Source organism: Pelodiscus sinensis, chromosome 14 (assembly GCF_049634645.1).
Source record: "Pelodiscus sinensis isolate JC-2024 chromosome 14, ASM4963464v1, whole genome shotgun sequence".
NCBI classification, from domain to species: Eukaryota; Metazoa; Chordata; order Testudines; family Trionychidae; genus Pelodiscus; species Pelodiscus sinensis.
The window spans coordinates 17,979,422-18,087,613 of record NC_134724.1 but is presented as its reverse complement, the minus strand read 5'-3'; the positions used below and the strand labels follow the sequence as shown (position 1 = coordinate 18,087,613).

General features: G+C 43.6%; 1 protein-coding gene and 1 long non-coding RNA gene across 5 annotated transcripts; one reads left to right on the top strand and one right to left on the bottom strand.

The window, feature by feature from the left end:
- Positions 1–8,065: 8,065 nt before the first annotated feature.
- Positions 8,066–91,506, bottom strand: IL16 (interleukin 16). 4 transcript variants are annotated; one of them, XM_006139266.4, is made up of 23 exons: positions 91,341–91,505; positions 81,705–81,756; positions 75,683–76,073; positions 62,975–63,111; positions 58,874–59,006; positions 57,228–57,377; positions 55,776–55,884; positions 51,150–51,292; positions 42,722–42,832; positions 38,791–38,905; positions 36,682–36,755; positions 36,379–36,592; positions 35,339–35,456; positions 32,951–33,083; positions 30,572–30,659; positions 28,745–29,223; positions 24,367–24,502; positions 21,311–22,616; positions 19,436–19,619; positions 18,102–18,203; positions 16,386–16,638; positions 14,347–14,472; positions 8,066–10,803 (listed from the first exon to the last, which is right to left on the bottom strand). In XM_006139266.4, exons 3-23 carry the CDS (start codon positions 76,028–76,030, stop codon positions 10,598–10,600), a joined length of 4,665 nt encoding a protein of 1,554 aa, XP_006139328.2. In that variant the 5' UTR covers positions 76,031–76,073; positions 81,705–81,756; positions 91,341–91,505; the 3' UTR covers positions 8,066–10,597. The 4 variants fall into 4 exon arrangements, with proteins under 4 accessions (XP_006139328.2, XP_075753233.1, XP_075753232.1 ...); XM_075897118.1 differs by lacking the exon at positions 81,705–81,756 and having other exon boundaries at positions 91,341–91,506; XM_075897117.1 differs by lacking the exons at positions 81,705–81,756; positions 91,341–91,505 and adding an exon at positions 80,782–80,913.
- LOC142818305 (uncharacterized) lies at positions 87,957–98,370 on the top strand. Its single transcript, XR_012895735.1, has 5 exons — positions 87,957–88,576; positions 91,375–91,426; positions 92,366–92,462; positions 94,592–94,787; positions 97,688–98,370. It is a non-coding gene; the product is annotated as an uncharacterized LOC142818305 (long non-coding RNA).
- The last annotated feature ends 9,822 nt before the right edge of the window (positions 98,371–108,192 follow it).

The following is a 108,192-nucleotide window of genomic DNA, read 5'->3' as shown; positions in this document are numbered from 1 at the left end:
TTTCCTATCTGTTAAAATAAGTGACATTATTCCAGCACCTAGCAGTATTCTAGAGGAAATATCAGCTGTCTCCCTGGTTGAGGAGGAAGCAGCACACTTTCATGCCTATTTATGATGATACTTCAATGTAAACCAACAGCATCTCTGCTGAAGTCAGTGTAGTTTCATCAGTGTAAGGCAGATCAACAGGAGCCCTATTATATCCCATATTCTCCCCAGTGATCCATAAGAAGCAAGGTTCCTTTCTTGAAGGGGAGAGCTATTTCCCTTGCTGCTGACATCAGTAAAATCATAGATATTACTCCAAAACATGGGGTATACCACAATGAGTTGGGTAGGTGAGAACCTATGGCCCCATTCCTTCTGGACTATAAGGGCCTGAACCAGCATGTGACTTCAGTGCTAATATTAAGCGTATACTTAAGTGTTTTGCTGAATCAGAGCAAATATCTTCTACCTATTCACAGATTCCTAGGCCTTGTCCTCTCCCGTCATCCCCCCTCTACCAAAAATACTCTGAATTACAAGAATTGTCATAAGTCTAACTGCACATAATGGCAATAAATAAGGAGATGTATGGAAGCATTTTACCACTCATTTTTCTATCTGCATCATGATTTGAATAATTTTCCAACATGTTGAAAATATTGAGAGCATGGGGATAGTCCTTTCTGTAAAGTGTTGTGGACTTGCTTGTTCATAAACATATTTATGACTCTCTTCATGGCATATCCTAGGAATCAGCTATTGATGTAATATACAGTGATGCATGCAGCCCACACAAATATGGATATGGCCAGTTACTTAAGTAATGTCAGAAGTTATTAGAAACAGCATACTATTCATTTATCCTTTTATAAATGAAAAATTATGATTGATTATAATTGAGCTGGAAACATGTAAATCGGGTTGTAATTTTAATTCTGTGTCTTTATTATGTATTTAAATATGTTAATATATTTAAATTTCTGTTCTTGTGGTTGCTACATGTTTGGTTTGTGGCATGTTTATGTACAAATATCTCCACTGTCGTTTTTAAATACATATAATGAAATTTTCAGGAAGGGGATTAAATTTAATCTATTTTGTATCTGGTTTTTAAGGCTTGCCGGTGTGTGTTGCAAAATAAATACAATATTTTCTGTTTCACATTTTTGTTCTGCTTAATTATCTTTTAATTGTGTCATGGTGTCCTCTCAACTTCTGTTGCCAGTGAGACTTAAAGGAAGTTTGCATTTTTCAAGAGTACTCCAGTTGTCCTGGGTCTTAAGGCCAAGTCTGTGAGGTTGGGAATACCCTTAGTTGTTCAGTCAACTATGGATGGCTACAGTAAAAGCTTTGTTGTCCAGCAGGTACGGAGAATGGGGGGTGCCGGTTAAACAAACATTCCGATTAACAGAATTATACTTCTCAATGGAATACCAATTTTCAAAGAATAAGAATGTGATCAAATGAATGTTCAAAATAGTATGCAGGTACTCACCAATCCAGTCATAGTGCTGCATGGCTGAGTGGTTGGTTTCTTGAAACACTTAGGTTTATACAGGTAAAGTTTTCTATACAATAGGTTATGCTGTGACACTACATATCACTATGGGCAGCACATGACACACACTGAGGTCACTAAAAGTACACAGCCACTAAAACTATACTGAACTTAATTTAATCTTTGATTCAGAAAGTACATCAAGATCTTGCAGCACCTTGGTGCTGTCATTATTAACGTCAATTATCATTGTAGATGTAGAAGGTGTAGGAGATTGGACTGAACATGTAATGATCCTATGACATACCCTGGAAGCTGCTAATTTGAATAAATCCCTGATATCAGCTTCCTTATTTGTCTTCTGACTCTTATGCAAAAAAGTAGAGTGCAGAATGTGCTGGGCAGTATATTAGTCCCAGTTACTAGATTGAAGATTTGTATTGGGAGATATCAGAAATGCTGGTTAATAGAGCTTTCTGGCTGATAATGTGTCAGATAACACAGCTTTTCCTGTACTTTGGTAGATATTTTAGTGAGGGAGTCCAGCATCTTGCACAATTGAGCCCTTCATCTGCTGTCTGATCCTAGTTTTTTAGTTTTGTTTTAGACTGCTGTGTACTTCAGCTATGCTGCTATGAAGAATAAGAACTTCTGTAAAAGAGAGTTTGGGTTCCTGTCCTGCAGAGTTATGTTTTTGCTTAACTTTACACATGGAGCTACGTCTAGACTGGCCCCTAATTCCGGAAAAGTCATGCAAAGCAGGTAAGTCAGAATAGGGAAATCCATGGGGGATTTAAATAAACATGTCTGCCGCTTTTTTTCCGGCTTGGGGAAAAGCCGGAAAAAAGTGTCTAGACTGGCGCGATCCTCCAGAATAAAGCCCTTTTCCGGAGGATCTCTTATTCCTACTTTCAAGTAGGAATAAGAGATCCTCCGGAATGTCCAAGACAGAACATCAGAAATGGCTGCCCGTCGCAGGGAGCCATAGCCTGTAATACCTCTGAGGCTGGTATAGGGGGCTCTGTCTGTGAGGTGGAGTGTTTTCCATATAAGGGCATGTAAATTAATAATCTTCCCCTGCTCGCTCCACCCATTGCAGTAACAGATCAGCCAGTGGGCTGACTGGTGCTCAGGCCTGCTACTCCACCCACTGCAGCAAAAACCAACCTATGGGGTGATAAGTTCACAGGCAATAAAACAGGCAGGCAGCCCCTCTCTCACTGGGGATTCGCATTGAGTGAACGCCTGGCCTGATCACCCAGACGCCTTGCACCCCCCGCTCTTGAGTCTTACTGAGCGTACTCCGAGTTGGTCGACCCGAGTGGAGACAGTTTATGAGCGTGTGACCGGTACTTGTGTTCCTGCTGTCTCCAGAACTGGTATAACACCCCTTCCCCCCCACCATCATCCCTATCCTAATTGATTTTTTAGTTGTCCTTATTGCTTACCAAGTGACAGTGGCTAAAAAGTTACTAAGTTAGTTTATAAATAGTTGTGGTTTAGGTTTTTTACTGTTTCCTTGTATAAAGTTGTGTAAATAGTCAGCCCTATGGATAATACCAGTGTTAATTCAACTGTTCCTAACCCCTGGGCAGTTATTGGGAATTATTGTGATTTAGAAAAGCCTCAGGGAATTGTTTTGTGTTGTCTGGCAATCTGTTTAATTTTTATTCTGATGATTGTCTGGCGCCATCAAAATAAAATCAGTTTGTTCTTTTTGAAACCCCCAGTTGTGGTCTCATCCTTTCCGGCATCCCTTCGAACCTCGTGTATTACGGGGACTGACATGGCGTCACGAACAGGATGCCGGAACCCGGGAGACCATGACAACTCTGATAGTTGCCCCTGGGCTAAAACTGAGACCCCAGGTTCTGAGGAGGATCAGTTTAATCATTTGCAATACCACCTCCTCTGTACTCGACAGCGCGAAGGGGCCCCTAACACTTTTGACTGGGTCTGTGTCATAGGACACGGCCATGATTGTAGGACCTACACCATTCCTTTGGGGTTGAGCGATGTGGGCTGCTTGCTAACTTGCCATCCCACCTTCAGGGCCACCCCGGCCGATAATAGCCTTCAACCACGTCTCACTCAAGTGGGTGAGACAGCCCCTAATTCAAACCCTCTTAGCCTCTGGAAAGAGGTGAACAGGGTAATTAAACTCTGTGGGGTAGCCCCCTCCATCTTGGCCCCCGAGCCAAGAGCCCCACATGGATCACCTGCACACCACCTGTTAATAGGATTGGTCCAAAGGTTAAATGGGATAAAAAAGGTTAAAAAACTACGCCCCGATTCTTATAAATCAGAGGATGTTCTGGCTGCCATCTGCAATACCCTAGCAGCAGCCCTTGATAAAGTTACTGTCTACCATGGGGCCGTTACAAATTGTGCACGTGGGGTGGCGCACTCACAGTCAGAGGGAGAACCGGAGTTTTCCCCTCAGGCGCCAAAGACGCCTCCTTTAGAGACACAACTTCCTCCCCCATACCAAGGCTCTCATGACCCACCAAACATTTACCCTGGCTTGACTACCCTGAGTTCAACCATACCCACAGCTCCCGACCTGATTGTACCGGAGGCCCTCCCTGTGACTGTAACCCGATTAAAAATGGATGGTCAGGGGAATACCTCTCAGGTAACTGAGACCCGCCCCCGAACCAAGGCGGAAATGAAGGAGTTCATCACAGATACTGCCCGACGTCCAGATGAGCCTCCTATAATCTGGGTAGGGAGATTAGCCTTGGAACAGGGGAGTGACTGGGTTGACCGGGAGGAAGCCTTAACGTTAACCCGTACCGGGAGTTGGTCGCGGGGCCTTATGGGGGGAGTATTGGCAGCGAATAATCATTGGCCTGTAACGGCCGCAGCTGCCGCGCACCTCCAAATACAAGGGGGATTTCGCGCAGTACAGATGCCACCTGATTGTGTGAATAACTCCACTACCCTTATGTACGCAATCGCTGGGAGTTCTATTCTGCTCTGGGATCCCACTGCACACCCCCTCAACTTAACTAACGTTCAGACGGTAGCACAAAACCCATTTCGTTTTGTTGATGATCCCACTCAGATTCCCATAGAAGATGCGGCTGTTACCCTAGCCGTGGACAACAGCCCTAATCTAGACACAGGGGCTCTTCTGTGGCTAAGGGGATACACAGGACAACCTATTGGCCGACTATACGACGCTGTAGAGAGGGTGAAGTGGGCAACACTAAAGGCCGCCCTACTTGCAACCCCCTCTACTCTGGTGAAAGGGTCCAAAATGGCGCCCAAACCCAAATACCCTGAGCGTTCGTTCATCGAGCGTAAGATTTTTGGATTTTTATTGGGTAAGGGACTCACCAAGGAAGCTATTAGGAAAATGAATAGTGATCAACAGAAAGACTTGGCTGTGAAATTGGGGTGGGAAGATCGCCCTATTCCCCCGCAGCCAAAAAACGGGGAGAGGCCGAGTGCCTAGCGGTCACTCGGCCCGATTTAAATGACCCTCGACCCTATCAAAACCTGACTACCGAAAACGAGACAATTATCCCCTTTTTGTTAGACACGGGGGCACAGGTATCCATCATCCCCCCCGATATGCCCCACACCCCCACTGGAAAGATAGTCTTTGTACAGGGATTAAATAGCGTTGAAGCAACCTACGTTAGTCCATCACAATTGGCTTTCTCTTCGATCTTAATTAGCCCGCCTTGAGGGCGTTGTTTGTCCCCTTTTTGTTTTTCAGGTACCAACCCATTCGAGCCCCCCACCGGCTGTTTGACTTCCGGAGCCGACGAGAACCATCAAGATGAAAAAAATTTAAGTCTGCCACTGAATCTTTCGTTTGGGAATATGTTACCAAATGTCCCGCAATCTCGAAGCCCTCACTAATTTGACTGCTGAAGGGTTTCGACAAGTCGATTTGGCTCTTACTGTACTAGCTCATTATGCCGAAAAGAATCGTCTAATGATACAGGTTATATTGCAGAAGGACTTTTGTATGGCACTCGAGGACCTTGACCCCAGGTTTAAGGACCAATACTGTTTGCGTTTCAAGCCCGGGTGGAACAACGTTTCAGCCATCACCCAACAGCTGACCTCACTTGCAGTTCGGATTCACGAACAGCGGGAAGAATGGGACTGGTGGCAAACAAAACTTTCCTCTTGAGGACTGAGTACTTGGGCATCCACCATTAAGCAGTGGTTGATTGTATGTGCTCTTGTGTTACTAGCCTTTTTAGTGAGCATTGCTGTTGCAAAAGCTCTTATCCACAGAGTTGTTTCCACTTTCCCTGTTACTGTTGCTTACTTTTCCCTTTCTCCCCTTTCTGAAGACAGCAGCTCACCAGAACCTCAATTTACCCAATTGGCTTCTTGCTGATTACCCTTACGTGCGCTCTCACCTTAGGCAACCCCCTTACCGCTTGCTCCGGACAGCCACGGGGGCATGTCCAAGACAGAACATCAGAAATGGCTGCCCGTCGCAGGGAGCCATAGCCTGTAATACCTCTGAGGCTGGTATAGGGGGCTCTGTCTGTGAGGTGGAGTGTTTTCCATATAAGGGCATGTAAATTAATAATCTTCCCCTGCTCGCTCCACCCATTGCAGTAACAGATCAGCCAGTGGGCTGACTGGTGCTCAGGCCTGCTACTCCACCCACTGCAGCAAAAACCAACCTATGGGGTGATAAGTTCACAGGCAATAAAACAGGCAGGCAGCCCCTCTCTCACTGGGGATTCGCATTGAGTGAACGCCTGGCCTGATCACCCAGACGCCTTGCACCCCCCGCTCTTGAGTCTTACTGAGCGTACTCCGAGTTGGTCGACCCGAGTGGAGACAGTTTATGAGCGTGTGACCGGTACTTGTGTTCCTGCTGTCTCCAGAACTGGTATAACACCCCTTCCCCCCCACCATCATCCCTATCCTAATTGATTTTTTAGTTGTCCTTATTGCTTACCAAGTGACAGTGGCTAAAAAGTTACTAAGTTAGTTTATAAATAGTTGTGGTTTAGGTTTTTTACTGTTTCCTTGTATAAAGTTGTGTAAATAGTCAGCCCTATGGATAATACCAGTGTTAATTCAACTGTTCCTAACCCCTGGGCAGTTATTGGGAATTATTGTGATTTAGAAAAGCCTCAGGGAATTGTTTTGTGTTGTCTGGCAATCTGTTTAATTTTTATTCTGATGATTGTCTGGCGCCATCAAAATAAAATCAGTTTGTTCTTTTTGAAACCCCCAGTTGTGGTCTCATCCTTTCCGGCATCCCTTCGAACCTCGTGTATTACGGGGACTGACACGGAAAAGGGCTTTATTCCGGAGGATCGCGTCAGTCTAGACGCTTTTTTCCGGCTTTTCCCCAAGCCGGAATAAAAGCGGCGGACATGTTTATTTAAATCCCACGGGGGATATTTAAATCCCCCGCGGATTTCCCTATTCTGACTTACCTGCTTTGCATGACTTTTCCGGAATTAGAGGCCAGTCTAGACGTAGCCATGGTGAATGGTCAGTAGGACAACTTTTAGCGTGTAAAATTAAGCATGTGTGTAAGTCTTCACAGGATGCGGGACTTGGGCTGTTAAACCTTAGCTAAACCTTAAGCTTGATCCAACAACCTTCACTCATACCAGTTGTCCTTTTTATGTCAGTGGCGTAAATATTACTCTGGGGGTCAGGATCAGACACTTATCTGAATAATTTAAAAGATCAGTCCTGTGAAAGACTGAACACACTCAATTCCATGGCCATCCTTAGGCTTTATGGGGCCCTATGCAGTACTAGGAATAAGACAAGCATATAGGACAAGAAGCAATGGGCTTAAAGTACAGCAAGGGAGTGTTTAGGTTGAACATCAGGAAAAACTTCCTGTCAGGGAATTTATTCCAATGTTTAACCACCCAATAGGGATGGGTTTGGCCCCCACAGGCCTTCCCATGCAACTATCCTGGAATTGCATTAACCCAATTTGTATTGCATTAACTGTGGGTTTGGGGTGGGAGGGGACACCTTTCACTAATGGTCATGTGTCCATCTTGACCAGGGGTGAGCAATAGGGCCTCCATGGGCCAGATCCCCTGCCCCCAGGCCAATCAGGGTTTACGAGTGGGGGAGCGCATGACGTCTCCTTCCACCCTGCGAGCAGTGCACGGCACTTCAAAGCATTGCGTACTGCTCACAGGGAGGGAAGCAGCTTCCCTTGCCCTGCTCCCACCTCGCGTAAGCGTTCGGCACTTTGAAGTGCCCCCAAGAACTTCCCTTCCCCTCCCCTCCCCTCTCCCCACCCACAGGCCAATCTCTTTAAATGAGTGTTTCTCAAAGTGGGCCGCAAGCACCCACACTGCTTCCCATGGCTCTCCTTGGCTGGAAACGGCAAACTGGAGCCAATGGGAGTTGTGAGGCTCCATGCCTTTGGACCCTTAGATAAAAAAGTGGCGCGGGCCTGCTAGCAGCTTTCCCAAAGTGGGCCTGTGGCTCCCTTTAAAGAATGCTGTTTTAAACAAAGAGGGGGGAGATCAGAATGTTAAACCAAAGATTCTGATGCTCTTAGGGCCTTGTGATTATCCATTCACTTGCTGTATATGAACTTGCATGAACCACAGAAAATGTGTTCCCCTGTTGTCTTTTAATTTTAGCTCAATAATAAATTAAACAAATGAGTTACAATTGCATTTACTTTTTGTTAATTTTAATTTTGTCATAAGTGATAGCAATACATGGAGGGGATCAAGGACGTAATATTTTCCCAGGTACTGTACTGCTATGTACTGGAGACTGGTCAGATCTTGGATGTACTTACCAGCCTGGAAAAGATGCTATACTATAGTACATTATCAATGTTTACACAGAACTCTCCATTTGAAGCAATGGCATGTGTTAGGTAATCATCAATGCCAGAAATGCCCCAAAGGTATTCAGTATTTTTAGTCACTAAGGCTATGTCTAGACTGCAGGCTTCTTTTGGAAGAAGATTCTCCGGAAGACATTTTCCGAAAAAACTTCTTCCGAAAGGGGGCGTCCACACTGCAAAAGCTCATTGAAAAAGTGATCTGCTTTCTCAAAAGATAGCTTCCACACTGAATGGACGTTATCTCGCATTTAAGCTGTGATTACTATAGATGGAGTGGCCACCAGAGAACCTGTGTTTTTTCCTCTTTCCTCTTCTTTCAAACTAATTCCCTCTTCACCATCCCCACACGCCATTTTCCGAAAGAGCTCTTTTGGAAAAAGGCTTCTTCCTCATAGAAAGAGGTTTACCCATGTCGGAAAACTCTTTCTGTTCTTTCGATTTTTTTTCAAAAGAACATGATTGCAGTGTGGATGTCAGTGAAGTTTTTATCAGAAAAACAGATGCTTTTCCGAAAAAACTCTGTGGTGTAGACATAGCCTAACTGGCTCCACAAGACCAAACTCCCTTAATCGATCTTTGCTATTTTCTTTTTAAACACTAGTGTAGTGGCGTTAAAAATTACACAAACTATCTATTCAGATAACCAGGTTGAGTTCTAAATGTCCTTGTTACTCTGGCCCAAATGTTACAAAGTATTTAGGTATTGCTTTGCTCAGTGATGCAAGGCTGAAGTCTCATTTTCAAAGGTGACTTTGACACTTAGGGATACGCTGACTTCCAATGCAATGTAGGCTGCTAAATGACTTATGGTGACTTAGGCTCCTAAATCATGTAGACATTGCAGCGCTGAGCAGCACAGTCCCAGAATGTCCTTCAAAATTGTCAACTCTGTACTTAAGATCTTTTTAATTCACTACTGAATTCATTTAATGCTGCCTGGTGTCACAAGCCTTTTCAGATTCTTGTTGCACAGTAAATACTGTGCTGTGGTACAATGTCATTCAGATGCATGTGCTAACTTTTTAATTCACTACTGAATTCGTTTAATGCTGCCTGGTGTCACAAGCCTTTTCAGATTCTTGTTGCACAGTAAATACTGTGCTGTGGTACAATGTCATTCAGATGCATGTGCTAACTTTGCACTAAGACAAATGAGATTTGCATCTATTGATTCTCTAATCCATCTGATTTAAGGATGCAGCGGGGGAACACAACTTCTTGATTCAGGGCTGCTTGGCCACCGAGTAAGAGACTGCTGTCTGGTGCGATCCTGGTGTGTGTTAGGGGCGTTACACCAGTAGGCGATCAGATGGAGCTCTGTGATGGCCTGTACTGTCCTCTCCTTTTCCTCTCATACCAGTATTCCCTGGAAGTTGAGCACTTGGGCAGCTGCCCAGCAGAGATTCAGGTGCCGCCCAGCTGACTAGCAGAGTGCCCACAGCATTCACAGCTAGCATCACGTGTTTCTATTGGTGGTGCACATCTGCACATGCTTTGGTGCATATACAAATTTTTTTCCATGCATGGATGGAAAAAATAGAGGGAACGTTGTTCATAACCCTAGCACACCCCCCAAATCCTCTTTTTCCCCTTTCAGTGGAGATGGAAGACATCTGATGTAGGAGGCAGCTGAGGTGCCTCTGGCCAGCTTAATGCCAGAAAAGAATACTTTACAGGGGGTATTCTCCTCTGCACTGCCCTGGCTCCTTTGTGTTGGACAGGCTAACGGGTTTGACAGAGTCTCTCCTGTTTGGTCACTCACCCTGCTTGCCCTCCCTTCCTCTCTTCCCCTTCGGCTGGGAGCTGTGGGGAGTGAAAATTAGGACCTAACCATTTCTCTTGTGCACTCACTGAGAGTTATTCTGTGTTACCAAGTCCTTAGCTAGGGGTTTGCAGTCAGTCTCTGGAGCAGGACTGAGAATCTGCCTCAGGGTTTTGGCCTGTTTTGAATTTTCCTTAAATTTGGTTTTAAATTCACTTTACAAGCTAGTCTGTGATACTATCGCGTTGATTTACATAGGCTAGAGAGCACTGCAATTGTCATACGTTTTATTTCACCCATTAGATTAAGACCTTTTTAGCATTCTACAACTGGCAACGGCCGATTATGAATATTGTGAAAGAAATTGTGAGCACTTTATATCCTTTTATTCTGGACAGCTTGCTTTGAGGTTGCAAAGACAACTTGCAATATGATCGTCAGTACTTTCACAATATCTGGGGCATGTTGGCATATGGCTTTGAGTAATGAATGTTTTGAGTTTGTTTTAATATTGGCAGCCATTTCATTCTTCTCCTGGCAAAGTTTCAGATGATTTGGCGGGAACAGAACTTGGATTTTTCCTCTTGAGGATGGCAGTGATGGGCCCGTCGGGTAATGCCTTGATGATATTCCAAGCTTCAAAACGGGTGAGTCCTTGCAGTACAGTTGTGTGCAGCTGCAATAGCTCATCACCAGGCTGAACAGGACTGCTTTGTTCTGATGCTGCTCCTGTGGGGAGAAAATGTATTGACTTCAGTTCTTTTGTGTGAAGAATCTTTGTTGCTGTGACTCAGCGACCAGGGAGAGCGTGACCAGGAACAGCTAACAGGAGAGTTTGGAGAGGGAGATTTCCAGGTAAAAGAGGAGTAAAAATGGGACCCTTGTGGTAAGTGGCTGTCTGGAGTGTGTGTTTGTGTGTGGGGGAGTTATTTGCAGTGTGCTGAGCTTGTGTTTGTCTGTTTACTTTGTTTGTTTGTTTGTTTGCTTTGTTTGTTTGAAGGAGCTTCTAAAAGGTTTGAAATCTAGAAGCCTCTGTTAATTGGCTAAGCCTCAGTCAGGGGGAGGGGCTACCAGAGCTATATAAGCCTGTGACTCAGCGACCAGGGAGAGCGCGACCAGGAACAGCTAACAGGAGAGTTTGGAGAGGGAGTTTAGAGGGCACTAGTGACTTCTGACCTTCTTTAAAACATAACTCTTAGAATAATCCATATTCCAGAGGTTTAAAAAGAATCCCAGTTTATACTTAAACTTATTCATTAGAAAAATGGAGACAGAAGCCCAGCAGCAGAGTGGGGGCTATCCTGTTTATTGTGTCGAATGTAACATGTATGATTACCTGACCCTGTGGGAGTGTGGCATATGTGTGCACCCGTTGCAAGGAGCTCCTGACCCTCAGAGACCGAGTTCGGGCTTTGGAGGCCAGGGTGGCTGAACTGGAGGAGCTAAGGGAGGTAGAGAGCTATGTTGATGAGACTTTCCGGGACACTGTAGTACTGTCCCACCTCCAGTCTGAGAGCCCCAGTGTTCTTAAGGAGGATGAAAGTCTCAAGGGAACAGAGCATTCAATGGGACCCTCCTCCCAGAGGATGTTGCGGTATCCTCTCGCACTGAGGATACCTCTGAGGGGGAGGGAATGCCAGTTAGGAAGAGGCAGGTGTTAGTAGTGGGTGATTCGATCGTTAGAAACATAGATAGTTGGGTTTGTGATGACCGGGAGAACCGTATGGTCACTTGCCTGCCTGGTGCGAAGGATGCGGATCTCTCGAGGCATCTAGACAGACTTATGTGTAGTGCTGGGGAGGAGCCGGTGGTCGTGGTACATGTAGGTACCAATGACATAGGGAAGGGTAGGAGAGAGGTCCTGGAGGCCAAATTTAGGCTGCTAGGAAAGAGACTGAAATCCAGGACCTCTATGGTGGCATTCTCGGAAATGCTTCCAGTTCCATGTGCAGGGCCAGGTAGGCAGGGAGAGCTTCAGAGTCTCAATGCGTGGATGAGACGATGGTGTAGGGAAGAGGGGTTTAGATTTATTAGGAACTGGAGACACTTTTGGGAGAGGGGGAACCTATACAGGAAGGATGGGCTCCACCTAAACCAGGGTGGAACCAGACTGCTGGCACTAAACATTTAAAAGGCCGTAGAGCAGTTTTTAAACTAAGAGATGGGGGAAAGCCGATTGGTGCGAAGATGCACGTAAATCGGAAGGAGACTTCTCTTAGAGGAGAATCCATTGATAGAGATTCTCTAAGCTGTAGTCAGAAAGAGAGGAGGGGAGAGGGCAAACCATGGGCCAGAGCAGACAAACAACCGCATACAAAGGAATCCAATGCATCAGGGAAGGGCAGACAAATAAGCAGTGGCAAATTTTTAAAGTGCTTGTACGCAAATGCTAGGAGTCTGACTAATAAGATGGATGAACTAGAGTACCTCGTATTAAATGAGGAGATTGACATAATAAGCATCACTGAAACCTGGTGGAATGAGGAAAATCTGTGGGACATAATCATACCGGGATATAAAATATATAGAAAGGATAGAGCAGGCTGGGTGGGTGGCGGAGTGGCACTGTATGTGAAAGATAATGTAGAATCAAATGAAATAAAAATAGTAAGCGAATCAACATGTTCAATAGAATCGCTATGGATAGTAATTCCATGCTCCAATAATAAGAAATTAGCAGTAGGGATATATTACCAACCACCTGACCAGGACAGTGATATTGACATTGAAATGCTAAGGGAGATTAGAGAGGCTACCAAAATAAAGAACTCTGTAACAATGGGGGATTTTAATTACCCCCATATTGACTGGATACATGTCACCTCAGGAAGAGAAGCAGAGAGAAAATTTCTCAATAGCTTAAATGACTGCTTCTTGGAGTAGCTGGTGCAGGAACCCACAAGGGGAGAGGCAATTCTCGATTTAGTCCTGAGTGGAGCGCAGGATCAGGTCCAGGATATAACCGTTACAGGACCGCTTGGGAATAGTGACCATAATATAATAACATTCAACATTCCTGTGGTGGGAAGAACACCTCAGCAGTCCAGCACCCTGGCATTTAATTTCAAAAAGGGGAATTACACAAAAATGAGGAGGTTTGTTAGGGTACGTCTAGACTACATGCCTCTGGCGACAGAGGCATGTAGATTAGGCTACCGGACATAGTAAAATGAAGCGACGATTTAAATAATCGCCGCTTCATTTAAATTTACATGGCTGCCGCGCTGAGCCGACAAACAGCTGGTCAGCTGTTTGTCGGCTCAGCGCGATAGTCTGGACGCTCCCCTGCCAACATCAAAGGTATTTGTCAACCACCCAGATAAACCTCATCCCAGGAGGCATACCTGGGTGGTCGACAAATATCTTTGATGTCGGCAGGGGAGCGTCCAGACTATCGCGCTGAGCCGACAAACAGCTGATCAGCTGTTTGTCGGCTCAGCGCAGCACCCATGTAAATTTAAATGAAGCGGCGATTATTTAAATCGTCGCTTCATTTTACTATGTCCGGTAGTCTAATCTACATGCCTCTGTCCCCAGAGGCATGTAGTCTAGACGTACCCTTAAACAGAAATTAAAAGGCACAGTGACTAGAGCCAAATCCCTGAAAGTCAACCTGTGGAACTCCTTGCCAGAGGAGGCTGTGAAGGCTAGGACTATAATGGAGTTTAAAGAGAAGCTAGATAATTTCATGGAGGTTAGGTCCATAAAAGGCTATTAGCCAGGGGATAAAATGGTGTCCTTGGCCTCTGTCTGTCAGAGGCTGGAGAGGGATGGCAGGAGACAAATCGCTTGATCGTTGTCTTTGGTCCACCCTCTCTGGGGCACCTGGTGCTGGCCACTGTCAGTAGACAGGATACTGGGCTAGATGGACCTTTGGTCTGACCCAGTACGGCCGTTCTTATGTTCTTATGGATAGTTGTATGTTCCATGGGATAGGTGCATGAAAGTCAAGAATTTGCCACAGTGCAAATGCAGAGACCTCCAACACATTGTGAACCTTAGCCCCCTCTCATTCCAGGAGCTATAGCAAAAGTGCTCTCTTCATCTTCTGAATCCCTCAAAAGGATTCTCAATCTTTCTGCTAACTTGTAAATGCTGCTGTTTCCATGCAAAAGTAGCAGCACATTTCTGTATAAATGGTATGCAGTGTGGTCTAATTACAGAGCAAGTGCACAATGAAATATAATGCTACAGTTTAAAATAGCAATGACCGTGGGCTGGATCCTTATCTGCAGGGTGTGTATGTGTAAATACAGAGTTCAAATAGCCTACCTTTAAAAATCCTGTTGATGGTGATGGGTTTATCTCCATGGATGGAGCCTTTCCCGCCTTCCAGACTGAATCCTAAGCCAGCCGGTGTCTTTTCCAGAGTTACCGTGAGGACTGTGTCTTCAGTTGCTGGAAAGGAATCGAATGGTATCAGGAGGGGAACAGAGCAAGGCTACTCAGCTTTGGAAGCCCCGGGGGCCACAGTGATACTTACTGCACATGCCGAGGGCCGCAACTTAATTGTGGTAGCAAATACATGCAAATATATATGCACAGGGCTTGACAATCTATGTGGCGAGTAGATTACATCCCGGAAGAGCCGGGTTCAGGCGATCTGCACATGCGCAGAATGCCGGACAGCGCGGCTGGCGAGTGGGGCTCGCCATGGCTCAGCGAGCCCTCTATATGCAAATAGATTCTTTCATACTAACGGGCATGAATAGAAAGATTAAGGCAAGACTACACAACACACAGGCCCCATTTAAGTCAGTTCCGCTGATACTAATAAAATGCAATATTTACCCAATTTCCACCCATATGACAGCACTTTTAATGAGCAATGACAGTCCAGGAATTTAACTACTAAAATGTATATCAACAGAAGATCATTATATTGACTACTTTTTTGTTTTGGCTCCCTCCCACGGGTCACATGTTGAGTAGCCCTGGTATGGGGTATTCTGAAAAGTGAAAACATCTGTACAAAGAATGAGTTTTTCTTTGTTTAGTTTTGTGTTGGCAGGTGGAGGCAAAATAAGGCAGAAAATGACCATTTTTTTGCTCACTATAAAGTTGTTGATTCTACTACAGAAAGTTACTGGGAGTAGAGGGGAAATATAATTTTAGTGTATTGAACTCTGAGCTGAATGAAAAGGTTGGATTTAATATAAACGGCATTTGCTTGACTAACATAAAATGCTAGACACATATATATTCCTGGCTACGATATATATTCCAAAATTAAGAGATCAGTACAAGTGACCTGATGGTAATATTAAAACTAATATTAACTAAACAGCCAGTAATGTTCATTTGGGATATGAAAATATGATTACAAAGCTCTGACTTCTGAAAATACTTCTAAGAATGAAGATGATTCTTCAAATCTGTGTCTCCTCCCTGGGCCTTGAATGTAGCCAGCTGGTTTCTGGAGGCCAAAGTATGATTTCGGTAATCTGGAGAAAATATCCTTTCAAATAAATATTTTTCATAACACAGAAACTTGATGGGGGGGTTTGAAATAAAAGTTCATTACAACTCATGAGTAGTCATTATATATGTAGGTAGTCCGGCTAAATATGCTTGACATTATCTTCAGAGTTTTCTTGACGTTATCTTGATGTTTTCAGAGTTCCATTTTGAGGCTGAGCAGAGGGACACTATACTCATAGTCACCACAGGGGGGCAGCCAGTGCACAGGACACTATATTGCAGAGTGACCACTGAGGACATATGTACCACCAAGGGAACAGCCAGCTGGGAACGGGGCTCACCATCTTACCTGCCACTGGCCCAGGTAAGCGGCCCTCCTTCCCCAAAACTCAGCCCCCCTGCCGTGGGCCCCTGTGCTGGACCAGGGAAAAGGGGAAAACCCTGCCAGCCCCACTTCTGTGGCCCCACCAGGAGCTTTGCTGGGGCTGGGTAGCACAGCCCTTGTCCTTGTTGCAAGAGCCACATGAGGCTGGGCCCAGGGAGTGCTGCAAGAGGCGTCTGTGGCCCACCCCTGGAGTGGACCCAAGTAATGTTGGGGTAAGTCTTCTAGTTATACATACACTCAGAATCTTGATCCTGCAGATACATTTTGCAGGACTGGGGTTCCAGACAGCAGAGAGCACTATCAATGAGATAACAGGTCATTTAAAGCCTACTTCCTGGATTTTAAAATAATTGTACAACTTCTCATCACAACTCCAAGATGTATCTAGTTAAGTCGCATGCAACCCTTTGTAAAGGGCAAGGATTCTACAGTGGTGAGAACAGGGAGATATATAAATACCTACATTGATAGCGGATGTGGTTTAATGCAGCTGTAAAATACTTACAGGCTTCTGTGGAGGTTTCACTTTCTGTAGAATAAGTAGTGGAGTCAAGTGAAACATTAAAACTTTTTTCTTCCTCTGTAGCTTTTTTAGTCACTACGACAGCTTGTCTTGGCTGTCGGGCTTGGCGCATGATCACCAAGGCATCGTTGTGAGTGGCACCTTTAAGAGACTTTCCATTAATGGATAAAACTTCATCTCCTTTCTGGATGGTTCCTTCCTGAGATGCTAGTCCATTAGGAAATACTCTGTGAACCTAGTAGAGCCCCAACCACCACAAAAAGAGAAGACGTTACTAAATTTTACAGTTAGTGAGAATTTTTAATTTCTTAGCAAGCAAGCAAGCTTATATTTAAGCATCATGAATTGTAATTATTGTATCAGAAGCTTATTAAAATAAGGAAAAACTGGATAGCTTGTAGCTGGTACCAACTTTTGCTATCAGTATCAGATTCCAGAGAGTGTAACCAGGTCAGTCTTCTTGTCCTGAATTTGCACCACTGACTTAAAAAAAAAAATAGAGAGATGGACGGTGGGAGAGAATCAGAAGTTTGAAAAGAGGAATTTGGTTATTTAGTAAACTACCATCTTCCTCTGAATCCAGACTCAATCCATGCTGGAGTAGGTATTGTGTTCCTGAATGTGCTATCTTTTAGATGAGATACAAAAAAACGGAGGCCCTGATCACTATTGACAATAATCATTCCATTGCACTTCAAATCAGCATGTGAATCACAGGGTTCTGACAACATTCCATTCCAATTTTCTAATTATCTCCTTCCACCGTTTCCCATTTAGATATCAATATTCTTTTCCATTCCCTGCCCTATGCTGTTTTGTAAGATTGCTGGGTACTGCTAGGATGCATCTACACTGCTCTCGAAAATCAAAATAAGATACAGTTTGCGCTATGCAAATTGAGTAGCTTATTTCGAAATAACTTTTTTCATCATTTGGCACTCTTTACACAGCGCCAAATTTCAAAATACAGCACTATTTTGAGCCATCTCTTACTCCTTATACAGTGAGGTTTACAGATATGGTGAAATAGCATGTCTGCTATATTTCAAAATAGCGGACACGTTCAACAAACTTGGGTAGCTATTTTGGGATACTTCTGGTATCCCAAAATAATTTTGCTGAGTAGACATACCCTTAAAGTGCTACATTTTTAAAAAAAAAAAGGAATTTCTGAAAAATTGAAGTGGCAAAATGAATTCCATTTTTCTTGTTGTCACTTAAACTTTTTCAACATTCAAAAAGTTACACAGTAGGAAAAGGAAAACATGGGGGGATTGGGGAAACCTAGATATTGGTTGGCTAGTGCCAAAAAAAGAAAACCCAAAAATCTGGGGGGAGGGGAATGAAAACAAAAATGAAATGAATTTTGTTTCAATTTTCATTTTTTTTCCTGTAGAAAATATTCATTTTTGATGAAACCCCATTTTCTGTAAAGAACATTTATCAGCTGAAACTACATTGGCCAGCTCTAATTTTCTAATATTTTCTTATGTATAGAAAATTATCATTCTCACCATATTATTATGTTCTCTAGCCTTGAACTTGTCAAGTGGTTTTAACCTATCCTCATAGGCCTTCATTTTTATACCTTTTCCATTTTTTTGAAGTGCTCTTCTCAACTCATTCCATTTTTTTGCCACCTCTTTTTTAGACTGAGTGCTTTTTTTGGTAGCATTTTATGAGAATAATGTTACTTACAGTAACAACTTTGTTTTCTAGATCGATTCCTCCTGCCAAGCTGAATCCAAGACCAGCATCTTCTTCTTTATGTAAAATTGTAACTTGAATATCATCAAATTGCTAAACACACAAAAAAAATAATTCACATATATCCCATTATAATTCAAGATTACTAAAATAACTGTATATTTTTTCCTGTAACTACTGTGTATTCTGTCATGGCACGTAGACGGCTAAGACAAACTCTGTATTTGTTTTTATTCAATGGGCTGAGTTCACCTTGTTAACATCTACTATCTGAGAGAGTTTGTGTGTCTGTTCAAGAATTACTAAACGGTAAGGGCTAGGAACGCAAAATTTGGTATGCAGCTTCCTCTTATCATAACTTAAATCCAGGTGAGTGTTTGGGTGTGCCAGGAAAACAGGATGTTTCTAGAATGGGATTTCTTCTCATAAAACCATACAAAAAAGAGAAAGAATCACCAGTCTGGCTGGAGGCATGCCTGCCCATCCGGGACTGCCTCAGCCCTGACTCTCCCACCCCACAGGGGCCCGTTAAGGAGGGTGGGGTGGCCAGAGCTCCTCCACCCTGGATTTATATGGGAACATTGCTGGCTGTTCCTCTTAATCAAGAAGTGAGGGGAAAGTGCACAGTTTGCTGCATTTCTCACTCTGATGGGAATTTTGGGGCCAGATGAACCAGTCTCCCAGCTGTGCCCTCTGAAGCAGCAGTGGCCATGGAGAGGGGCTTCTCACCTAGGCCCAAGATGAACTCCTCATCCCAACCCCACCTCAGAGCAATGATTCAAATGAAGCACATATATTTTCATTTTATTTTCCAAAAGCCAAATATTACTTGAATTAAGGACCCAAGTAATGTTAGGTAAATCTTCTAGTGTCTTATAAATGAGTTACTGTCTAAAAGTTCCACTGCTTCAGTGAATGTGCTGTAAATTACAGTATATGAGAGACCACTGATCACTACTGAAATAGAGAGAGACAATATTATTGATTCAACAGTGAAAATTATGTGGAGAGTCTTCTAACTGTGAGAGGGAAAAACTTCTGTTATCTACAACTCATCTTAACTACTCAATGAAAGATTCCAAAATTCCTTCTAAACCTGGTTATTTTTAGTGTCTATTTTGTTAAAGTTTTAATGATAACAATAGCTTGGAATGAGCTGTATCAGTCTGTGTTACCCTTTTAGATTACAGTTATGAGGAGGGGAGATTCTCTCTCTCTCTCTCTCTCTCTTTTTTTAACATACAACAGTGTTCTTAAGGATTCCAGTATAAATCACAGGTTCTCAGACTATTTGGAGAATAGTGTGTATGGAAATGTGGACGTACCTTCAAGGTAGCCTCATCTAGTGATTTTACTTCTTCTATAAGCTTCTTCAATTCTTCAGGGGAAAGCAGAGAGATGACTGACTGCCCAGATACACCAGATGCTTGAGATGAGCAGGGTTCCAGTTTCTCTTCCTCTTTCCCGCTGTCTGTTAAACTCGCTGTATAGTCTCTCAGTTCAGAGAGGCTTTCCCAGTTTAAAAAGGGAAAAGGGAAACATTAATTAGTAATAGCAGCTTCCACACCATTGCACAGTGCAGACCATTCTGGAATCTTCAGCTTTTGGACCATACTAGAGTGTAAATGTCAATGGGCCATGAGGTTCAGTTCTCTATTGATTTGTTCCCAGTAGTGCCTACAATGTACGGTGCAACATACCAGGAGGTGGCAGGGCTGCTGCCTCTATGATAACACTCTTGTGTGAGCAGGCATATCAAAGAATAAGAACCATCTTGAAACTTTGCTCCAACTCAAATTGATGCCTGAGCATTGGAAAAGGTTTAGAAACTTTTTTTTTCTTTTTTAAATGTGATTCTGGACTTCCCAAATAAACCTAGGATTGGGAACAGATAGCAAAAGTGCCATGCTTTTGTAAATAGACTAGACTCTTGTGAGAGAGATTGTTTTCACTGTTTCAAATCTGAACTATGAAATACTCATCCCCAGGCCTGCTAATGGGACTTGGAGGGGGCCAAGGGGGCCTTTTAAATTGCTGCCTGAGCATTGAATGATGCGCTCTGGGTGGCTCTCAGAGCTGGCAGGGGACCGGGGGGTCTAGTGTAGCATGCTCCAAGTGACACTGAAGACTGACTTCCCCACCCGTTCTGCTTGAGGTCCCCCCCCCCATTTCCAGGAGTGTGGAACTGTCCCCCCTTGCCTTGGGTCCTAGCAAATCTGTCGGCCCTCCTGCCCATCCCAATTTTGCAGTTACAAGAGATTCAGATAAAGTATCTGAAAGTGCAGGTGCTTATCCAAACCATAAGCCTAAAGCCCATGAAATTAATTAATTACAAACAACCTTTGCAAAAGCTGTTAAGCACATAGCCTCCCCCTCTTCTCTTAATAACACTGTCATATCAAACTAGTAGCACAGAGGGCATGTCTGCAAACCAGAGATGAGACTAATTTTTTTCCATAAAATATTTTGAAGTACATAGTTGGAATACCCTTAGAGAATGCTCTGGGGCAAGGTTGTAGGTTCATGTCCTGCTTTTAAAATAACTTCCCCAAAATTTTAACTTCTAGTTATTTAACTTTTTTTCCAGATTCTTCAAGTGGTTTGACATTTATAAAATACTGTGGAAAAAATGATTATTAAAAAAAAATCTAACGTTGATAACCTGAGCAGGGCAAACCCTTATAAGAAGAAAGACCCTCTGGGGAGGTGCAGGGAATTGTCTTGAGGAAGTTGGCATGCCATGTTGGCTGTGTTATCTGGTATAGCAGAAATTAGACCTTCTCCTTCACCGACCCTAAAAGACCATCAGTGTAGCACTGCACTAACATAACAGCAGAATTTGGCCTAAAATGTTGGGAAATGGGTGACCCTGAAAAAGGAGATGGACTTACTCTCCAAACTACCCCAATATTGGGATTCTTCTGGCTCCAAGCCATGAAGAACCCATGGATACTGTGGCTTGAAGGAGCTGGCAGTATAAAAGCCTACAAATCTGTTTGATCAATGGCAGTGTGCATTTGACTGATCCTTTCCATTCCTCTGAGGAGTTGCTAACTCCGTCGACACTTCAAGCAACTATACTCCTATCTAAATTGCCTGAGGTACGGATGAATTGCTTTGTGCAGTGGGTGGGGAGAGGGAGGAGCTAGTCTATTTACCAGCACGGCTTTTCAAAAATGAACTTTAATAAGGTATCTTACTTAAGAGAAAATCCAGTGTCTGAATGATGACTCTCACTCGCAGGTGAGTGAGGAGCTCCATTCTCTTCCGTGGAGGACTGAGGTGATGCTTCCACAGTGCTCCATGGATTGTTCCCAGAAATGATCGGTGACTGAGGAAGGCAAAGCAAAGATTTCATTAAAGCAGAGGACACTTGACTGCTGATGGAATAGATTTTGCTGTATTTTTCATCATGTGTCTTCATTTCACAAGACTGGCTAGCAGTAAGGGGGAAGCTTCGTGTTCTTTGGCTCTGAGCTTTTGCTACTGGGCAGTGAAGTTCTGTGGCTTGCGAAGGTAATAAGTCCAAGGAAATTTCAGTACTTGTGCTGTTGCTTCTCTTTGGACTAGGAGCAAGTGCCTCTGTGGGAGAGCAGGATCTGTCCAGGCTCTGTGTCTTTGAAACCACAGCTGGAGTTGATTGTAGTTGTCTGTTATCAGAACCTTGATTATAAGCGGCTTGGTTTGAATTAACTGCAGGTGATTCTGGCTCTTTTGGGCTGGGAGAGCTTTCCTTCCGGAATGATGACTGTGGGCTGGGAGAGCTTTCCTTCCGGAATGATGACTGTGGGCTGGGAGAATTTTCTTTCCGGAATGATGGCTTTGGGCTGGGAGAGCTTTCCTTCCAGAATGAGGACTGTGGGCTGGGAGAATTTTCTTTCCGGAATGATGGCTTTGGGCTGGGAGAGCTTTCCTTCCAGAATGAGGACTGTGGGCTGGGAGAATTTTCTTTCTGGAATGATGGCTTTGGGCTAGTTTTTCTGTTTCCTTTTTCAGGAGACTGAGGAGCACTGAAAGTTTCAAATGAGTTTATTCTCTGCTTTATTGATGATCCTCTGGGTGAGGCCCGTGATAAACTGGAGCCCCATTCTTTGCCAGAAGGACTCGGGGGGTCAGTGGAACTTTGATCTGCCCGTGTGCTGATAAGTGAATTTCCTTTCTTCAATCCTTTGAGGCTTTGGCGGAACCAGGCTGGTTTAGGTGCTACTGGAGGGCCCTTTTTCCCCATGTCACTTTCATCTGATTTGTGTGCTTTTGAAGCATCTGTTTCTGCTTCTGATGTCTGCAGCACCACTTCCGGACAGCTGGGACCTCCATTTTCTTCGTTTGCGTTGATGTTGGGGTCCAACTCTAAGTGACTGCTTTCTCCACTCATCGTAGGATTAAACAAGCTTTTGATGCAATCAGAAATTCTCACCCAGGGGTCTTCTGCTGGAGTATCAAGACTGTAATCTACCCGTGCTTGTCTTCTAAGAACAGGCCTTTGTACTGATGAGAGAGGATTCCCTGTGTTGTGGAAACAATTATTGTACATAAGCTTTCTTTTCATTCTCTCCACATATTCCTTTGTATGCATCACTGATGCTTCACTGCCTGGGGGCTTCTCTACACTCAAGCCTGCAACAATCCTCGCAGGCTGGATCAAGGCATGTTGCGTGCCACATCAGGCCAGCGGGACTTTGCCTGGTAGGGCAGAGGGAAGTGGCTCTGCACACTGCCGTTCTTCCTCCCCCTGGCTGGGGGACCAGCAATGCAGGGAAACTAACACAGAGAAGATCTGCCACTATGTTTGCTTGCAGGCTCTGCCCCTCAGTCCCACTGGACAAAAGTGACAGGGGGAGATGCCTGCAGACACAGGGCAGTGCAGAGTCACCTGTGTCCACCTGGGAGCTGCACCAGCTAGTTGCCCCAATTCGCTGTCCCCTCCCACTCAGACCCCGCATCCCAGCCCATTCCTGCACCTTACCTCCTGCCTAGACCCATATGCTACATCCAGCCCACTCCTGCACCCTTGCTCCCGCCCATACCCCTCACTCATTTTTGGCTCTACCCCAGAGATGGGGGCCCCCACAAAATCTACTAGCCCAGGGCCCCCAAAAGAGTTGATCCAGTCCTCAAGGTAAACCCAAGCCCTAAGCCTTGCCCCCCTCCTTAACCCAAGGTGAAGAAGTTGAGTGTCTGTCTCTCTTTTTTTCTTCTGCTTCTCAGTTGGGAGTCTTGTCTATGAAGGTTTTTTCCTCTCTTTCTTGGGGCCTTTTGATGTGTGTGGATTTTGTGTGTGTGTGTGTGTGTGTGTGTCTGACATGTGTGACCCCTGACTGATTTTTTTTTTTTTGTGGGTCAGTGGTCCCCGGCCCCAAAAACACTCCCCACCCCTGCTCTATAGGTAACCCTCCCCCCAATATACTGGGCCACTGAAATCGTGCAAGCTACAGCACTGTCATGTGAAAATATGACTAAATTTATGTTGACTCAATTAAAGCAGATTGAAGTAGCGGGTATCACAGCAAATACAAAAAGTAATTGTTCCCTTTCTGCCTTTGAAAGCATGTTCTTTAAATATTATCACTCATAGAGACCTCTGTTTAATTGATGGGTCTACAAACATGTCTCTCCAAATGTCTGTGCACTTCTCTAGTGCATACAATTTTTTCTGTGATGTAGGGTGTTTTGTGTCTCATGGACTTGTTAAATCTCTTCCTGACTTTATGTGCAGACAGGACTGTGGTGACACAAGATTTGGGTTGTTTTTAATAATTTCCTTCAGTATAATGAAACAAATAGCTACACAGGAAATGTTGCCATTTTAAATACTACTAGCTGGCATTTCATTTAATTTCACTCACAGAATCAACATTTTATCCACTTTGTGTCAACTGTCTACATTACACGCTGTTCAGTTTTGAAACTATAAATAAAAAATGTCCTGTGGTACATACTAAAAATAAAATTCACTTACACTTAGTTTTAATATAAGCAAATAAATAAAGTATCTTCTGAAAACAAGTAGTGATTCTATGTATGCCTGTTACCACTTATTCTGTTTAATAACAGACAGTCCATTCAGCTTTTTTGTGTAGTTCACACTGTGACTCAGAGGAAGTTAATGTAGAAGTGTGTTCAGCCAGTAATTTATCATTTTGCTGCAGTCTGTTTTTTTTTAAGATGGAATTGGAATGAATGCAAAACTTATTAACCCTGCTAAATATTTTAGTCATCACAGTTGCTTTTGAAACAAACGGAATGAAGCACATACCTGGATTTGCTTTCCTTTCTTGGTCTCTGTTTGCTGCCACTACAACTGAGTGTTCAGTACCTCTTGATGTTATAGAAGTTGCAGAGAGACTGTGGGTTATAACTGTTTTATTTCCCTGTAGCAGCAGGTCTCCTTCCTGTGGAATAAACAGGAAATAGAACCATGTCAAAACGAAATTGCACAAACCACATTATATATGAGCATGTAGAAAAATGCTCTTCATTTTCTTGTTTTTAATCAGAGACTAAAAATATTAATCAGCAATAAAACGTGATTTGTTCTCTGCTTCAGGAAGGGGGGCAAGATATTTTATGTATGTATGTAAATACATCAGAAAAAAATGTTAACATCTCAAATTTTGATGGACTGTGTGTGCTGGGTACCACAACAAAGCAAGATATTGGCTGCTACAATTTGACACTTCTAAAACCAACCACACAATAAACTTTTGCAAATCAGTTAAGTAAAACCAGAAAATGAACTATCTAGCTAGTGCTTTTATTTTACACAGTGCTTTTCTTTGTGGCTCCTTTACCCCAAAACACAAAATTATGATGGCTGGAACTTCAAGACCAAAATTTCCCCCCTTTATTTTTAGTTGGAAATGCAGAATGAGAAGTTTTGTTTGAGGCCACAGTAGATACTATTGGAGGCAGTCATTAGCAGATGCTCTACAATTACTAGATTACTCTGTAACTAATGGCACAAAGTTACCATCTGTTCTGCTGGGAGCTCCTCCAGAGTAAAAACTGAACTGCAAACTGCTGAGTTCCAGTGTTACGGGAACCATAAATGGGAGAAATTTTGAAACAAAAGTGAAGGTATCCTATAAAAATCCGACTACAGTAAAACTCCAATAGTCCGGCATCCAATTGTACAGTACTCCCGATAGTTCGGCATCAAAATGGCAAGAGCCTAGTGAGTGAGCCTCGGCAAAAAATGAGTCACAAGGCAGCAGCTGAAACGAGCGAAACCAGACGGGACCGAGTGAGTCTACCAGTGGCATTGTGCCACGCTGGACTGTGCTTGTGCTACAATAAAAAAGGGTTAAAAACTCTTTATATACAGTATATACTGTGTGTATATATATAACCAGCTTATAGTACCTCCTGATAGTCCAGCATATCCGATAATAGGTCCCAAAGGTTCTGGATTATTGGCAGTCTGCTGTATTTGGCAACTTGAGCATTCTGACAGTAGTGGGGTTTGCACTTACTCCTCACTATTCCAGTAAAGTGGGGGAGGAGAGCCTCAGGCCTGAGGGCCAGATGCAGCCCCCAGATTGCTTTGATCTGGCCCCTGAGGCTTAGGGCTTCCCCCTAGCACTGGGGAGCCTGCGCTCGCACTCTAGCCCACCCCCATCCCCTGCCACCCACCACGGGGTTGGAGCACACGCAATTTACTAGCGTAGGCCCCCGTAGGCTCTGGTGTGCAAGGGGAATGTGGGAAGTGTCTTTCTCCTTCTCCGTTGGGGACCATGTCAATGAGGGGTTTTTTGTCTTCTCACTTGTATGTGGCCCCCAACTGATTTTTTCCGTGGCGCTATGGCCCCCGATCCAAAAAGGGTTCCCCACTCCTGCAGTAAAGAGTTTACCTCTGTCAAGTTCCTGATCATCGCTGGCCGTGGTCATCTCAATCTGGGCTGATTTTCTAATCACCTTCTGGATGGCAGCAGTTTGTGTTCAGTCATCAAGAATGACTTCTGTCTTTTTAATATGGTGTTACTCAGACCCGCATGTCATCAAGAGCTTAGCCATCACTTGAGACCACACGATAATCGTGCAAATAGTTAGAGTAATAATGAATTATTTTCATAGGGGCAGAAAGTAAATTTTATCCTGATTCAAATTCATTTTAAGCATTACAATGCAACTAGCTTTGCATCTTTCTTCCGGTTAGGAGCCTGATCTCAGTTGAAAGGAAATAGGAATTTTGGATGTGCAAGGAACACATGATCAGATCCAACTGTGTGCTCCTGACTGATAGGGACTGTACCAATTTGCGTACTGACATAGAGCTGTGTACACTGCTAGACTATATATATGTATATATCTATATATATCTATATATATCTATATATTGTAACCTGTGTCTGTCTGTGTCTGAGAGTCCATTTGTTCAAAAACTCTGCCTAACCCGTAAGAGCTATGACCACCAAATTTGTTATGCATTTGCCTCTTACTCTAACTTAAACCGAGGTCAGGGTTTGGTTGTGCCTGGAAAATGAGAAGTGTCAGGAAAGGGACTGCAGATTGAACCTCTTTAGTCTAGAACTTTCTGGTCCAGAAACATCCGTCATCCAGAATAATTTTAGTTAGCCAGATGTCCACTTTTCATGAGTGTGGCCAAGTTTCCCAAGGTCCCATAAAGTTTGGGACCTATCTCTCAGTGTTCTGTGCTGTAATATAACTCTAATTTACCCATAAGTATACTCTAAGGGTGTGTCTAAACTACATCTCTCTATCGGCAGAGAGGTGTAAATTAGACACATCAAAATTGCTAATGAAGTGGGGATTTAAATATCCCATGCTTCATTAGCATAAAAATGGCAACCGTGTTTTTTGGCATGGAGCTTTGCTAAGAAAAAAGCAGCAGTCTAGAGGCTGATCTTTCAAAAAATATAGCCTTTTTTGAAAGATCCTGTAAATCTCATTGTAAGCTCCGTGCCGAAAAAAAGTGGTGGCCACTTTTATGCTAATGAAGTGCAGGATATTTAAAATAGAAAGATGACCAATTTACAAATTGCAAATTATTGCATGAAGCCTCTTTCGAAAGTAAATTGGAAAAAGATTTGCATTTTGCGTACTGCAAATTGCTTTTTTTTTCCAATTTAACATTGCAGTGTAGACCTAGACTAGCAGTTGTAATCTGTAAAATATTACAGTTTAAAGCACAGTCATAAATTTCAATTAAGTAATTTTAGGCTTGAAAAAAGCAAGTTTACAAATCTCCAAAAATGATACCGAAAACTATGGCCAGTACTTTTCAAATTGAGTAATATGACTTGTTTGAGGGATGAAGGAAAATAGAAGGACACTAATAAATCCTTGACTCAATTATCTTAAATACATTCTGAAAAGTAGAAATTTTCTCTTCCTTAAAGCCACCAGCCTAAGAGACATGAAGTCTTTCAAAGGAAGCTTTCTTTAACTGCACTAAACTTCCCTGAGTGCGTATTTATGTCAGGATTTCTTTTGTTTCCCTTATTACTGCAGAATCATAGTTGCAGCTTAATAAGCAAGAATTGCATTATTTCTGTGCTTGGAAAATTACTTGTTTTAAATGGGACCCCAATAAGCAGTTTTTCCTTGTCTTGTTTTCCCTAACAAGGCTGATTTTATAATAGCTGTTTATGTGAATGCATATATTTCTATTGCACTCCACAGAGGAGGTTAGGAGTTGTTATATTACTTGCTTTATGCTATACATTAATCAAGGCCTTTACTGTTGTGTAGGTTTATTTTCATTGTTAAGCCTCGAGCTGATGGTTGTTCAGTTTTATTTGTTTCACCTGGCACTAAATTCTGTTAATTTCTACTAGCCTATTACTAAACTCTGGGTTCCTTTTTTTAAACAAACCACAACTCAGTTTCCTCACACACAACACAGAACCATACACACTTATGCAAATGTACTTCTCTGTTTCTGGTTAATTCTTTTGGGGGAAGGCGAGATGGACATCTGATTGTATAAAATAATTCACTTAATTTTAAGACTACAAAAGAGCTAAGCTAATCAACAAGTAAGAGAGAGAGAGAGAGCACTCGAGAGAGTCCATGGTCCTTTTAACTATGTATTTAAAGCATTAAGGCCTTATCTAGGTCATTAGGGATTTGGGGCAAACTGTTCCCATTGCTACTAATACCAGTGCATTTCCTCCAGTGAGCATGCTAGGGCTGTTTCATAGTATTGTTCTTGTTTATTGAGGTCACTTTTCATTGAATGGCTTGGCTCTGTGAATTTGCTGTTGTAGAGTCAGGGAGATTGAGAATGGAAAGGTTGCATGCTCTGCCTTTTCTGGCCAGCAGCCCACTGCTGTTCCAGTCCCATTTGACCAGAGACTGCCAAATACTCTGAATTGTTTTGTACCGATGACATATGTTCACGTGGGGACTATCTCATTCATTCTCACTCCTGTCTGCATTTGTCCCTGCCTGTTATGCATTTGTCCTTTACTTCTGGAAAACATACATTTCAGCACTCCTCTGCCAAACAACCCTCGTTTGGGAGGGAGGGGGTTCGGTTTAGGACTCAGATTCAAATTTCACTAAACAGATAACATATCAGTTTACCTTCTGAATATCAGAACATTTTAAAAGGTGAAAAAGCCTCACTGGTTTTCCTAAAACCTTTGAGGACTATGCAGGGTTTGTCTTACCTGAACATTGGCAGAAGATGGGCTCCCATCATCCTGTAGCATAGACTTCTCTTTCATGTCTGTGTTACACTGGTCAGTGTCTGTGCAGTCTTGTTTAAAATACTTCCTGGGTGGAGGTTTGGGCTTTGATGATTTAGGTTTTCTAACAAGAATCTCTGAAGATCTTTTTACATTCTGAGAGGGATGGTCTGCTTCGTGGCCAGTGGGAGAGGAATGGTTCTCCAAACTGGTTCCAGGCAATGAATCCAGCAAGCCAGGCTTTCTGCTAATTGGTACGTCGACACTGTGTACTTTTGCCTTCAAGTCAGCAAGCTGGTATGTGGTGCCATTATTGCACGATGACCTGGTGTTGTAACTGCTGTCGCTGCTGGAACGGGTCATTAATTTCTGAGCTCTGTGGTTGCAAGAAGCAGTTGTCTTCTCAATGTGTTTTTCATGCTGGTATCTGCCATGCCAGCTAGTTTCCAGTCTTTTAAAACCTGTATCAGCAACATGACAAAAATATATAAAATGCAGCATATACCTTAATGGAAATAGATCTATTCATAGCATTTACTTCTATGGTTGTTCAATTAGATCCACTATAGAACTAAGTGCTCTGATCAGTGTACCACAGCGAAAGGGGGGGAAAGCATTTGTAGATCAAGGAATCCTTATTTGTTAGGCACAAACAGAACTACCAGTATACACTGTTCTCCTCTATAGTTTATTGGTGGTTCAATCTATTACCCTCACCCCATTTGAGAAAGAAAGGAGAGGCAAAATGACGCTCATATAATAATGCACTGTCATAATAAGCAGGGCCGGCTTTAGGAAGTGCAGGGCCCGATTTGTGGGGGGCAGGGCTGTGCATGCACCACGCACCTGGGAGTGGGGCCCTCTTAGGCTTGGAGCCTCTCTCTGAGGTGCGGGACCCGATTTGGGGGAATCGGCCTAAAACTGGCCCTGATCATAAGCACTACAGTCTGGAACTTGGCAAGTAGCCCAAAGAGTAAGCTAATATGTTGTTGCCAAAAAGGCATCAGGGTTCTACGTGGGCCTACGAGACATTTTGTTTGTTGTTGCTAATGTGGAAGGTTGCCAGATTCCACTGGTTTCTGTCTGAGTTACTTTTTTCCTACAGGTATTACTAAAGTGACATGCATGTAAAGTGAAGTGAGATGCATGCTGATTGCACCCAACATGGACTGAGAGTCATGCGCTCCCTCGGAATCCAATCAAGGTGCTGCTATGGCACAGCCTGCAAATTGTAAGTACGCAGCACGGTTAGTCTCTGGGAGAGGGTAGTTTTGCTATCTTGGTTACCACAATCTCATGGCTTATTAAGATGGAGGGCTACTCATGCAGCCCACTCACTAGCCTAAGTTGCCAGTTGCTGGGCTACGCTGCACCTGGGAACAAGCCTCCCAGTCTGAGAAGACAAACTCGTGTTAACAGGGCTCACGCTAGGATGCTAAAAATAGCAGTGTGGACATTGTGGCTCAAACAGAGACTCCGACTAACAATCCAAGCTCATCACCACTACACCCAGCCGAATCTTTGCCCAAGCTGCACTGTCCACAACTCTGGCTTTAGTGTGCAAGCTCAAGCCCTCCTAACACACATCTGTCTATCTGAACTGGGGTGTAGACATACTGTTGGAGGTCAGCCAGATGTCTTGCACTTTTTACACCATTCTCTGGCAGTGTGTCTGAGAATGGATTTCAGTCGTATAGCTCTACACTCTTTCCTCCTCCTTTCCCTTCTGCTCCAGGTTACTTGACTAGTTTGGTATCTGAGTCAATGCTAAGTTATAATGTCTCAGCTGGCTGAATGAAGTCCCCTTACCTTCGGTATTCCATAGGTGCCTCTCCTTTCCAAATTTGTTGTTTTCCACAGCTTGTGCCACAGCTTCCTTTAGCTGCTGTTCGGATACCTACAAAATGTTGTGTCATTCTGGGTCTTGCAAAGCTCAGCAAAAGATTGGCTCATCACACAACTCCCCATTCTTGCAAACGCTTTCTCCCAAAAATAGCCCTTATGCAGGCAAGCAGTCTCAATGAAATTAATAGGCATAAGCTTGTGAGCAAGGATTGCATGCATGAGGTAGGGTTTAATTAGTAATATATGTTCAGTGCGGCTGAAGCCTCAGTATTGACAATCTAGATAAATGGAACATTTTTCAAGAATAAACGGAAACTTAGCCATTGTACAAGATACATAAATCTGGGTTTGCCATTATAGGGTACAGGCTGAACCTCTCTAGTGCAGCACTCCCAGGACCTGACTGGTACTGAACTAGAGAATTTGTTGCACTCTTGGAGGTCAATAATGTCTAGCAGCATTATCAACACTTCCATTACTTATGGACTCTCAGAAGACATGTAGGGATTAATTAGAGCTAAATGGCAGCAAAGGACACTGAGAGCCAGGGCTAGTGGCTATAAATACACTTTTCTGGACCATGGAAAACTTGGCCACAACAATGATAAGTGGACATCTGATAACTAAAATCATGCTGGACCATCGATGTTGCCAGATCAGAGTGCCGGACTAGAGAGATTCAACCTGTATCTGGAGGGTGTGCTTTTTGTTGCTCAAATTAACCGTGTTAATAGTTAATAGACTACTAGAAAGCATTTTTAAAAGAAAATACCATAAGGATAAAATATTTCTTTCATATCACTCAATCTAATAGCAAGAATTGGCTGGGTAATATTATGCTGCCTTGTAATTACATTCAAGGAGAGCAGCTTAAAATCAATACTATCGAGTTTCACATTCTGTTCTTGATGTGCATTTCATCTTTCCCTGCTCATACTCCTCAATGAGAAGATTCTCTTGAATGAGTTTCAGATACTCTTGTTTTCTAAGAAGCATATGTTGCATATAATTGTTCCTGAAAACTTGTTTCTTTACTTTTTTTATTCAAATAGTTTCCCTGCTGATCTCGCACCTCATATTTCTCCATACATAAGACAGCTCACTATTTTGCATTTATATAGCTTGGGTTTGTACTTTATCCTATATCTTAGGTACAGTAAGAGTTACTGCATGTGTATCAGCAAGTTGTTATTTCTCAGACTGATTTATACTAGGGCTGTAAAGCAATAAAAAAAATTAATTGTAATGAACCATGCTGTTAAACAATAGAATACCACTTATTTAAATACTTTGGATAGTTTCTACCTTTTCAAATATATTAATTTCAATTAGAACACTGAATACAAAGTGCACAGTACTCACTTTATATTTATCTTTTATTATACATTTTTGCATTGTAAAAAAAAACAGTATCACGCTCCACATGTCATCCCTCTCAGGTTTTGGATGGCACTTGAAATTCTTAAATCTAGGGTTTAGTACTGTAGCTATTTTTAGAAATCTCACATTGGTACCTTCTTTGTATTTTGTCAAATCTGCTGTGAAAGTTTTAAAATGAACATGTGCTGAGTCATCATCTGCTGTCACATGAAATATAGGACAGCATGCAGGTAAAACAGAACAGGAGATGTACAATTCTCCCCCAAGGAGTTCAGTTACAAATTTAATTAACACATTATTCTTTTAAAAAGCATCAACATGGCAGCATGTCCTCTGAAATGGTGGCTGAAACATGAACATTGACAAATGAACATTTAGCAACGCAAATACCTTGCAACACCGGCTACTAAAGTACCATCTGAACACCTGTTCTCACTATCAGGTGAGACTGTAAATAAGAAGTAGGCAGCATTATCCCCTGTAAATGTAAACAAACTTGTTTGTCCTTAGTTATTGGCTGAACAAGAAGTAGGATCAAGTGGACTTAAAGGAACTAAAAGTTTTACATTGTTTTGGTTTTGAGTGCAGTTATGTAACAAAAAAAAGTCTACATTTGTAATTTGCACTTCCACTATAGAGAGGATTCACTACAGTCATTTTATGAAGTGAACTGAAAGATACTATTTTTTATCATTTTTACAGTGCAAATATTGATAATCAAAACTATGAAGTGAGCACTCTACACATCATATTCCGTGTTCTAATAGAAATCAATATATTTGAAATTGTAGAAAAACCCTCCAAAATATCCAATACATTACAATTGATATTCTATTGTTTAACAATGCGAATAGTCAAGATTAATTGACAGCTGTAATTTATACCAGATTCTGCTACCAGTGTTAGTGTTAGTAGTTTCTTAATATTTGCTTTATTCGGAATCAGAATAATGTGGAATGCTACCTGTGGATCAGGGTGTCTGCTAATAATAATCTGCACAGCACCAGGACTGCAGTGACTTAGAAGAGCATAAACTTCATTAAGTGTCATATTTTGGACTGGCGCTTCATTAATTTCTATGATTTCATCTCCATACCTACAAAGGGATAAAAAGAAAAATCCAGCATGGGTGGCTGTAGACTTTCCATTGTTATTTCCAGTGCATTGTTCCATCATAACTGTGACCATGCAAAAAAAAAAATACATGCATGAGGTTGAGATTTATTATGGTCACAGATTACTTTAGTTTGTTTCACTGAGCCCCTAGGGCCCACCACTGGAAAGGGAATCAGCACTGGGATGTGAAGTTTCCTCATTGTTTGCAGTCTCCATGAACCTGAATTTTCTGCTGAATGCAGCTGGTAAGTGGAGAAGAGAGTGCAAAGGACCTATTTTCTGTTCTCATCCTGCAAACTCACTTCAGGGGTGGGTTTATTGTTGGTCCAGTCCTCAGTGTAGACAACAGCAGTCTGAAAGCTGGTGTCTAACTTACTGTTGTTTGCAGTGGTCCTCAGGAACTGTCCTGACAGCCAGGAAAAGCTACTGGCATGTAAGGATTCCCTAGCCATGCCTTTTAGTTCCTGGTTTCACTACTACATTGAGTGAGTGATTTTGGATGACTTTCCTTCACAGGGGGAATCTTCCAGTGCCAGATATGCTGCCTTGAGGGAAATTTGGCACTGGGAAAAAAGACACGCTTTTCTAATGGACCTCCATTATCTATATGTATTTGAAAGTTCCTTTTAATATTTAGCGTTTTTATAGGGCACTAGCAAACAGTTGCACATTCCGTAGTGCACATTTTGTATTATAAAGGTAGGACAGAAAATGACACAGAAGGCTGCCTTATTGAGTATCGCTTACACCCACGAGTTCCTTCCTGCCTATAACTTAGCATAACTTTGGGTCTGTGAAAAGCTTACTACTGAAAGAGCAGAAAGGACAGGAACAGTGCCTGAGATACAAAGTGGGTGAAGTAGGCAGGGCCAATCAGAGGGAGGGGGCAGGAGGCCCATTTGGCCTGGGCCTCATACTCAAACTGGGACTCAAATTTAGACACTTGTTAAGTTTTTGGCATTTGATAAGTTTCACAACTTATTTTTAGGCATATCCCTATCGGACCAAAATGTGACAAACTCTCTCAAGCTAGAAAAGCTTTTGTTACATAAAAAAACATTCAAATTCTCTCTTTTTTTTTTTTTGGTGCCTTATTTTGTTTTCATGTGTTGTCATTTTTAATTTTTATTATAATTAAGGGGCCTCAAAAGTTGGAAGTGGCCCGAGAGGCCCTGGAAGTAGGCCCAGTAAAGATATTACCTCACCCACTTGTCTAATATTCTCGGACCAACAATACTGCTGCATAATAGTGTCTGTCCTTTATTTTAAATGCAGAAGAGTAATTTATTAATAATGGGCACTTAGATACTAATTATTGTAAACTCAGTCCTCTGTTGAACGAGTCTTTCCTAATGACATTCAAACACCAAGTAGAGGGGAACTCTTGTGCCCTTTCTCTCCTCCTTCCCAAACATGTACATAGGAGCTAAGGGTTTCAAAGTTTCAGTCCAAATGTTGCAGAACTTGTGGCATTTTCAGCTGAGTTTTCAGGTACATTCAGGGTGCAAAACGGGTGTTAAAACAAAAACTGTTTGAGTTCTGCACAAACACACATTGTATCAGGTGCTCCTAGTGTTGTCATCTGGTGATGCTGCTCTCAAATCCTATGGGATAAATTCCTGTTGTTGAAGATGGTCCATATGCAGCAAAGCCATATTTCTGTTATACAGTAGAACGTATGCAAGAGCGCTACAGTGCCACCCACACCTGGGCACACTCTGGGTGCACATAGGTACAGGGGAGTATTCTAAACAAGGTCATTCTTTCAGTGTATGTGGTTGCTTTTTGTGTCCGGGGAAGAATGGAGCAGGGCCAGTGGCTATGCAGCTCCTCTAATCATTTCTCCTGGAGAAAGGTGTCGAAGCAAAGGGAATAAACTGTCCCCAGAAATGTTTCCTTCTGTCAATTCCATCTAAGGGCCTATGTACTGCAAAGCCCATTTACTTGAACTTTATGTGGGCGAAGGCAACAGTTGGCCCCATGACAGACATTGTTCATATTTAAGCCACTCTTAGTTTGATCCTCAATTTTTTCATGCATCTCCCTTTGTTCTCAGTTCCTGTTTTCCTAGATTATAATCCCATTTCCTGCCAGCTGATACCCGTTCCTGTATGTTGTGAACCTTAGCCTCCTCCTTGGAGAGATGAGAGCTCCATCTGAGATAACTGTGTATCTGACAGGGGAATGAGAAACTTTCATTCTGAAAGTATCCCTCATAAAAAACATTCAACATACCTGAGCCTCCCATCCATATGAGCCACGGAGCCTGGTGAGAGGGTATGAATAAATATCCCTGAAATGCACTGGGAGTATGGGACACTGCACAAGCCAATTCCTAGGCCAACACCAGCTTCTGAAAAGGTTCATCAAAAAGATGCATAAGAAATGCGAGCACCAAAATAATCTGAGAATATAGTTTCTAAACCGTGTCCTCAAACATGCATGTGAAAAACAGAGCTCTTGGCAGCTATGCACTTTCCACGTGCAAATGCAGGTGTTTTGCATGTATAAGGGGGATGCCCCCAACTACTTTCTTCCACTATTTGATCTGAGGAAGTGGGTCTGGCCCACGAAAGCTCAACATCTAATAAACCATCTTGTTAATCTTTAAAGTGCTACATTGTCCTGCATTTTGCCCCTTTAAAACTGTAATTCCCACATTTAGAGTTGGCATGTTGTAGATACGGTTCAATGAAAATTGGTTTTGCAAAGGCTCTGTCGTGCAAACCTTTCGATTTGTAAGAACTCTTCCTCTTTGCAGAGACAGCAGCCATTGAGTTGATATAGAGTTGATGCAAACTATTCAAGAGACCAGTTACACTTAATTACTTTTGTTCTTTGTTTTGGTGCATCCAGTATTCTTAACTTAGTCATTCTTTCAGTGTATGTGGTTGAGTTTTGAGTATGGGGAAAAAGCCAGCAGTTGTGGGGTAAGGATGTTAAATATTGATTAACTGAATAGTCAAGTAACCTCATGAATTCTAATTGGTTAGTCAGCTATTCTATACAGGAAACCCCCGCGTTACAATGGCCCGAGTTGTCAATCTCATGCTTCAGTGGAACAACAGGTAGAAATATGGATTGTGAAAGCCAAAAATGGATAGAGAGCTTGGCTGGATCTCTTGACAGGCATCAGCACTGATTCTAAATCAGTGAGTTGGAAAAAACCTGCAAGCAGGCGAGGAATTTGGATAAAGAGAAGAAAAACATGCAAAAAGTAAACAAGCCATCAGTTTGTTCCATGTATTCCTTGTTCAGGTTATTTTAGCACTTACCTTTGGTCAGGGAAACTTCCATTATAACTCTGTCATTGGGCTTGGAGGTGTTTAATAAGAGAGCAGCACCAGCTGAACTGAAAGAGCTGTTTTCCTTGGTTATCTTAGTGCTGGAGCTCAGAGACGGGCATAAGTGAGACGATAGGTAGTTAGAGGCAGAATAAGGGGTGTTAAGACTTGTCCTGACTGTCAGGGTGAGGAGACCCTTTTTGGCCTGCTAGAAAGAAAAAATGATGAGTGGACTGATATCACATGCACCTTGTGTGTAAAGGCAGAAATTGTGCTGTGAGGAGGGTGCGTAACCTTGAATTTTTGTAAAGCATCATAATGCGTTAATCCATGCATTGATTCTCCGTTCAGTTCCAGAATTTCATCCCCTGTTTTAAAAAGGAATAAACAAACTGCATTACTAATTGCTATTAGCCAAAAGTGTAAGACACAAATATTTAAGAATGATCATGCCTTGTGCAAATGCAGTAACACATGGAGATGAAAATATACCACATACAGCACTGCCTTCAGTGGGACCAGACAGGGCCCTTTCGCGACATTAGAAAGCTGCTATAAATGTTATGTACTCTAACTTAATATTTATAGATTGCATTTAAGGTTAGACTCCTCCCCAATACTGGAAATTATTCCAATTTTACACTTTTGGTTTTACCAACCTTTGAAGTTTTATCCTAACAAGTTGTTTTAGATTCATTCCTCCCCACCCCCACTTCATGAGAAGAGAATAAAAGGTTTCCATCTCTCAAATTTTCCCTTTGCCAAAATGGCTGCCATCTACTATTACTGACAGGGCCAAAGCCAACAAGATAGGCTCTATCTAGCTAAACGTGGCAATAAAGCTGCCCTTAATGCAGTTGGCTGCCTTCTCCTGTTTTAAATGAGAGTAAGGCCATTCCAACAGGCAAAATGGCTACCAATTTATGGCTCAGGGAGCTAGACTGGACATATGGACTGCAGAGGGCAGCAGAGACACTGTGAAAAGTGGAGGGGGGGGGGGCAGGGACCAGGCCATTGGCAATAGCAGGAGGCAGATTTAGGTGGCCAGGAGGATGTGGGGGTGCAGAGGACAGTGACAGGGTGGGAGATGGAGGGACTGAATGGCAGCTCCCCCAGCTTGAGGTAATGATGGGAGTCACCTCTGTGCAGCCAGGGGAAGGCAAGGTCACAGTGTTGCCAACTCTGATGAACTGATCTGTGCAACGGCCTTGGAGCTGAGGACACAGACCTGCCCTGTCACTGAGCCCTGCCTTCATGTGTAGCCTAAGGATGTTAAGTAGCGAGTAAATGACTAATCGTGTACGCGATACAATTTGTATTGACTATATGATTAGTCAATAAGGGTCCGCTGCAGCTCTGCAGTTTAAATCTAGTAGGAGCTGGGCATGCAAGTAGCCTGGCTACTACTACATTTGAACTACAGAGCTGCAACAGGAGTAAGTCTGGGACCCGGCCGCCTGGCTCTTACTACATTTAAAAGGCAAAGCCGGCTCCCCCCAGCACAGGCTACTGCTTCCTTCTCCCCTCCCCTTCACTCTTGCTGTCTCTGATAAGCTTAGGATTATTGGGTAGTCGACTATTTGACTACTCTTTTACATCCCTAGTGTAACCTAGAGTAGTGTGTGTGGCCTAGGGGAGCAGGAGTTGGGGAAGTGGTGCTAGTAGTTCCTAGGTGAAGAAGTGTTGCTCTGGGGTCAGAGCAATAAGAGGAAACAGCTGGCCGTTCTCCTAGCTCAGTGGTCAGGATTGGGTAAGTGGCATCTGCATCTGAGCAGCCTGGGAGAGGCTTGCATTTCAGTGGTCACTAAAGGTTACCTTTCAGCCTGAAATTATCACAGGGGAAAAGGAGTCAATGAGAGTTTAAAAAGTCAAGATACACTAAACAAGATGATCTGTTTTTTTAAAAAAAAACCCTCCTGCCATTGGGAGTGTCTGTCTGATGATTTCTGCTCTCTTGATGGCAGCAATACTGAATTTGACAGGTGAATGTTGAAAATTCACTGAAAATGGGGGTTGAAGGGAAACAGCAAATGTATTTGATTTCCCACTCCAATTTCCTGCCTTGCTCTATTTATAATGTCTAAAAGAGTAGCTGAGTCACTAGTCTTTCTCCTGAGATAAACAAAGGAGCAATGCCAATGAGAATATAGACATTTGTCATTCAGGCAATGAAATTAAACTGCCATCTCATTTCTTAATGGTCACCGAACAATATTTAGGGGAAAACAACTTTCATTCATAGGCAACCTAAGCTAGAATTGACCCCTTTGTCACCAACCAACCTCACAAGCAACCTGATCCTCTTTTGTTATATATTTTAAACGTTTGATATTGTTTGTGTGCTAGTAACTTTTAAAACACCCGATCAAGCACTCTAAATATTTTTTCTTAGTAACCTCCTACCTTCTTGTAACCTTCCATCAGCCGCAGCAGCTCCACCTGGAAAGATGGTCTTAACGTAGATGCCAATGGGCCCATAAATGCTGTCCTTCCCTCCAACAATACTGAAGCCCAACCCCTAAATTATTAGAGAGAGAGAGAATGTTTATTTCTCATAATGGTTACATTGTTTTCCACATGGACGATAACAGTTAGCAGAATTGTTTGATGGACATTAACATTTTCATTACAATATTTAAAACAAAGGTGGATATAACAATCTCCAATTTAAATTTTCAGTTAAACACCTACATTCTTCTTTATAAAAGTCACAAGCAATTAGTTTGATACTATATATGTGCTGTAATAGTAACATGTAATGATTAGAACACAGGATTAAGTGCCATACTTCTGACACTGACATAATGTGTGGCCTTGGGTGAGTTATTTGTTAGGTCTATACTACTGGGAATGGTCAGCTTACGGTATGCAATTCCAGCTATGTAAATAATGTAGGCAGAGTTGATGTACCGTAAACCGAACTTCAGCGCCATTCCCGCAGCGGGAGGTCAAAGGGGAGAAACACTCCCGTTGATTTCCCTTACTCTTCGCAACAGTGAGGAGTACCAGCGCCGACCAGGACACCCTCAGCATTTTTTACTAGACCTGCTAAATTGAACACCAGACATTCTAAGACTTACCTCTGGGGGAATTCTGCACCCCAGCCCACATTCAGAATTTGTGTCCCCCAGAATTGCCAGAGAGGCACTGAAGTTATGCCTTTTTTCCCCACCAGTGGCTGCTGTGGCACAAGAACAGAGGGCATTCAGCCATAATGATCAGCAGCCAATAGGGAAGACAAAAGGCTGTCTTTCTCATAGCACCCTATCTGTGTGGCCCAGTGAGGAGGGACAGAGCAGGACAGATGGGAATGCTGGGGGGCCATATAGATGAGGATTCTGATGGGCTAGTTGGGAGGACAATCTGGAGCAGGGGCTGACTGGGAAGGAGGTGCAGAGCCCAAAAAATGGGCATGGCTGAGTGGGGGTGCAAAGACAATGGAGATGGGAGATGTGTGAGGGTGCAGGGCAGAGAATTGCTAAGTGGGAGTACAGAGACACATGGGGACAGGAGGAGGAAGATATAGGGCCACATGGGGATGGGGGCAGATGTGACTGTCTAGATGGGAGAGGCTAGAGGTCAGACAGGATCTGCATGGAGTTGGCACCTTAACTCTCTAACAATCCCATCACACACACACACCTCAAAAAACTGTTCCATGCTTCTCCCACTCATATCCAACAACTCTCAAGTTTCAATCCTAGGCACCTTCCCAGCAATTACATCCCTCTCCTTTGGCCTCTGACTCTCCTCTGCCTTTGCACCGTTTTTAAGGGAAGGTGGGAAATACATTTCCATATTGTAGTTTAAATGACTTATTAATCTACATTCTGTATTAATATGCCTAGTAAGAAAATGATTTGTCAAGAAAAACATTCCTGGAATCTTTTTTGTTGGCTGAATTGTTACAGACACACTTGCTGATGGGTATTTTTTTAAATAAATGGCAATTGGTATGATTATATTGTATGTTTGGATAAATAAAATATGCAGCATTTTACAGAATTCTAAAATTCTGTGCACAGAATCTTTAACTTTTTTATGCAGAATTTCTCCACCTCCCCCTGGAGTAGAGACCTTACTTAATTAGTATTTGTGAACCAAAATTATTATTTGTAAATCAAGTAGAAATCCTTGGATAAAAAGTGCTATAGAAGTGCAAATTACCACTATAATACAGATGATGATGATAATTTATTTTATTGATCTCCAGGGAAGGATTTTCTAATAGTTGTCCCTACATCTGAAATAGACATTGTTATTTGAGAAAGAGATCTTTATTAGAGAATTTACAAACCTGGAAGGACTGTGTTTAATGTCTAGCTTCCCTATTTTATGCATCCCAAGTTGCAAATGAAAGTCAAACATAATCACAAATGCGAATACAAATATGTGGCCAGACAGAGAGCAAGAACTAGGGATGTCAACGTGTGGTCGACTATATGATTAAATGACTAACCTGGGCTTATCGGTTAATCTTGTCGACTACACACATTTTCCCTCCTCATTGCTGCCTCTGTATCAGAGGCATGGGGGGGGGGTGAGAGCAGGAGCCGGTGCCCATGGGGAACTGGCTTTAAACAGGCTCCCCATGAGCACTGGATCCACTTGCCCCCCACTCCCTAACCCCGCACTGCTACCTCTGATAGAAAGGCAGAAGCACAGAGGGTGAGGGGGCAGGCTGGAACTGATGTGCACAGGGAACCAATTTTCAAGGCAGCTACCCACGCATTTCAGATCCACAGACCTGCTGCCTGTTCTCCCCTTGCTGGCTCCTACTGAGGTGGGGTGGAGGGGATAAGCAGAAGCTGGTGCTGGGGGGAGCTGGCTTAAAAGCTGTTTCCCCCCATCACCGGCTCCGTGGTGCCTCCTGCCCACCCCCTGCAGCAGTGGGGGCAAGAGGGGCAGGGAGCAGGGGAAGCTATCACGAAGCAGCCCCTGTCTGTGGGGGGTTGGAGCTCCCCACAGACAGAGGCTGCTCCGCATCCCACGCTGCTGCCTCTGTCCATGAGAAGCTCGGCTTCCTGTGGATAGGGGCTGCTGCCATTCTGCACTGCTGCCTCTGAGACAGAGGCAGCAGTGCAGGGTGGCAGGCAGCTGGCCCACAAGGGAAGCTGGTTTTTATACTAGCTTCCCTTGCACTTCGGCTCTTCAAGGGGCGATACAGAGGCAGTAGTGTGGGGTGGCAGGTGGCTCCCTAGAAGTGGGGTCGGGAATGTATTGGCTGCTGGCCCCATCCCCAGGGACTATTAAATAGTCATGCAACTGATAATATTTTAGACGACTATTCAATTACACTATATCTAACATCCCTAACAAGAACACCCATTTTGGTGTTTTTATTTATAAGTCTGAGAGCAATTGCCTTCTCTCTGTATCACTAAATATGGCCTTTGTAAATCTAAGTTTTATTTTTATGCATGTGTACATCATTTTACTGAAGGTTACGTTTATATAACTATGCTTTACCACCAGCTGCATCTTGTGGCATTTCCTGGCTTAACAAATTATCAGAATGATCCATGCTGCAAGGCCCAGTTAAACCGGATGATATAAACAATCTGGGGAGATATTGCCATGGAGAACAAGTTCCAGCTACTGTGCACACATGCAATTACCATTAGCCTCAATGGCAGATATGCACGTGCACGGAAAGTGAGCCCTCACTTAGAGTACAGTCAGTGTGCTATGAAATCCTGCAAAATCCGAATCGAGCTGATGACAAATTGTGCTAACGATACAATCCTGCACAGTAATGAATTCCCTCATTTCCTGTTAAGTCAGCTGGGAGTAGAGAGCAATCAGCCCCTAATAGGATAGAGTTCAGCTTTAGTCTGGCTATGTGACTGTTTGCTGCTTGTGAAAGGTGACTAATCTAAAGCTTCTGGAGGTTGCAGTCCTTTATTTACCTCCAGGTTAGACACAGCACAGGCAGTGCATTCTTCCCACACTGCCAGTCCACCACTGTGTCTCAGCTCTGACTTGGAGGGAGCACCTCTAGCAGGAAGTCTCCAGACCCCATTCAGTCAGTGCCCCCTGTTTGTTCAGAAGGATACCGGTGAATGTCAGCTATAGCAGTGATTGTATGATAAGGACATGTGTCTACTAGGAACTTGCCTTTGACCATCAACATACCATACGTACCACCAAAGAGGTGGCAGAAGATGGTGATTTTTAATCACTTGCTGGCCAGGTCTGAATTGGTACCAGCTACCCAGAAATGCAAGGCTTGCTGTCCCACATCCCACCTCCTTGCACCGTGCAGTGATGTGTATGTTTACACCTTGGAAGATGGCTAGTATTCTGTTACCATAAACATTCATGAATCTCTCACCTTCCCTTGGCCTTTCATCAAAACAATGTTTGATATTACGGAAGCTGGTGAGCCACAAGACGCATGTGTTAACTGAGCAGTGCTCAGCGATCTAGAAGGTTTTGAAACAGCCTGCAAAGAGAAAAATAGTTGTAATGCAATGCCAGGCACTTGTTGTGCAGAACAGATGAATGTGTAAAACTGGTCTGGGGGAGTACAGTCAAACTGGAACAACAGAGATCCCACAAGTGCTGGGTTTTTAAATGTCTGAATGATTTCATATAGTTCTTGAATTTCAGAACCTGTAGCTTACAGAATTGGCTGAATCATAGCCTTTTTTTTTCAGGTGCATAGCATATTCAGCTAAAACTCTCAAGTCCTTATAGACTCTGGGGTTGATTCTGAATGCAGAACACATCAATGATTCAACCAGATTTACTCCTGATTTACATGGGGAGATCAGAATCTGGACTCTAAAAGTTCTCCCTGGCAGTATCAATTATTTGAATCATATTATTTGTGTTGGCAGTTAATATTCCCATGAGAAAATTATGTGTTTGTATATTTGGGTCATTGCAAGTACTGTTGTGTGAGGGCCAGAGTATAACACTGTCAAGAAGGACAATCCAGGGAACTACAGACTGGTCAGACTCACCACAGTCCCCAGAAAAATCATGGAGGGGATCCCCAAAGAATCCATTTTGAAGCACTTGGAAGAGGGGACAGTGATCAGGAATAGTCAACATGGATTCACCAAGGACAAGTCATTCCTGACCAACCTGATTGCTTCTGTGATGAGGTATCTTGCTCTGTGGACATGGGGAAGTCGGTGGATGTGATATACCTTAATTTTAGCAAAGCTTTTGATACAGTTTCCCACAATATTCTTGCCAGCAAGTTAAGGAAGTATGGATTGGATAAATGGACTGTAGGGTGGATAGAAAGCGGGCTAATTTGTTGGGCCCAATGGGTAGTGATCAATGGCTCAATGTCTGGTAGGAGGTCAGTTTCAAGTGGAGTGCCCCAAAGATTGGTTCTAGGGCTGGTTTTATCCAACATCTTTATTAATGTTCTGGATGAGGGGATGGATTACATGTTCAGCAAGTTTGCGGATGACACTAAGCTAGGGGGAGAGGTAGATATGTTGGAGGGTGGGGATAGGGTGCAGAGTGACCTAGACAAATTGGAGGATTGGGCAAAAAGAAAACTTATGAGGTTCAACAAGGACAAGTGCAGAGTCCTGCACTCGGGACAGAAGAATCCCAAGCATTTTACAGGCTGGGGACCAATTGGCTAAGAAGCAGTTCAGCAGAAAAAAGACCTGGGGATTACAGGAGATGAGAAGCTGGATATGAGTCAACAGTGTGCCCTTGTAGGCAAGAAGGCTAATGGCATATTAGGGTGCATTAGGAGGAGCATTTCCAGCAGATCTTGAGGCCTTATCTGTAGTACAGCATCTAATTCTGGGTCCAGCAGAGAGCAACAAACATATTTTCATAGACACACCTACTTTCCCTAGATGTTCAGAAGACAGGGATGCTTTGGCTGGTTTTGGCTTGCAACTCACTTTGAGTGCAGGAGGAATGAAATGCACTACAGTGCTTCTCATCCACTGTAATCCCCAGGTCCTTTTCTTCTGAACTGCTACTTAGCCATTCGGTCCCCAGCCTGAACACTGTATGAGTGAAGGGCAGCAGAACTGTACTTGGCATGCCTTGAGTGAGGATGTCACCCTAAACGGAACCTCACTTGCTAAGCAGGGGGTAAGGATGCCACATCCCACTGAAGATGAGGGGGTAGGAATAGGGATTCCTACCCAATGGTGAATACTCTGCCTTAAGAGTCCTAGACATCATTTGAGCCTCACCCATCCAATGCTTACAGACAGAGCTGATTGGACTCAACTGAGAGGCCTTGTTTCTGTTCAGTGATTTCTAGAGATGAAACCACCGAGGAGCAGAACTAGGAGTTAAACTTTGGACGTGGTGTGGGAACAGCGTTGCAGTGAAAGACAACAAAGAGGCAGCGGCCCAGAGGCTCCCTACCCCATGAAGTCACTAAGAGCCCAATTACGTTGGAGAACCCCAGAACATGGTAAGCAGCAATGGCAAAGATATTTGGCAAGAGTGAGCGGGCGGAGATAATGGCAACAGCAAACAGTGAGCGGTGGCAAAGATAGCAGGAGTAGCAGTAGGGAGCCAGCTGAAGAGGCAGCAGCAGCAGGTTGGGCATTGCTTGCTGCCTTGATGCCCTTCCCCTTTCAGAGGTGGTAGATGGACCCATGAGAATGTACCTCTGAACTCCATAGCTTTGCTAAGGACAAACAACTGTGAGTGGAGAGAGTTATATGTTGTACGGACGGTAGTTCATTTAAATTTCACACCACACAATGAGAAATTGAGGCAAAAGACATTGTCCAATATATGGAAAAGCGACGAGGAGTCCTGTGGCACCTTATAGACTAACTGAAGTGTAGGAGCATAAGCTTTCGTGGGCAAAGACCCACTTCGTCAGATGCATGTAGCTTATGCTCCTACACTTCAGTTAGTCTATAAGGAGCCACAGGACTCCTCGTCGCCTTTGCAGATTCAGACTAACACGGCTACCCCTCTGATACTTGACTCCAATATATGGAAAAAGGATGTTTGTTTATGGCTATGTGGTTGCGGTTGTAGAGTTTTCCCCAATTAATGCTTGGTTCTCTTTCATTTTAATACAAGCTTTCTTTTGTTAGACACAGACTCAGTGCTTGGCAGTGGGGAGATATTGCCTCTTAGAGGAGTCTGGGGATGGTGTTTAGTTTTCCCAGATTTCTGGGTGGAGACTCAAGCCACTTCTATTTTGGATTGTTCAGGGGGATCTTGTTGTTGTCGATTCCAGCTGGCAGAAGGATTACAGGCATTATGAAGACTTCCTATCTGAACATTAGCACAAAGTTCATTTAAGTTCTGAATCAACTTCTTATCTAATGTTAAGCATGCATGAAGTTCAGCGGGGCCAGAAACACGTGCAGGGAAATTCTACAAATTTGTTTATGCAGTATTGTGAAACTAGCAGCTGCACGAGGCTTTAATGTATGGAACAGACATCAAGAATTCAACTTCCACATAGGTCAGGAAATGAGGGTTGATTAGAAAAGGAGAATAAGCTTATTCGTGCAGCACCATAGAGCATTAAGAATGTGACTATCAGAGAAATAGCTGTGCAATGCCAAAATATACTCAATAAAAGATACATCTCAGTAAAATGGGTTATACCTATGCTGTAGTCCATCTTCCCTTAGGGATCTGCAGGAGAAGGGCATTTGACACGGTCTCGCATGACCTTCTTATCAATAAAGTAGGGAAATACAACCTAGATGGGGGTCCTATAAGGTAGTTGCATAACTGGCTGGATAACCATTCTCAGGGTATGTCTATGCTGCCACCCTAGTTCGAACTAGGGTGGCTAATGTAGGCAATCGAAGTTGCAAATGAAGCCCGGGATTTAAATATCCCGGGCTTCATTTGCATCTTGCCGGGCGCCGCCATTTTTAAATCCCCATTAGTGCGGACTTCGTGCCCGCGGCTACACGCAGCATGGAGTAGGTAGTTCGAATTAGGCTTTCTAATTCGAACTACCATTACACCTCGTTCCACAAGGAGTAACGGTAGTTCAGATTAGAGAGCCTAATTCGAACTACCTACTCCGTGTCGTGTGTAGCCACGGGCACGGAGTCCGCACTAACGGGGATTTAAAAATGGCGGCGCCCGGCAAGATGCAAATGAAGCCCAGGATATTTAAATCCCGGGCTTCATTTGCAACTTCGATTGCCTACATTAGCCACTCTAGTTCGAACTAGGGTGGCAGTGTAGACATACCCTCAGAGAGTAGTTATTAACAGTTCATAATCATGCTGGAAGGGAATAACAAGTGGGTTCTGCAGGGGTCTGTTGTGGGACCGGTTTTGTTCAATATCCTCATCAACGATTTAGATGATTCTGAATCCACGAGCAATTCCTGGACAGTGCTCATGTGGAGGCAGCTGAGGTAACTATCCCAGTACACAAGATTGTTGACACATCACTGGTGGAGAAGGAGATGGCTCAGGGTGGACACTGGCAGCTGGTTACTTCTGGCAGCAGACACTGCTCCACTCCTGCTCTGAGCCCTCCCAACATGGTACTAGGAAACCGTTATGCTCTTCTTGATACAGGAGATAAGGAATCACCCCCTATAACAGAGGAGGAGAAGCTTCGTACCCCCAAGGCTGGGAGGTCTGCTGCCACCACTGCGAATAGGAAACGTAGGGTAGTGGTGGTCGGAGACTCTCTTCTGAGGGGGACGGAGGTGCCCATATGTCGCCCTGACATTTAATCTCGGGAGATATGCTGCCTGCCAGGGGCCCGTCAAAGATTATCCGGCCCTCTGACTACTACCCCATGCTACTCATCCATGTGGGCACTAATGATACTGCAAGATGTGACACTGAGCGGATCAAAAGTGTCTACAGGGCTCTGAGAGTACGGATGAAGGAGTTTGGAGTGCAGGTGGTATTCTCTTCGATCCTTCCTGTCGCAGGTAGGGGCCCGGCCAGAGACAGGTGTATCCTGGAGGTGAATGCCTGGCTGTGAAGATGGTGTCGCCAAGAGGGCTTTGGCTTCCTCGACCATGGGATGCTATTCCAGGAAGGACTGCTAGGCAGAGATGGTGTTCACCTTTCAAGGAGGGGGATGACCCTATTTGGACACAGACTGGCTAACCTAGTGAGGAGGGCTTTCAACTAGGTTCGACAGGGACAGGCGAGCAAAGTCCATGGGTAAGTGAAAACCATGGAGACCTGGGAGATGGGTCAGAAATGGGAGGGAGCATTGGTTATAATGGCAGAGAGAGAGGAGGGTCAGGGCAAAATGGGAGGCAAGATCAAATCAGTATCTTATATGCCTATATACAAATGCGAGAAGTATGGGTAATAAGCAGGAAGAACTGGAAGTGCTAATAAATAAATACAACTATGACATTGTTGGCATCACAGAAACTTGGTGCGATAATACACATGATTGGAATGTTGGGATGGAAAGGTACAGCTTGCTCAGGCAGGCTAGACAGGGAAAAAAGGGATGAAGAATTGCCTTATATATTAAAAATGTACACACTTGGACTGAGGTGGAGACAGACATGGGAGACAGAAGTGTTGAGAGTCTCTGGGCTAGGCTAAAAGGAGTAAAAAACAAGAGTGATGTCATGCTAGGAGTCTACTACAGGCCACCTACCCAGGTGGATGAGGCTTTTTTTAAACAACTAACAAAATCATCCAAAGCCCAAGATTTGGTGGTGATGGGGGACTTCAACTATTCAGATATATGTTGCGGAAATAACACAGTGGGGCACAGACTATCCAATAAGTTTTTGGATTGCATTGGTGACAACTTTTTATTTCAGAAGGTTGAAAAAGCTACTGGGGGGAAGCTGTTCTAGATTTGATTTTAACAAATGGGGAGGAACTGGTGAGAATTTGAAAGTGGAAGGCACTGATCCTTGAAATCATAGAGTTCACAAGTCTAAGGAAAGGTAGAAGTGAGAACAGCAAAATAGAGACAATGGATTTCAGGAAGATGGATTTTGGGAAGCTCAGAGAGCTGATAGGTAAGATCCCATGGGAATCAAGACTAAGTGGAAAAACAACTGAGGAAAGTTGGCAGTTTTTCAAAGGGACATTGTTAAGGGCCCAAAAGCAAGCTATTCCACTGTGTAGGAAAGATAGAAAATATGGTAAAAGACTACCTTGGCTTAACCACAAGATCTTGCATGATCTAAAAATAAAAAAGGAGTCATATAAAAAATGGAAACTAGGACAAATTACAAAGGACGAATATAGACAAACAACACAGGAATGCAGGGGCAAGATTAGAAAGGCAAAGGCACAAAATGAGCTCAAACTAGCTAAAGGAATAAAGGGAAACAAAAAGACTTTTCATAAATACATTAGAAGCAAGAGGAAGACCAAGGACAGGGTAGGCCCACTGCTCAGTGAGGAGGGAGAAACAGTAACAGGAAACTTGGAAATGGCAGAGATGCTCAATGACTTCTTTGTTTCGGTCTTCACCGAGAAATCTGTAGGAATGCCTAACATAGTGAATGCTAGTGGGAAGGGGGTAGTTTTAGAAGGTAAAATAAAAAAAGAACAAGTCAAAAATTACCTAGAAAAGTTAGATGCCTGCAAGTCACCAGGGCCTGATGAAATGCATCCTAGAATAATCGAGGAGCTGATAGAGGAGGTATCTGAGCCTCTAGCTATCATCTTTGGAAAATCATTGGAGACAGGAGAGATTCCAGAAGACTGGAAAAAGGCAAATATAGTGCCCATCTATAAAAAGGGAACTAAGAACAACCCAGGAAACTACAGACCAGTTAGTTTAACTTCTGTACCAGGGAAGATAATGGAGCAAGTAATTAAGGAAATCATCTGCAAACATTTGAAAGGTGGTTAGGTGATAGGGAACAGCCAGCATGAATTTGTAAAGATCGAATCATGTCAAACCAATCTAATAGCTTTCTTTGATAGGATAACGAGTCTTGTGGATAAGGGAGAAGCAGTGGATGTGGTATACTTAGACTTTAGTAAGGCATTTGATATGGTCTCGCACGATATCCTTATCAATAAACCAGGCAAATACAACTTAAATGGGGCTGCTATAAGGTGAGTGCATAACTGGCTGGATAACTGTACTCAGAAAGTAGTTATTAATGGTTTTCTATCCTGCTGGAAAGGTATAACAAGTGGAGTTCCACAGGAGTCTGTTTTGGGATCGGCTCTCTTCAATATGTTCATCAACGATTTAGATATTGGCATAGAAAGTACGCTTATTAAGTTTGCAGATGATACCAAACTGGGAGGGGTTGCAACTGCTCTGGAGGATAGGGTCATAATTCAAAATGATCTGGACAAATTAGAGAAACGGTCTCAGGTAAACAGGATGAAGTTTCATAAAGACAAATGCAAAGTGCTCCACTTAGGAAGGAACAATCAGTTTCACACATACAGAATGGGAAGTGACTGTCTAGGAAGGAGTATGGCAGAAAGGGATCTACAGGTTATAGTGGACCACAAGCTAAATATGAGTCAACAGTCTGACACTGTTGCAAAAAAAGCAAACGTGACTTTGGGATCCATTAACAGGAGTGTTGTGAGCAAGACATAAGAAGTCATTCGTCTGCTCTACCCTGTGCTGATTAGGCCTCAGCTAGAATATTGTGTCCAGTTCTGGGCACCACATTTCAAAAAAGATGTGGTAAATTGGAGATGGTCCAGAGAAGAGCAACAAAAATTATTAAAGGCCTAGAAAACATGAGCTTAGAGGGAAGACTGAAAGAACTGGGCTTGTTTAGTTTAAAAAAGAGAAGACTGAGAGGAGACGTGATAGTGGTTTTCAAGTATCTAAAAGGGTGTTATAAAGAGGAGGGTGAAAAATTGTTCTCCTTGGCCTCTGATGATAGGACAAGAAGCAATGGGCTTAAATTGCAGCAAGGGAGGTTTAGGTTGGACATCAGGAAAAACTTCCTAACTGGCAGGGTTGTTAAACAGTGGAATAAATTGCCTAGGGAGGCTGTGGAATCTCCATCACTGGAGATATTTAAGAGCATATTAGGTAGACATCTGTCAGGGATGATCTAGACAGTGCTTGGTCCTGCTGTGAGGGCAGGGGACTGGACTTGATCTCTCAAGGTCCCTTCCAGTTCTAGTATTCTATGATATGTGTATGCAAGTTTATACACATTGTGTTGAAATTCATGCCTCTGCAGAAGGGCCTGTGTAAAGTTCTTCAAGTTCAGCAGCACTGCAGTTTCCATATGTGGCTAGCAAGGTGATTGGCCATTCAGCTTCTGTGGTCACAGTGGCTGTGCTTGCTGCTAGCTACAAATAGGTGAGAAGGCTACAAGGGTGAACAAGAAAAGAGGACACTCCTCTGCTGCTATTTCGAAATAGCCCCTCACCAGGGCCATTCTAAGTTATTCCTCCCTAGTGCCTCCTGGGGCTTTAAATCAAGATAAGCACATCTATATTCGAGAAGCCTGCCTTGGACTAATTTTGAGGCTTCCCTGCAGTGTAGACGTGTTATTGCAAAATTATCTCTTTTAGAATAACTATTCCGGAATAGCTTATTTCGAAATAAGCAATCAGTGTAGATGTATCCTTAGGGTAGATGAGGGTCTGGGAGAAAATATACCATGGATAGGTGGAAGAAGCCACAAGCCCCTTCACTTGGAGGCCTGCTGACAGGGAACATGGCTGGAGTGGCTTAAGAGGTGCACTGACGTGTTGTATCCCTAGTGTAGTCTCCAGTGGCAGGACCCAAAGATGGGAGAACTTTGGCAAAAAGAACTAAGTGCAACCTCCCTGTTGGAGTGTCCTGGCTGAACCCTGTTGAATGTAACTTTCTAGTGGTTTGTGGTTTCTTGTTTCACTTACCGGACCTCTTCCTACTGCACAGTCTAGCTGCTGAGAGAGTGACTTCCGGTTACTGTAGAGAGAATGGGGCTGTCTGTCTCTGTATGCTGCTGATTTCCTTGACACTGGATAGTCAATTTCCCCTATCCAATATGGATTTACACCTACAGGAGACAAAAGGCATGAAACAGTATTTTTCAGGAGCATCAGCATCAAACATTTCACCGGGCTCACAATCAACTCCATTTAGAAAGATTTTTCAGGTTGTAAATCTTAACTGTCCCAGGCCACCATGAAGCACCACACCTCCCCCAAGCTGCAGTTGCACGCAGTGACTTCACATGACCAGCTGCTGGGCGCACACAGCTAGCAACAGGTTCTGCATGCCAGGGCCTTGTTCAAAGACTGTTGGGTGCACACATGTTCCATTCACTTTTATGCACAAGCTTCTGCGTCCTTCCCTCTCTCTTTCTCCACCAGATGGCTCCTTACAAGGGAGCATTTTAATTGCATCACCGGATGCACTGAGAGCAAAATCACATGACCCCGAAGTAAAGAAGACAGAGAGACATCTGTCACCAAATCAAAAGCGAGAGAGGAAAAGACTTGTTAACTCAGCCAATCCCTGCTTCTGCCAGTGCAGGATCAGACTCTTATAGGTATTTCACCACTTTCCTTGAATGACTATTCCACAGTTGAGCAGATTTAGTAGTAGATGCAGGTTTTCAAATGATAGTCGGCTGGATGTCTATTTTTTCCCACAGTTAAACCCTGTGTGCAAGACAGCTGATTGTGGAAAATCTGCCCCTGTGCCTTATATTAGAGCACAGTGATGGCACCCCTCTGCTCCACCAAGAGACTTGCATCCACCTGTCCTACCACAATGCTGCTGACCAAGTTGTGGGGAGAAAGAGAAGGGGAAGCAGGGTGCTGACTCAGCATATCTCAGGGCAGCATCTGCCAATGTGGGACCCTATGAAGGCCTCACTGTTAACTGAAGCTGCATCCTTGGGAGAAGCAGCTGAGAAGGACAGTGGTGCAGATACTATCTACACAGGGATGAGACCCTCTAGGACACAGGCATCCCAATTCTCTCAGGAGGAGGTAATCAAGCCTTTCCACGTAATGCTAGACTGTGTTTTCACAAACGGGTTCTGTTGGTATGAGTTATGAGGAGAAAGATCAGGCAACTTGTACCTGGATTACCATAAAAACAAGTGGTCCTTGGCGCACCTTAGTCTCTAAAGTCCACAGGACCACTCATTGTTTTTAAAGTTACAGACTAACACGGCTACCCCTTTGAGATTTTTAACTGGATAACCCTGGTATTTCTGTCTGCTACCGACTTGCAGTTTGGTTATTTTCCTGCATCACTGCCTATTTTCTGTATAGTAGAAGGAATATGCACAGCTGGGGGACAGGGCAGGTAATTCACCTGTTTAAAACTTTAGCACACTGATATACAGAGGTATAGGTATCAGAGGGGTAGCCATGTTAGTCTGAATCTGCAAAAGCGACGAGGAGTCCTGTGGCACCTTATAGACTAACAGATTTATTGGAGCATAAGCTTTCGTGGGCAAAGACCCACTTCATTAGATGCATGTAGTGGAAATTCCATAGGCAGGTATAAATATACAGGCATAAGAAAAGAGTACCAGTCAAGAATAAACTTAGAGATAACAAGGAGTGGAAATCCATCAACCCCATGTCTATACTTGTGCAGGTTTCTTCATGGGGTTGATGGATTTCCACTCCTTGTTATCTCTAGCCTTACTATTGACTGGTACTCTTTTCTTATGCCTGTATATTTATACCTGCCTCTGGAATTTCTACTACATGCATCTGACGAAGTGGGTCTTTGCCCACAAAAGCTTATGCTCCAATAAATCTGTTAGGGTATGTCTACACTGCCACCCTAGTTCGAACTAGGGTGGCTAATGTAGGCATTCGAACTTACAAATGAAGCCCGGGATTTAAATATCCCGGCTTCATTTGCATGTTCTCGGGTGGGTGCCATTTTTAAATGCCCATAGTTCGAACTACCTGCCCGCAGCTACACGCAGCACGGACTAGGTAGTTCAAATTAAAGCTCCTAATTCGAGCTACCGTTAAACCTCCTTGAAAGTTCTAATGCCTACATTAGCCACCCTAGTTTGAACTAGGGTGGCAGTGTAGACATACCCTTAGTCTATAAGGGTACATCTGCGCTTGCTCCCTAGATCGAACTAGGCAACCAAAAGTGAAGTGCGCGCCAGGACGCATTAGTTCGAACCAAACCCCTTGGTTCGAACTAACGTTACAAAAAATGAAGAGTAACGTTAGTTCGAACCAAGGGGTTTGATTCGAACTAATGCATCCCGGCGCACACTTTCACTTTTGAAACAACTGTTCAGCGAAGTAACGCGCTGGCGAGATCATGCTAATGAAGTACGGGATATTTAAATCCCCGTTTCATTAGCAATTTCAGTCTCCTACAGTTGCATCCGTAGTTCAAACTAGGGAGCAAGTGTAGACGTACCGTAAGGTGCCACAGGACTCCTCGTCACTTATATAGAGTATAGAGTTAGGTTTTCTGGCTTTGTCCTGTAGATGTCACTATTGCTATCCTTGCTATATTATTTTTCACTTTCACCCAGGGCTACTCAACTTTGGAAGCCTCGGGGGCCACAATGATACTCACAGCACGTGCCAAGGGCCACAACTTAAGTGTGGTTGCATATACATGCAACTATATATGCAAATATATGCAAATAGCTTATTTCACATTGACGGGCAAGGCTACACAACATGCAGGCCCCATTTAAGTCAGTTCTGCTGTTGCTAATAAAATGCAATATTTACCCGATTTCCACCCATATGACAGCACTTTTAATGAGCAATGACAGTGCAGGAATTTAACTACTAAAACACATAGCAGCAGAAGACCATTATACTGACTACTTTTTGTTTTGGCTCCCACCCATGGGCCGCATGTGGAGCCCCATGTAAACCCAAACCGCACCACGAGCCACAAAAAAAACAGGCCGTAGGCCGCATGCGGCCCATGAGCCGTGTGTTGAGTAGCCCTGCTTTCACAGAATGTATGCTATGTACATTCACATCTATTTCAGCTACTGCACCTCCTCAGAAAGTTAAAGCTAATCTCAATTCCCTGGTCAAAGGCAGGTGTCATTCCTTTCTTTTCTGGCTGTTTGTATCTGTCTAATGCATTTCCAGGGTGCCTATTGCCACAGTACCTGACAAAAGTGAAAAGTTTACTGGAGACGCCGCTAAGTTGTTAGTTTTTAAGTATTTCACTCAAAAAGCCAGGTTCATTATACTCAATGGAAAACAGACAACAGAATTGCGAATAATCATTTCCATATGACAAATATTTTACCAATGAAGCACAAAATAAGCTGAAAGGGGACATTTATCACTTTTCTGTGCATTTGATTAGAGAACAGATCCTGTACTGAGCCCACTTGAGTAACCCGGATCACTATCACTTTTGTGTCAAGGAATTACAACCAGAACTTGTACACGGTTATTGTAGAACAGAAGACAGCTCTCTCACTTCTCCTAAAAGATATTAAAATGCAGTTTTAAAACGTTGTGGGAAATGATAAACTCAGAATACACTGTCAGAGTAGTAAACTTGTGTGATGTTGTCTGAGGATAGACAAAGAAAGGGAGAGAACATCATTAACTCCGTGTTCAGATGTCTCATTTAACATAAATATTTAACACAGCCAGCATTAAAACTTCAGCACAGATATTAACCCTGATTTAAACTGACATTCCCAACATAAAACTGATGCATTTAAAAATGCCACTGCCCCTATTACTAACCACACTGGCGAGTATAGAAATTAAATAATTTTTAAGATCTAATTTCCTTCTCAGAATTGATGCTGCTTGTTTCCTTTTTGCATTTTCACTCAATCTTTCCAAGGGACCTTCAAAATTGAATCTACAAATCAAGGCCATGTGCATCCTTGCACACAAACACATAAAGGAAAATGACAATCCAACTGAAGTTAATAGGAATTTTGGTATTCACTTCAATCTAGGATTTCATTGATGTTTACTATCATAAATCAAAATATAAGACACACACTGTGCATGTAGGTCTGTACTGTATGCCCCTATTTGTGAATCCAGATCTGAGAGGCACATTTGGAAGTCTCTCTTCTTCAAGACTTCTTTTGTAGTCTGTTGCACTTCTGGTTTCTTACGTATTTCTGTATATTGCCATTGGGAATCATAACATTTATGGGAATGTTTAAATTTAAAATGGTTTTAATTACAAATTTATTTTTGTTAAATATTAATTTTAGTGAAAAATTAGTCAAAATTTCCCCTTCTTACCCCAATAGTCCGAAGCAGTTCAGTGCACCTTTACAATAAGCAAAACAGTGTGCGTGTGTATGTATACATAATGTTTATAAACAGGGATCATGACTGATCAATATGCATGGATATCTGAATCCATTCTTTAATATTAGCTTTTCATGCACCCTGAATCTTCCAAAAGAAACTTTAGCTAAAACGCCCCAGAGTAAAGCGTGGCAAAAACTGTTTCTTTCAACATCATGATACCATAACCTGAGAAAGTTTCATGCATTTAAATTTCCCAAATGAAAATATTTCCTCTTAGAAACTTACTGGTTGAATTACTGCGAGTCCTTTGGCAGATGGCTTTAGAGTGCACAAAACAATTAGTTTGTATTTCCAATTTAATAGGCCTTTCATTATAGGCACCTGTTGAGGATTCCTGAAAAGAGACCCAGAATATTTAAAAGACAAATATGACTAGCTGTGTGCAAGGACAAAAACACAGAAGCTACTCTGCATTTTTTTAAAAAATTTCCCAATTTAGTTTGCAGAAACTTCAGCCTGGAATTTAACTTTTATCCGAGAATGTGGGGAGAAAATCATTTTATCTGGCTTATATGAAATCAGAGGCAGTGAGTTAAATGGGCCTATAGTGCTCTGGCACCAGGAATATTCCTGGCCTGGGGCTGGGCTCCACCAAAACTCACCCCTGCACTCCCTGCCACTCTTGGGCAATGGAAAATGTGCTGTGGAACCCTGGCACCACCACGGGAAGCACAGCGGGGCAAGAGTAGCTTCCTGCTGCTCACTCCCCATGGTTGCCGACATGTGCCTCCCTGTGGCCTGAGGGTACTGGGGGAATGTCTCCCTAGCATCCACTGCTCTAGCTGCTGGGAGCAGCACATGGAGCCACCTCCGGCCACAAGGACGCATATGCTAGCATGAGTGGCCAGAAGCTGCATTGCTGGTGGCGGCAGCAAGGCCCTTGGGATGTTTTTAAATGTCCAGGGGTGGCAGCCGGGGCAAGGGGACACATAGGAAGAGGGGGCTCATGAGATCAACTGGGGGGAAGCAACAGCTGGGCACCCCCCAACCCTAGAGGCCACTGCCAGAGGGGGATGTCCCCAGGTAAGTGTGGCACCTCCTCACCCACCACCCCTACCCCTTGGTGCACTCCACTGCTTCCAGAGTCTGCACCGTCCCTCCCCACCCCTGTCCTCTTGGACCCTTCCCCTCCCCCCTCCCCACTTAAATCATTGGGAAAATAGCTGACTAGGATAAAATTGCACAGATGTGACAAACTATCACTTTGCATAAAAATCCCAGCTCATTTTACACAAGGGAATCTTGCAGAGGTTGGGAAGGCCACAGAATGCCATAGGAGCAGGACTACAGGCAGTTCCCGGGTTACGTGGATCCGACTTACATTGGATCCCTACTTACAAACGGGGTGAGGCAACCCCGCACTAGCTGCTTCCCTCCAGCAGACCAGGGAGACGCGAAGCTAGCTCCCCCCCAGCAGACCAGGGAGACACAGAGCGGCTTTTCTCAGCAGACACCTCAGCTTGAGAATAAAGGACTGAGGGAAGTGAGGTGTGGGAGAATAAAACTGAGCTCTGGAGAAATGTTTGGCTAGTGTTTCCCCTACAATATGTACCAGTTCCGACTTACATACAAATTCAACTTAAGAACAAACCTACAGTCCCTATCTTGTACGTAACCCGGGGACTGCCTGTATATGTGTCACAAGATGTTGAGAGCCAACAGAAAGATGCAACTTACTTCCTGAAGCCTTGTTTTAGTGGAGCTGTTTGGAGGTAGCCTATCAGAGTGAGGTAATGAATGATAACTTTCCTCTTCAGCAGCAGGTGGCGCCATTGCCAAATCATAAAAAAACACGTCCTCATTCTGGCCTGCTTCCCCTAGTGAATTCTTTAGAACAAGAAACACAGAGTCTGATGGGTGCATTGTGAAACTGATTTTCTGGCTGAACAGCTGGATCCAGAATCTCATTTCAAAACCGTTTTCTGTTAACTTTTAGGGGGGTTTTTTCAGCCAACATAGTGTACAATGTAAACTGTCAATGGGGCCTAAACCTGGGTTGGGTACTACCACAACATAAACGTTAGATATAGCCTGCCTTATAAGTCCTCTTTGATTTTGAAAGGAAAAAGAAACAACCCTGAGAGACGGTGTCAATTATGAAGATGGTATAAAGAGGCATGCTCTGGGCAGGACTGCAGACCTCAGTTCTCTTTTCACTGATGAAACTGTACTGACTATGTGTGGTTCCTGGGTTCTAGAGATCTGAACATAGTTTTCATTAATATTTAGGTATCAGTCCTGCAGTGAACTCTGCGTGAACACCACTGACTTTCAGGGGGTTCCATGCAGATGCAAAGCAGAGAAGTACCTCCATGGAACTTACTGCAGGAAAGCGCTTTAGGCTGAGCTAATGAGGTGTAATTCTAGCGTGCACTAATATGTTGCTCACTCATTGGCTTTGGTGGACTCTGTTGGTACACATTAAAAATTTGTTAGTGTGCATTAATATAGTTCTGTTTCAAACAGTACTACCTTAACATGCACTAGATTGTGTCCAGGTCCAGCTGTCTTCATGTAATTTTTGGCCAACATGCTCTTGACTTTTATCAAAGTGAATGCCCGATCCAATCATTTATTCTGAGTCTCTCTTACAAATTATGGAAGTAGGATTTTAATTTAAATGAATGCATATATAAAATGTAAGAAAATCTCTGGTTTCCTTTTTATTTTGCATGCTTTTGCTATATGACAAAATACTGGAAGAACAGGAAGGACTAAATTAGGGAAATACAACTGGTACCATTCATATGTGTGCTTGAGGATAGATTAAAATCATGAGATCTGGATCCAAATGGCCCATCCACAAAAAAAAAATCAAAGGGTTTCAACTGAAAATGAATTTGTTTTTAATAGTCCTGCCTCACTGTCCTGTTAATGCTACCTCCTGCTCTCTGATCCCCATGGCAAACCTGAGCACTCTCTAATAGTGAGACCCTCAGCTATAGAGCCTTGGACCCAAACCTGGTGGGTCCCTGGCCCTCTCTGAGCTCAGGTCTGGATTCTAGGATCTTCCCTTCATCCACCCTGGGTTTGGTCAATTTGTACATTGGAAACACACAGTGGTAGGGCATGTGCTTATGAAAGGAGTGATTGTATAGTCCCAGATAAAATTTCAAAGGGCTGAGGGCTTCCCATAGCCTCTGTTTGTCCTGGAAGAGCTGCTGGAAGGTTAGCACACTTAGACCACACGAGGTTTGGGGGTTTGTCAAGAAGAGAAAAAACAAAAGTTCCAGATGTTCGGTGCACAGATTCCTCTTGTCTTTTACATCGAGGCTGTTGAAATGTTGCGGAGATGTGGGGTGTGCCACAGCCCTCGCACTTACCTTGTTAGCAATCACCAAATTCACCAGGCCTGTTGCTGACTGAATGAGAGATTCAGCCTCTTTACTGGTGAGCTCTTTAAGTGATTGTCCATTCAGTGTTAACAGTTCATCCCCTGCGCTTAGACGACCATCCCTTTAAAAATCAAACACACACACAGTATTGCAGACCCAAGAACAATACAGTATAATTGAGATTGTTCTTGATGTCTTGTCTACAAGCAGCCACATAAAATCCCTCCTTTCCCCTGCCACTTGAATGCCTTCTGCAGGGGTTAACTACAATCACAGATGGCTTCCTGCTAGCACTCCTTAATAGGGATGTCAATGTGTAGTCAACTATACGATTAACTGATAAGCCTAGGCTTATCGGTTAATCTTGTCAACTACATGCATTCCCTCCCCCGCCTTGCTGCCTCTGTATGAGAAGCGGGGGGGAGGAGGGGAATGATCTGGTGCCTGTGAGGAGCTGACTTTAAGCTGGCTTCCCATGAGCACTGAATCCACTTGCCCCCCACTCTCAGGCTGCTGCCTCTGATAGAGAGGAAGCAGTCTGGAGAGTGAGGGGGGCCGATAAGCACGACAGCAGTGTGGGGAGGAGGCCATGAAGCAGCCTGTGTCTACAGCAAGCCTGGGGCTCCCATGGGCACAGGCTGTTTTGTGGCAGCAGCCTCTGTCCAGGCTAGGGGGGGCGGACCTGTGCTACTGCCTCAGTCCATGAAGAGCTCAGACCCCCCCACAGACACAGACAGGGGCTGCTGCCTCTGTATCAGAGGTAGCAATGCAGGGCAGCAGGCAGCCGATCTGTGAGGGGAGCTGGTTTTTAAACTGGCTCCCCTTTCAGACTGGCTCCACATGCCACCCCATGCTGCTGCCTCTGCTGCCTCTGCGTTGGGTGGCAGAGGGTTCCCCGGGAGTGGGGCTGGGAGTGCTCTAGCTGCCCCAGGGAACTATCATATAGTCATGCAACTGATAATATTTTGTGCAGTTACACAACTATTCAGTTACACTATATCTAACATCCCTACTCCTTAGTGCACAAGAAATCCCTCTTTCACTTCTAGTCTGAGCTTAACAGAATATATCTTGTGCTCGCTTAAGAGAACCCAGGGCCTTAATGCCTTCCACTGTTTCTGGTAACATGGTGCCCCTTTACAATGGGCTATTAAAGCGAAGATATCATAAACCTTGTATGATGTACAAGATAGCATCTTTTTAAACAATGATTTATATAATGGCATAGAGAGTAGAGTATACTTCTAGGCTGCGTCTAGACTGGCATGATTTTGCGGAAATACTTTTAATGGAAAAGTTTTTCCATTAAAAGTATTTCCGCAAAAGCGCGTCTAGATTGGCACAGATGCTTTTGCGCAAAAGCACTTTTTGCGCAAAAGCATCCATGGCCAGTCTAGATGCGATTTTGCGCAAGAAAGCCCCGATCGCCATTTTAGCCATCGGGGCTTTTTGCGCAAAACAGTTCTTCCCTGTCTACACTGGCCCTATTGCGCAAGTATTCTTGCGCAAGAGGGCTTTTTCCCGAGCGGGAGCATGAAAGTATTTGCGCAAGAAGCACTGATTTTGTACATTACAAAGTCAGTGCTCTTGTGCAAATTCAAGCAGCCCGTGTAGACAGCTGGCAAGTTTTTGCGCAAAAGCAGCTGCTTTTGCACAAAATCTTGCCAGTCTAGATGCACCCCTAAAGTTTGCAGACAATGCCAAGCTGGGAGAAGTTGCCGGGCTTTGGAGGATAGGGTCAAAATTCAAAATGATCTGAACAAACTGGAGAAAGGTCTGAGGTAAACAGGATGAAGTGTAATAAGGACAAATGCAAAGTACTCCACTTAGGAAGGAACAATCAGTTTCTCATACACTGAATGGGAAGTGACTGTCTAGGAAGGAATACTGCAGAAAGGGATCTAGGAGACGTAGTGGATCACAAGCTAAATATGAGCCAACAGTGTGACGCTGTTACAAAAAAAGGAAACCTGATTCTGGGATGCATTAACAGGACACGAGCAGTCATTCTTCCGCTCTACTCTGCACTGATTAGGCCTCAATTGGAGTATTGTGTCTAGTTCTGGGCACCACATTTCAAAAAAGATGTGGAAAAATTGGAGAAGGTCCAGAGAAGAGCAACAAAAATGATTAAAGATCTAGAAAACATGACCTATGAAGGAAGACTGAAAGAATTGGGCTTGTTTAGTTTGGAAAGAAGACCGAGAGGAGACATGATAGCGGTCTTAAGGTATTTAAAAGGGTGTCACAAGGAGGAGAGAGAAAAATTGTTCTCCTTGGCCTCTGAGGATAGGACAAAAAGCAATGAGCTTAAACTGCAGCAAGGGAGGATTAGGTTGGACACGAGGAAAAACTTCCTAAGTGTCATGGTGGTTAAACATTGGAAGAAGTTGCTAAGGGAGGTTGTGGAATCTCCATCACTGGAGATATTTAAGAACAAGTAGACAGACATTGATCAGGGATGGTCTAGACCAGTGTTTCTGAGAGCGTTTCTGAAACACTTTCAGAAACACTTGAACTGACCACCCCAGTTTATGTACCGGCACCTAGGCCATGGAGCCTCATGGCTCCATTTTGTCCTTTGCAGCCAAGGGAAGCCACAGGAAGTGGTGGCCCAGCCCATGCCGCTTTCTGCGGTTCCCCTTGGCTGCAAAGGATGAAACGGAGCCAGCGGGAGTCACGAGGCTCCGTGGCCATGGCGTCGGTACATAAACTGGGGTGGTCAGTTAAAGTGTTTCTGAAAGTGTTTCCATAGTACACTTTCAAAAACACTTGTCTAGACGGTACTGGGTCCTGCCATGAGGGCAGGGGACTGTACTCGATAAGCTCTCGAGGTCCCTTCCAGTTCTAGTGTTGTATTGAAATTCAAAATGACATGGACATGGGCAAACTGGAGAAATGGTCTGAAATACATGTAGATGAGCTTTGTAGACATAGCAAAATGAAGCAGCGATTTAAATAATCGCTGCTTCATTTATATCAAAATGGCTGCCGTGCTGTGCCAAATGGCTGTTTGTCGGCTCAGCGCAGCAGTCTGGACGCTCTGTGGTCGACATCAAAAGCCTTTGTCGACTGCCCCACTAAACCTCATCCCACGAGGTATTTTGCTATGTCTACAAAGCTCATCTACATGGCTCCGTCGATGGAGGCATGTAGTGTAGACATACCCTTACGAAGGAACAATCAATTGCTCACATATAAAATGAGAAATGACTGTCTAGGAAGGAGTCCTGCAGGAGGTGATCTGGGGGTCATAGTGGACCATAAGCTAAATATGAGTCAACAGTTTAACACCATTGTAAAACGAGCTAACTTCATTCTGTAATGTTGCAAGCAAAACACAAGAAGTAATTTCTCATTCTTCTCAGCCCTGATACAGCATCAGCTGGAGTGCTGATTTGCCCAGTTCTGGGTGCCTCATTTCAGGATAAATGTGAGCAAACTTGAGAAAGTCCCGAGGACAGCAAAAAAAAAGATGATTTAATGGTATAGCAATCATGACTTATATGGAAAGATTCTAAAAATTGGGTTTGTTTAGCCTGGAAAAGAGAAGAGTGAGAGGAGACATGATAACAGTTTTCAAATATATAAAAGATTGTTACTAGGAGGAGGAAGAGAAATTGCTCTAATTAACCTTTGAGGATAAGACAAGAAGCAATAGGTTTAAATTTAAGAAAGGGAGGTTTAAGTTGGAGATCAAGAAAAATTTCCCAACTGTCAGGGGAATTAAGCACTGGATCAAATTGTCTATGGAGGTTGTGGCATCTCTGTCAATAGGAGTTTTTTAAGAACAGGGGACAGGATAGACAAACACCTGCAAGGAATGGGCTAGCTATTATGTAGTCCTGCCTTGAGTGTAAGGAACAGGACTAAATGGTCTCTAGAGGGCCCTTCCAGTCCTCCACTTCCATGATTTTATAATCCTTATTTGCTGTTAACACCAAGAAGAGTTACAGCTGCATGTCTTACTTCTAATGTTCATCCATTTCATCCACTCAGTGTTTCCAGAGCATCATTAGATGGATCATGCAAAAATCATCAAGTCGATAATAATAATAATTAATTAATAATAAATTATAAAGCAAGTACCTGTGGGCAGCACCTCCATTGATCACTTGGCTGACTGTGAACCCTTTGCCAACAGAAGTGCAGTTAGTGCTTCTAGCAATTTGGATCCCCAGGCCCTCATTTCCAGTGGCAATGCAAAGCCTCCAGATGCAGCCGTCCTGGTATAGGAAGATGAAGACAAAATGTCTTTATTGCATCAAAGTAAAGTTAACCCCCAGAGAATATTGAAGTAACTTAGTTTGATGTGTTTAAAAGTATGAATTTTCTTGTGCCTAGATCCAGATTATTTCTAAACACAAGAAAAGTGGGAGCTGAATGCAGCTCACCTGTGCATGAGATACTATTGCGTGAAATAATCATCTCAAACTATTCTTCTGCATGGGCCTGGAACGGCTTCTGATTACCCTAGGAAAATATTATAAAACAAAGTGTTTTGCTATTAAAGGGCAAGAGAGCAGTTGACAGGTTTTAACCATAGGAGTGTATGAGTTTTCTGCCCATGCCAAGTGGCAGGTTAGGGAGAGAGAAAAATAGTAGTTAACAGGCTGGGACAAATGTATAACTTGATATCAGTGGAATATTTTGCTCTCTGTTGTAATGATATAGTTAAGTGTTTTCTTCTTACTACATTACAAGAGGTTAATGGTTAAGTATCCACCCATCCTGGAAAAAAAAGAGAGTGAAGGTACATCTACATAGCAGCATTATTTCAGAATAACAAAGATGTTTCTACACTGCAAGCCTTTACTTTGAAATAATGTCGAGCTGGAGTACTTCTTACTCCAACTCCTGTAACCCTCATTTCACAAGAAGTAAGGGAAGTCGAAGGAAGAGTTTTCTTCCTTCGACTTCCTGCTGTGTAAACAGTGCCAAAAGCCGAATTAAGCTATTTCAACTTCAGCTATGCAATTGACGTAACTCAGGTTGCGTAGCTTAATTCGACTTTTGCCCTCCTGTGTAGACGTGTCCTGAGAGATTAAATTCAAATACTCAGCACCTAGTGACAATAGAGTTAAATTACCATTTTTATTTTGTTATCTTGGCTTTAGGCACAGCTAAGGAACTGATGCCAGTATCAAGTCCAAATTTGGCCTAGAGCAGCATACATGAAATTCAGTAACAGCCACTCATGCTTTCAAAAATTGATGTGGGATTATAGGGTCTGGTGAGATTCTTGCATTAAGTTCACGGTTAAAGCCAGTGCCGGCACAGTTGGCTAGTTGTGGTAAGTGGCAGGATGGTCCAGGAGATGCCTGAACAACATGTGTTTCATTTTATATTCCAAATTCAGGCTTGGATCTTACAAACCTTTTCTCACATACATTATATTTATTCCCATAAATAGCCCCTTTGAAATGAATGGAACTGCTCACATAAGCAGTGATTCTCTATGCAAGTCCGGCTTGCAGCATTGAGCACTTAAATTTGAAGGATTTTATTTTTTCACACTTTGGGGCAAATTTTCAGTCAGTCTCAAGTGCCACACACTCTATTCAGAGGCACCTCCCTATGCTGAAACCCACGTGTTCATTCTTCATTCCTCAACTAGTGTACAGGTCTTGGACTCCCATCCTGCAAGGAGAACTGCTTGATTCCCATTTGAGTTAGTGGGGCTCCGTGCAGATGGCCTCATGATTTCTTTGCACGATCAGAGGCACTCTTCTGTCTCAGATTTCAAGGCACTACTGTTATTTAAATGTCAAATAATAATAAGAGGTGATTTGGATATTTTTCTGGGCACAGTCATTTGTGTGCATTAAATTAATGAGCATGCAGAAAGGGAAGTTAGTTTTATTGTGTGTCTCACAATAACTTGAGAGAAACTATCATTTTTGTTTTAAATACCCCTTTTAACCCCAGCAGGCTTGGTTAATTTTTGGTTTGGCTATATCTGTCAAACACATTAGAAATTAATTTTTGTGAATTACTTACACAAAAAGCTTTCACGGGGTTGGAGGGATGTGTAGTAATACGTATGTATTGTCAGCATTTGCACTTTGAGTCCCAGATCATTATATTAACATCCAAGGTATAGAAACATGACATAAAAAGTAACCTTTTAAAATATTAGACTGGCAATTGTTACAACAGCCAATTTGTTTGGGCTTTTCCCTTTGCTGTCTTTTATTTCCTGTCTCATTATTATTTCATATATAAAATGTTCTGGTGGTGCTTCCAAGAACAGAGCAGTTATGAGTATTGCCCCTTTTTTAATGTGACCTATTGGTTTGTTAGGTGACTCATAGCTCCAGGCCTGGCAAATGTAGAGAACTTGTTAAAATAAAGTTGGCAGGTTTGTTGGGTGGGCAGATGGGTCCCTCCCAGGGCACCAGACCTGGTCATTACTAGAACACATGTTTGATGCATGTTGGTTGCCAATAAATAAAAAAAAAGTTCACTAATAGGCTGCTTTGTCATGCAGAGTTTAATGAAGCTGGTGAAACATGTATCTCACATCTGTTCACATTTAATTGTCCATGGGCATACAAATAAAATGAAAGCTTCAGTAGTGCACTGTTAGTAAGATTACATTTAAGCAAAAAAATCTGTCGGAAAGAATCATCATAGGATCATAGGAGACTTTAGGAAACGTTTGTGTATAGATTTAGCTGATCTTTTGTGCAGTTCCTTTTGCAACCCTTTACCAATTTTCTTTATTCTAGTCATGCCAAAGGCCAAATCTAAGGATGCTTTTAAAGAGATTTCCTTTTCTGTCATTTTCTCATTAGCTGTTGCTAGCTGAGAGTCCTGTCTTGAAACATATTGTTCCAGATGCTGTTTTGAAATTAGTGTAACCATGACTTCACTGGAAACTGAAAAACTTTTGTGCACTCTAAATAGAACTTACAATAGTTAGATTGTCTGAAATGAAATCCATTGCTGCACATGGGTGGTTCAAAGAAAGTCTGGTCCTCACCAGGCATATGATGCTAACCTGATTTGAATCTATTTGAAAAAAAAAACAGTAATACCAATATAATAGTGAATGCAAATATTAGGATTCTGTATCCTGCTCAATGCTAATGAGCTGTGCTTTTTGAGTCAATGGCAGATTAAGAAAATAGAGCCTTTCTGAATTGTAAATCAGCAGAGCTCCTTTGATTTTCCTTCAGAAACCCCCCTAGCCTGGGGTGGGCAATAATTTTTGATGGGGGGAGGCACTCCAAGAATTTGGTAAGTGGTCAAGGGCCTTACTCTTCCATTATATGAATGGAGGATATGTGAAGTCTGGGATGGAGGTTGGATGCAGAAGGGAGCTTGGGGTAAGGGACTGGGGTGTGGGATCTGGGAGGGAGTTTGTGTGAAGGAGGGGATTGTGACCTGGGCCAGGGGACTGGAGTGCAGGAGGGGGTGCAAGGCTTAGGAGGGGATTATAACCTGTGGTACGGTGCAGGGATTTGGGTTGTGACCTAGGACAGGGATTTGGGGTGCAGGAGAGGATTCTGGCGTGGAGAGGGAGAGTGCAGGATCAGAGAGGAGGTTGTAAACTGGGGCAGGAGTGCAGGAGCAAGTGCAGGGTCCAGGAAGGTGTATGGGGGATGTAGCAGGGGTGCAGAAGGTTTGGGTTACATTGAGTAGAAGTGCAGGAGGAGTGCAAGAGGCTGGGGAAGGAAGGGACTGGGGTTTCAGAGACAGGCTCTGGCTGAGACACCTTACCCGGATGGCTCCCAGCCAGCTACCCAGCGGGTTCCTTAGCCAGAGTCCCTGCCTTCCACACCCCTGTACTGCTCACAGCAGCTGCAGGGGCCATGTTTGCTGCTCTGAACTGAACGCAGTGAGCCCAGGGGATGAAGGGGGAAGGGGCACTTCACATGTTGCCTGTTTTGCACACAGGTAGCTGCTATTGGCTGGAAACCAGCCAATGGAAGCTTCTGAGGAGAGGGACAGGGTGAGAAGCCTGTCGCCGTCTCCCCCATGCTCTCTGCATTCCGAGATGCACACATGACCCCACAGCTGGCTTTTCTGAGTGCTGAGTAGGTGTGGAGCAGGCAGGGAGCTGGCTGAGGCTCCTCTGGGCAAGATCCAGCCCATGAACCATATTTTCCCCAGCCCTGCCCTAACCTGAAGCAAATTATTTCCAGCAGCCACACATTACAGACACACTTAGACACACTCACACAGGAATCTATCCCTGCAATAAACCCCGTTGCCAACTCTGACCACACATCTATACAAGTGACACTGCCATAGGACCTAACCACACAAGCCACCACATCAGAGGCTCCTACAACTGCACATCCTCTAATGTGATCTATGCTATCGAGTGCCAGCAATGCCCCTCTGCCGTGTACATTGGCCTAACTGGACTGCCTGTATGACAAAGGATAAATGGCCAAAGTCAGATATTAGAAATGGGAACACACAGAAATCTGTAGGGGAACATTTTAACCTGCCTGGACACTCATTAATGGATTTAAAAGTAGCCATTCTTCTGCAAAGGAATTTCACAAGCCAACTACAGAGAGAAAGTACAGAATTGACATTCATATACAAATTTGACACTGTCTCCTGTGGCTTGAACAGACTTGAACTGGACGGCCCATTAAAAAACCTGCTTTCTTTACATTCAACAGTCAATTGACATCAAAAGCTAAGTCCCCTTGGTTAGCCTCATTAGCACTATGACTACAATTGACAGGTACTTTTTAATTTTTTTCTCCTGCTCCCTTCTTATTCTGAGATCCCCTTTTTTCCTCCACTCAAGCTCATATAATCTGATAAAGTGAGTTTTGCCCATGAAAACTCATGATTTTTTTTTGCCCATAAAAGGTCATGATATATTATGTCCAACTGAGGAACTGACCATTTGAAAAACTTTTAGACAAAATTAATTTTATTTTCATAGCAACTGTCTGTAAATTCCCTTTGCAGTTAATAAAGGTACTAGCTGGTGCCTTTGAAAAATCCATGGGCTAGTGTCATTGGAGGTAGCTTCCTGACTCCTTCCTTCTCCATTTTACCTTATCACCAATCGCCCTCCTTCCAGGAGTGGGATTATGAGATCAATGGTACATTAATTGGTCAGATAATGCAACAGGTGGGGCATGAGAGTCAGGCTGCCACAAAAACCTGGCTATGACTAACTGAAGGATAGAGAGATGGGTAAGCAGATCGCACAGAATAAATAGATCTGTTTAGTCATCAACTATCCTTAGCCATGTTTTTATTATTTCTGGGATCCTGTCCTGCCTGTTGCATCACCTGCTTTGTACATGTCACACCCCAACACTCAATACATTTAAGGGATAACGTGTCTCTGATCTCACAGTCCCATTTCTGGGAAAGGAAGAAGGGAAAGCACAGAAAGAGATTGAGAACAAATGAAGAAAATGAAGGAATAAATCCAGCCTCCCTCCTACCCAAGCTTGTCTAGCTATCATGCCATAACCCTGTGTCTGAGACATCACGGTCTGCTGCCATGGAAACTATCCTGTCACACAGCATGGGCCAAATCTGCCTTGTCTGGAAAATGGGAACTTAACAAAAAAAGCTCCAGAGGGGTGGTGATGCAGAAAAAGTGAGCTGTTTTTCTTCTCAGATATTGAGGGATCAAGGGCCACATAGAAAAGCCAAGGGGTATGGTTTCTGGAACCACACGGGGAACTACAATCCACTGACAGTCCTAACTCCAGTCTTTTGGCAGTTGGGCCTTCACACAGACAACCTGCTCCTCAATGTTGCACATGTCCTCTTCCTCGGTCACCTTATTGCCATGGCTGCTGTTACAGTGATTGGGTGATAGATGCCTCTGCCCACCATGGGTGAGGGTGGCATATGGACGAGAAGCCACCTATCACAATGTAGTGCTGCCAGAAGCAGGAATAAACTAGATGGGGATTACTGCTTGAAATTGCCTGGCTGCCCAAAGGACCATTCAACTGGGGTGGGTGTTCCTAGTCCCATCCACTCTTCCCCACAACCAGCGTTCTCTGATTTCCCATCAATCCTATCACGTAGACCCTTCTTCCACAACTTTCCACAATCACTGCAGGATTATTCAATAGCAGAGAGGCTGTCAAGTGAGTCTTCACACCAGTATCCTTATGGTTTTCTGAATACACACACAAGACCAGAAAGCTACTTCTGAGCGGCACGTGGCAGGTGAACGCATCCAGATAGAAGCATTCTTTCCCAGTGATCATCCTACATAGGGTAAGTTGTTACATGCTGCCAGTCATTGGCTGGACATTGCATTTTCTCTGTTGGGGTATGTCTACACTAGCCCCCTGGTTCGAACTAGGGAGGCTAATGTAGGCATCCGAACTTGCAAAAGAAGCCCAGGATTTAAATATCCCGGGCTTTATTTGCATGTTCCCATCTGGTTGTCATTTTTAAATGCCACTAGTCCGGACTAACTGCCTGCAGCTACACGCGGCAGTTAAACGGTAATTTGAACTAAGTCCTTAGTTTGAATTACCTGTTACTGCTCCTGGAAGTAGAACCAGTGATTCTACTCATACCAGCAGTAGAACTTATGTAACAAAATACTTAATTTTTCTCACACACAGAAAGAGAATTCCAATGTGTGTGAGAGGTCAAAATAGTCCATATCACTAGTCTCCCCAAGCTGCAATTCAGACCGCTATCAGCACAGCATTAATGCTCTTAGGAATCTGACACACGAGATTCACCGCACTTTGAAAGTTTCTCCTTGAAAGGAAAGGCAAACAGCTTAGAATCATAATGTAAGCAGAATATCAAAAGAAATTTTCCAAGATTTTTCAGTTTGAATTTACATCAACATATTTATTTATTGTCATAAGCTGAATAAATGTCCCATAGTGAGATCGTTATAGAAGTTACAGTCCCCCTGGATTCATTTGAAATTCAGCCACCCAGTGTCAAGCTATCAGACAGAAAACATTGAGACTTTGCCTAGAAATCAGTTTTGAAGCAAATGTAATACACAGCAGTGTCTGCTACTTTATAATAATACACATCAGCATGGTAAAAACTGTATACTGCCGCACACCTAAATGCTGTGTTTTCTGCACCATTGTTGCTTTAACAGTACCAATCACTAAGGTAGAGCTGTGATAATTAGCACTGGTACAATTCACTCATTGCACTAGCACCAGTGTCTGCTCAAGAGGTTTGCACTAGTGTGGCTACATCAGTATAGCCACAGTGGAACAAGAAGTCTTTAGCTGAATTGTGCTCAAATTCTGTTTGTTAAATAAGATTCTCATATGAACAGCACTTTAGAAGAGCCAAATAGTAATATTATTCTCCTTAAACGCTGAGGACAGGACAATGTAAGCAATGGGCTTACATTGTAGCAAGAGCGGTTTAGGTTGGCTATTTGGAAAAGCTTCCTAACTGTCGGTGGTTAAGCACTGGAATAAATTGCCTTGGGAGTTTATAGAATCTCCATCACTGGAGGTTTCTAAGAGAAGGTTAGACAAACACCTGTTTAGCTAGCGCTTAGTCCTGCCATGAGCGCAGGGGATTAGGCTAGATCAGTGGTGTGCAACCTTTTTTGATCTGCAACGTCGGCGCTGCAGGGGCCGCCAACTGCCAGGCCCAGCCCCCAGCTGGCCAAATCTAGGTTCTGCGCTGCGGGGGCCGCCAACTGCCAGGCCCAGCCACTGGCCAGCTGAATTTAAGGGCCGTGCCAAGCCCCTGGCCAGCCGGATCTAAGCATTGCACTGTGCAGCCGCCAACGGGGTCTAAGCATCGCGACACCCCGGGAAGACATCTGCAGCCCCCTTGGGGGTCGCGACCCATGGGTTGCGCACCTCTGGGATAGATGACCTCTCGAGATCCCTTCCAGTCCTATGAATCTGACTCTTAGGGCTCGTCTAGACTACGGGGAAGATTCGAAAGAGGATATGCAAATTCTGTGGCGCTTACAAAAGTGAAAGTAGTTTAGACGCGACTTTTTTTGCAACCCTCCCCCTTTGTCAAAAAGCCACTTTTCCTCAAAAAATGAGATTTACATGGCTTTTCAACAAAGGGGGGGTTCGCCGAAAAAGCTTTGTCTAATCTACTTTTACTTTCGAAAGCTCTGCTTTCAAGAGTGAGATCGGAAGAAGATATGCAAATATCCTCTTTCGAATCTTCCCTGTAGTCTAGGCATAGCCTTAGGATATGTCTACACATCAGCGTTATTTCAGGATACCAGAGGTATCCCGAAATAGCTAACACACGTCTTCACAAGCCATCTGTTATTTAAAAATATTTTTCGAAGTAACGGGTGCTCTGTTTGGCATCTCGGTAACCCTCATTCCACGAAGGTTAAGGGATGTCTTGAAATAGCACTTTATTTCAAAATGTGGTGCTGTGTAGACAGCACCAAATTTAGAAATGGACTATTTTGAAATAAACTCGAAATAAGTACGCAATCTGCATAGTGCAAATTGCATATCTTATTTCGAGTTTCGAGTTCAGTGTAGATATAGCCTTAGTGTGTTAGCAAGTTGTTAGTGTTGCCCTCCAGAGCAGAACAAACAAAACAAGCTGGCTATGTCTAGACTGGCATGATTTTCCACAAATGCTTTTAACAGAAAAGTTTTTCCGTTAAAAGCATTTGCGGAAAAGAGCGTCTAGATTGGCACAGACGCTTTTCCGCAAAAGCACTTTTTGCAGAAAAGCGTCCATGCCAATCTAGACGTGGTTTTGCGCAAGAAAGCCCTGATTGCCATTTTCGCCATTGGGGCTTTTTTGCGCAAAACAACACCGTGTTGTCTACACTGGCCCTCTTGTGCAAAAGCATTTGCGCAAGAGGGCTTTTGCCCGAATGGGAGCAGCATAGTATTTCCTCAAGAACACTGACAATCTTACATGAGATCGTGAGTGTTCTTGCGGAAATTCAAGTGGCCAGTGTAGACAGCTGGCAAGTTTTTTCACAAAAGCAGCTGCTTTTGCGGAAAAACTTGCCAGTCTAGATGCAGCCGCCAGGTCTTCCAGGGATCAGAAGTGTTGCCTCAGTGTACAACCGCTCTGTTTTTATAAATGACAAAGATCCTTGTACTACAGGTTGAACCTCTGGGGTCCAGGACTCTGTGGTCTGGCAACATCCATGGTATGGCAGGACCATGGATGTTGTTGGACCAGAAAGCCCCAGCCACAGCAGTTGCCAGCAGCAGAGAGCTTAGCCAGCAGGCAGCCTGCAGGGCCAGTGGCCTGGGGGTACGGAGCCTGGCCAGTGGGCCAGCAGCTGAAGAGGGGCCAGGAATTGGGGGTGTAGAACCCAACTGGCTGCAGCGGGCCAGCTGTGACCCCGCCGGCCAGGGCAGGGATGAGGACAGGAAAGCCTATTGGCCAGGAGCTGAGCTCCACTGGCTGGAGTGGGACTGGTGTCAGGGAGCAGCACTGGCTGGAAACTGAGCTCCGCCAGCTACAGTGGGAGGGCTGCCAGGGGTAGGAAGTCCCGCTGATGGGAAGCGAAGATCCACCAGCTGGGGGCAGGGAGCTCTGCTGGCCAGAGTGGGGCTTGGGACCTGGATTGGAGCCCCACTAGCCAGCCAGGGGAGGCACAGGCCCCAGGCCTGATGTCTCCTGATCTGGCAAATGCCCTTGTTTGGGACTGCTCATGCCGGACCAGGGAGGTACAAACTTTACTTCAATTATTCTTGTTACTGTCACTGGTTATGAGAATTATTTCTATGTAATATAAATGGTCGCTGTACTCCGATCACAGCATCTCCTACGATATGGATGGTGTCAACACACAGAACTTGCCATATATTTGCAATAAGGATATGTACCTGACACTGGTTGCTTGAAATAAAGTGACAATGGAAACACCATGAATTTAATCACTGTGTGAATGCTCATGAATCATATGGGCTGTGTCTAGACTGGCCAGTTTTTCCGGAAAAACTTGCCAGCTGTCTACACTAGCTGCTTGAATTTCCACAAAAGCACTGACTTCCTACTGTAAGAAATCAGTACTTCTTGCGGAAATACTATGCTGCTCCCGTTCGGGCAAAAGTCCCTTTTGTGCAAAACTTTTGCGCAAAAGGGCCAATGTAGACAGCTGAGATTTGTTTTCCGCAAAAAAGCCCCGATCGCGAAAATGGCGATCGGGACTTTTTTGAGCAAAAGCGTCTATATTGGCCATGGACGCTTTTCCGCAAAAAGTGCTTTTGTGGAAAAGTGTCCGTGCCAATCTAGATGCTCTGTTCCAAAAATGCCTTTAACGGAAAACTTTTCAACGTTAAAAGTATTTCCGGAAAATCATGCCAGTCTAGATGTAGCCATGTAGTTAGCAGGGCAAGGCTCACACAGGAAAAATGAATTCGTCCTCTGCTGGGAGGACCTGCTCTTTGGGAGTTCAGTGCTCTGGATTCCCATCCGCATCAGGTGCATGCATGTGCAATGGACAGTAGGTCAGTTAGCATTTTCTAAAAATTCTCTTCCCTCCCCGTGTAGCTCTTTGTGGCGCGTGTTCGCCCTGACAGCATCATGGGCACCAGACACGGGGCTGCAGATACTGCAAGGCAAAAAAGCAACAGACTACTAAGGCAATTGTCTGGCTCAGATGTGTGCCACAGAAACGTCACAGAAAAATCTATTCTGATTCCTTGAAGTGAGACTGGGCCTTGCATCGACCGGTGAGTTTCTGCAGCTATTAGAAAGAGGAGCCAAGATCCTGATGCACTAGAACCTGAACAAAGGCACAGGCTCTCCTCTTCTGGATATTTGAGGGGAGAGGCTTTAAGAGAGGGACTCAAGTGCTCTCTAATGCATTCTGCGTGAGGGAGCCTGTTGTGTCAGACCCGTACAACACAGAGGGGATGTACCTGTCACTTCATTGCATGTTGCAGAGACTCAGAGAGGGGACATCAAGGTTCATGATGCCAGTATCTCTGCCCTCACAGAAGCAGAAATGAAGACTTGATGACATCACCACGACTGCACACTGCCATGGCTGTGACTCGCAGCTCCGTGCTGGGTCTCTCAGCCCCGTTGCCATGCAGACCTGCTGGCAGCCCGCTTCCCTGCCAGCTCTGCAGGGCTTCATACTGCTGGCCCTCCACCAGGACTCTCTAGTCCTGCAACATACATGCCGTGCCAAAGCATGGATGTTGCCAGACCAGAGAGTCCCTGTTTAGAGAGTTTTAATCTGTAGCATGTCCGAGGTTACAGCCACTTGCAGCTCCCATTGGCTGGTAATGGTGATCCATGGCCAATGGATGCTGCAAGAGGCTTTAACTGTGGACACACAGGTAAATAAAGTGCCAGGGACTAACTGTAGCAAACTACCTCTGGCTTATTGCCCACTCCCGGCCTCAACTGTCTTTGGTAAAATAGCAAGAAATGAAATGCTGGTAACTTGGTGGTAGTTATTAGAACTCCAGGTGCTTTGGGTTTGCGGACGGACAAGCCTGCAACCGCTACCAAGCCGCACATGGGAGTGCACTGTGCAAGGAATATAGAGAAGTATTCTGTGGCTGGCAGAGTCCAGCAGCCTCCTTTCCTTTGCACAATGAGCTCACCAGCCAGAATGTGGAATGTTTCCGTGCTCGAGGAAGGGTGTGGTTTTGTAGAGCTCCATAGTGATTGGGTATCTTTTGGGGCTAGCTCGATGTAAGTCATATTTTTCCTTGCCGTTGCAATGTAGTAGAATGAGGGTGGGGGGAGGTGGAGGGGCGTGGCTTCATTTTGAGACTGAAACGTTGTGCACTATATTTTCCTGAATCCTTTTCTTTCAAATTTGGGCCATGTGCTGAGAGCATTAGAGAGAAACTTACACAGCATGGTGTAGATTTGGATCCAGCATTTGAACGTCATAAATATTAGTTGGTGTTTGGATGTGAAGTTTTGATTTGAGCTGATTGCTCATACAGAGGAATCAGTTCCCTCATGCAGGTCAATATTTATATCACTAAAATGCACATGATATAATAGGCATTAGGATGCCCCGGAGAGGACAAGCTGTAAATTACCGAGGTAATGTTGATATAGTTCCTGCCACCAAGAGGGCTCTCAACATGCTTTAGTCTTTACTAGGTGAGTGGGCAGACTATGGACTGTGTGTTAGCAGCTGCTTCACTTACTCCTGTGGCAGCCACCTCTGGGATGAAACAGTGTAGCTGCCTAACAGCACAGAGCAACAATATACACCACCGGAGGGCAGAAAGTGATGAAATAGGCAGCATCCAGCTGAAATTGTAGGCGAAACTTATCATAGGTATTCAGAATGTAGTCAGTCAATCTGGAAAATGGCCATAATGGAGGAGTTACTTCCTTGCAGAAATGATTTTTTTAGTGACCAGAGGTTCCTACCGTCTCACTTTCATATCTGTTAAGAATGTGGCATCTCTACACTCACCCATCAATCTCCAGCACCCATCAAACTTAAACAGATCATCTGCCTACTGAATCACCTGAGTTTCCCACAGACTAAGTCAGCTGCACCTCGCTTAGCTTATAAGATCTGACAAGATCAGCATTTTTAAAATGATCTGTACTGTAATGACAGCTTTTTATTGTGACAGCTGGTCGGCTATATTCCAGGTAGAATGCACCGTGCTGTGTTGCTGAATGCTTGAGAATGGATTTAATATTCCACTGACTTCACTGGCATGTCAGTTAGCAGGGTTCAGCAGAGAGACACTGCAATCCAAGAGTGAGTGTGATACATTTTCTGTGCTATTTATATGGCGTTGGAACGCTGCTGGTTCATGGCACCTTTTAGAATCAGTTTTCTGTACCCTGAGAAAGATTCATCTATGAAACGTTTGAAACATAAAATAAAACAATAATCAGTGAACTGCCTACCTTGATGAAGAACTTTCTTTTCATATTCTTGCAGCTCTCCGTCGCATCAGCTTTGGGCTGCAGCACCTTATTGATCACAAGAGGATAAGGAGTGCTGTCTTCTGGTTCTGAAGTGCATGGTGCTTGTAGTCTAGGGCAACTGTCAATTTCCTTTCGATCCCAGTTGGCAGAAATCTCAAAGGGATCAGGGCATTTCTCATCTGGACTTGACCCATCATCAGTATTCCTGGCATTACAAAGTAGGAGTGATCTTGAAATGGAGCGAAACTTCTTTGATTTCCTGCTCCCAATGCTGCTCTGTCGATCCATCTTCAGTTTTTTCCTCTCATATTCCCATTTATGTGGCATGACAGTGCCAACAACTTTCACTACTCCTCAATGGCTAAATGTCCTCCAGGAAGAGAAATATAAACAGTGAGTTATAGTTTGCCCCATCCTATTTCCCCTCCCAATAATCTGCCCTACTGAAAAGTTGCAATGAACAAACCAAGTCAACAGAGCCTCTCAGTTCACTAACAACCATGTGATATCTTATGACTTGCAACGTTTATTTCTGTGAAGTGCTGTACTAAAATCTCCTTCACCTTTTCATTCTCTTCCCATGCTCTCCAAGCACAGAGGAGTGCTTTTCACAAATGGTTTTGATGCTTCCATTGTGCTGCTTCTTCCTGGTTTCTGCTGAATTTGCAGGATGAAATCCCAAATTGAAAAGAAGATACATAAAAGCACTATTCTGTCCTTCAAGCCCATGCAGGAGAAGAAGCTGTGCTTGGGGCCTGGTTTACGAAAGCATTATATTCCAAATAGGATTAATCAAACTGTTGCGTTTAAGTTCTGTGCCTGGCACATCTGATTTGTAAGTGGTTTAGAAAAAGTAGATCTTGGCCATGAATAAGGAAGGAATGTCAGGCTGGAGTGAAACACAAACCTTTAGACAGCTAAGCCCACTTAAAAGACTCTGTGTTTAATTGCAAAAGGGAGATCTATCGATGCCGTTTAGATGTGAATACTTGATTAAGGACTGAACCTCATAAAGGAACACAGCTACAGTGTATTAATGCAAAAATCACCCATTAATTCAATTATGTGTTCCACTGTTTGTTTCTGCATTCTAAATCAAAATAAAACAGAGGAGAAATGCCATACAGTAGTAATAAGACATAAAAATTAGCACTTTATAAAATGAATATTGAGTAAAGTAATAAGCAAGTTAGAAAAATAAGGAAAAAAATGGTCGATACATTTTCAGCATCACAGTTTTCCATCAGAAAACTCAGGCTAGTTGAAATTAGAACATTTTTGAGAAGCATGTCAATTTTTGTAGGAAAAATATCTAAATGAATCCTTCTGACTTTCTCATTTCAATTGACATGTTTTATTTCAGCTTAAGCATAGTATATTTACAATTATTTATTTATTGTTATATATTATAATGTTTTGACATTATCTAAATGAATTGTTTTTACCTTACCAAACAAAATGATTTTATATTATTAACTTAAAATATTGCTGATCCTCATTTTTTTTTGAATTTCCCATTTCACAAAAAGAATTGACTTTTCATTCCAATTCTGAATTAAAGTGAATTTTGAAATATTGGAATTTCCTGCAGAACAGAAATCTGGTTTTCTGGCCAGTTCTAATAATAAATGATGCAATCACTCAGGGTTTTTCCCTCCTGTTTATCTTCCTTTTGTTCTGATTCCTCCCTGCAGTCAGGTGGACCAATCTGTTACATCTAATACTTTTATCCACAACTCTGTTGGGGAGATGTAAATGTGGGTGCAAATTTTGCACAGGCAAATTTCAGCTAGAAAAAAGAGTCCAGATACTTGAAAATATAGGTTTGTGGATTTTACTCCAAATTAGCTCCACTGTATAATAAAACCCTAACGACAGCCTCAGGGTCACATTCCTCTCCTCTATCCTTCACACAAATACCCATAGAAACCAAACAAAACACTGAGGAAAAGAAGGAAAAATGAATGATGTCTAGTAGAGGGCATGAGCAAAACAGCTATCTTATGGGAAATATGGAGCTGCTAGAGGCGTACAAGATCCAGTCTGCATCAAAATTTGTTTAATTTTGGAGAAGAAAAACAAACAGGGCGCATAGCCTTTCCATGAGATGCAAAGAGGTCCCTTGATCCGTCCCTGAGACGTATGCTAATGTGTATGGTACTTTGAAGAAGCACAGGCTTTTTGATACATGATACTCTTACAAGACTTTAGGATAATTTATTTTCTATTTTGCACAATTTAGTGCTAGAGCTAGTTAGAGAGTCCCCAAAGGAACATTCTTCTGTTTAAAAAAAAAAAGGCAATTCTCATTAAAATGTTTTGTGGAAACATGGAAACCTGCCTGGTTTCTTGCCAGCTCTTCTGCCCAGTCCTCCTGGTGGGATGGCACAGAGACCAAGCTCTCCAGTTTCACTTTTAAAGAAATCTTTCAACATCTAATCATAATGCACAGCTGTACCTCCTGGTTCTGTAATCACGCAATGCTATACCTCCCCTAGTTTCCATTTTTTGTTGAACAGAATCCTTCTCTTGAATAATACCAGTGCTGATTCCTTCTGATTGTGCATAGTTTTGTCAAAAACAATCAGCTGAGAGGGGTCTGGTCAGTTTCAGTGCTGCTAGTCAGAGCCAGGAGCTAAATGAAATTGACAAGAACTATGATCATTTCAGTTCGCATCTGCTTGGGGAAACTAGAAGCCAGGCAGAGGGAGGTACCAGAGTTATTCATAGAGAAGGAGCTGAGCTATCAAGGAGCTTGAAGAGCTGGACCTTGAAATCTTGGAAAAATTTCATTTCTGTTCTGCCAAAATGGATTTTGAAAATATCCTTACTGTGAAAAAATTCACAGTTCTGGTTTGTATGTTTGCTTGTGTGTCTGTTTGCTTATGTGCTTGTTTGTTTTTGTTTTTGTTTTAAGCAAAAAGGAAAAAACTCCAGGATAAGCAGCGACTTTTACAACATATGACAACAACAACAAAAAAGCTTTGATTTAGGAAAGTACTTAAGCATGTGCAAAAGTCCCAAACACTTAGTAAAGTTAAGTACATATGCAATTGTTTTCTTTTGTTTTTAATGGCATGCTTTCCTGCCTAAAACCCCCCACATACAGTAAAAGATGTGGAACTTAGTTAGTCTATGTATGTCAGAATAAAAGAGGGTAGTTAGGCATAAACAGACATGGGGAGGCAGCATGGTTGAATGGTAACTTGTGTTCTCTTCTCAGCTCTGATGCAGAGTTGCTGGAGGACATTGGTTGGTCATGTTACCACCATGTGCCTCAGTTTCCCCATCAGTAAAAGTAGGCTAATGATATTCACCAGACTCTTCTTTTTGTAAAGCAGTTGGAGGTATGCAGATTTGAAGTGCTTTGTACTCATTAGTTATAACTTTACCAACCTAATGCATAGTCAAGTAACAAGAAACTGAGCAAATTGATCTAATTAGGTATCACATCTGCAGTTTGTATTACACTTTTTACATGGAATAATTTGCATTCATTAATGCTAACTGACTCCCATCCATATCATCACATAATGTATTTTGTGAGGGGAGAGGTGTTTTTGTTGTGTTGAATTTTGGTTAAATAAGACTTTTTCATCACTATTACAATTTATATCAAACCCAGGTGTTGAATCAGTCTAGTTACTATTTTTGACATACAAATCCCCATTAGGACCTCAATATGTTAAGAAATGAATCTGGAAAAGCTCATGATTAAGGTGACCATCCATCCCGTTTTTACCAGGACAGTCCTTTATTTAAGCCCTCCTCCCGGTGCCCCAACTTTTTTTTAAAAAAGGGCACATTGTTTCATATTTCCTCTGCACAGGGGTGGGGGAGGAGAGAAGTGACCAGTGGTCAGAGCTTCAAAGGCTGAAGCCCCGAGCACCAGCGACTTTCCTCCCCTCCCCACCCTGCATACTGCAGGGCTGAACTTCTTCCCCACAGAGGAGGAGGGAGGGTGGGGAGCCGCTGGCCTTTGGAGCTTCAGCCGCTGGAGCCCTGAGTGCCGGTGGTTCCTTCCCTGCACTGTAGGGCTGAAGGTCCAAGTGCCAGCAACCTCCTGATAAGTGCTGGCAGCCTTCCCGCCCCCCTACCCTACTCATGTCCTGTATTTGGCATTGGGAAATATGGTCACCCTACTTATCTTCCCAGTATACTTGACAGTGTTTGGATGCATGGATCAATGGATGCAAGAAAGGGCCTTTAGAACAGGTGAATGACAGAAAATGGGCTTGGATGAGCAGTGCAATTGATAGGGCTATGGAAATCTCAGGTCCTGTTAAAGTACAGATGCAGCTGGTCCTAGTGCATCCCTGCTACTTCTGCCTAGGAAGCAGTGTCTCTAGCCTGCTACAGTTTCAGAATGAATCCATGGAATATACATCACAACTTACCTCCAGCTATTCAAGGCCTTTCAGAGGAGATTGGTTGCCCTTTCAACATGGAATCAATTCTTCCAGGAATTCCTACAGTATATTAGCAATACTAATATTGGAGGTAGACCTGAGATCTAAACAGCTCTGCACTGGGGGTGGGGGAGGAGTGTTCAGAAGGAAGCAGCATCTAGTGTAGAAGGATTGCAGTGTTTTCAAAAATGTTTACTAACCCTTACCTTCCCCTCAGAAGTATTTCATTAAACAGCATCTTTCTACAAGAGGGTACATTGAGGCATAGCAAGATTAATGGCCAAACTGTGGTGCACTGGAGGAGGGCCCACCAGAAATAAGGATGCAATGGGCTGCAGAATCCCCTTCCTTGCTCCAGCTCACCCAGACAGCAAGCATCTATCCCCCTGCTCCCTAGAGCTGCTGAGCACGGATCACGCGAAATGCCCTGGAAGGGGCCTCTCTCGGATTCAGCTACAAAGCTGGGACTTGGGGGAAGTGTGCAGTACACTTACTGAAAGGGGCAGGACATGTTGCATAAGCCCTACCTTCTCCCCCCCCCCCCCCCATTACTTTTTCTGCAGAGATAATGTCTCCCTTCTTCACTGCATGGACAGTACAGCTGCAAGCCCCTCCATCCCTGGTGCTCTGTTAGGTCTCGAAGAGCAAATTGAACCCTGCAAGACTCACCCAATATCACGCAGCAGGTCAGCAGCTGAACTGAGGATAAAACTCAGAGTCCTGACGACTTCCAGTCCCTTGCTCTAAGCACTAGATCATGCCCCTGCTCCCAGCTTTTACCAATGCAATGTTGTTTGTAAAGCTAGTGACTCAGTGCTGCATAAGTGATACAACTGTAGGAGGCACCAAAAATACACTCTATAAGCTCTCCAGAAACTCTGTTTTACACAGAAAGCAGCAATACGAGTGCCAGAAGATCTTCATGAATCATCACCATCTCCCACCAAATTTAATTCAGTATATTGTGGGGAAGGTCAATTATTTCAAAATAAGTTCCCCAAACCATTTGTCTTTCCCTTGGTGCGCTTGCTGCTTGTCATATTCTCTTGCCATTCATGCACCTCTAGCACTCCTGATGGAAGCTGTCTGTGGTTGGTAACTCAAACCAAATGTTCCTCCTTTTTTCAAGGGTTTCCCCTCTGCCCCCAGGGTTATGTTAAAAACCCCTCTGTCAGTCTTCTGTAAACAATATGCATAATTTCTGAGCAGCATCCATTTGGTTCGCATTTTTGGTTGGATATTAAATGAAGCATTTAGAAACGTAAATCATTTGGAGTAGTTCCCAGACTGAATGGGAATCCTCTGTTGTTAATGAAACAGTGGAAAAGTTAGCTCTATTCTTTACTAGGAAGAACAAAATGGCTTTACGTTACTTACTACTAACAGCAAGAACTTTTGCATCCCATTTTAAATCCCATGAGCTGCATCAGTTTTGTTACTGTGCATAAACACTGAACAATCACAGAAGTTTAGGACTTCCAGCCACGAGGCAGAACTACTGTCTGTTTTGGTAAAAAGCAAAGGCATTTTGGAGTCCTGGATTTACTTTGAAAAGCCTGTAATAATTATAAAATTAAAAAAAGGGAACTTACAACAGAGGCAGAAAAACCTGACTCCTGCGGAAGGCTGTTTTTCTTCATAGGCCTGGCAGAAAAACAGAGTGAATAATTCAAAACACACCCTCGCTGTCACATGACTTAGTTTCTAGTAATTCAGTTCAGTATATTGGAACAAGACTATTGTTTCCCAATTGACCAAAATGTCAGCAACGATAGATAAATAAACCCAACGCGATACACATTTGGGGAGGCTGTTTCTGGCTATCTGACAGCTGTTCAATGGACACAGGCTTTCCAGGACTTTGTCATTCCCTCTAACCTTTCTTTTGAACATACAGGAGAGATACAAGGGCTTTGAGCATGTTACACCTATTGCGGAGGAGGGAAACCAAGCTAATTGAGTGCAAGATTTCCTGTTGCCGGCCGGCCAGCTCAGCCAACTTGCTTCTCGGAATTTTCCACTGCTATGTTACATGTTAAGTCAATAGGAATTTTATAGGCCACTTCCTTTCCAGAAGCAAAGCAATATAAGACCCTCCAAATATTGATTAACAGGAGCCAACATGAGTCTGAGTCCCGATTTCCTCTTAATTCTCCTCTTCTTTATAAGCAGTGAATGGTTCATACCACTAACATATCACTTTCCCTTTCATATGCTGGCTTATATGCATTGGCCAACATAGGAGGGAGGAGCCAAATCCTTGCCCTGTATATGCCATCTTAATAAAAATACCCAATGGCAGAGAGAACTGATTTTTAAATAATTATGTATTTGATATAGATTTTAAATAGCGAGGCTTATTGAAAGGCCTGATTTTTTTCATTGGCCTTATAAAAGTACATAATATTGGATCCAAATAAAATGTAAACAGAGGCCGGAATCACCCTCTCATCCATCAGTGTGGTCCCTGCAGCTCACACTGTCATTTCCCAGGACTTACTCTGTGGATAATGCTAAAGAGGACTCCACTGCAATCAGTCTAACACTTAAATGCCTTCGCAGAAGAGAAGTGTGATTCGAGTTTGAAAAGTTACAGTGAAATGGCACTATGTTCTTCATAAATCAATGACTTCTAGATCAGCTCGGCTGGGATGACACGGTACAATGGGAAAGTCAAGCTGAGTTCTTTTCTGCCTGTGCAACATTCCCAGTAACATGGACCAACTTTATAGTGGCATTAAATAATAGCTGAAGTGTTCCTGAAGAGAAAACACCCAGTTTTGCTTTCATGTACCAGAGTAAGTTTTTAGGGCACTAGTTAAATAAAACATCTTTTCCCTTGTAAAAGAAGCAAATTTGATCAGGAGTCACTGAACGGCAACAAATATGGATTGCCAGCTATGTCTAGACAGCGGGGCTATTTCAGGATATCGGAAGTATCCCAAAATAGCAATTCCACATCTTTAAGGCTATGTCTACACTGTGGCACTACTTCAGGATATCAGAAGTATCCCAAAATAGCTATTCCGCATCTTTTGAGTGCTCCCATTATTTTGAAATATAACAGGCTCACTATTCCAACATCCCTATAAACCTTGTTTCACGAGGGTTCAGAGGCATTTCAGAACAGCGCTTTATTTCAAAATTTGGTGCTGTATAGACAGCACCAAATTTCAAAATAAGCTATTTTGAAATTGCCTCAAAATAAGCTACGCAATTTGTGTAGTGCAAATTGCGAAGCTTATTTTGAGCTAAGGGTGCAGTGTAGATGCACCCTACACGTGTCCATTATTTCAAAATAACGGGCGCGCTGTACCAGCGTCCCTGTAACCCTTGTTCTGCAGAAGTTAAGGGACTTGTCAAAATAGCACTTTATTTCAAAATAACCTCGAAATAAACTACGCAATTTGTGTAGCGCAAGTTGCATAGCTTATTTTGAGATAAGGGTGCTGTGTAGATACTGCTTTCCAGTTTCATTTCGGAGAAGACCCATGTTTTAAACTGCTGTATGAACACTGCCGACTAGCAAATTTCTCTCTGGAAAAAAGTAGAATTAGGGCTCTGATCTTTCCTGTTGTTTGACCAAAAAGCCATGATGCCGTGTAAAACCTAAATCCTCATTGTGGTGAAGGCAAATCAATTTGAATAACATGCAGTTGCATATACATTCTCACAGTGTATTGCACATTAGCTGTTGTATAGGGAGGCAAACTCATTCATACAAAATCTGAACCATCTCAAGGGTTTTTTTTCTCTTAACACAGACCAAACTGGAATCTCTTCTGAGACTCCAAACCATCAGCAGTCTTTTTTTCCTTCCTTTTTCATTTTCACACACCATTGCACTTCCTGATCATGGGCCAAATTCTAGGGTCCCTAAGCCAATGGGAATTTTGCTCAGTTAAGAACCGCAGAATTTGGACTGCTGCCAGAAGCAGAAATATCATGAGAGGCTGTTTGCTCATGCAGTCCTTTTTTTCATATAAAATTTTCCCTGTGCACAGTGGTGATTGGAAAAGTGAACTGCTAGAATGCTCAAGAAGAAGGACAGAAAATAATAGCAATGCTGTTATGATGCCATTGTATATCTTGATGGTATTTCTTCCCTAATATGAATCCTAAGCTTGATTCTCATTACCTTGTCATACAAAAGATTATAGTGGAAGAGTGGCACTGAAAATGATCAAAGACATGAATGAGGGGAAGTGATGAAAAATCTTGCAGTATAGAGAAGACATGAATCAGAAGTAACATTATAGCAATATATGGAATAATTAAGTGCATAAAAAGGTCAGTCAATGAATGTCATTTACCCTTTTGTGGAATGCAAGGGAAAGGGGGGGCATGCATTGGAATGAAAACACAGCAGCTTTAAAGCCAATAAAAGGAAACGGTTGTTTTATATGAAGCATAATGCATATGTGGAACTCATTGCTGTAAGATGATGTCAATATCAAGGGAGAATCTTGGACCTTAGAAACCAGAGGGAAGTTGTGCCATTGATTTCAATGGAGCTAGGCTAACACCCTAAAGTGGATTTTTTTTTAAAATTAGGTGTTAATAGGGTCAGGACTAGCCAGTTAGTCTGAAATAAAATGTATAAAGGGTAACAATTCCCTTGCCTCAGGAGAAAAGCAAGCTTTGTCTGCTGGGGTAGAAAGACATTTTCCCTTGGACATGTTATTTCATCATTTTCTCATTAAGGAGATTAGCCACCTTTCTGGGAAGCATCTGGCACATGGTCTTTTCTCTCAGTCGACCTTTAAATGACAAAGAGCAATTTCTTCTTCATTGCTGCTGGTCCAGGCCTGAATTAGTTGCCTTTCCTTTGGCTCAGAGGTCTGCATCCTATGGTTTTTGAGCCAAATATGGCTCAGTTTGGAACCAAATATGACTCTTTCGTCATTCCCAAAATATATGCAACTTTTTAAATTAAAATGAAAAATTCAAAATTTTTAAAATGCATAAATTACTCCTGTAGCTTGAATGCGTGCATGAACCTGAATTTGACCGGTTATGATGTAAACGTCAAAGAAATGTGCGAAAAGATGCATCAGCAGAAGTCCCATTAAATAAAGTCTGTGAGTTCAATGTTTTATTCATTTTTTATTAATCATCATGTCAATTATCAATAATATTAAGTTGTATATTTTCAGTCATGCAAATGGGCATTCTTATACTGGCTCTGTGCTGACCACTTGTTCTGAATTTTGATGTAGTTTGGCTCTTTGGTTTGAAAAGTTGCTGACCCCTGCCTTGACTACTGCAGTCTCTTCTGCTCTAGCCTCCCTGTATTCCACTACTGCCCCCTCAGTCCATCCAAAATGTATCAATATAAAAACCACCAGCCCAATAGCCTGCCTCCGACCATGACTAGCATCAGCTGCTTCAGAATAAATAGGCTGCACTAAGCAATTATAGGGTCACAGGCCTCCAGGAAGTTTCCTAGCCCCTCATTAGTTAAGGGATGGCTGAAATATAAGGGCTTTCAAAGCTCTTCTTTGCTTTCAACTTTTAATCTGAATGGATACTCTTGTTGTCAGAAAAAAGTGCAAACCCCCCATCAACGCACAATTATAGTACAGTCTGCCTATCAGGTAAATTCCTCCCTAATTCTTGTCACAGTGGTTTGCTTATGCAGTGAAGCGTGAGGAGTGCTATCTCCTCCAAACAATCCGGTGCACTAGAGCTATTATTTTCCCTTTTGTGAATCCTTCTATGGTCGTGACATCAGTGAGATCCAGTGACAATGAGTTCTACGAGGTAATTATGTATTGTGTAGAAATGTATTTCCCTGTCACCATTTTAAATTCTCTGCCTTTCAGGCTCATTCAGTTCTTGTATTGTCAAAGGTATTGTCTTCACCTCCAAGCCTTTGTGGAATTCTGCTTCTGTTTACCTTGGTATTCACATCACCCTTGCCCCTTACTTTTCTCCTTCTGCCTCCTCTTACTTTGACCTTCACGCTTTCTACCAGGCTATCATGTGTGGTTGAAGCTCCCTCCCTCTTCTTCACATCTTTGAAGCCCACTTGTTTTGTGAAACCTTATGACTTTGCGCAGTGTTCCTGATAAGCTGAGTGCTTATGCGACCTTTCAGGAGAGATTCAAATTCCGCCCAGCTGATTAGCAGACTGCCCATAATGGTTTTGTTCCTAACAGTGCTGCACATGCGCACATGCCTCTGTGCACACAGAAAAAAATTATTCTGCACATGGATGGAAAAAATCTGCACATAGATGGGAAAGATTAGGGGAAACATCAACCTTGAGCCTTATCAGTTGCATTCAGGCCTTCTTGTCACTGAACTGTTGTTCAGTGTTGACAACTTGAGCTACGTCTACACTGCAGGCTTCTTGTGCAAGAACTGTTTTGCGGAAGAGTTCTTGTGCAAAAAATCTTCCACAAGAGCGCGTCCACACTGCCATGTGCTTTTGCGCAAAAGCATTCATGGAAGTACGGATGCTCTCTTCCACAAGAAAGCTCTGATGGCCATTTTAACCATGGGGGCTTCTTGCGGAAGAAATTCATGTTGCCTGTCTACACTGCCCTCTTGTGGAAGAGCTCTTGCACAAGAGGGTTTATTCCTCGTGGGGAGAGGAATAACTCTTCTGGAAGAAGCCCTGTTTTCTGATGCTATACTGTACATTTACTTGCACAAGAACGCGCGTGCAATGATGTGCCTGATTTTAAGTAGGAATAAGGGATCTTCCGGAAAAGGGTTTATTTTCCGCAAGATCCCATCTAGACTGGCACTTTTCTCCGGCAAAGCCCCGAGCTGGAAAAAAGCGGCAGCCATGTTCATGCAAATGCCGCGGGGGATATTTAAATCCCCCGCGGCATTTGCAATTCCAACTGGTCTCATTAGCATCCCTTTTCCGGAAAAGGGTGCCAATGCAGACACTGCCTTAGAGTATGGACCTTGTCTTTTGGGGTGTCGGTGCAATACACCGGGTACATTTTCAATGCTTTATCTGATAGAGAGGTCTTTCTTTGATGGACATTGTTGCTTGTGCTTTAGATGGACTATTTACAACACTGATAGAAATGTAGCCGTGTTAGTCTGGTGTAGCTGAAGCAAAAAACAGGACTATGTAGCACTTTAAAGACTAACAAGATGGTTTATTAGGTGATGAGCTTTCGTGGGCCAGACCCACTTCCTCAGATCAAATAGTGGAAGAAAATTGGCACAACCATATATACCAAAGGATACAATAAAAAAAATGAACACATATGAAAAGGACAAATCAAATTTCAGAACAGAAGGGGGATGAGGAGGGGAGGTAAATGTCTGTGAGCTAGTGATATTACACTGTTTTTTATGGAGCATAATATTTCCACTTCAGAAGATTGCTGCTATCAAAAAAGCGAATCCAATTCAGAGTACTTCTGCCTCACCTCTCAGTCCCATTATGCAGCCCTGTGCAAATGGGTTAATTGTGTTGGTAAAAATAGCACGTGGGGACAACTATAAACAAAATGAATGATGCATTAGCCATGCATGTGACTGAGAAACACAACAGTAACTGTTTGCAGAGCATTGACTGAGCAGGGGCCCCAGTATGTCTGTGGGCATGTTGGGCATGGCAGGAATGTTCTTCTTTTAACACAGTAAGAGGTGTTTTTTAAAGGATTATTTGTATTTATTTCTAGATCATGGGTAAGAGTTGGAATAGTCTGGAGCTGGACTAAAGAATGCTGGCATGGCTTAGTGCTTGCAATCACTCTAAATCGATCATTTCGTTCAGATTCATTGGTCCCAAAGCCGGAAAAGTGCCATTGTGATTATCTGGTCTGACCTCTCCATAACACAGTTCGAGACACTAGTGAATAATTGGGTGCTGAATATTGTGTCTAGCTGTTTTACAAGTGTTTGGTTAGCATCAGAGAGTATATAAATTACTGCTGCTCCAGAAAGGTACTAATTTATGTGGCCTCTCCTGTTTGGTGATTTTTTTAAAATGACTTTACCTCTTTATTGCACATTTCCAGTACCATAATGTTGCTTTTTCATCTGACTTGCTTTCATTTTGATTTATACGCCCCTGAATGGCATGCCATAATAAAGGGCCCTTTAGTTGGAATGAAAGGGGGATTATCAATTGCCAGCACATATAATTTACCAGGAAAAATTATAATGTGAAAGAAAAATGAACTTTCTTTATCTGCAAAATCACATGAAAATGGCCTCAGTCTTTTTTGAGGCTTCCATATAAAAGTTGCATTTAAAGTGAGCTATTTTTACATTTAATGTAGGTTCCGGGCTGGCTTTTAGTTCATTTGCAGATGTCAAGTTAGTCCCTTACTTTTAAGGTAACCCCACTGGAACATATGGGAGAACTGAAGAAGTGAAAAACTATTCCACTTGAGTGAGGGTTCTGGAATCCGTCCTGCTTCAGAGCTCACTGATATCAGGGGAAGATTTCCATTAGCTTCAAGGAGCTTTGGGTCAGACCTAACTACAGGTACTATATTCTACTGTATTTTGATTGGAGGATTTTTTTTAATTAGCATTGTTGATTATTTCCTCCCTTTGGTGAGGAATTATGCAATCCCCTGTCCCTTAAGTGTCTGTGATTAGGTAAGATGAATTTGCTGCATCTGGGGGAGCAGTTGTTATTTCAGCTGCAAGGATTTAGTAGCAGCCACGTTCTGAGTCTGACATTCTGTGCACTTGGCAAAGGTAAAATTATTTAACTCAGCTGCTCTTTCTGTACCTCTTCACATTTACATTTCTTTCCTTGCTCTCTAATACCATGACAGCCATAAAGCGACTCAGAGTGTGTGATTTTTATTTGTGGTGTCGAAGACTTCAGTGGCTGATGTTCTTACCACCTAACTGATTCAATCTCTAACATCAACAGGTGTCAAATAAGCAACTGCATAATAAGGTGCAGAATGTCATGTTGCAACTGCTGAGTGGTAGTGTTGGCTCTAGAGGATGCATTACAACAGTGCTCCTGAGACTCTATTGGCTTCCTATAGGGATGCAATTGTCCCAGCCTCCAAGTGACTGGCTCTCTCCCTTGCCCCACCATGACATTTTGAGATCAGCTGTGCTAGCAGTACTGAGAGTTAAGTATAGCAAAGGTATTGGCAAGAAGTTCTGAGTTAAGGATTCTTGACTATAGGAATTTTTTCCCCCATTGGTCCCATAGATCCTGGGCATAAATTTTGGGGCACAGAAGAGAGCCCATCACACTGTGCATGGAGAGTGGAAAGTGGTATCATTATGCTTTCTTTACAGAGTGAGGCTACACGGAAAATATTTTATTCTTTTTGTGTTGCTATAGTGACTTCATTTTAAACATTGAAAATGAAATAATACCATGTATTTCTGCTGCATCTTCCATCTGAGGATCTCAGGTTATTTTACCAACAAGATCGGTAGCATAGAGAGTTTAAGGCCAAACTTTAAAAAGTGTCCTCTAAATTGGGATGCCTATTTTTTGGGCGTTTACTTTGAGATGGCTTGGGTCTGAGTTAGGGAGCTCCCCCATCTTCAGAGGAAGTCAAATGGAGTTCTAGATGCTTGGCATCTCTGAAAAAATCATGTTCTGTTAAGCTGGACATTCAAAGCAGAGGCCCATTTTGACAACTTGATACTAAGTGACCACCCAATATTACCATCCATATTCTAAAAATATCTTCTTGTTAGGTGTAAATTCACAGGTCATCACTCCAAAAAATGCAGAGCATCTAATACTATCATGTATGTATGGGCTAGAACAATACAAAATGCTGCAGGGGTAAAAAAGTGGTTCAGATCCCTGGCTAGAGGTGAGGTTAGAGGTGCAAAGTTGGTGTAAAGTAACCCTGGTATGTGAGGTCAGCACTGCACATAAACTAGAGCAGCTGCTCCAACCTGTGTTGGGTGCTAACAGCCCCACAAAGCAAAAGCACCAGCCAGGGATTGGTGCGGATAATTTGTCCCTCCCCCTTTTCCAAAAGCCACCACCCCTTCACTAGCAGCAGGGAGAGGTATCAGAGGAGCCTCTACATTGAGTTTGTATTACCAGAAGTCCTGTATTTTGTTTCTATTACCAGAAGGTTTGCTTTACACTGGAGTGATCATGGCACTGGATATACCAGTTCTACAGCCACACTCCACTGGCAGTATATAGTTAATATACTATTTGGTATGCTTTAAAGTTATGCTGTATAAAGAGGGTACTAATAAGACTCATAATAAATGGAACTATCAAGTGAACTCTGCATTAATAATATTGGCAAGATTCCAGTTCTAGGGATTATACTTATAGCATATGGCTAAACAAATATGCCTTCCATTTGAGGCTGAGTTTCTGGACCAATGTACTGATTTCCTGCCTAAGATAACGTTGCTCTCTGACTCAGGGAGCTGGTGTATTTGCACTCTGCTGGCTTGGAAGTATTCTCTGAAAGTGTGAAAGGTAATCACATTAAAATGTAATTTTAAAAGGGGTTGCACATATGTGCTTGGTTAGATATAATTAGATACTAATTCTGTCCTGTTCTCTAAGAAGCTAAAATGTGCTTGTGTTTTTCAGCACAGTTTCTATAAAGGAAAATAAAATATTTTAAAATGTAGACTAGAGAGCTCAGTTGACATGAAATAAGGCTCGGAAATTACTCAGGAAAAGACACTGAGTCTTAACAAAAGCTTAGCAGAACTGCTCCCAAAAATCTTTCCTCTAAATCCTCCTCAATAAGGTTAATTACTAGTTAGAAGGCTAATTTATAGATTTTCAAATCTGTTTGCATAGTGGATGATGTATTTTGTGTTTAGTTTCTACTGTATTTCTCATAGTGTTATAGGCTTGAAGAGGCCTTTACAGCTAAGGAAAGATTCCTTTGCCAGAAAGTCCCTTCATGCTTGTAACACTTTTAAATGTGCTTTCCTGGGAAAATATTGTCCAACAAAGTAAGAACATCCTATTTCCAGGTACTGACTGGCTAAATATACATGTTCCCCTTTTATCATGAGACTATTTATCAAACAACAACCAAAGATAAGCATCTATTTCATTCCAACTCCCTCTTATCACTGTAAAATGAGATATGCATTACAGAATGGAAAAGCAAAAGCACAGAATTCATATAGGAAGAATTGCCCTGGTTTTACATTTTATCTATTTACTTTTCTCATCTAAATTGTCAAAGAAAAACACTTTGTAAATGAAACATATTTGCATCTTCAGAATGAACATTAGTGAGATCCAAAAAGTTTGGTATAAAGATATTACTTACCATAGTCAAATAACAACTGTATCTTCTTGTTTAGAATCATTGCTGTCACATCTTGGATGTAAAAAATGCAGCTGAGCCACTTCACAGTATGTTAAGTACTTTACAAAATAAAAAATACCCTGTAAGTCCAGGCTGTTTGGTATTTGTCTGTTAACTCCTAAGCATGCAAAGTGACTACTCAATATAACAATTTTTCCTCGGCAGAAAATCCCTTTGCTATTTGCCAGCAAATCTTTAATGCTATAGCCTGGGTATTTCCAAATACCGCCCTACTTGCTAGGCAGATGTGTATAAAGGAGATGTTATTTCACTGAATCAACCACTGAGATCGTAACCCTTTTCCTGTACCACAAACAGAAATGTAAAACCTCAGTCTTTCCTTTGGACTTTTACTGACTTGTCTCTGTTGTAAGAAAGCAAAGGCAACAACCGCATGGTCTCCTATGTGGAAAATATGTTTAAATGTTTTAGATAGTCTTAGAGCTTCCATTTCTCACTCCAGCCACTCATTAGTTAACTGTCCCTTGCTGTGTTTATGTAAGTGCAGGCTACAAATACAACACCTAGACTCCTTGCCCAAAGTTGAAATGATTAATTTATAACTCTTTTTACAAAGCACACATACAGAGAGAGAAACAGCAAGAGAACACACAGTTCTCTTTTAACTTGAGTGAAAACTCCTTTCATAAGGTCTGAAAGGCCTTCAGGGGGCTGTTCTTTGGGAAATAAAGTCTGTATAGTTGATAGCAGAGTTTGGCTCAAGGGGAGGGGGACATCAACCTAAAGCAAATAAAGGGAGCTGAGACTTCCCTCTGTGTGGAACCGATCATTATAAAGGAGGTGCAAATGCCACTGTTATCGTAGCCTTACTGAGAGGGTGGCTTGATTTGAGAGGATTGCAAATTCCCCTGCTATTTTAATGGTTATGCAGTCAGCTAGTTTTTATTCAGACATGCTTTTGTGTGAGAAAAACTTATCTATCCCCTTCTCCCCCCGAGATAATACTTCGGGCTTTTCATTTTCAGAGCACTTTACAGTTATTAACCAGTCAATCCTCATCATAACTACCAAGGGAAAAGCAAGACAAAGGACCTGTCTGCTCAGACCCCCGAGTAAGGAGAGGTATGTAGGACTGAATTCCTGTATTACTCTCTTCTGGCTCTGAGTAGATGGGCCAGCAAGATATTTCACCCTTCTTGAAGGTGCACCTTACTACCCTCTTGTGCCAACTATGTCTCCCTCTTCCCGCCCAATTGCTTGGGGTAGACTCAGACATAGCGCCTTCCTCTTCTCCTTGTGTTCCAGACACAATCCAGTGAACCATGAAGCAGCTGCATGGAGAGGGCCTTTTCTCAACCCTCCTCCCCGACACAGTCCCATTAAACTAGTCAAAATCTATCCCCGAATGACTTAAGACCACAGACAGCTTGAGTGTGTCTGAACGAGAATTAAGTCATTCCTGGCTCTCAGTCCTATACTCAAACCACTATCCCATATGCTTCTCTATAAGGGGACAATAATGCCATTTCACTGAATAACTTCAATTTTTTTATACATTTTATTGGGCTTAGGATGTATGAGTCATGTGGCAAGGACACAGTCTGTCCCTGATCTGGACAAGCCTAGAACATAGCAAACCTCGGATTAATAAAATTAAGTTCTCTATAGAAACAATTACACATTCTGACTGGCTCCCCTCTGTACAGAAAATGCTAAACATATTGGTAAGTTATATAAAACTGCGTTGATTCATTTTTTCCCCTTCCAGTTTCATTGCCTGGGGAGAAGGGGGACAGAAGGACTTTGTGACATCCTCCACGCATAGCAGGGTTTGGTAATAAAAACAAAAATCCTCAGCAGAAAACAACGCTGTCTCAAACCACACCCACTCCATTGCCGGACAGATGCAGTTCCCGCTTTCCTCACTTAGACTAAACACTGTTCAGTTTACAAATCTGACAGCTATTTATAGCAAGTATATCTACTACAGCAACCAAGGAGGTGGGAGGATATTGCTGGCTAGAAGCCACGGGTCAATTTTTCAACGAGGCATGTGTGGTCATTAACTTAGAAGCTGACTACCTGAATTAATACCTAAAATTAACATAAGGCTCTGTACTAAGACACAAACTGAAGCCTCGGGCTTTTCATTTTTTTCCCATGCAAAATGGTCTTTACTTTCAGGTTTTCTAACTTGTCATTAATAATAGTTATTTATAATAATGATAATTTATATAACTTTTCATCCATAAATCTCAAAGTGTGTCACAAAAACAAGTAAGTATCACTAACCCCATTTTAAAAATTGGTAAATAGAAGTGTCAGGAGGTTATGGGCCATATTTACAAAAGCAGTCTTACTTTTGAATGCCTCAGATTTGGTATCCTTTAAAAACCTGGCCCTTTACAGAAGTTTGTTCATGCGTGTAATAATTTTCATTGCCCTTTCCCAGGCCATTCCTATTTCTGCTGTACAGGCAGTCCCCGGGTTACGTACAAGATAGGGACTGTAGGTTTGTTCTTAAGTTGAATTTGTATGTAAGTCGGAACTGGTACATATTGTAGGGGAAACTCTAGCCAAACATTTCTCCAGAGCTCAGTTTTATTCTCCCACACCTCACTTCCCTCAGTCCTTTATTCTCAAGCTGAGGTGTCTGCTGAGAAAAGCCGCTACGCGTCTCCCTGGTCTGCTGGGAGGGGGGCGCTAGCTTCGCGTCTCCCTGCTCTGCTGGGGGGAAGCAGCTAGTGCGGGGTTGCCTCACCCCGTTTGTAAGTAGGGATCCGATGTAAGTTGGATCCATGTAACCCAGGGACTGCCTGTATATTTTTCATACCTAGATAATGTGACCAGAATTGAACTAACTTTTTTTTAAAAGGAGCAGGTCCTATTGATTTATTTTAATGTGGTCTACTATTTTCAGTATTGTTCTCTATCCAGTTTTTAAAACAGTCTAACATCTGATTTGCTTTTTTTGACCACTGCTGTGCACTGAGCAGAAGTTTCCATTGAGCTGTCCACAGTAATGCCAAAGTCTTTTTCATGAGTGGTTAATTTAGAAACCATCAGTGTATATAAGTAGTTCAAATTGTTCCTCCCAATATGCATTACCTCACGCATACCTATGCTACATTTCAACTGCCATCTTGTTGCTCCGTTCCCCTTTTAAGATTTTCTAGTCTTGCCTTTCCAGAACAATTGTTGATCAGATGTTGCCGTCTCACTATTTCTCCCTCCCTACTTCCTCCGCTTAGGGCTTGTCTCTACGACGTGGTGGATCAACGCTGCAGTGATTAATCCACTGGCCATTGATTTATCACATCTGCTTAGATGCGATAAATCAATCTGTGTTTTCTCCCATTAACTCTGATACTCCATCAGGATGAGTAGAGTAGCCGAAGTCAATGGAAGAGCAACTCCCAATGACCTTATCACACAGAAGATGCTGTGGTAAGTATGTTGACTTCAGCTACACTGTTTGCATAAAGAGTTGCCAGGTGTCCAGTATTGAACCGGACAGCCTAGTATTTGCACCTTCTGTCTGGTAAAAAACTTCAGAAAATACCAGACATGTTTTTCCCAGTTCGGGCATCGGACGGAAGGGTGGTTGAGTCAGCTCAGGCTGGCCAGGGCAGGGGGAGGGTGGAGCAGACTGGAAATTAAAGGGGCTATGACTGTGTTTCAGCCCTGGTCAGTCCCTTTTTTTTTTTGCTCAACACATTTACATAGCCTTTTTTTTTTTTAGCTCAACAGATTTTTTTCCTGGTTTTTTTGGGGTAGAGGGGGTTGGTATTTTTTTAAACCATCTGGCAACCCTATTTGCATAGCTGAAGTCACATAGATTAGATCGACAGCAGGGATTAGTGTAGACAAGACCTTACACCCATGCTTTCCAAAAACTGGTGAGCACAGTAAATATCCCCAATCCCAGTACGGATCCTTGGAGCATCTCTCTGTGAATATCATTCCATTTTATAAATTACTTTACAGCCATACTCTTTGTTTTCTAATTCTTAACCATTTTCTAATCTATAGTAGTAAATTCTCGCATCCAGTAGTTGCATCGTTTCCTAAATTACCCCTTGTGAGAGACTTCATTAAATTATAACTAGAAGAATTAGTAGGTGGAATTCTTTCTCCACTATTCTACTGACTCAGAGAACTCCCAGTAAACAAGAGGGGTGCAACTTTACTTTACATGTGTAAGCGGAGGGATGGTTGTTTATTGTAAACATGAGAATATTGCTTAGAAATAGAGAAGTGTCATTATCACTTTACAAGGCATTAGTTGGACCATGGTGTATCCAGTTCTGATGTCCACACTTTAAAAAGAAAGTTAAGAAATTTGGAAGGGTTCAGAAGAGCACTATCAGAATGATCTGATCTCTGGGAAGGACTGGGGTGAAAGATTAAAGAAATATTTAGTTTATACTAGAGCAGGTTTGAAGGTGACTTGATTGCAGTCTATAAGTACCTACATAGTAGAGCTCTCTTTAATTTAGTAGTAAATAATAAAAGTTCCAGTGGCTAAAACTGAATCTTGACTAATTTAGATTAGAAATGTGGTCCAAATTTTTAACAATTAGGCAATTACCTATTGGAACAACTTATGTAAGGATTTGGTGGATTCTACATCACTTGACATCATGAAATGAAGACTAAATGACTTTAGAAACTTCAGAAGGGGTAGCTGAGTTAGCCTGTAACAGGAAAAAGTTAAAAAACAAATAGTCTAGTAGCACTAGTTTTGCCCATGAAACCTCATGATATCATCTACATGTTTTGTTAGTCTTTAAAGTGCTACTAGACTACCGGTTGTTTTTTAAGTTTTGATTTTAGAAAATATATGCTTGAGCCTGAATAGGAGATGCGGGTATGTTGCAGCAATTACTGAGTGAAATTCTATGGCCTGTGTTATGCAAGGAGTCAGATTAGCTGATCATAAATGGTCCACTTATGTGCTATGAGGTCACAGAAACTGTGCTACTTTTACCATGTTATTGTAAGCATTTTATATCTACACAGGAGAGCCAACAGCCTCCACAGATCCCTGGGCAGGGTGGGTTTTCTGTCTCTTCTGGTGGGCATGGTGGGAACGGGGAAGGGGGTGGTGGCTCTGCACTCCCAGAAGGGGCTGGGCATCAGGCAGAAGAGGCAGGGCCAGGGGCAGCCAAGCCTCTGCACCTCCCAGAGCGTGGCCTGCCACCCCTTCCTCCGCCCTCAAAGCTATCGGGAGCATGTGGTGTGGCACTTCGGGGGTGATTTAAAGGGCCTGGAATTCCAGCCACTGGGGTAATGACTCCTGTAGTCCCCGAGAAACCTCTAGGAACTACTCTGTAATTCCTGTTTCAACTAATCTGTTTAGTGCTGTGGCAAGGCTCACAGAGCTGTAATTCTCAGGTTCACTGCTAGCACTTGTAAATATAAGCCCCAAACCTCTCCATTCCTCTGATGCAGCAGCTGATTTTAATGCTTAGGTTCTTACAGTCTTAGTTTCCTCCCTGAAAGGGTGACTCCTGTAGTCTCCAAGAAACCTCTAGGAACTACTCTGTTCTGAAGGGTTAAAACTCCACAGATTTGGGAACAACTTTGGGGTCAAAATATGATGAAATTACTTCCTGCTAAAACCTTTTAAAAACTGATCCTGGGCCCCGTACAGTCCAGGAGATTCTCTTGCTCAACAGTACAGTGTTTATCCCTGGCTGATGCTCCTACTATTATTATTTAACATTTCTGTTGAGGTAGTGCTGAAAGGCTGCAGCAAGGCTGAGCCCCAGGAGGCGCTGGACAAACATATAATAAATTACTATCTCAGACCTAAAGAGCTTGCCTGGATATTTATTCTACTCCGTGCAACTTGCCACAGTGCCTGTATGTGTGTGTTGCTAGAGTAGATGATTCCACTGCACAGCGGTTAAAGCTCCTGCAGCCATTTGGAACACATTTCAATTTGGTTCTCTACTAAAAAGATTCACTTCCTTCCAAATCCTGCAGCTTTGGAGGGTGGGGAGGAGTGCAAGGTATTGTTTTCAGCTGTTAGTCTGAGTTATTGGGACAATGGAACTGAGAGGTTGCCAACATTGGGCAATACTCTTAATCTTTTGATTTACCTGGCTAATGACTTGTTTCTTCTGCCCCTCTGAAGCCACAGATTGTGTTAGGTGTAGGTTGGATTGTCCTTTAGTCTGCCGGCATTTCATAGTATGGTCATTAAATATGGATGTAAAAAGTTACGAATTCTTTGAGATGATCAGAGCTCCATGACGGGAGGCGATCATTAACTGTCATACTGCTCCCTTTTTTATGCCTGAAATACAATTATTAAGATGAATGTTTTTATTTTGTTGAAGGGAGAAAAAGAATTAAAACAAGAAGGCTGGCTTTGAAGAAAGGTGGTTGTGCACCTAATACATTGGAGAAATGATCATAGTTCATTTTTATAGGGAAAGCTACTTTTAACTCCATTAAGATCTGATAGTCCATGTCATCTTTATGTCCTGGTAACTGATGGGGCTGCAAGTTTAAGTTCTTCTGAGCGACTTTAATTTGTACATCTAAGTTGTTTACACATTTTGTGGTCATGCCTTCTTCAGAATGGTTCCTCCCCACTCCTTATGACTCTGTCTAGTTTTGGAGTCCTTCATCCTACCCAGCCACACGTCCTCTTGCATATCAAGCAAAATAACCCCAGCTGATGAATACTCATTTAATGGAAGTGATACATGAAAATTACTGTTAGTAAGCTACTCAATTAATTTAAAAAAATTGCTCTGACCCGCATATAAATGTACTCTGTTTCATATAGCAGCTTTTTGAAAGCTCTGAAGTCTCTCGTAGTTGCAGATAACTTGCTATTGTTCATTATACTAATTCTGAAGTAGTGACTTTATTTACAGTTATGAGCCTTGTGCTATTGCAGAAAATCCAAGTGTCATTGCAGGTTACATGGACTGAACAAACAAAACCTTCTCTGCTAGTTGGCTTTATAATACTTAACTGCTGAAACTAAACAGCTTACAGTAGTGTTGTGTAAGAGACCTAATGTTCAGTGTAAATCAACTTTTCCTGAATTCTTTTTGTGATGAATGAATGTTCTGTTCTGAAAAAATAATTGCCTACAGGGAAAGGTTGGACACATACCCTATGCAGTGCAAATGGCTGGTCCCCAAATCCTTGTAAGTGAATTTCATAGAAAGAAGGAATTTGTGTTGGTGTTTCAATATGTTATGTAAATTCCAGTCCTCCGCAGAAGCCATTCACTAGTCCCAAAGTGTCACACTGTTTAAAATCAGTACCACTTCAGGACAAATTCCATAGCTGCCTAACCCATTATTATCAGTTAATATCTGTTTATTAGAATAATTAGTATGGGGAAGAGGACAGTGCGTAACTGCAGACACTTTCAGAATGCTTCACAAGTTTCAGTGTAGAGGTGAGAACAATAAGCCATGTTATGAGTAACTTGCAATAGTTATTCAGCTGTCGATTATACTCACCATGCAAGCCACTGTACATCTTGGGTGTTCTGGCCAAGGCTGATGCTGCCAAGATTGTCAGCAAATAGACCGGAAGAGACAGAAAACCTTGAACTAGAATATAAGAGTTTTTAATCTTTCATCTGCTACTTGCAGCTTTGGCTGCAAGATGAGGAAGACCCAGACAAGATGGAAAACCTAACCAGACAAGGTGGCAAGGAATCAGGAGGAAAGGATAGAGAATGCTATGTGCTATAGATTTCATAAATTGTCTTGTTTAAGTCTTTTTGAGACCCTATCGTAATAACTTCCATGCTGAATATTACTTTAAAGCAGGGGTTGGCAGCCTGTGGCTCTCAAGCAAGTACAGCTCTTGAGTGATCTAAATATGGTGCTTTGACTGGTTGCGCACTTGGGGAGCAGGGCACAAAGAACTATACTTCCACCCACCTCCTCAACAGCAGCACTCACCATCCTTATACACACCTGCTACTGGGTTTCCGGGAGGAAGAGACCAGGACTGCATGGCAAGTGGGCAGGGGCCAGGACTGGGGTATACCTGGCCCTCTGAGCCACCACATAGTGGCTGTCTGTAGCTCCGGCAGCTGCCGTCATTTTAAAAACAGCTGTTCTGGGTGGACACCAGGACCTGCGGTGAGGGGGGAACCAGCAGTAAGGTCTGTGCGGGGGGCCGGGACTGGGGTTGTGATGGACCAGGCCGGGTCTAGGCACCACTGAGGGCATCCACTCAGAGTGAATTGCTCAAAACCAGGGCTACTTACAGCCCTCGACTGGAGACCTTTCCCAAATCGGCCACAAACCAGTCACATAGAGCACTTCAGCTGCCAGTCTGGCCAGTAGGAAGTCTCACAAGCAAAACCCCTAAGATACCGCAGCTTTCCCTGTGCCACAATTAGCCCTGGGACTTACACAGATGTAAGAGGTTATAAAACCTGATCTCACCAACTCTGAACAGATCCTCCCAGTCCCAAAGAACCAGCCATAGTCCCAGGTCAATTTACACTTTAGACCTTACCCACAAGAGCACGCTGAGCCAATCCTTTAGAATCTAAAATCTAAAGGTTTAATAATAAAAGAAAGAAAAGGTTGAGCATAAGATTAAGGAGAATACATTACATACATCAATCACCAAGTTCTTGATGCAGGCTTTTAGCAGAGATGTTACAAACTGCCAGCTTAAAAGTCTCTGGTGTACATCCTTATCAGGATGGGTCAGCAAATCCTTCCTGGCTTTCTGTCCCTAGCAAGGATGCATCTGGAATCAGGAGCAAGATTGAAGACAAGATGGAGACGGCCTCATGGGATTTTTATATTCCTGGTGTCTCCCAAACTGGAGCTGGTCACATGATCTAGTGACCTGTTTGTGTTTCACATGCAAGTAGCCATGAGGCACTGGCTGGTTTGCAGACTTCCGGATGCATTCCTCAGGTGTGTATTGGCCACTCTGAGAGCCACTGTCCATGAAGCAGGGCTAATTAACACAGCCATTCACTGAACTATCCTTCCTCACAATAGGCAGTCAAGGCCCATTGCTCCCTCCCACACAAAGAACATTGACAATACAAGTACAGAGCCCATATTCATAACTTCACACACAAAAATCATACAAGTACATGAGTATCATACATTGAATCAGCAGAGCATAAGCTTTCATTTGACACCTCACATGGCCCACTTTGTACAGAATTTGGGGCAAACACCACCCATGGGTGCAACAGTGATCTGACTGCTCACTTTAAAATCCAGTAATATGACAGGGGTACACCCCGGCCCCCTCAGCCACCACACACTGGCTGGCTGTAGCTCTGGCAGGTGCCACATGATGGGTTGCGGGCAGGTGTTTTTTAAAATGGCTGTTCCGGGCAGGGGCAGCCCGTGAGCCTAGGCGAGCTAGGCAGCTGCCTAGGGCGCTGGTGGTCCGGGTGCCCGATGATGACATCACAGGGTGCCGGGGCGCCTCATGATGACATCACGGCCACTGACAGCCGTGCAGGCAGGGGCACCAATTGCGCCGCCCTGCCTAGGGCGCCAGCTGCTGCAGCCGGCCTCGGGCCGCTCCTGGTTCCGGGTCCCGGTGAAAGGGGCAAGCTGCCCCAAGGAGTGGAGACGGGCAGCCGCCGCTTCAAGCCTCAGCCCCAAGGGAAACAGGGAGGAGGTAGTGATGCACTGGTAGCTGAGTTTGGACTTCAGCTAGCGGCTGAGCCACATTTCTTTCTTCCCTGGGAGGTGCTAGGGCCAGTCCTGCGCTGTGTACCAGGGCCACCTCTCCATGCCCATTGGCTGGGACCACCCTCCTCCCCACCTTCCCTTTTCTCCCAGGCCCTGCCCATCTCTTCACCCCTCCTGGAGGCCCCACCTTCTCTTCCTTTCTCCCGGTCCATCCTTCCTATCCTCCTGGTCTCTGCCCTGCATCCTGCCCTCCCCTTCCAGCCATCCCATTCCCTCTCCCCCTCCCCCCTAATTCCCTCAGTGATAGCAGCCTCGGTCTTTCAGCCCCATCTCCAGCACTCCTCATTAGGGAGCTACAGCTTGGTCTGGAGCCAGTTCTGAGGGGGGGAATGAATCGCCAGGCCCCATGAATCCACATGCCCAGAGGAGTAGAGGGGGCTGCCGGCAAGCCCATGACCTTCCAGCGCACCCTTTTGTTCCCCCAGCCAGAAGTCAATGTGCCAACGCTCATCCACCCCCTCAGCTGCCTCATCTGCCTGGACTGGAGCCGGGCAGTGGTGCAGCTGCTCCTGGGTCAGGGCCAGAGTACTAAAAATAGCACCATGGCCCTGGCTCCAACCCAGGTAGGTGGAGCAGTCACCCACCATGTGGGCCAGCCCCAGAACCAGGAAGCAAGAAGAGGTTGAGCGGTGCAGGTATCAGGAAGGCAGAAGGTGAGGGAAGGAGCAGGGAGAGAACTAAGGAGTAGGTGGGGGTGAGGAGAGGAAGGGGCTTGTGCTGAGAAGAGGGCCAGAGCAGGAAAAGAAAGGTGAAGGCGCTAAGGGTGGAGGAGAGACAAATGCTAAGGGATCAAGAGGAAACAATGAGGGGAAAAGGCAGGAGGAGTGGGGGGATGGGAAGGTGTCAGAGGGAGAGGGGAGGGGACAGCGTGATGCTGGGAGAGGGGAGGGGCAATGGGGGTGAGAGGAATGAAGAGGAGAGAGGAGGAGTGGGTGCCAGGAGAAGAAGGGTTAAAAGGAGGGGTGGGCATGAGGAAGGCAGGGGATGGAACAAGTCATGTGTGAGGGAACAGAGGAGCGTGAGGAGAACTGAGGCAGAGGGTGGAGAGAGAGGAAGAGGGCAAGAGGGGGCAGGTCACATCATGGGTACTTTGTGCTCAAGATTGACAGAAGACGTCCTGAATGCATGCATGAAACTGAATTTGACCAATTATGATGTAACCTTCAAAGAAATGTCCAAAAAGATGCAGCAGCAGAAGTCCCATTAAATAAAATGTGAGTACAATGTTTCATGTATGCTATTATTAATCTTCATGTCAATTATCAATAATATTATGTTGCATTTTTTCAGGCATGCAAATGGGTATTCTTATATGGCTCTTTGTTGACCACTTGTTCTGAATTTTGACGTAGTTTGGCTCTTTGGTATGAAAAGGTTGACAATCCCTGCTTTAAAGGGTTAAAGGCTTGGCAACTATTGCCAAGGAAACAAAAGCCACTAAAGATTTGATACAGGGAATTTCTTAGCTACTTTGATGTTGCCTCTGTTGTGTTTGTGTTAGAGGGCTGTGACAGAGTGAACCCCGGTGCGACGGGGTGAAGCAACCCTGTACGCGAACAGGGCCCCGTGAACCATGGGAAGCGGAGCGGGACAGGGTGAGCAAGATTGCCTCAGGACGGCAGCCGGAGAGGTGGCTTGGGCCCCAGGTGAACGGCCAACCGGGGCTGAAGAGGGGACTAACAGTGCAGGCGCGGTAAGCGCGAGGCCGGAGGGAGAAACGGATGACATCACCCACCGGCACAGCGGAAACGTCACCGCCCATGCGTGGGAGTATCGCAAAGGGGGGCAGGAGATTCAAAAAGGACGTCCGTCACTCTGGAAGGGAGGAGAACCGAGTGAAGTACCGGAGGAGCCAGGTAGGTAGGCAGAGGAGGTGGGTAGGAAGTGGCCAAGGGCGCAGTCAGGGAGCCCATGGGCTGGAGCGTTTAGGGGCAACTCACCCATCAGTCAGGCAAGGGACACGGCTATCCCTGCCTTAGGGCCCTGGGCCGGGACCCGGGAGTGAGGGAGGCCCCAAATTCCCCTCCCCCACTGCCCCTCCCCCGACTGATCTCCAGTTACTGACGAATCGCAGTGATAGGGACGGAAGCTAAAAGAAACCCAGGTCTCGGAGAGTGTCCTTTGACCATGACTTGTACCAATGCTCTTTAACTGTAATGTGTAACAAGGACCCTATAAGAACTACATAGAAAATGTTCAAAAACCCATAAAGTATCATTTTTAAAAGTATTCAAGAGCCTAACCGTCCCTGAAAGTCAGAGGCTTAGGTTCCTAAGACATTCTGAAAATGGGACTTATGTTCCTAAGTGACTTAGACAGTTCTGAAAATTGTACCTATGAATATACCCATATATAATGTGACAATTGGTGTGTTTTTTAGCCTAGCAACTCCCATTAACATCAGTGAAACTTGTGTAGCCAAATCTCAGTACACCACACTGAGGGTATGTCTACACTACCACCGTAGTTCGAACTAGGAGGGTAATGTAGGCATACCGCACTTGCAAATGAAGCCCGGGATTTGAATTTCCCGGGCTTCATTTGCATAAGCCGGCTGGCGCCATTTTTAAATGCCGGCTCGTTCGAACCCCATGCCGCGCGGGCTAGATAGTGCGGACTAGCATGCCATTCCGCACTATCTGTATGCCTCGTTTCTTTCTTTCTTTCTTTCTTTCTTTCTTTCTTTCTTTCTTTCTTTCTTTCTTTCTTTCTTTCTTTCTTTCTTTCTTTCTTTCTTTCTTTCTTTCTTTCTTTCAGAAATCTATAATAAATATGAATTATTATCTGATAGCTGTAGCTGTCTCTCACCTGAACATATCCTTTTACAAGTTTTGATAGTGCCTTTATGCTATTATTTATTGAGCATCATTGGTATATGTGTTCAAACTCAGAGGAAAATATGGTCTCAAAGCTGGATCCAAGCCAGTATGGAGCAATGAAGAGGAGGGAGATGGCTGCTGCAAGCCGCTCCCAAAGCTTACAGTTGAAACCAGACAATGCCACTGAGAACCATGTACCCTACATGATCTGTGATGGGATGGTTGGCTGAGCTTTACTTTGATATACCTTGTGCAGCAGTGCTTAGCAGATATCAGAGACCAAGCATTCTAAGCTACATACAGGGGCGGATGAGAGTTTTGCGGGGCCCAGGGCAGCATAATTTCGTGCCCCCCCCAAAAATAGAAAAAAGCGTCCCCCCTGTGCCCACTCCTCCAGTAGCCCCACTGTAATCATGTGAGCTACCCCTCCTCATCCTCTCTCCTAACACCTCCCTCTACACACCTGCCATGCCTCTCTCCTCTGGTGCTGATCCCTCCCCTGCAGGTGTCTGCCCTTTTGCTTCACGCCCAGAATCCCCTGGCACCTGCACCTTCCCTTATCCCTGCACCCTCCTGCTGCCTCCCCCTTCCCTCCCTGCCCCTGCGCCCTTTGCCCTCTTTTTCCCTGATGCCCACCCCCTCACCACCCTCTGCCCCCATTTCCCTCATGCCCCTGTGCCCTCACACATGACTTGCTCCATCCCTACCTTCCTCATGCCCACCCCTTCTTTCAAGCCTTCTCCCAGGACCTCCCCTTCCCCCCTTTAGCTCCCAATGCCCTTACCCTTTCCTCTACCAGCATCACCCTGTCCCCCCTCCCACTGACACCTCCCTTCCTGTCCTTTTCCTCATTGTCTCCACTTGGCCCCCTGGTATTTGTCTCTCCTCCACGCTGTCCCTTGGTGCCTTCTCCTTTCTTCTCCTGACCTACCCCTCTCCCCTCAGCACAAGCCCCTTCCTCTGCCATCCACCTTCTGCCGTCCAGTTTGCAGGGCGGCCGCGACCCCGGCCCAGACTTCAGACCGTGTGCCGAACCGAGCAGTGCAACGCTGGGCTGCGCGGTTTTAAAGTCCTGGGCCGTGACGTCATGCCACGCTCAGGCGTCTCCCCTCTCAGCTGTTGCGCGGCGTTTCAGCATGCCGCGCATGCACTCCCTTGGCCCCACATGGCCCATACTGGCTGGCGCCGGGGAATTTAAAGTGTGGGGCAGCACGCCCCGTCACAATCCCCCTCCTCCTTCAGGAGCTGCCAGCCGGCCCTTCGGCGGATGGCCCACCAGGAAACTCCCGATATCCCACCAGGCCAGTCCACCCCTGGTGCTGGCGCGGGGCCTATTGAAGTGCGGGGCTCAGGGCAGCCGCCCCACTCGCCCTGCTCTATATCCACCACTGGCTGCATATGTAAACAAATAGCAGAGAAGCCCATGCATAAATTATCCTTCGTCAACAATCCCAATGATAGTTCTGTCAAACTCTTTTGGTGTTCATGCCTGTTACCCGGTGCTTATTTTTATGAGCTCGCTGTTGGCAAGAAAACTTAGAAACTGAGAAAGAAGTGTTGTGAAGAATTGTTGACAGATGTTTTCTAATACTGAGAACTCTGTTCTCATGACTGAAAAAGGAGGTGGTCTTGTGTGATAGCCATAAAGGGAAAACTCAAGAAACTCAAATGCACTGTTGTCATGTGCATTCTCTAACTGCAATAGAACCTGAGAGTTACGAACTGACCAGTCAATCGCACAACTTCTTAGGAACCAGAAGTATTCAATCTGGCAGCAGAAATAAAAAGGAAGAAAAAAGAAAGAAAATACTCACAGGGTGGGCTGGGGAAGTGGGCAATTGTCCTAAAGCCCAGTGATTCAAATGGGCCCAGGGCTCCAGGCCACCACCACCACTGCTAGCATGGAAGCAATGGTGGCCGAAGCCCCTGGCCCTTTAAATTGCCTCTGGAGCCTCATGTGGCTCATTCCGCATACTGAAGGGCTGGTCAGAGGAGGCACAGCACACTCTGGGTGGCACTGAAGGCTGGCTGCCCTAGCTTCACACCTTCTGCCTGTGAGTTTTTAAAAATTGAACTGAACTGGGAAGAAAATTAGCACAATTTGGAGTGCCTTTTTCACTCCAACTTGTTGATCTCTGGTATGGTTTCCTCATTTTTTTTTCTTATGAAGATTATGCCTTTTTTATAGTTCTAAAAATTCAGGTCTGTCCCAGACTGCAAATATGACAGGTTTGAAAACAATAAGGGAGAGACTCATATATCTAGGAATAATTGCTTCAGCCTAGCAAACAATATAGCCTTTGAATTTTCTTTAAAGAAACACAGTGTAAACAGGTGCGTGCTGATTCTTTTTTTTTTGCCCTGGAATTTAAATCTGACATCTGTGTTGGCTGCCTTATTCTGCATCATGAAGGCTTTGAGTTTAAGGTGCTTCGGCCCCTTCGCTCTAACCCAGTGCATCCACCCCTCCCCCAGAGCCAGGTACCCCCAGCCTCCCTCCTCTGACCCAATGCCCTCCCTCTCACACAGAGCCAGGCACCCCCAACTCCCCACTCTAACCCAATCCTTTTCCCCTCCCCCAGAGCCAGGCACCCCACTCTAATCCAATGTACCGCCACTCCGCTCTCCCAGAGCCAGGCACCCAGAATCCCACCCCCAAGCCAATGCCTGGGTCTCACTGGAGCCGCCGCCACAACCACATGCTTCTCCCTCCAGGCACTGGGACATGTTCACAGAGCGGCAGTGAGCAGTCCGGGTGTGCAGCTCCTAACAAGCCGTAACCCTAAAAGCCGCATTTCTTTGAGCAAAGAGCCACGGGCTGGTCACCCCTGATTTAAAGACTGTACAAAATAAAGAAACACTTTATGTGCTTGTTTCATTTAAATTAAGATAGCTAAAAGCATCATTTTTCTTCTGCAGTACAGTTTCAAAGCTCTATTAAGTCAATGTTCAATTGTAAGCTTTTGGAAGAACAACCGTAAGGCTTTGTTCAGAGTTACAGACATGTTAGTGTTACAAACAACCGGGCCTGGCCTTAGGGCAAGGAGAGAAAGGCAGTTACATAGAGAATGGCAATGTGGGTTAGGAAAGCAAAGAGAAAGACCAGAAAGACAAAGCGAAAAGACAGATGGAAATAGAAAAAGCCTTGTTGGATTTTCAGCTTGCATCCCTGCAGATAGTTAGGAGGTTAAGGGCTTTCTTTGCTGATGCAGAGCTTAAGAGCTTTCAGAATAACAATAATATCTAGCCCTTTTGCAGTTCTGTTTTCATTAATTGCTCTCAAGCTGCTTTACAAAGGAGATGTCACTGTCTCCATTTTATAGGTGGGGAAACTGAGGCATATAGGCAAAGTGACTTGTCCAAGATTACCTAGTAGGAAAAAGGCCAATCCTAGAATTAGAACTGAGATCTCTGGAGTCCATTCCAGTGCTTTACTCACAAGGCTTCCTAACTGTCAGAGATGGTTTGCTGGGCCCCAAACAACATTGGCCTCACATTTCCATCAAGATGATAGCTGCAAACTGTTCATAGCAAATGATTTATTTGATGAATTTAGCCTTTATTTCCATTTGTGAATTAGCCACAGATTTATTTTTACTGATAGGTTTGTCATTTAAAAACTTTGTCAATATTCTTCCGAGTTGCTCAGGAACCATTTGTTTCAATGCCATTGACTGTTCATTATTTGTGGTGTATGACTGACTATATAAGTCGCATGGTAATGGTTCCCCTCACTGACTGGATGACTGACAGTTGGGAGAAGATCAAAAGAGATTTCAAGATGATCTCCTTTCCACAGACATAAAAATCATCATTAAAATGTTCACTGAAAAAAAACCTGAAAGGTGTCTTTGGTAGTCTGCCAGAGCCAACATTTACTTGTGGTTAAAGGGGTGTAATTTTTGGGCAAGCATTTATTTGATTATGGATAGTGACTGAGGAGGTAGGGTTTTTTTTTTTACTATGTACTGGCAGGATAAAAAGAGGGGGCTGCTTGTGCTATTATGTGTAAGCGGGAGAATGGTCCCGCTCTTGTGGGGAACTTTCCTGGCTTCTATACACCCCGGTGAAATGAACCAGCGAAAGGATCTGAGTCCCCGCTCCCACTTCCTTTACCCCACGGCTCCCTGATCCTGAGGGCTCCCCCTCCACTCTCCTGAGTAGCAGAGCCCTTGAAACCCCAACAAGGCTGGGCCCAGGTTTCCTGGGGCTTAATCCCTGACCTTGTAGTCACTAGGGGCAGGAGTTAGGGTGTCCCCACTCCGAGGTGCTCTCTTTACACTGCAGGCCTTCTTGGCCCAGTGATCACTT

What these genes read in the sequence shown, in the direction of transcription:
- IL16 (XM_075897118.1), bottom strand. Translation starts at nt 76,030, where the DNA reads ATGCCACATAAATGGGAATATGAGAGGAAAAAACTGAAGATGGATCGA. An exon ending in CTAAAACAAGGCTTCAGGAA is followed by an intron (nt 55,885 to 57,227) that starts GTAAGTTGCATC and finishes GTCTCTTTTCAG; the next exon opens with GAATCCTCAACAGGTGCCTA. An exon ending in CATCTTCTGCCAATGTTCAG is followed by an intron (nt 24,503 to 28,744) that starts GTAAGACAAACC and finishes TTTATTCCACAG; the next exon opens with GAAGGAGACCTGCTGCTACA.